This window comes from Pelobates fuscus, chromosome 6, assembly GCF_036172605.1.
Source record: "Pelobates fuscus isolate aPelFus1 chromosome 6, aPelFus1.pri, whole genome shotgun sequence".
NCBI classification, from domain to species: domain Eukaryota; kingdom Metazoa; phylum Chordata; class Amphibia; order Anura; family Pelobatidae; genus Pelobates; species Pelobates fuscus.
Window position 1 is genome coordinate 262,026,395 of NC_086322.1, and position 144,179 is coordinate 262,170,573.

General features: G+C 41.1%; 2 protein-coding genes across 3 annotated transcripts; one reads left to right on the forward strand and one right to left on the reverse strand.

Moving 5' to 3' along the window:
- Positions 1-27,410: 27,410 nt before the first annotated feature.
- Positions 27,411-69,516, reverse strand: TMEM104 (transmembrane protein 104). Its single transcript, XM_063459057.1, has 10 exons — positions 69,370-69,516; positions 43,942-44,028; positions 42,315-42,436; positions 42,107-42,188; positions 39,447-39,534; positions 37,639-37,719; positions 36,775-36,874; positions 36,525-36,627; positions 30,607-30,700; positions 27,411-29,243 (listed from the first exon to the last, which is right to left on the reverse strand). The coding sequence occupies exons 2-10, from the start codon at positions 43,984-43,986 to the stop codon at positions 28,483-28,485; spliced, it is 1,476 nt and encodes a 491-aa protein (XP_063315127.1). The 5' UTR covers positions 43,987-44,028; positions 69,370-69,516; the 3' UTR covers positions 27,411-28,482.
- Positions 69,517-69,526: 10 nt separating this feature from the next.
- On the forward strand, positions 69,527-95,376 carry NAT9 (N-acetyltransferase 9 (putative)). 2 transcript variants are annotated; one of them, XM_063459058.1, is made up of 7 exons: positions 69,527-69,602; positions 76,523-76,603; positions 81,434-81,543; positions 86,627-86,764; positions 94,698-94,757; positions 94,852-94,946; positions 95,032-95,376. In XM_063459058.1, exons 2-7 carry the CDS (start codon positions 76,527-76,529, stop codon positions 95,215-95,217), a joined length of 666 nt encoding a protein of 221 aa, XP_063315128.1. In that variant the 5' UTR covers positions 69,527-69,602; positions 76,523-76,526; the 3' UTR covers positions 95,218-95,376. The 2 variants fall into 2 exon arrangements, with proteins under 2 accessions (XP_063315128.1, XP_063315129.1); XM_063459059.1 differs by having other exon boundaries at positions 69,570-69,598.
- Positions 95,377-144,179: the final 48,803 nt, after the last annotated feature.

Here is a 144,179-nt window from a genome sequence, read left to right on the forward strand (position 1 = left end):
TGACAACCCGTCAGCATTTCCATTCTGCTTACCCGGCCGGTACTGGATATTAAAGTCAAAAGGCTGTAGCGCCAAACTCCAGCGCAGCAGCCTGGCGTTGTCTCCAGCCACCCGGTTCAGCCAGACTAACGGGTTGTGATCCGTGAGCAAGGAAAAGGGCTGTCCATATAAATAGGGTTGTAGCTTCTTTAGGGCCCACACCACAGCCAGGCATTCCTTTTCGATGGCGGCGTAGCTTACTTCTCGAGGTAACAGTTTGCGACTGATGTAAGCCACTGGATGTTCCCCGCCATCGGCCCCGACTTGACTCAGTACTGCCCCCAATCCAAACATAGAAGCGTCTGTGTGAACAAGAAAACGTTTAGTTGGATTGGGAGCTGCCAAGACAGGGGCATTTATCAGTGCATTTTTCAATTGTTGGAATGCCTGCTCACACTCCGGGGTCCAGTTTACTTGGCGGGGAAGGTTCTTACGGGTCAGGTCAGTGAGGGGTTTGGCCAGGGCGCTATAATTGGGAACAAACTTCCGGTAATACCCTGCTGTCCCTAGAAACGCTAAAACCTGGGTCTTAGTCCTAGGGGTGGGCCACTGGGCTACAGCCTCTACTTTGGCGGGTTCGGGTTTTTGTTTACCGCACCCTACTCTATGTCCCAGGTATTGTACCTCAGCCATGCCGATACTACACTTGGCCGGCTTCAAGGTCAGACCTGCTTCCCTTATCCTATCTAGTACAGCTCCGATGTGAGCTAAGTGTTCCTGCCACGTATTGCTAAAAATAGCAATATCGTCCAGGTAGGCACATGTATAGTCCTGGAATCCATCTAGGAGTCGATCCACCATCCTTTGGAAGGTGGCTGGGGCGTTTTTCATCCCAAATGGCATGACCTTAAACTGGTACAAGCCAAATGGGGTGACAAAGGCCGACTTCGGGATGGCGTCTGGGGCCAGGGGGATTTGCCAATACCCTTTACACAAGTCAATAGTGGTGAGGTATTGGCCCCTGGCCATTCTGTCCAGTAACTCGTCTATCCAGGGCATCGGATAGGCGTCAGATACAGTCTTCTCGTTCAATCTCCTATAGTCCACGCAGAAGCGGGTCGTACCGTCTCGCTTTGGTACGAGGACTACAGGAGATGCCCAAGGACTGTCTGAGGGTTCAATCACCCCCAGTTGGAGCATTTCGTCGATCTCCTTACGCATGTTTGCCCGTACCGCTTCTGGAATGCGGTATGGCGTCTGGCGCATGGGTAGTTGCCCTGGGGTCTCGACCCGGTGAGTTGCCAGAGGCGTGTATCCAGGTACATTAGAGAACGTGTCGCGTTTCTCTTCCAATAGTTGCTGTACCTCGATCCGCTCCTGTGGGCTCAGCCGATCTCCCAGCGTAACCTCCCCTAAATCTCCGGACAGCTGCCCATCCCCCAGCAAATCGGGGAGGGGTAAGCTGTCAAACTCTTCCGTGTTAGGGGCACAGATGGCGGTTACCTCCTCAGTACGCTCGTGGTAGGGCTTCAGCATGTTCACATGGAGCATGCGTCGCCCCCCAGTCCCTGTGCAGGGGCCGATAATATAGGTGGTATCGCATCTTTGCTCCACCACCTTATATGGGCCCTGCCAGGCGGCCTGTAACTTATCATGTCGGACAGGTTTTAAAATTAGTACCTTCTGCCCGACCTGAAAGCTACGGTCCCTGGCTCCCCGATCATACCATGTACGCTGGCGGGTCTGGGCCTCCTGAAGGTTTTCCCGTACCGTCTTGGTCAACGTTTCTAGGCGGTCCCGAAAGGCCAACACATATGGTAGGATGGGAGTGCCATCTGTGCTCCGGTCTCCCTCCCAATGCTCTCTAATAAGATCCAATGGGCCTCGGACCCTCCTTCCAAACAATAATTCAAACGGGGAGAACCCTGTGGATTCCTGCGGCACCTCCCGGTATGCAAATAGGAGGTGCGGCAGGAATCGTTCCCAGTCCTTGTGGGTCTCTGCGAAGGTTCGGAGCATCTGCTTCAAGGTACCATTGAATCGTTCGCAGAGCCCGTTCGTCTGGGGGTGGTAAGGGGCGCTGATAATAGGCTTAATGCCACAGATCCTCCAGAGGTGTTGGGTGAATTCTGCGGTAAACTGGGTACCCTGATCCGAGATAATCTCCCTGGGTAATCCCATCCGGGAGAATATCCGCATGAGGGCATCCGCGACCGTCTCAGCGTGGATGTTGGTCAGAGCCACTGCTTCTGGATACCTGGTGGCATAATCTACGACCGTTAAAATATACCGTTTTCCTGACGGGCTAACTTTATTGAGGGGGCCTATCAGATCCACCGCTATTCGGCTAAAAGGTTCCTCTATTATGGGTAAGGGGTGAAGTTTAGCCTTCCTGCGATCCCCCCTTTTTCCCACTCTCTGGCAGGTATCGCAAGTCGTGCAATATCTGCGTACTTCCTGGCTAATCCCTGGCCAGAAGAAACTCTGGGTTAGTCTGTACCTGGTGCGACTAACCCCTAGATGTCCGGATAGCGGAATATCATGCGCTATCCGGAGTAATTCAGCCCGGTACCGCTGTGGTACCACTAATTGTCTCCTCGCTATCGGGTCTAACCCCGTAATCTGTTTGGTTGTTTCCCTGTATAAAAGTTGTTTATCCCAGATAAACTTCTCTCCCTCCGCCCCGGGGGAACCCGTGCCAACCTTGTCCCTATACACCTGAAGCGTGGGGTCTGTTGCGACTTCAGCTACAAATTCATTAGGTGGAGCCCAGGGGACACATTCTAGAGGGGGGGTAGGGTTGCTTACCTGGACCTCCGGCAGTGTGTTGTGGTCCTGGGTGCGGGCCTGTTGTCGGGTGACTACAGGGTTGACCTCTCCTGTGGTGGGTGACTGGGGCTCAAAAGCAGAAGTGAGCCTCCCCAGATCGTTCCCCAATAAAACCTCCGCCGGTAAATGTGGCATCAACCCCACCTCCACTTCCCCTGCCCCCGCTCCCCAATGTAAATGTACCCTTGCTGTAGGTAGCCGGGACACTGCTCCCCCAGCTACCCGGACGGCAACAGTTTTGTTCAGTTTTGCCTGATCTGAAATCAGGTGGCTCTGTACCAAAGTGATGGTGGCTCCCGAATCTCGTAATCCCCGGACTGCTGTACCATTCAGATATACCGTCTGTCGATGGTGCCGTAGATTATCCACATTGGCCTGGACCGGATCTGCCTCGTGCAGTACCTCCCATTGTTCCACAGTAGTAATGGGGACTGCGGAACCATATGGGGTGGTGACTAGGTCCTGGTAGTGGTGGGCTGCGGCCGCCCTGGGTGGAGGTGGGCCTGGACGAATCCAGGTGGAACGGTCCCGTAGCTGTGGGCATTCCCTTTTATAATGTCCCCACTTCTGGCAGTGATGACAGGGGCCAGCGGTGGGTTGTCGGAACCGGGGCTGTGCAGCGGGTGGTGGAGGTGGTGGTAGCGGTCTCGGTGGAGCTGGGGTGTAGTTGTTTCCCCCGAATGTTTTAAAGGTTGCTTTTGGAGCTGCAGGTTTTTGTGACCTGCGTGCATCCAGGTAGTCATCCGCTTTCCTAGCCGCCTCGGTAAGGGAAGTAGGGTTTCTGTCCCTTACCCATTCCTGGACCTCATTGGTTACTCCCTCATAGAACTGCTCCATCAGCAACATTTGTATTACATCCTCCATAGAACGTGCCTTGCTAGCTTGCACCCACCCGAGCGCTGCCCCCTGTAATCGGCATGCCCACTCTGCGTGCGAGTCCTTCTCTGTTTTCTTTAGATCCCGGAACCTCCGCCAGTATGCCTCGGGTGTTATAGTATACCTGGCGAGTATAATTTCTTTCACTTTACTGTAATTCCTTATTTCGTCATTAGGTACAGTCCGATATGCCTCTGCTGCCCTCCCGGTTAACCTTCCGGCCAAAATAGGTACCCAGTCCTCTGCGTTAATTTTATGCAGTGCACACAGTCTTTCAAAGTCTTGCAAGAAAGCGTCTATATCTTCCTCTGCCTCCACATATGTTTTAAAAGCCTGGTATGGTATTTTAGGCTTACCTTCCTGTGGCACATTAATTGCAGAGCTTTGTTCTGGTGCCTGTGTCCTTAGGATGAATTCTTGTACCTCGGCCATTGTCCTGGTAACAATTTCTGTTGGGGGGTTTTCCCCATAAAAGGATAGCCTGAACTGAACCTGCCTCTGGAATTCCGATCCTTGTGGTGTTCCTCCCGGCTCCCTCTGTGCCGGAACTGAATCGCCCTCCATTCTGTACTCTGCCATGAGTTCTGTAACAAGTACTGCTTTCTTCTTATTGCTGGCTTGTATACCCCTTGCCTCTAGGAGGTCCTTTAGCGTGGAGCGTTTTAGCGCAGAAAAATCAATCTCCATCCGTACTCCATTTACGCTTGTTCCTCTGTGAGTTTGGATCCCAGCGCTGCCAACCAATGTAGCGGAGAGCCGATCTTGCACAGCTATTCTCCACTAGAGATTCCAGTGAGGCTCAGGAACAAGGTGATGTTAAGTCCATAGGCAAGGTTTCCAGCAGGTAAAGTAATACAGCAGTATCCCCATCGCAATCCCAATAACTGGACGACACACAGTTTCAGGAGTAGACTGACAAGCTTTATTCCACAGTTCCTTATAAAGCCCTCTCCCATGCAAGGGAGGAGGTTCTAACACTTAAGACATTATCCAATCTCTAAGTAGTAACCTCCCACAGATCTCCTCCCCTCCTCTAGCATCATAATCCCCTTATTGTGTACACAGTTTTCCCCGAGTTTTGGATGTACCCTAAATACTTGGGGTACATCCACAAATCCAACATCCCCAGATAGCTCTATTCTGGGGGACCAACATACTTAAAAATTAGCCCATTCGGATGAATGGTTCGTGAGATATGGGGTTCCAAAGATTTGACCGACCGCATGGGTAAAGTATCCGAAAACAGTTCCATGCATTTTGGCCCTGCGGTCGGTCACAAACAAGGGAATGAAAACAGGCGAATTGCCTGTGTTATAGAGCCTGGAGAGGGTTTGAATGAATTCCCTTGTTTATGGGGCTCTTTCTACCGAACGGCGGGTCATTCGGTAGTTTCCATACGAATTTCTGGAAGTATGGAGGTCTCAGCGGTGTTTGCCTAGTCAAGTGTCCGATTTTAGTTCCAGACACTCGACGGCAAAACACCGCTGTTCGGTAGTTTAAGATGGCCGCCGCCACGTGTTTGTTTCCCGAATGGCGGCCACCCAGAGGACAAAGACCACACTGCACTGATTGCCAATTACCTGTTTGCAACATTGTTGCAAACGGTAATTGGAGGCACACTCATTCCTGGGTGGTCTGGTTGTTCGGTAGTTTCATTCCCTTGTTTTATTTGAATGATTCTACCGAACAACTAGAGGAATACAATTCTTTACATACATTTAACTGTCATTATACCCGGATACCATGCTTTCTATACATGTACATACACATTAAACCAGCCATATGACCAAATACACTTATTCTCATACATGTCGTGGGACAGCCCGGTACCAATCCGCTACAAGATGGTATTAAAAAACATGGGAAGTGGGGGGCAGGGCCTGATCAGCATGGCAGACGGTCGCAACTCGCAGGAGCTCCCTAGCAAAATACTTGCTCAAGCACCGTACTGGGAATCCTGCTGCTCACAACTCGACCCACAAAGGACTTACTCGCCACAGACGACAGCTGGAGTGTCCCGGCACAGAAAACCGGGATACCGACTGCCACAAATCTTGCAGAGTGGTTGCGGCCTGGAGGGGACCACGGGCGGGAGAAGCGGCCGATCTCCCATCCCCTGAATCTCACCCCAGCAGGACCACACAGAAACCTGTTCCCCCTTCTTCTGTACCGGGGGGGACATCCCAGTCCACACTACACTGCCTACAGGCCCTGGCAAACCACACAGCGATACCGCGACATGGAACTCTACACAAAAGATGGCGGACATGCTCCCCAGCCAAAACCAAACAAAGCAAGTACTGGCGAAGCTGGCAGCAAGAGCGGCAAATCCCAAACGGGACCCTCAAGCGAAAGACCAGAGGCGTCAGCTACAAAATGGCCGCAGAGAGCAAAACGGCCCCCAACAGCGCCCAACACCCGCCACAAGCGACAACCGCCTTCCTGGGCAGGGAGTCACTAACAGACCAACTCCCCGGCAGTGACCACGCCAGCAGAGCAAACTAACCGCAAGGCGACGTAGGACCTTGACCCGACCCGGCTCTCCCTTGGTAGGGAAGAACGTGGACTATACTGGGTCCCCATTCAGCGTCGCGGAGGGGCGGCCCTTGGCACGGGCCTGGTACCAGGGAACTTGCCGCTCCTCCACTCAGCAGACAGACCTGGGGCCCCTAAGGGTTTGTCCCGCCACGCACATCCCACAGCCGACCTATACATAGACTGCATAAAGTGGCCCACTAGAGGTATCGGGTGACTCTCTACCCCTCCGAGTCTGGCGCTCCCTCACATTTACCGAACCCTCCACCACCGCCGACCACCCAGACCACTCCTACGGAGATTCCATGGACCAGCTGAACAGAGACTTAGGCTAAGACGAAAGAAGGGACACACTATGCCCCACAACTGAGTAACGGACTGTTGTTGGCCTTAGCTTGACTGTATAGCAATTATTGCAACACAGGTGATATTCAGCTAGCATAAGCTATAGGCCCCGCAACCACACATTAATTACAGCAGCCCACACAGGACGCCAGCGTCCAGGATTCATTTATACATACCTCCCTGCCCACAGACAGAATCAACACACTTACATAGCCAACAACCCACCACCCTCATCACACCTAAGGGGCTCCAACAGGTTGAGACACGCTACCTATACACAGTGGGAGTACTGACCCTTAATGCTATAACTACTGTGTGTTTCTACTGTTCAGACCTGTCGCTGGTACACAGAATACATGTCTCTCACTTACGCACACCTAAGCATAATCGAACTGCTTAATATAGCCAAGTCTAACATGTTCATGTCCAGCATGTAGGGTCATAAACAATGCTGTGAAGCGGCCTGTCTAATCCGCATTGCTGGCATTCAGCCTGTAATAATCTTTTATGCTAACCAGGATCCGGAAGTTTGGTTTCTCAGTCCAGAGATCTACTACAAAGGGCTAGCCTGTGTTTCTTGTTGTACATCTTAATTGGACATTCGGAGCGCTAACCAAAGTAACGTTAATGACCACACAAGCTTGTACCATGTAATCTACATTGACACAATCTTGCACCTGAAATGTCTAATTACTTTGTTAACTGTTATCTAATTTTATCACAAAGTATGCACAGTATATTCTCATGCCATGTTATGTCCTGCTATTGAAAGGCTTTCTGCAGCTATTGTGGCGTAGCAAGCCAGTTGTTAACCTATGCACAAACAAAAATAAAGAATACAAAAAAAAAAACATGGGAAGTGACAGTTTACCTCTAATTTTACTTTGTCCCTTCCATATAAGAAGCATGTAGTAGATCGGTGACACAACTAAACTGCAATTTGTTTTCTGCAAAGAGTTATTTTTAAATGCAATCACTAGGTCACTGTTTTCCAAAATGTTATATAGTATTAGTTAGACAAAAAAATGAAGGAATTTTAATTATTTTTTCGAAAGGTGGGTTAAAGGATAACAGAGAATTTGTTAGTAGTTTGCTACAAAGTACTTGAGCATTCTCAGTCTCTCATACTAATAGGTTTATGGACTTCCAATATAGCATCAGTGTAGACCGGAAGAACAGTGGGACTGCACCAGGAAACTCCTGACACAGTGACCACTATTTCTTATTGTTATCGATAATCACGTTTATATAGTGTCAACATATTGCGCAGTGCTTTACAATTATAGAATGGTGTTGTTGGACAACAAGTTGTTGACATATAAAATAATATTAAGAGAAACTTGAAGTGAAGAAAGCCCTGCTCGAACAAGCTTACAGAACACTGTAGTGGTTATGGTGGTTACAGAGGCTCTTTAAGGACTGCTATCACCATTAGCAAATCTTCAGCTAAAAGAAAGATGAGAAGGGTGAATAGTGAGTTCGGCGAAAGATTATAAGTCCGCAGTAAATGTTATTTATTTATTTATTTTTATAAGGTTTTATTGAGCGGTAAATCGTTACAGTAGAAAGAGAATTACAGGGTTTACCAACAATTAGATTAAGAACATTGTAAGTAATACATTGTTACATGCATGGTATCAGCTTATACGTAGCATCTCAATGTACAGCTCTGTTGCTCAAGTCACAGAGTCAACACTACTCATGGTAAATCGGTATCATAAATAATAATAAAAGGCAACTATATACAATTCAGATAAAATTAACGAAAGGTCAATCAAGCATGCATGTGTAGTATAGTGAAAGGCATAATGGTCAGACAGAGTTATCGACCCATCGTGTCAGGTTACCCAACCTCGAGGGATCCGTTCTCAACCTCAGAATTGAGGGAGACAGTTTTGCTAAAGTTACTCCGGGGGGCAGGAGGGGGGACTGCTTTCTAAATGGCACTGTTCCCCTGTCTTGGGTCTGTTCGTTTGGACAGGTGCTGAATGCACGGTGTCCAAGTAAGGACATGTTTATCATAGGAGTTATGGGCATAGGCAGTGAGTTCCTCCATTTTTCGGAGTTCCTCTTCTTTTTGAGTTCAGTCAGCGAAAGTGGGTATATTTGGGGATTTCCAATGTAAGTGGATGAGGGATTTTGCTGCAAGTAGGAGCAACTAGGAGTTTATTCAAAGAAATTTCTGTGTGCAGTAGTAGAACCTCTGCAGGGTTAGGGGTCATCTGAAAACCAGTGATCGTACAACTCAAGGGAAATACCTCAACCCAGAATTTCCGGATTCGAGGACAGAGCCACCATATATGTGTAATCATGCCCCTATCTAACCCACACCTCCAACAGCTGTCCATGAGGGCGGGGTTCCATCTGTGTAGCTTATCTGGGGTATGGTACCATCTGGTCAGGAGCTTCAGGCCGACCCCCAACAGCCTGGAGCTCGTTTCCAAAGAGTAGGTGATTTGCAATATTTTTTGCCACTGGTGTATTGTGAGGGATATATTAAGTACTTTTCCCCTCATTTTAGTATAGAAGGGGAGAGGATCATCCACCAGTGTCTGCAATGTTCTATACGACTCTGCTAAAAGTCGCCTATGACGAGGTTGTGTGAGAATGGTTTGTTCATACTCAGTCAGATTGCATGGCCGCGTGGATATATTTGGCAACAACCTTAGATAATGTAGAAGTTGATGGTGCCTGAATTAATCTACAAAAGTAGGTGTTCTCTCGCTAAGGCAATCTGTCAATGTTGGTGGGTAGTCTGTCGTGTAGATGTCTTGTAACCGTAAGTTTGGGATCTCGGGAAAACATGTGGACAGCCAAGCACCTAGGTCTTGTGCAGTAAATGTTTTATGTAAAAAGAGACATAGGTGAGGGCAAAATGTAAACATTTCATAAATCTTCTTTATTTAGTATGAGTCATATCTCATGGCTGTAACCATTTGAGCTCATTTCGTATGCTAGGGTAATACATGTGTATAGCAATAAATTATGCAAAAATACTAGTCTGTAGAGTGAGAGTCCCCTATGAATACCAATTATGATATTACTGCCTGCTGAATGGATTCAAGTTCTTGTTCTATTTAATTAGTACTTCCTATCTCTATACATATAGAGTGTCGGAAAGGAGAATTATTCACCATCTCCGTTAGAGACTATGTATATCCTGTGCACTTCATGATTAATTTATGTGTCTTATCAAGTGTTGTACATGACAGCAATGTAGCGCAGAATGTAATATCCACTCTCCGGGTCCCAAAGTCTACACTGTGAAGAGAGAGACACCTGCTGCCATTTTAATGACGTCAGCTTTGTTGCTCTGGACTGTAAATCCCACTAATCCCAGCCAACATTGGGATGGATAGATAGATAGATAGATAGATTATACATTTTAGAAATATTACAACACCATAGCTGAAAATATGTATTTCATTTAGCAGACCTCTTATTTATGTAAATGCTAAATGTTTTGGCAGATTAAAAGAAAAGCTCATTAACTTTGCTAGCAATTTTAAGTATGTAGTTAAAAGGACACTCAATTGCCCAAATACAAAAAAAATAAAAAACAAACAACCCTAAAAATCACTGTTTAGTAGATATACCCCAATGAAAACATACACACACATTTTATTAAGCCTTTACAAGCCCTCCCCTTCTAACCCCGCCCAGACTCTCTATGGCTGTCGAATCACAGAATTCCTAATGCAAGGCAGGTACTCTTGGCAATTGTTGCCTTTTAAGTTTAGCTCCACTGACAAACAAACCAGGAAGTAACATGAACTGTTGTCTGATTGTCAAGGTTAATTTATAAAAGTGTAAATTTCAATTGAAATCAGCACTTTTTGTAAAATGAAAAAAGGACACACTTCACACAAAAGCACTTCAGCAAGCTAAAGAGCATTAAGGGTCTGTAGGGTTTAACCCCTTAAGGACACACGACGTGTGTGACATGTCATGATTCCCTTTTATTCCAGAAGTTTGGTCCTTAAGGGGTTAAAGAGAGACATGTACAACTTGAGATTACATTACAGATTTTATTATTCAGATCATGGTAAATTATTAAACCCTTTTAAGTTATTGTAGCATTGGAATGGATATTGATATAGATGATTTTTTGTTGTTGTGTGGAGAGCTTTTCTTCAATGATAGGATAGGTTTGATATTATTAAAACTTATCTATCCTTCTGTGTACATCTCCTTAACCCCTTAAGGACCAAACTTCTGGAATAAAAGGGAATCATGACATGTCACACATGTCATGTGTCCTTAAGGGGTTAAGAAAGTGCGTGAGGACAGTGCAGCCAGCAACATAACAGAATGTGTCGGATGTAATAGTGTGAACGTGAGCAATGAAAAAACTCTGTACAAGCTCATTGGCAGACTGAAACCACTCTAGTCTCACGTGCGTTTAACCCTGCCAGACTGAGCTTGCTCCCCTGTGTATGCGACAAATTGATGACATTCCTCTTTATCTACATTGACTCTTTTTCTTCCAGTAAATCACAAGTGCTTAGGATGATAATGATAGTGACAACAGCACTGATGTACGCTTGGACCCATCAATTAGGAATGTCAAAAGCGGCTGGCTTTTAGGAAGAAAATCTGGTACACCTTTTCAGAGAACACACCAAACCACACAGTATTGTGCAGGAAAAATGGTGCAGGGTCTCTGGGGGCTGTGTAGCATTCTAAGTACCAAGACAGCATTGCACTACTTCTTGTGTTTTGTGAACATGGGAGTGATGGCAATTGGAGCAGGCGAGCATTTGCCCACGGGTCACTAGGATGGGAGTGTAGGCAGGGGTGTTGACGGCAACAGTCTATCCATTTGGAAACTTAAAATAACAGGAGTTTTGTCTAGTTGTCTACAGGTGTAAGAAAGCAGCCCGGAATTGCAGGGCCTTAACTATAAAAACAAAAAACAAAGTGCGCTGTGCCTTTAAGACCAATATTCAGACAAAATATTTTGATAAAGTGCAATTGAGTGCAAAATGTAATAACAAAAAAGTGACCAATATTCAGACAAGATATTTTGATCAAGTGCAACTGAGTGCAATTATTATATGGCAAAAAAGTGATCAAGTGCTGCAAATATGCAACAACACTTACAAGTAAAATAAATTAATGTTGACAAATAGTGGAAATTTTGTTTGAAATATACTTTCCCACTATGAGGAAAAAGCCTCCAAGATGGTATCAGCAATACAGTACAAATCTCAAAAAAAAGAGAAAAAGGAGACACAAACTCATAGGGCAATATGCATAAATAGTAAATGTGTAAAGAATGTAAACTGAAACACTCACAAAGGTAGAGCAGTGTAGTCTGCTCTAAACTGTAATGGCATCTCTATGCAAAGTATGCAGACTTGAGGCTGTGGTGAAGGTTGTAAACTTTATTGGTACTTTCCAGTTAAAAAAGCTGCCAGGCAAAAGTCCCCTTTTATTCTTTGTTTCCTCCTCTCTTGTTGATATGTTAGCTTCACTTTAGTCCAGCGCCGTCTATGCAGGACGCTAAGTGCCGAAAATGGCGATCAACAGTTCCGGGGGGCGGGGCTTACATCTGCAAAGCGCGATGACGTTATACGTCAAAGCGTGATAATGCGTTTCGCCGATATGCTCGGCTTCATCAGATCAGTCAACCTTAACTAGCCTGACAATTTATTGGTGTGTGTTTGGGCTGGTGGCTTGTGCTCTTAATGCTCTAAAGACCCAGAGTGGTCCACTGAAATAACTCGTGTTGTACTGTGGTATCTGAAGCTGGCCAGGCTGCCTGCCAAAATGTATGTTTATATGTATGTATGATGTTCCTTGAGGCGTTTGCCAGTGGCCATAGGGTGAAATGGGACAGTGATCATGAGACTTATAACACATATTGTCATATATAATGTCATACCTTGGAACTCCAGCTCAATAATAGACCCAGAGTGTCTCTATTAACTTCGCTCAACGTTTGAGTTTGCTGAGCCAAGACTGCACCTCTGTGAAAGTAAATAGAAGTCATAGTGGACTCACTAATTATTGATTCAGTTCGGAACTTTTAACATTAGTACCTTTATGATGTAATTTTTTTTTAAATATAATTTAAATATTTTTTCAAAGCATTAGCTTCATAATGCATTAAACACCAAAACCACTTAATCTCATTAAAGTGGTTTTGGTACATCTCCCCTGTCCTTTTTTCCTTTTGAAACAGAACTGTGACATAACTCTCTCTTCTCAGTACCTCTCATAGCATCAACCCCTCATTTGTAAGTGTCTGATTCTTGCTCCGTGGTAATGGTCAGTAATGGTGGCCCACAATACTGAAGCACCCTAATATGGCACAAACCACAACAGCAATGCACACATGTGGTTATGTGTCACCAGACAATGCAGTGCATTCCAAAGGGCCACCAACACACACATTGTATCCATTTACCTGGAACTATTTTATATTATAATTTCCCAAGTAAATGCATTTTTCCCAAAACATATGGCTTTCAGGAGCTCTGACGTGACCTGACCAGTTGTGTTTTTACTCTTTTAATTTTATTACACAATATTCACTTTGCTTAATTTTTGTTTTTTTTAAATGTTAAAAGAAGACTCTGAACAGGGATGGATGAAGAGCCTATTGGGCATAGTGCCGACAACGATTAACCACTTAGTGACCAGACAAATTTTCAATTTTCTTACCGTCAAAGACCAGGGCTGTTTTTACATTTCTGTGGTGTTTGTGTTTAGCTGTAATTTTCCCCTTACTCCTTGACTGTACCCACACATATTATATACAGTTTTTCTCGCCATTAAATGGTATTTCTAAAGATACCATTATTTTCATCATATCATATAATTTACTAAAAATAAAATATGATAAAAAAAATTTTAAAAACACACTTTTTCTAATTTTGACTCCCAAAATATGTTTATATGTTACAACCGCCAAAAAACACCCATGCTAAATAGTTTCCAAATTTTGTCCTGCGTTTAGAAATACCCAATGTTAACATGTTCTTAGTAGAGATGTCGCGAACACGAAATTTTCCGAACGCGAACTTCCGCAAATGTTCGCGAACTGGGCGAACTGCCATAGACTTCAATAGGCAGGCGAATTTTAAAACCCACAGGGACTCTTTCTGGCCACAATAGTGATGGAAAAGTTGTTTCAAGGGGACTGACACCTGGACTGTGGCATGCCGGAGGGGGATCCATGGCAAAACTCCCATGGAAAATTACATAGTTGATGCAGAGTCTGGTTTTAATCCATGAAGGGCATAAATCACCTAACATTCCTAAATTGTTTGGAATAACGTGCTTTAAAACATCAGGTATGATGTTGTATCGATCAGGTAGTGTAAGGGTTACGCCCACTTCACAGTGACAGACCAAACCCGTTTAACGCACCACAAACAACCGCAAGCAGTCCAGGAGGCTACAGGACTCACCCACCGAATAGCATTGGCAACAATACCCGGCAATCTATGGCTCCTGAATAGCATTGGCAACAATACCCGGCAATCTATAGCTCCTGAATAGCATTGGCAATAATACCCGGCAATCTATGGCTCCTGAATAGCAGTCGCAGAGATACAGCACCCACGGACTGGTGATCCTTAAGGTGCAGCTAAAGCCACTTCGTCTATAGACAGTCATAACAGTTAACCTTTCCACATCATATACATGTTGCAATACATAGTCTCTGAGAGCGGTTGATCACGATTCATACTAAGATGTCTTCCATGTTTTAGTGCAAACTAGTCTAACTACTAATATAGTTGAAACATGCTACTTTTATGCATGCCAGACAACCATGCAGGCCAGACTAACAAACATGCCAGGGCCAATCATAGTTAACCACCTCAGATAGTAACATGGCTCCCTCTATATACAGAGTGCAATGGCTCCCTCTATATACAGTGTAACATGGCTCCCCTCTATATACAGAGTAACATGGCTCCCCTCTATATACAGTGTAAACATGGCTCCTCTCTATATACAGAGTAACATGGCTCCCCTCTATATACCGTGTAAACATGGCTCCCTCTATATACAGAGTAACATGGCTCCCCTCTATATACAGAGTAACACGGCTCCCTCTATATACAGAGTAACATGGCTTCCCTCTATATACAGTGTAAACATGGCTCTTCTCTATATACAGTGTAAACATGGCTCTTCTCTATATACAGTGTAAACATGGCTCCCCTCTATATACAGAGTAACATGGCTCCCTCTATATACAGAGTAACATGGCTTCCCTCTATATACCGTGTAAACATGGCTCACCTCTATATACAGTGTAAACATGGCTCCTCTCTATATACAGAGTAACATGGCTCCCCTCTATATACAGTGTAAACATGGCTCCTCTCTATATACAGAGTAACATGGCTCCCCTCTATATACCGTGTAAACATGGCTCCCTCTATATACAGAGTAACATGGCTCCCCTCTATATACAGAGTAACATGGCTCCCTCTATATACAGAGTAACATGGCTCCCCTCTATATACAGAGTAACATGGCTCCCTCTATATATAGAGTAACATGGCTCCCTCTATATACAGAGTAACATGGCTCCCCTCTATATACAGTGTAAACATGGCTCCTCTCTATATACAGAGTAACATGGCTCCCCTCTATATACCGTGTAAACATGGCTCCCTCTATATACAGAGTAACATGGCTCCCCTCTATATACAGAGTAACATGGCTCCCTCTATATACAGAGTAACATGGCTCCCCTCTATATACAGAGTAACATGGCTCCCTCTATATATAGAGTAACATGGCTCCCTCTATATACAGAGTAACATGGCTCCCCTCTATATACAGAGTAACATGGCTCCCTCTATATACAGAGTAACATGGCTCCCCTCTATATACAGAGTAACATGGCTCCCTCTATATACAGAGTAACATGGCTCCCCTCTATATACAGTGTAACATGGCTCCCCTCTATATACTGTGTAAACATGGCTCCCTCTATATACAGAGTAACATGGCTCTCTCTCTATACAGAGTAACACGGCTCCCCTCTATATACAGTGTAACATGGCTCCCCTCTATATACAGAGTAACATGGCTCCCCTCTATATAGTGTAAACATGGCTCCTCTCTATATACAGAGTAACATGGCTCCCTCTATATACAGAGTAACATGGCTCCCTCTATATACAGAGTAACATGGCTCCCCTCTATATACAGAGTAACATGGCTCCCTCTATATACAGAGTAACATGGCTCCCCTCTATATACAGAGTAACATGGCTTCCCTCTATATACCGTGTAAACATGGCTCCCTCTATATACAGAGTAACATGGCTCCCCTCTATATACAGTGTAAACATGGCTCCTCTCTATATACAGAGTAACATGGCTTCCCTCTATATACAGAGTAACATGGCTTCCCTCTATATACAGAGTAACATGGCTCCCCTCTATATACAGTGTAACATGGCTCCCCTCTATATACCGTGTAAACATGGCTCCCTCTATATACAGAGTAACATGGCTCCCCTCTATATACAGAGTAACATGGCTCCCCTCTATATACAGTGTAAAATGGCTCCCCTCTATATACCGTGTAAACATGGCTCCCTCTATATACAGAGTAACATGGCTCCTGAGCTGCGGGTGGGGGCCCTATGAAAGAATAATGGGGGGGGGGGACCCTGCGCGGCGGGTGGGAGCCCGTATAACAATAAGGGGGGACCTACTGTCCCCCCCGGCCCCCACCCCTGAGCGGCGGGTGGGGGCCCTATAAAAGAATAAGAATAATGGGGGGGGACCAACTGTCCTCCCTCCTGGCCCCCACCCCTGCGCGGCGGGTGGGGGCCTTAAGTTACAATAAGGGGGGGGGACCTACTGTCCTCCCCCCCGGCCCAGGGAGACCTGCAGGATGCATGTTTAAGAATACACATACTCTATTTTAAACTCTCAGTTCCATCTGTCAGTCTGTCCATCGTACAAGCCCCAGAGCTCACAACCCCTCTCACTCACTAATCATACACTCTGAATCTGCTCTGTTCCGCACACTTCTCCTTCCCTTTTTATTAGCAGGCAGCCACATTCCCCTATCTGAGCTAAGCCTGATGATCTCAGACACTGAGCTAGCCCTGCTCAGTTGAAATTTGGCTTCTACACTTATACCTAGCAAACACTGACCAACAAAAATCATTTACATCTCAAGTATCCGGAGTGAATAAAATAAAGGGTCTTTATGGACTGGAACACTGACATGGCAAGCAGACCGGTACAGTCAGGGGAGAAAAAAAGTATCTAAGAAAAAAAACGTAATTGCTATTTTATAAAGATTTCAAGGGCTATTTATTCTAACAATGTGCATTAGGTCAATAGCAAGTGTACTTCCCTGCTGTAGCAAACTCCAGCCATCTGTGCGTTTGTGGTTATGACCAACTGGCATGATATGGAATGTGCTCGCGGTATGTAGCTTGGAAACAAACATTCTCAGTACAACGATTTCAGTACGTACTGTTATGCAACCGCACCTAAATATATATTACTAATATTACTGCATCAATCACAGTAAGAATTTTCTTAAAGGTAAAAATTGAAGATTATGCTAGCTTTAGTGCACTAATAATCTTAATTTTAATAATGACAGGAGGCGATTATTTTGCATATCTCTCTTTACTAACTCCATACAGCAGTAAAGAAACACATAGAAAAAATAACCAATCACAGAGCAGGATGTACACAAGGCAATGTGACTTTATCATTTCCTCTTTCAGAAAGCGACAACAAGCAGAAGTAAATATATAGCAAACAATAAAACTAATAATAACTCCAAGTTCCCATGTGCGAAGGAGCAAACTTCCAAAGAATTCTATACGAATAACGAAAAAGAGTTCAGGGTTGAGACAAATCCGAAGGATAAAATCTCCAATAGTTTCACGTGAACTGCCAATTATCTTCAAAGACGAATCATACTGAAAAGAGAATGTGTGCCAGGTTTAGACATAGTCACGAACATGTAACTCCAATTAAAGTACCACCTAACATCCCATTGGAGGATATAGTAACTATAATCTGATAACTGAGTAATTGTAATAAGAACTCTAATGAGGATTCAATATTAATGGAAGTACATTTATATTATATAAGCACTAATGTGAGAGGCAAACCTACCTTAGCACCTGATATCTGCAAAGCAAACAAATAGAAATGGTGGGCAGCGAAGCAGGGGGGGGGGGGAAATACTCGCCTCCTGTCATTATTAAAATTAAGATTATTAGTACACTAAAGCTAGCATAATCTTCAATTTTACCACATGACAGGAGGCTTCGTATTTTGCATTTTTAACGCTGAGAAAAGAGTATAGAACTAAATAAGAGTACGGTGTGCCGAGAGACCCAGTATTCGGCTTTGTGGGGAGGTCTTCCCCGTTGAGCGCCCACGTAAACACCATCTAACGGGAAATTATACAAGACCAAGTCTGACCGTTTGTCAGCAGGATGTTTAGTCCCGTAGAGTAAAAGGAGAACGACCTCCACAACTCATAAGCTGGAGAGGTATGACATTGGGTAGTTGGTATCCTAGAGGATCCTAGTCCCTTGGGCATCCTCAGGTAGTGATACGGGCTGCATTTCCGTCTCCATCCTCACATAAGGGATCAAGGTGCAGGACCAAACCAGACAGGCTGGGAATGTCCAGATGTAGGGGTAGGGTCGTCGCATCCCTGGGTTCCCAGATTCCCAAGAGGTCCCCGGCAGCCTGCAATCGTCCGCTGACCTGCCAAGAAACCCCCAAAGTGGGTCCAGGTCCCTCCTGGGATAGAAGATGTGAGTACCCTACGGCTCCGTGAGTAATTGTTTGCCATGAATGTAGCAGGAGAAGATCCTCGCCTGCTCGAGAATTACTGTAGACCTTGTAAGCATGAGAAGCATAAGTCCTCCGGGGAGGTCAGGTCGTACGGAGCGCGATCACCATAGTGCCTCGACTTATACTGTGATGGTAATATCCAAATCAGTCAGCCCCTATGAGATGTGTCTCCCCCGGGAGAAGGGTTGATCTTCTGTGAAGAAGACGGGGATCGAAGGAGCCTACATGTTGTCTGATAAACGTGAGTTGGTCCATCCCGGTGGATGTGAAACCTGACCGCCTAATCTGTGGTTACCTTCAGTAGGGTGCAGCCGATCTAGTACTTCTTTATCAATCCATGTATTGTTAAGTATAGGACCAAAAAGTCTAGGTATACAACGTACAGGGTCACGGTGGTGCCGCGGAGAGTCGTACGAATATTCCCAAGTTGTGGAATAGTCTACGAATCCTCTGAGCGAATAGTCTTCTACAAGAGGTTCCAGACGGTTCTCGGATGAACGTGGGTGTTGACGAATTTTCAGTTCCCTGGAGTGATCTGAATGAGGTTCTCCCGGAAGAGAGTGTCTCGTCTTCCCCGCCTGTATTCATTACTTCTTTCAGTAGTTTATCAGGGCCCAACAGGCTCCGAGCTACTGGATCGGGAAGGAGAGGATGTCCCCTGAAAACTGGGTAAGGTGGTCGAGCGGGAAACAAGAAGACCGTCCTGACGTGTCTTTAGGTCCTGAAGGCAAGTCGGTTGACTACGTGAGTGGTCTTCCCCAGGATTGAGTGCCTTTCACCTAGATGTGGTGAAATCCCCTGTAGATGTAGTAGGAGGTATATTGATGGTATCTGTGTGTACCGTGTTCTCTGTCCGCTTATCTGGAGCGGAGGTTGACTCTCGCTCTATATGGGTAATAGAGCTAGCGGTAGCGGATCTCGGGTCAGATGTCCCGAAGTGGTCTCCTTCCTAGGGGTTTGGGCCCTTATGAAAGCCATGGGACCCTTGCGTGTCTAATAAGTTCCCTTCTGAACTTTGTGCCTTGGGTTCCGACTATCTTGGCGCCCAGTACCGCCAACCATCCGTCAGTGCGGAGGAGTGCTGCTATGGGCATCCTATGGGAGAGGCCAACACTGGGGTTTCCTGCGAGGAGCAGAAACATTTTTTTGAGTCCATATACCCAAGTTGTATGCCCGTTCCTGGACGATGTTTGGCGGCGTCCAGCATCGCCCATGGTAAGGTCGTGAATCCTGAAAGATCTCCTCCGTCGGTCGCTATAGTCGTCTGAGCCGTTCTGACCGGCATGAAAGGGCATGGGTTTGTCTGACTGTCAGCAGATATGGACATTCTAAGCAAGAGGCTGCAAAGCCACGAGTGCATAACGTTGTCAAGTAGGTTTATCGTAGTAAGGGATACCCCTGTGTAAGGCACAAACCAGTATTCAGGCACAGGATGCAGGGCAAACAGATCAGTCTACTATGACAGTAAGCGTTTTTTAAGGAAACCCTTGCAGGTTTTTTTCCGAATCGTTGCCAAATAAAACAGACTGGGGCTCACCCAGTACATAGAGGTTGCCATAGCATTGCCTCCGCTCAGCAGCACCATGCAGCGCACGTATAGTGGGGGCTCACCCCGGGTGCACATGGTATGAACCCTTAAGTGCTGGCCATCGCCCTGATAGAGAGTGTCAGTCACCTCTTCCATTATTAAATTCACCTCAAGGGGAATATATATCGTTAAGTAGGCGGCTCGGAACTCCTGTTCAGCGGTTGTAACTGCATGCCTCCGTTTGGCATTTTAGTGCAGTGCACGCCTAGCTGGGCCCGGTGCATAGGGCGTGGGCCTTTAACTGCAGGCCGCAGAATAGGTACAGGCCATAAACCCGTACCGTATCATGATTCATTATCAATGGAGGTATTCCTTCAGCTGTAGGTAGAGGCTGTTGCCGTAAGACTTCCTTCGGTCGGATAGTGTGACTCGCCTATCGTAGGGGTCTCACCCCAAAAGCACCGGGTCTGAACCTGGAAGTGCTGGTCCCAGATCCGAAGTTCGGATTTTCAATCCTCAAGCTCGCTCTTGAGAGGGGTAGGAGTAGAAGCAGCAGTGCTGTAGGGGGCTCACCCCGGTTGCACAGGGTATGAACCCATCAGTGCTGGCCATCAGCCTGATAGAGAGTGTCCTACAGCTCTATCAATAATTAATGCACCGCCATGGGGAATATTCTGCGCTGAAGCTTGCGACTCTGTCCCCTTTTTTGCCGAATAGATTGGCTTATACCTAGTTAGAGATCACCTCAGGTGCGCGGGGTATGTACCCGTCCAGCGTGGGTCGCGGCCAAATAAAACAGACTGGATGAGAGCACATACCGTTTCATTGTGTGCAATGCACCATGCAGACCCCAGCAGGGTGTAGTAGTGTGCAATTTATTGTGTGCGATTATTGTCTCAAAGTATCAAAACAACCCCAGCAGGGTGTGTGGTATGCAGTAGTGTGCACTTATTGTGTGCAATTTATTGTCTCAAAGTAACAAAACAACCCCAGCAGGGTGTGTGATATGGGGTACCCCAGCAGGGTATCTGTTGTAGTGTAAATAATGCCAGTGGACCCCAGCAGGGTCTGTATAAATGACAGTAAGGTGTAATAACCCCGGCAGGGTATCTGTCACTTAGTGTTGTCAAATTGTCCCAGCATGGCAAACCACAATATTGGGATTTGTATAACATTAAATCTACATAATATCTATGAAATAACAGAAAAAACACAGCTGCACATAGTACAGAAGCACAGTAAGAACATACAGCAAAGTATATAAAAATAAAATACAGAAACAACCTCAAAGAGGCAATAGAGACATAAAGTAATGGAGGAGAGTAATACTCTGACCTGTCTGCTTGATGGAGCAGTAAAGAAAGGAAATGATAAGGTCACATTGCCTTGTGTACATCCTGCTCTCCTGTGATTGGTTCTTTTTTCTATGTGTTTCTTTACTGCTGTATGGAGTTAGTAAAGAGAGATATGCAAAATACGAAGCCTCCTGTCATGTGGTAAAATTGGTTTCAATACAGCAAAAACAGCAGAGGGTGCTCTGTAAGGAGAAATAAGAGTAGGAATGTTAAAATATTCACCTCTTTCTCTACCAAAATAGAATACGACATAAAATCTTTTATTTCATGTAATTCCAAAAATGTAATAAATATGATAACATTGCCCTTGTGGATTTCAATATATAGGGAAAATGCCCAGACCCCTTAGGATACGGATTAGGGAACATATTTATAATATTAATAGAAAATGTTATCAACATAGCGTATCCAAACATTTTTTAGAGGAGAAGACAGTGGACTAGATTTTTGGGGCATTGGGAATGTTTAGGTACACTGGAGAGGAGGAGATATTAATAGTCTCCCAAGTAAGTGTGAAATGAGGTGGATTTTTAACTTAGATACCTTATTGCCTAACGGTTTAAATGCTGATTTTGAGATTAGGTCCTCTATATGAAATATGTTTTCATCAATTGTTTTTTTTTTTATTAATTATGCTTCTTATTTTATTTCCAATTTAGGTTTTTTATTATTTATTCTATTATTTAGCAAAATGGAAGTTTAGTTTTAAGTATGGATTTGGGGTCTAATATATTAATTTTCTAAATCTCTCTTTCTCTTCTATCAACAATAGGAATGAATATGTTTATTTTATATAACCCATTTTATTTGGGCATTTATGTCTTTCGATGTCCGTTTTTTTTATGGTATAGACTGTTACATGAGAGACTCCTATAAAATGGCGTTAGGTCGCTGCCGTGTTAGGGTATGTGTATAATATCCACAGATCCGAGGACGGAACAATTTGGTATGAAAATTACGTCAGGGGACGCAAGGATGCCGAAAAACATAGTGCGTCCCAACGCAATCTGACAACGTCAACCAAATAACGTTAACAGTTGGACATGACGAAAGCAGAAGTTAACCTGGAAATATCATCGACAGCTGTGAAAGGACGCAAATTCAAGGGTTTAAAAGGAGGACTATGGAGGATAAAAGGAGCAACCCACTTCTGAGGACGTCACTTATCCGAAATGCGTAAAGTGGACTTATGTAGTTTATGCGAGGTCTAAATTTTATTTATATTATTTTGTCCAATAAAGTATTTTATCTTCACCTATTTTCTTGCATCCTGGATTTATACATGTGTAAGACGAAGGGACAAATAATCATCTAGACCCACTCTCTGCATCCATTGGGTCCTGCAATTTAAGTTTCTAGTCTGAGCCAGCTTTGTTAAGTGGCTCAGACTCATGTGAGTTGGACCAGCAAGCACTTATACATTTTTATATGTTTACTGTATAACGCTATGGTCTTCTCTTTTTATTGTTATTTATAGATCCCAAACAGTTGTGTGTGCTCTCATCTTTTTATTATATTGTATGACCCTTACATTAGTAGCCTAATTATATCAGGATTGAGTGCCAACACGTTGTCTCTTTACAAACGTATATAGGAGTATCTAGTCCCCGTTTGTGGGTCAATACATATAGTAGTTTTCTTATTACAGCCTGAGGTGTTAGGACTCCGTAGGCACCGAGTGTACTTGACCCACCTTATTGCCTTTTTGGACAATGACACATACTATAATTTTTGGAACTATGATCAAATTTCCAATTTCATAGAACATTTTTATTACTCATATTGCTTAGGGAATTCCCTCGACAAACTTAAAATAAAGCCAGAAATGTTTCTGCCTTAAAGCTGATAGCACAGAACTGGGCACGTAAGTGAATTCCAGTAGAAAGGATCTAGTATTTTAAAATTGTGGCTTACACTGGGTGTCTATGTAACTAGTAACCAGATGCTCAATGAGAACCTTTTTATTTATTTATTTTTCAAATACTGGGGATCTCCCAAACTAGCATATATTTTGGGAGTTCATATTTTTGTGGGGATATGCTTGTAGCACTGTGTTTTCCATGGGATTATTAAAAAAATAAAACAAACCGTCACTTGATAAATATTGAATATTTTTAACTCAGTGCCATCTTAACAGCATTATGGGCCACCGGGCAAAGCAGTGCACTGGGGCCCTGCCTACACAACAACTCACAGGAATAAAAATGTAAATTATCGATAAAATTACCGTATATACATTATTTGTGCTGAAAAACCCCAACTCGGCTTATACTCGAGTCAATTTACATTGCCATAATACAGACAGGGGGCTGTGGGGGCTGCAGAGATCTTACTTACCTCTCCTACAGCTCCTGTCAGCTCTCTCCTCCTCCGCGGCGGTCCGTTCAGCACCTTGGTCAGCTCCCAGTGTAAGTCTCGCAAGAGCAGCGGGGTCATAGTGTGGCTCTCGCGAGACTTACACTGGGAGCTGACAGAGGAGCTGACCGGAGCGGAGGAGGAGGGAGCTGCAGGAGAGGTAAGTGCTCTCTGCCAGCCCCCTTTCCCCCCACTGAACTGCCAATGCCACTGGACCACCATGGAAGGAGAGCCCCCCTCCCTGCCATGTATCAAGCAGGGAGGGGGGACGAAAAAAAAATAATAATAATAAAATAAAATAAATAAAATAATATTAATTAATAATAATAATAAACAAATAAACAAAAAAATTTAAAATAATAATGAAAAAAAAAAAATGCCCACCCCCTACCAAGGCTCTGCATCACACACTGCATCACACACACACACACACTCACACTGCATTCATACACACACTCACACTGCACTCTTACACACACACACACACTGCATTCATTATATACACACACTGTAAATAAATATTCAATTAATATAATTTTTTTAAGATCTAATTTTATTTAGAAATTTACCAGTAGCTGCTGTATTTCCCACCCTAGTCTTATACTCGAGCTTATATTCGGGTCGGCTTATATTCGAGTATATACGGTAAGCTTATATCTAATGGTACCTCCAACGAATGCAATATATACATACATACAGACTGCTGAGTACACACAGACATACCTCTAAATACACACACAAACAAACACAGAGACTGCTGAATACACACAGACTACTGAATACACACACACAGACTGGTAAATACACACAGACGGCTGAATACACAGACTGCAGTGAGGGGTGCTGTGTATATGTTTGTGTGTTGGGTGCTGTGTGTGACAGAGGCAATGTGTGTGAGTGGTGCTGTGTCTGTGTGTTTGTGAAAGAGGTGCTGTTGGTGGGTGGTGTTTGTGTGTTGCAGAGTGTGAGGGGTGCATGAAGCAAATGTTTTCTTGTTTATATTTTAATAAATATTAAATCTACATTAATAAAATCTGCATGTCTCCCCCAACTTTTTTTCTTACCTTCAGTGAAGGGGGGGGGAGGAAAGATCTCCTCCAGGTCCTTCCTCCTGCCTACTGGTCCTCCTGCAAGGGCCTTTGGGCCAGTGTGGGCGATCTGTGATATCCCGACTGGCCCAACAGCAGGGCCGGCAGGGGAGATCAAAGGATCTACCCTGTCGGCCTGGGTATGCTGGGCAGTAGGGTGATGCCCCCATGCATGTGGGGCCCCCGGGCAAGTTCCCAGCAGGCCCATGGGGAAAGACGGCCCTGTGTTAACCCTTTAAGGACACAACTTCAGAAGCTTGTCTTGCACTTAAAGGCACAAGAAATTTTGGCCGTTTGTGCTCAATCGTAATTTGCATATTTCTCGTTTATTGCACCAACACACCAACACATTATAAATACTGTTTTAAAGGGCAAAAAGGGCCTTAATTTGATGTGACCTATACATATATAATTTTCATTTATTATAAAAAAAAGAAAAAGAAAAAAAAATTAAAAAAAATTTTTTTTCAGTTTTGGCAATAACATGCACATAACTAGCTTAAGAAAAGTACTGTTACGGTTTGCTTTTACTGCAATAAAATACACATTTGTAACAGTGAGGTTTCAGGTACTGTTTTACACCTGAGACATCGCTGAATACAAATGTGTATTTTATTGCAGTAAAAGCAAACAGTATTATGACATTCACAGTTAAAATGTCATGCAGAACTAAAAAAATAACATTTCTTTATCTTTCACATTCATAGCTAAATGTTTGATGTTAAATGAAAGCCATATTTCTCCTGAATTAAATGATATATAATAAGTGTAATATGAAAGAGGTGAATTACGGTTGAACAGACATACGGTCAAATTCCAAGTTTTGTTTGCTTTTTATTTTAATCAAAATGTGTACATTTGGCTCTGTCCTTAAGGGGTTACATTTTTGTACAAACACTTTAGCAGTTTTATTTTGTAAACTTTATATATACTACTGTAATAAAAAAAAAATCACTAAATTATGCTTAGCTGTATTTCCTGAGTACAGAATGACATCGTTTGCATACCTTTGTCAGGATATTGTGAAAATACAGGATTGAAATTGTATCATCAAATTGAAGATGGGTCTTTGGTGCATTTTAGTAGCCCATATATTTCAATTACGACATATATGCAAGCTATTCGCAAAAGTGTACACCATGTGGACTCTCACATAATAGTTTACGCTTTATTAAGCTGCCATTTTCTGTAAAGTTTTGTGGAATTCTAAACCAATTCCTAAACACAAATTCAACTATGAATCTAATCATAAGAAACATAGAATGTGATGGCAGATAAGAACCGTTGGGTCCATCTAGTCTGCCCAATTTTCTAAATGCTTTAATTGGTCCCTGGTAGTTAGGATAGCCTAATGCCGACCCCACGCATGCTTAAACTGTGAGAAAGTGCTATTAGTGATCAGTAATGATGGTATAGCGTCACTGCGAGAAGGTGAGTGCTATAAGTGGTTGTGTGGATGGTATAGGCTCACTGCAAGAAGGTAAGTGCTATAAGTGATCGGTATGGATGGTATAGGGTCACTGTGAGAAGGTAACATAGAAACCTCACCCCAGTCCTTACACATACCCAAATCCTATGTCTAACCCCAATTATAACATTAATCTTAACCCAAGTAATAGTGTTAGAAGGATTCCCTATGCTGGTGTCCGCAGAGGAATTCCCTTGCCGAGTTCAGCAGAAGGATTCCCGTGCTGATTCTAATCCTAATCTGAAACAAAATCCCAGTACTAACATAACATAATCCCAATTCTAAACCTAATCTTAAACATAAATGTAATAATAAACCTAATACTTATTCTAAACCGAATCATAATTCTTCATTTTGAATCCTTAATTTAATTTTAATTCCAAAAGTTTATCCTCTGCTAATATCAGTAAAGGGATTCTAAATTAAAACAGAAAGTGATATGTTGCTCTCTTCTCATGGCTATTTTCAGTATTATAGACGCACTGGATACCGCCCTCACCAAATAATCCAGGTGCTCTGGAGCCAGGGCTGGCCAGCCTCTCTTCCAAGATTTGCAGAATAAATAACGGTTTAGGCAGCAATGTTTAGACCCTACCAGGTCTTTATCAAGCTTGCCCCAATAAAGCTGCTATTTTTGTTATTCCAGAGTGCCTGAACAGTTATTTATTCGGCTATTTTCAGTATGGCAGTCTCCTATCTCTAATACTGAAGACAGTATGCCCAATGCATTGCGATCAGTGCTGGGCAACAGAAAAAGCCCAGGACTGATCAGAATGGCATTGGGGCATGTAGGGTGTTCAGGCTCTGGAGGTCCCAAGCACCATATCTAGTAAGATAATGATTGTAGTTGAGCTTGATAAATTAAAGGGCTACAGGCAGTGCTGACTTTTAGCACTGTATGCAGCTCATCAAAAAGTCTGGGTCTACGGAAAATGGGTGCAGCTGATAAAGGCGAGCTCGAAGTATCAATGGGTATTTACATCCCCATTTAAATGCCTGTTTGCAGCACTCTCGTTTAGCTCACGCAAATAGAGCATCAGTCAGTCTGGGGCCACTAATTTTGGCCATACGTGACAAAGGGAAGCCCCAGGAATCAAAAGATTACCAGCAGGAAAACGGTCTGTTGGGAAAATACAGCATGACGGTGCCCTTGAATGAATGACAAGCATGACGGAAAATTTCAGCCATGCATCCTTATGGGGTTAAAGAAAACAGAGCATCACACAACAAAAAAAGTCAATACAAGTTATAGGTGTTTTATTCAAGGTGTAGTTTCAAGAGAAGTGACAGTTCCTCTTTAAAATAAAATATTTAGACAAAAAAAAAATGTGAAGCTCAGGATTCGTGGGGTAGAAAAATAAAATAATTTTAGCAATTTGATCCTTTTCAAAACACTTTGGTGGTTCAAACCAAATATTATGTAACAACAAGCATTGTACACAGTTTTCACTACACAAAAACATATCAGTCTAACATAGTGCATATTGTCAGAATGGTAAAAGGCAAAGTTGCCTCTTGTACAAAATTTAATCAAAGCTTGGAATAATGTAGTCATAAATCACCTCTGCTCTTGATGGGTGTTGGGAGCAGAAGAGGGTGGGGGGAATTTAATCAGGACTAGCAGCATCCGTAATCACGGTGTGCTGGATACATGCTGAGATAGGGATGGAGTATATGATTCCTATGGATGGAAAACACACAAAAAAAAAGAACCATACCAATGTCTTTTACTTTTATTCTGCTTGTTAATAATGTTAGTCTATAGCAGCAGGTCTTGTAGACCACCTCCTGGGCACAAAGAACGAGAAAGGCTTATGAACCGAAGCCAGGGCATGTGTTGGCATCCTCTTGATGAGTGCAACCGGCCACCTTGTTTCACAGAAAGAGGTATATGTGTGGTTCATTACGGAGGATGAACAAGTACTTGGACAAACCTCAGTCTTAGTTTGATATTTTTTTAAGACAGCATAAGTACAGGCAGTACCATCTTTGCAGTTTTCCCTCCATCTGATTAAAGAGCAAGGCACTGAGAGACAGGCATCACTTAAATATATATCACAGTCTGGAATTCAGAGTGAAGTTCATCATGTCAGCTGCTGTTATATTCCACTCTGAAAACACAACAGTAATTCCTACAGGGATGCAGTGTTCTGGGGAAGGGAAGGGGGTGGGTTTCGACAAAATATGAGGACCAGCCTCATAACTTGAAAAAGTGACATTGTGGCAGTGGAGGGCACGTTATTGTTCCATGGCCAGTTCTTACATCCTTCATGAGGTTCACACTTTTCGAGACAGGCTAGCTCCTGTTTACAGGTTGACATCAGTCAGAATAATATTGGCTGTGACGTAGATAAAACATGTCAGCGCCCAGAAAAGAACAAACCACACCCAGCATGATTGACGAAAGGGAGAAAGATGTTTATTGCCAAGTTCAGGTCCATAGACTAAGGCGGAATCCTTTCGGCTGCAGAATACCAGAAATGCCGGAATCACGTACTGAATGCCATTACCTGCGTATGCACCAGTGACACTAACTAGGATTTCAAGGTGGTTAGTACAAAATGCCACAATGATGGGAGGCACCAATGTTATAAGTGGAAAGACTATACGGTCAACAAGCCATGGGTAGGTTCCACCCTCACGATGGAAAAGAGTCTTCCAGTTGTTGCGTAGTGTAACGGCAATGATAGGGAAGTTGGTACTTATAGTGAATACTGGGAACAGACCAAGAAAATAGCCAATCACTGGCGGTACAAAGGGGCTACAGCTGCCGAAGTTGAGGGTGTACATATCCATTAAGGCTCCTGAACTGAAGCAGAAAATGGCCGTGAAGCATAGCAGGCTGTAGAATGAAAGAACCAAGATGTAGTCCACTAGTACAAGTCCTGTCAAATGCTTCTTTCTTGACACAGGAGTGATCAAGGAGGGCAGAGAATGTTGGCACATGAAGGAATAAACACAGACTCCAAACAGGTTACGAATCCCTGAGAACTGTGCAAGAGGTGGGTGGCCTGCCCCTTCACCTTCACCAATCCGTACCAACGCTACTACAATCATGATGATAAAAGCTGCAGTGGGGTAAAAAGGAATGGGTTAATTAGGATGACATGAAACAGAATTACAAAGCTCCCTTCCTATCTGTGGTCAAAATCTCCTATTACAAGACGTCACATGCAATGCTGACGGACAGTTGAGAGTTAAACATTTTGCATCTACGATTTATGACACTGTCGCAGAAAAGAACACAGTGGCAGTAAAACTGTGAAATCTCATTACTTGCTCCATAAATCAATACAAGGAGAAGCCCTTGACACCATCCTTCCCTATTCCCCTTGGTGTTACAAGGACAGAATCCAACTCGGCGAATGGGCAGTTCAGGTCAATATCTGCAGGGAGTAGAATTCTGTTATTAAAGTGACTTGGGAATGGTGGGGACTGGCAAACATCATCTGGTTTATGTAGCTTTCCTTTTCAATGTGCTTGACAAATGTTCAAGGCAAGCAAGCAGTCATATTTATATACACCAAGGGAAGGATTAGATTTATGCCTTTATCTACCCTCTGTGCCTCTTATCTTTGCACATGGTTATGAATTAAAAGGGGTCTAAAATGAATTTATTCTTGTTACATGCCAGTATATTTTTTTTCATGAGCATATTGTGCAGTATTAAAACGGTCAGTTGTTGTTTATTTAAAGATATAAAATCCATAGGGATATATTTTATGAAAGAATAGCCAAATAAAAATGAATTTAAACCCAATGCGAGTTGAGGACATGTCAGTTACTTGAAGGGGCAAACTAGGCAACATAACTACTACAGCTCTAAGTTACACAGTGTTAATTTGACATTATCGATATAAATGATATGATTTCACTCTAAGCAACATAACCACTATAGCAAGCTGTAGTGGCTATGTTGCTTTGACTGCCCCTTTAACAGAATTGTTACAGGTGATGATACTCACTTACCAACCGAGTTCCGTTCCTACGACTCGGTCGTAAAACGAGTTGGTTGGTGAGGATGTAGAGTCTCGAATGCCCTCGAAAGCAGGTCTATGTTCGGGGAATTTCTCCAAACAGAGAACAGCTTACTAGTGCAAGGAATCCCTCTTATCAATGTTTCGCAAAAACATAGACCAGCTCTCTAACGTGGGGTATCTTTTGAATCCCTGCGTTAAGAGTTGGTCGTAAGTCCGAGCCATCGTTACACAGGTAAATCATAAAGTGTGGGCAACCTGTATTTTATTCTGTGTGCAGTGACCACAGTTCCAGATAACAGGTCTTAGGAAAAAATCAATGTTTAATTGCAGCTTGTTAAACATATACATTTTTATATATACATTTTCCAAAAAATATGTGATAAAATAATTAATTACAGCAAAAATCAAAGCAAAAAAAAAACCTGAAACCTTTATATGACATCTCACTTACCAATCCATCTCATTAGAGAGGTCAGGATCTGGAGGTACTTTGTCTTCTGTACATTGAAAAAGGTAAAAGGACCAAGAAACACAGTGAAAACAACCTGAATAGAAAAAATAAATAAGATTGTAAGTTTCAGTTATATATTCAATAGATAATAAAACAAAGTGAAACATATATTTACATATGTACTGTCCTTTAAGGGACACTAAAGTCATCAGCACCATTACAGCTTAATGTGGTGGTTGTGGGGCATTTAGCCTGTCACTGCAGGGCCAACAGTGTAAACACTACCTTATCTGTGAAATGGCAGCTGCCTATGACCACCTCTAGAGGTTATCACTCCGACAGCACCTATAGGAACTTGGTTCGGTCCTGCAGAGATTGCATGGAGATGCCGAACGTTCCCCAAAAGGATGCTTAGACTTAATCCATGCCTGGCAATTTGCCTCCCAATGCTTCCCTGTGGGCACTTTTTTATAATCTATGAACAATGCTTAAAAATGAACCATTTTTTAATACAATATAGATGATACATTAAAAAAGTAATGCAAATAAATAAAATATAAAAAATACTTACCTTCAATGTTCTGGGAGATGCATAACCGAGACGAGCTGATTGCAGCTTTACGGTATCCCTCCCCCAGGAAGAGGCTCCATTGATTAGGAGTCTCTTCTGGTCCATGGTTTCTGATTTTATCTCATTAACACCTGTCTGGCAGATGTTTATGGGGTAAGCAGTTTATCTATCACGAACAGTTCCAAATGTCTTGTAACGGCTTTATAACCGATAGAAGCCATACTGCAGTTTCTTTCAATTGACAAACAGTCCAGTCCACAATGTTGTGAAACAGGTTGACTGCTGCCATCTGCCAAGCTGACCTTCCAGTGAGAAGGAAAAGAGAGAAGTATTTGATCCACTGCTAATTTTGAATGTTTGCCCAGTGACAAAGAAATTATCAGTCTATAATTTTAATGGTAGGTGTATTTTAACAGTGAGAGACATAATAAAAAAAAATAAAGAAAAATCCAGAAAAACACATGTCAAAAGTTATAAATTGATTTGCATGTCAATGAGTGAAATAAGTATTTGATCCCCTATCAATCAGCAAGATTTCTGGCTCTCAGGTGTCTTTTATCCAGGTAACAAGCTGAGATTAGGAACATTCTCTTAAAGGGAGTGCTCCTAATCTCAGCTAGTTACTTGTATAAAAGATACCTGTCCACAGAAGCAATCAATGTATAATGTTTTATAAAGATAATGTACTTTTATAGTACTTTATAGAAGGTAACATCAGCAAGAACTCTTCCACATATAAAGTACAGAGTGTTAAAACATGATCTGAAATAATAGGCAGGTTGTGCAATATTTACTATATAAAATATATAAAGTATATTTTGCACAACCTGCCTATTATATGAAGTATATGTCAAATATGGTACTAAAAGATGGAATGTAAGCAGGAGATGTTGTGCGTGGATTAATGTATGGCAATATTTCTTTATGTATGCAATACTTACATAAGATTTACCAACATAAGCCCACATCCAAAATGAAAATGTATTTTAAAAATGGAGTTTTAAAACTGAGCAATTTTAAACTCAACCTGGATAAATCGGAGGAGTTAAAGATCTCTGGTCTGATTGGTCTCAGGATCGGCTAAAATACATGGGGATCTGGATACCACGGGATTTACAGATGTTGATATCAATTTAACTTCCAACCACTCCTCAACTGCCTCCAGTCGGACATGAAGTCATGGCTAACACCCCACTTCTCCTGGACCGGGCGAATCAACTCCATAAAGATGAACGCCCTCCCTAGGATCCTCTACCTTTTCCAGAATATACCCTTGACTCTACCGGTCACTTTCTTCAAATCCCTAAACACAGCGGTAGTGCAATACGTCTGGAGAGGCCGGAGATCTAAACTTGGAGGGGGGTTGAGACTACCCCCATTTCAAACGTACTATAGAGCTACTCATCTGACCAGAATAGTGGAGTGGCATAAGACAGGGACCAGAAAGATCTGGTGCAGCCTCGAACGTGAGATGCCGGGGGACGAACAGCATCCGCGGTATAGCTATCCGAGGGGGAGACGAGATCCTTTATTGAACAGCCATTCATAGGTGCCACACTGACAGTATGGTATCAAATAAGGCACAAACTCTCTCTAACAACACCATGGGCCCTTATGTACCTGGTTTCGGGAAACCCAGCTTTCCCACCGGGCCTCGACAGACTAGCACTAGATTTCCTACGAGGAGGCTTGTATGTCCGACCCGTCTAACAATGGGACACTAAAACCACGCCAGAGCACCCACAGCTATGAAAACCTACAGATACCAGCGACTCTGTCACTTTACAGCCACTATAACTACCCAACTGCGGCTTGCCAGGCCTCTGACGCTGGTGGAAGATATGTGCAGCAGGACGGAACCTCTGTACTGGGATATATCTACGCTTTACCAACTGCTGAAGTCATCTGATAAGGTTCTGCCTCCTAGATTCCAATCGCTATGGGAAAAAGCACTCAACATGACATTCACAGATAAGGAGTTGGATAAGATGGCAACATTTACCTACCTCAGCTCACTCTGCGCAAACTACAAGGAAACAAACTAAGATTTTTACCCACTGGTATGATACACCACAGTAGTTCCACAAATTCTTCCTGGATGTGCCCGACATCTGCTGGAGGTGCGAGAATGGACCAGGGACTCTACTCCATATCTTGTGGGATTGCCCATATTGGAAAAAGGGTCACACAGCAATGCTGGAGGTGGCAGATGAGGGAGTCACCTGGCATCCAGCAGATGTCCTACTCAACTGCTCCATGCTCCCAGTCTCGAAGTTCAAGAGATCATTCTCGAGACACATGTTGACGACGGCACGCTCACAGATTCCCACGCTCTTGCGTCGGAAGGACCCCCAACATTCCAAGACTAACTCACGAAGGAGGAGGAAATACGCTAGATGGAGGAGGGGGTAGCAGTGGCCTGGGGTAGGCTGAACAAACATTAGGAAATCTGGAGGACGTGGATGCTGTACTTAAGCACACAAAATTAACCAGTATCATCTGGGCTACAGGAGATGGAAAACAGACTGTGTGGCCTTGAGGGGGCTGGGGGGCAGTCACACCAGGGCTGCGCACTCTTCCTTCTTCTATATTGCCTTCCTTACCTTTCTCAACAGCTTGCCCTCCATCTAACTTCTCCCCCTACTACGCTATCCAATCACATATCCTATTTTTCTATTTCATACTGCCCCTTAGTGCATGTATTACTAGCCGCAGTGCGGCACCCCAAACTCTACGTACTACCCTTCTCCTACACAGCCCCGCTACATCACAATACCACAGGTCTGCTGATGGCAGAGGGAGTTGGCTGATAAAGGGAAAACCCCCACTTGCATAGGGGCCAACTACTCAGTGGGCCAATGGCTACTATGATGTGTCACGGAAGGGCTGAGGCTGCGGAGGACTTGATGGAGATCCAAGCAGGTACCAACTTAGGGACGGCTTAACACGAGGCTTCACAGATTAGTTCTATAGAATGCACTGGAGGCATATTTGCCCTCCACTGGCCAACCACGCATAGATTCCGTGGTCCTGACATCCCCTGGCAGATGCGGATAGCTCTCCTGGGCTCCTTGTGGAGTCACTTTTTGACGCAACAAATCCTGACACACGACCAAGCTGCACACATTTCCTTCCTGCCAATCCAATTAGAAGAGGGTACCCACAATATGGTTTAGAAAATGTTGGAAATCTACTTTTTGTGATGTTAGAAAATGTATCACGGCTATCACTGTCTGAATGTTCCATATGTCTATTAACTCCTGATTGTTCTGCACAATCTCTGCTAAAAACGAGATTGTCAAAAAAAAAAAGGGAAAGAAGGGGAAGGAAAAAAAGAGAAAGGAAAAGGAGGTGACACAGAAAAAAAGGAAAGGAACTTTTCCAGCTACCAGTAAAAACCTTCTGTCCGATTTACCAAGCAAATGGTACAATGCAACCAGATGCAGACTCGGGTTCTTTAGCGAAACCCATTCGCACACTGTATGGATTGGAAAGATTGAAGTTATGTTTCTAACGATTAATGGCACTGTGCTCATTACATACTATTTTATTGGTCGACAATAGGCCAAGACATTTTCCTTGTGTTGTATGCATACCTGTAATCCTACTGTATGACCCTTATTTTCACTCTATTACTTGTAAATCCTGTGCTTTCAATAAAAACAAGATTGTAAAAAATAAATAAATAAATAAAAATGGAGCTTTAAACCAAATTTTCCAACAGACAATTGAAAAACTTTATTGGAGGGTATAACTGCTCAGTACTATTTTGTTTGTGTACCTTGCGCATCTCTTCTCTTATCAAAACAATTAAAGTGCATCTGCTGTAGATGATGTTACCATATCGCATCCCTCCTCCCCATTGTGACTTTTCAGGTGAAGGACACGGAATTAATAGATGCAGAACTCTAGTGCTGCAGTATTCTTGTGGATATTCCCCACATGATCACTGCAGTTTTTACTGAATACAGTACGTTTACATACTGCCCACCGCAGTATTGTAATGTATGCGGAAAAAACTCCATCAAGTTTAAAAGGACTCTACAGTCACCCACACCACTTAAGCTCAATGAACTGCAATGTTTTTGGAAACTGCAACGTTTAAATTGCTGGGTTAAGCCCACCTTTAGTGGCTATAAGTATGAATACAAGAGGACATTAAAAGGAAACTATAGTGCCAGGAAAACAAACTATTATGCTGGCACTCTAGTTTCCCCCTCCGTCAAGTCCCCCCCCCCCCCTCCTTCCTCCCCCCTCCCCCCATGGTGCAGAACGCATTGTCCCTCGGTGCTGGCTAAGGTCTGCCTTGACTCCTCCCCTGCAATGGCTGCGCTCGCATTAGGATTTCCCCATAGGAAACATTATTCAATGCGTTCCTATGGGGATTCTGGTGCTGCTAGAAGTCCTCATGCATGAGGATGTCCAGTGTCATTTAGGCAACCAAAAGTCGCCTCAGCACCCGGAAGTCCTTCTAGTGGCTGTCTGGTAGACAGCCACTAAAGGACGAGTTAACCATAGCAGATAGTTATTGCTGTTTATTCAAATCATTATAACGAATTCAGAAAAGAGAAGAGATATCTCAGCCCAATTCGTACTTGTGCATGCTTCATTTTCTATGACGAGACAGGGGTGATATGATAGAAACATTTAAATACATAAAGGGAATCAACACAGTAAAGGAGGAGACTATATTTAAAAAAAGAAAAACTACCACAAGAGGACATAGTCTTAAATTAGAGGGACAAAGGTTTAAAAATAATATCAGGAAGTATTACTTTACTGAGAGGGTAGTGGATGCATGGAATAGCCTTCCAGCTGAAGTGGTAGAGGTTAACACATTAACCCCGTAAGGACCAAACTTCTGGAATAAAAGGGAATCATGACATGTCACACATGTCATGTGTCCTTAAGGGGCTAAGCATGCATGGGATATGCATAACTATAAGATAAGGCCAGGGACTAATGAAAGTATTTTAAAAATTGGGCAGACTAGACGGGCCGAATGGTTCTTATCTGCCGTCACATTCTATGTTTCTATGTATAAATTGGATGAAATGTATACCATGCTGCGTGAACAGGGTATTGCGTCTCCCTTATTTACAGTTTCAAGTTCCAAAGCTGTGATGGTGCTTAGAGTGATCCTTTCCTTTATGACTCGCAACTGGCAAGTAATGCAGCTTAGAAAGTACATTGGATAACTAGCTATTCACTGTCCTTAAAAAATGTATACTAAATAGCAAGGAGAGAAAGCACAGTTAAATAAACACATAGCAAAAATGACAAAACTGCAAACTGAAATTGTAAAATGACGTGCCATCATTTAATAACTCACTGAGGTCCATCTTACCAGATAGATCCTGTAAGCATCGATCCGTCTGATACTTCCCCAGCATGGATCCGTGTCATTCCGCTCTCCCGCGTGAGTGCCACATGAACCGTTCACAGAAAAGCTGAGAAAATCAATAAAGTCACATACTGACCCTCCTTATCCAAGATTTTAAAACAGGATATTTGACAAAAGCGAGGACTGTGGAAAATATTGACCGAGGTACTACAATCTGGAACGTGGTGTTTTTCATCACACGTCCATTACTTACCACGTGACCTGCACCAAAGACAGAGGTACGGCTGTTGCGTATATAGCCAAATCGCCATAAAGATATATAATGATGCATAAATAAAATAGGTTTACCCCAACTGCAAGGAAAAGGGAAAAAATGTCAGAGTAATGAAATAATGTTCTGGATGGCAAGTCTATACAAAATACAAGTTATCCATAACAAGAAAGATGGCAACTAAGCAAATGTTTATTTTGCAGTTTAAGATAGGGAGTGAACACTCGTATGTTATACCAGTATCAGCACAAAGAAAGATCTGCAATTAAATATAAAAATTGTAATCTAAGGTCTAAGCTCCGTGGATACACTGTTGACAGTTTGTATGGACCTTGTTGTGTATAGAATGCAGAAGATACTGATCATTGCAACTCGTCCTTGTAGACGAGTTGCATTTCAGGATAAAACTTACCAGGAACGGTTAAAGGAATTTAACATGTATAGCTTGGAGGAAAGACGAGACAGGGGGGATATGATAGAAACATTTAAATACATAAAGGGAATAAACACAGTAAAGGAGGAGACTATATTTAAAAGAAGAAAAACTACCACAACAAGAGGAGGGCAAACGTTTAAACATAATATCAGGAAGTATTACTTTACCGAGAGGGTAGTGGATGCATGGAATAGCCTTCCAGCTGAAGTGGTAGAGGTTAACACAGTAAAGGAGTTTAAGCATGCGTGGGATAGGCATAAGGCAATCCTAACTATAAGATAAGGACAGGGACTAATGAAAGTATTAAAAAAAAAATTGGGCAGACTAGATGGGCCAAATGGTTTTTATCTGCCGTCACATTCTATGTTTCTATGTAGACATATTTGTGTTGGTTTCTACTTAATTCATACCTTTATTGAAGAACATAGACGCCATTTGTCCCATTTCAACTCTCTCTGCTATTTCAAATGGATCTGATAAACCCCGATGTTCTGAAATATGTCAAAACAGATCATGATAACTAAACCAATACATTTTTATAGATGTGGAGAAATGGCATCAAACATTTGCAATCCCACTCCCCAATAGTGAATAAAATAAATCATGTAAACCTACACTAATGAGTGGCCTTTTAGTGCTGACATTTGGTTCCTAAAACTTGGTATAATGTGACAGTCACAATGGTGTCACATTTTTTCGATATACCACATTGTTCATAACAACAATAGGATCTAGTTACTTAAAGGGTTACTTCCAATTACCGTAACCACGTCAGTCTTTTGAAGTGGTCATGAAGTTTGGAGTTTGCATAGATGGGGGGCATAAGGGATGTTAACATCCCCTATACCAATATGGGACTCTTATCAAGAGGTTTTTTTAAAAAAACATTTCTTTAAATGGACATTAAAGACGATAAATGTACTTGAAATGCACATTTATTTGTGGTTTTATTTTAAGCGGCCGACCCATTTATTGGGTTTGGCTGCCTGAATTTCAGCTGTCATTAAATTAATTTTATTTAATTATAGTAGACAGAAAGAGTCTATAAATGCTTTTAGCATATAGAATGAAATCGAGGCAATAGTTAGTCACTACTTTGTCTAGTCTGTTTGTTGTCTCTCGGTCTCAGCTGCGTATTGAATAAAGCAGCATGATTAAATATGACAAGGGAACAGAAGAAAGCAGCCACAACAGCCTAACATTATACCCCAAGGACAAGCAACAGTATTTAATACAACGTGGGGGAGGTTCCTAGAGCAGGGATAGGCAACCTTCAGCACTCCAGATGTTGTGGACTACAATCCCCATAATGCTCTTACATCCATAATGCTGGCAAAGCATCATGGGAGGTGTAGTCCAAAACATCTGGAGTACCGAAGGTTGCCTAGGCCTGTCCTAGAGTAATGGTGGCTTGTCCTACTTGCGGTGGGTGTGTCTGGGCTATCCACAGAAGTACAAAAAAAAAAGGTATTCTTTTATTTATCTTTAGAGAAAGTTTTGTTAATTAACACTTTTTTTTAAAATTTGTTTTTTAATAAATACGTGGAATGCTCTCCCCAAAGAGGGTATCATCAGATATATATATTTCGTGTGTTTTTTTTGTTTTTGTTTTTTTAAATAAAAGAATATTTAATTATTATAGTTCTAGTATATTTAATTATTCTAGGTTTAGTATATTTAATTATTGTAGGTCTAGTATATTTAATTATTCTAGGTCTAGTATATTTAATTATTCTAGGTCTAGTATATTTAATTATTCTAGGTCTAGTATATTTTTTAATCCAAGGAGAAATCTGAATGCTAATATTACACACTTTTTTCCAATTACCGAAAATAAACAGCTCTATTGTATTATACAGTTTTACAGGGGTGTAAGATCCAAAAATAGGCAAAAAGTCAGTAAAAATATACATCATGATTTTGCAGTGGAAGGGATCTATTGTGATTTCGCTACAGTATTTGATATGGTTCCTATGTCAGTTAAAAGCAATTGGATTGGAATTTTTATTTATATTTTGGATTGCACATTGGCTTAAAGATAAAGTGCAGTAGTTGCTAATGGGAATTTTTCAAGATGGGCACAGGGTAGTATTAAGTAGATTTACTTTCTCTCTTTTGTAACAAACTGGCCAACAGCATGAAAAAATGTGTTTGAAAGTTGAACTCAACTGATGTCTGTCTATTTTCAACCTACATTACCATGTAACGATATACTCACGGACAGAAAGAATGGGTTGAATCTCTGATCGGTCGTACCCAGATGAAGTCGGAGCATCATTATCTGACCCGTCTGAAAGGTCAGCATCCTGTGAAAGTGGATAAAGGAAGGGACACAGAAGAGAAGATAAAATAGCATGTCCACATATATTTGGAACAGACTATTCATATAGGCTGAGAGTCTTCTGGTGTACAGGAGGTTTAAACTTTCGTTAACCACCATGAATTTGATCTATTACTTTCCAGCTCCAAGCAATACGTTCTATATACCTCCACCCACCCTACCGTGTCACTGTCCACCGTGTGATTGAAACTTTTAACAAGTTCTTTAAAAGTTTAACCCCTTAACGCCGTTACGACGTGCTATGCCGTCACGGATTAAGTGGGCTTTAAAGCCGTTGTGACGGCATAGCACGCCGTAACGGCTGGAGCGCCCGGTATACTCACCTTCCCGGCGCTCCGTTTCAGGAGGACTGTCTCACAGCCCAGGCAGCCCTCCCACGGCAAATCAGGCCCCCAGGGGCCATGTGATCGCTCTCAAAGAGCGATCACATGGCCCCCTATAGCTGGCTGTGGATCTGCCAGCAGGGGGACTGTCTAAAATATTAGACAGTCCCCCTGCTGGTAGGAGGTGTAAAAAAAAAATATTAGACAGGTTATAAAATAAATTAAATGCATTTTTATATATATAATATATGTATATATATTATATATATAATATATATGTATATTATATATATTTAACGTCATACAAAGTGTATTTTAATACTAATATAAGTATATATATATTAGTATTAAAATACACTTAGAATGACGTTACATATATATAATATACATATATTATATATATAATAGATATATACACATATATTATATATATATATATAAATACGTATAATTACAATAATAAATAAATAAAATAATACAATTAATAAATAAAATATTGAAACAAAATTTTATATAAATTATATATACATATGTAATTTCATTCTAACTGTATTTTGTTATTAATATATATATATATATATAGGTAACAAAATACACTTAGAATGACATTCTATATATATCTATCTATATATAAAATGCAAATAACCGCAAATATATATATATAGATAAATACATATAATTACATAAAAGATTACATTAGTATACATGTAGAATTTAAATACATATAAATGCATATATATTAAAATTCTACGTGTATATTTAAGTAATATTTTAACATAATTAGGTGATTTGATTAATTAAAATTTGATTGACATACCTGACAACATAGGGAGAAAGTGCTGAGAATTTAATTCGCATGCACTATATTTGACCCTGTAACTCTCCAAGACAACATAAAACCTGTACATGGGGGTTACTGTTTTACTCGGGAGACTTCGCTGAACTCAAATATTAGTGTTTCAAATTGGTAAATTGTATTACAACGATTATATTTTAAGTAAAAGTGACATTTTTTGCATTTTTTACAAACGAACGGCACTTTTATGGACTATATTATTGTTGTAATATGTTTTACTGTTATAAAACACTAATATTTGTGTTTAGTGAAGTCTCCCGAGAATAACAGTACCCCCCATGTACAGATTTCATGGTGTTTTGGAAAGTTAGAGAGTCACATATAAGGCTTGCATTTCATTTTTTTGACATTGAAATTTGCCAGATTGGTTATGTTGCCTTTGAGAGCGTATGGTAGCCCAGGAATGAGAATTACCCCCATGATGGCATACCATTTGCAAAAGTAGACAACCCAATGTATTGCAAGTGGGGTATGTCCAGTCTTTCTTAGTAGCCACTTAGTCACAAACACTGGCCAAATATTCGTTTTTTGCTTTTTTAACACAAAAACAAATATGAACGCTAACTTTGGCCAGTGTTTGTGACTAAGTGGCTACTAAAAAAGACTAAACATACCCCACTTTCAATACCTTTGGTTGTCTACTTTTTCAAATGGTATGCCATTATGGGGATAATTCTCATTGCTGGGCTACCACACCGTCTCAAAGGTAACATTACCAATCTGGCAAATTTCTATTTGAAAACGGAACGTTCTATATTTGACCCTGTAACTTTCCAAAACACCATAAAACCTGTTAATGGGGGGTACTGTTGTACTCGTGAGACATCGCTGATTACAAATATGTGCATTTTTGTGCAGTAAAACCTAACAGTGTTATGACATTCACAGCTAAAATGTAAGACGGAAATACAAATTTAAAAAAAAATCTTATTTTCTCACATTTTTTAAAAATTTTTATTCATAATGAATTATGTTCCATATATGAATAGTTAATGATAAATTAAAGCCCTGTTTCTCCTGAACAAAATGATATATAATAAGTGTGGGTGCATATAATATGAAATAGGGGAACTACGGGTGAACAGACATATAGCGCAAATTCCAGTTTTTGTTTACGTTTTGTTTTGATCAGAACGTGCACTATTGACTCCGTCCTGAAGGGGTTAATAACTATTATGTTTATACATATTTGCATTTACTTATGCAAAACCTTTGGGGCTCTCTCTGTGTAGAGAACGCTTTTAGCCATTTATTTTAGTCAATTTTGGGGGTACAGTTGTCTATAGGCTTTGCCAGGATCAGTGGATGAACCTTGATTTATAGGGGATCCATATATTAGTCATTTAAACAGAACTTACCTCCTCTTTTTCACGTTTCTTCCAGCGTAGCTGAGCATTGGCTGCGGCCATTGCTTCCACTACAAATGTTGTTGTTACATAACTAGAAAAAAGCCAAGCCAGAAAGAATATCAAATAAAAAGAAACCAAATGAAACCAACATGGAAATACATGCAAAATTAATGTATGTGCATAATGATCTTAAATGACAAAAATCTTGCTCGCTCACCTCATAAACGCCAAAAATATGAGGAGAATAAGACTAATTAACCATCCGGCTTGTGCAAAGGCCTTGGGCATAGTGAGGGCACCTGTGCCAACTATCAGATTGAACATATACACAAGACCAACCTGCATGGGGAACAGACAGAAAAAAACAATTATGAACACAATCTGCAATCAGAATGCACACGTGTTGCATAGCTCAGCTCTGGTGTTCCGTGTCTCCCCACATTATGTTTAGCCACAAGTGGTCACAAGACACGAGATCTTCGTTTCAACACTTCCTGCTCGCAATGCTGCTTCAGCAAACATAAAAATCTGAGTCAGGTAAAATGTTATTGTGTCGTCGGGAACTTACTTCTGTGTAGACCAGCTAGGCTATTCTTAAGCACAGAGAGCTGAAGTGGCACTTACATTGAATCTATTATGATACAAGATCATGAATTTGCATAATTTATAATGCTGGGATCTTTGCAAATTATTCAAAGGTCCCAGACAGTGACAGAGCCGCTGGGGGTCAGGTAGCCATGGGGTGTACATTTTGGAAGCTGCCATCCTCTTCTGTCTGCTCCTCTTCGACGGTTAGTGCTTCAGCTTCCAGCAGCCAACGTCAGCAATGTACTCTCACATATGTTCAAAAGTATAGCATTGAGGTGTATGTAAGATCCCGTGAGATTTTCTCAAGTTTTGTCAAGTATGAAAATACGGAGACAAAGCAGTCCCTACTTTGCCTCAGTAATATCTTGACTGGGTTGGAATTTCAGTGAAATTACGACATAGTCAATGTGAGTATATGAGTTTGATCTCATTGTTATGAAATACTCATTTTTGATAAGGGGATGAGCCGCTTTAAGATAATTGGGGCTGGCTCTTCCACTGACTGTACAGTAGAAAACTGTATAGCAGATCTGACCTCAATTTTAATGTATCATGAAAACTAAGAATGAAGCAGTTTGCAATGCGTAAGGTACTAGAAACAACAGTATTCATTCTTTTATCGTCCGTGTTCTTTTTAGAATGAAATAATATCAGTCTCATGAAGGCTGTAGCTGTATGAGTAAAAGTTATAAAGGAGCACGCACAGTCTCCGAGCATGGTACATTACACATAAGACTCAAATAACCTGTTTGGAAACATAGGCGAGTTGGCGAATCGTTCCCAGTTCAGCTATTTTGGCCCTAATGAAGAAACATTAGGTAGGTATAGGTCTTCCAAAAAAACAGAATCCAAGATCAGACAAACACATTCACTTATATCAAGACTGATTGGCATGTCACATCAATGCATATTTAATGATAAAAAGGATATTTTAGTCTGCCTTAACTATAAGACTATATTTGACATATGCTCATTAAGATCAGTGATACACACATGGAATGAGATATAGGCTTAATTATGGTATTTAAGAAGAACAGAATACATTATTAGGAAGCTATGCATGATAAATGATGTTAATTACACAATACATTCTGCGAAACAACATCACATCAGATGATTAATTAGCAGCAGCAGGTTCTATGGCAGGAATGAAATTGGATTAGTGTAAATGAAATAGTGATCACAGTCCTCACAAAAATATGTAGATATACCAGTCTAACAATTTCAGGCAGGTAAAGAATATTTGTACTACTTACAAATGGAGAATATTGCTCTCCTGCTTCTGTAATGTCCCCAGCCATGGTTCAGGGGAGGCAAGGTGTTAAGGAGTAAAATAGTTGACCCTGAAAAAGAATTAGAAACAGCTTTTTAAATATAGTAGGAGTCGGAGAGGTATGGAACAAGTGAACATCTACTACGGGAAGTTTAGCCTGGTGTATCACACATGCTTGCAATAAGGCAGCATTTACTATACTTACTGTAGGGAGTTCTCATAAAATCAATCCCCATTTTTGGCATCTGAAGCAACATGGCAATGGTCATACATTTAATGTACAGATATTTTCCTTTGTGGAATGTAGTAGATGAAAGAAATCTGCATGTAATAGTAAATGCTATACACATATTTGGACAGAGAAGTTAGACCTTCACGCTATGACTTGTCAAGTTGCGGATATGGGCTTCAGAATCCAATGCATTTTGTCATTCAAAAGTAGTTTGACAAAAAAAAAATACAATAGTGCTTGGATTGTCCGTTTAATGCATGTTTTAATGTTGTAGAATTATGTGGTTTACACAAAACATCTAATATTCAGACCTCCTAGAAGTGAAGTTTCCAAGACGGACTCAGTGGACGACATGGGAGAAAGGCTGCAAGTCTTTTCTTACCAGATATCTCCCATTTTTCTTAATTAAAGTAATACGCTAAGCACCTAACCAACGCTAAATGAATTCGTTTCTGTGTATAGATCAAGCCCCAGGCAGTTTTATTGCTCAAATATCTGCCATTTACGAATTAAATCACTTTTGTTTCTGTTTATGCAGCCATATCCACACTTCCCATGGCAGTGACTCACTCATGAAAAATTGTTTAGTTTTCAATAAGATGTGACAGCATAGTGTGTTTACTTTTAAAGTTTTTATTTCTGGTTCTGTTAATTGAACTTTAAACACACAGGAGGCTACTGCAGGCTTTTAATGGAGCAGGGGACACAAAATTCTAAATTACATAGACTGTGCAATAAAGGAAGTTTAAACATTAGATCTTGCTTTACAGGAAATGTGTAAGGAGGCTGTGTAGGTCACATAAAGGGGAGGGGCTGAACAAAAAGCAGAGAATTGAGCAGTTAGACTGCAGGGGCATGATCTATACATCAAAACTGCTTCATTAAACTAAATGTGTGTTGGTGCTTATGGTGTCCCTTTAACTTGTTTCTTTCTGGTGATACTGTCTCTCAGCATGCGAGTCAGATTTCCCAGTAACCTGACTAATGAAAAAGGCAAATCTAAAATTAATACACTCTTCAAATCCTTCTAGTATGTCCTGGCATTGGCTTTGAAAGATTATTACAATTAAAAATGATAATAAATAATGATTTTTTTTTTGTACTATTTTGACTAAACCTTCAATAGATTAGATTTGCACACAATCCATACATTTGTCTAAATAAACAGAATGCATTTTTTTTTTTTGCATACCACCAACAATTTACACAGTAGCACAGTTACTTGATATGCTTACATGGTTCAATGCTTAAATGTGATATGCCTTAAATCAAGGGCCTGCCTGCAATCTTATAGTAGGAAACACATCATAAGGCAGAGAGCTTGCATTGTGAATCAATTTCATTTGGTAGCTATTTATATATTTCATAGTTTACTTCTTGGAAATCACATTGTATGAAAATTGTGCCTGCATTCTGAAATAGTGGATACTTAATTTGATCTTGTTGATTGTATTTAGAAAATATTGCATATACTTTTGTAATGTTTGGAAACTACAGTCAGTATACTCTATAGGCAGGAGAACCACTAGGTTCTGGGCTATACAGACTGTCTCTGCAGCCTCAGCAGTGTAAATTGCCATTTCTGAGAAAAGGCCGTGTTTACACTGCTGCTTAAAGGGACACTATAGTCACCAGAACAACTACAGCTTATTGAATTTATCCTGGTGAGTAGAATCATTACCTTCAGGCTTTTTGCTTTAAACACTGTCTTTTCAGAGAAAACACAGTGTTTACATTACAGCCTAGTGATAACTTCACTGGCCACTCCTTAGATGGCTGTTAGAAATCCTTCCTGTGTCATGGCTGCCTAAAATGCATCCAAACATTCAGTGTACCACCCTCTGCATACAGACACTGAACTTTCCTCATAGAGATTAATTGAATCAACGAACAAGATGCTCATTGGCCAGGGCTCTGCCCCTCATCTGCCTCTTTGTCAGTCTCAGCCAATCCTATGGGGAAGCATTGTGATTGGATCAGGCTACCACTTCTGATTATGTCAGCAGGCAGGTCAAAGGAAACAGTGACAAAGCCATCAGCTCCAGATTTGAATACAGGTAAGATTTTACTAGATTTAGGGAGGCATGGGGAGGGACCAGGGTGGCTAGATGGTGGTTTTAAGCCTATAGGGTCAGGAATACATGTTTGTGTTTCCGACCCTATAGTGCTCCTTTAAAGCCACCTTCAGTGTCTGTCACTCCGACAGCAACGAGAGGGGGGCTTCCTGGGTCCGGTCTTGCAAAGGCTGGAGAACCAAGTCTCTACTTTTATTAATGCTTCAAAGAAAAGTAGATCAGGAATAAAGAAAAGAAGAACAGATTCTGAGAGAGGAAGATAAGAGTATACAATAGGAGAAAGGTAAGTTTGGCATGACACTGCCACTTTAAGTTCTTTGGGGCTTATAATCAAGATAGGTAGGCTAACACTACAGCGTTTGGAAAACATGTTTGTCTTCAAAACGCGGTAGCATTCCTTTGAATAGCTTATAAGCCTGCAGACTAGACCGAAATGGCTGACACAAATGTTAACATGTTAATGCACCCTGTAATGAGAGACAATATCTACCATACCCGCTTACTGCCAAGTATTTTTATTTTTTAAAAAAATATATTTATCTAATATAATAAAAATGAAATAAAACATGGGTCTGCAAACAGACAAGGTCACACAGAACAGATATGGTAAGGAACAGTGCAAAATCCCCAAAAAGATGCCTTTAAATTCAGGGCCAATGTGGCCCCTAATTATTAATAAACAGACAAAAAACAAACACACCAGAATTCCAATATTTTGTGTGGAATTCAAATTGTATAATTACTAGGGCTTGAAATTTAAAGTCCTATACTACCGGTCAGGTCTTAAAAGTTACTTGCCACTGTAAGCCATAGCATGCTCACCTGGGATGAATTTCTATTCGTAGGGCTAAGTTTGCACTCGCCAATGGCGTTGTGTACAACAGACTAAAGAGAGGAAAGACTGGGATTGTTATGATCTGAACGGAGACATAAGAGCACAAAAGGTGCCTTGAAGAAAATGGAGTACAGAAAATTAATGCAAAAAAGATATACTGAGGGAAAAATTATAGTGGCATCCCTTAATACCAAGTTCTGACAGTGTCTGTTGCTTTAAAGGGTATTCCAGGAAATCGAAAGGGTGAAGTGACAAAAGGGGTTATTTGACAATTTTCTAAATTAATTGTTACATAAAACAACAAGTGATATATATCTGCAGAGAAAAATGATAGAAATTCGCTCCGGTAATAGGCTACATTTTTATTAAAAAAAAATATAAAAAAACATACCAAAAGGAATCTACACTTTAGAGACAGATTGCTATACAGTGTAAACCAACTCGAAGAATCGATTTCCTGTTGTCTGTTGCAGGACTAAATGAAATATGTATAACAAATGCTAAAAGATGATTTATAGGCACTGTGCAATTAGGTATTTATCCAGTCCATTCATCACATAATCATGTCTTTGCAACACTCGGTAAGTATGCTGCCCACTGCTAGATTACGATGATGCTTTAACGTCTGAACCAAAATAGACCCCAGCTACAACATATCTCAGTGCTAACAATTCAAAGGACATACATAAGGTCAATCAGTGCATAGAATATGGTAAAAGAACATTAAGATCTATGCCAGGGGTTCTCAACCTTGTCCTCAAGGACCCCCTACCAGTCCAGGGTTTAGGGATTACCTGGGTGTGTCTAAGGTGTTTAGAAAAAGAAAAAAAAAACACCTTAGAGTCTAAGGTGTTTTTTTCCACCTTTTTCTAAACACCTTAGACACACCCAGGTAATACCCAAATCCTGGACTGGTAGGGGGTCCTGAGGACTGGGTTGATAACCCCTGAATTCTATACTATATAATCAATCATGATACTGCATAACCTTCTTAAAATAGTACTGAAAGAAACAACCTTTACACTGCCTTCTTCCTGATGAACTTACCATCCCTTCCTCCCGCTGCCAGTGCAAGGTAGCTACCGTTCGGCTAGTTTCGGCTGTAAATATACATACCTTACAGTTGTTCCTCTCTCCCTCCCACCCAGGGGCTAAAAGTAAGTAGTATGTCCCATTATCTTTTTATTTAAAACAAACTATTTTTTTTTACCAGTGCAAACAATAGCCTTGATAAGGTTATTGAACGGACTATCTAACATAAACAGTGGTTGCATTAAGATGTTTAGTTTGCATAGGAGGAATAACACCACAGCTGAATAGCAAATCGATTTCATGTTAGAAGGTTAGGCCTTTCTAAACTACACAAGGCAAAGAACACTCGATCTGTGTTCCCAATGAATTCTAATCTACTAAACAGATATAGGGGATTGCAAATACATGTGTATGCTTTTGCGTTTGTTTGTTTGTATTTTTCAAATCATGCCTAATATTTTGTCATCCACTTTTTAATGTTACGTTTCTTATTACTGGAAGCTCAACGAAGCTTATAAAAACAATTTGCTGTGTTTAAATGTATCATTACCTATTGTAAAAAAACAATAAAAAAAAAATTAATTGTTTTTTTATAAATATTTACATTTTTGTAATTTATAATCTAGTCATACAGCACCAAGCTATTCTGCAGCGTGGAACACAATGAGTGGCAAAGAGTAGAAAACACATTTTAATAAAAAAAAATAAAAAAAATAAAAAATGTTTAATGGACTTGGTTTTGAAAGCCCTGTTTGCAAGCTTATAATATTTTAAAAAATTAATTAATTAATTAAAAAAAAAAAAAGTCAGGCGGAACGTAAAAAAATAGGTGTGAAGGATTGCAGACGTAATAAGGGGATATTTAGGGCCCAAACCTAGTAGAAAATATATTAGTTTGCTATTTGCGCTATTTTTCCCTTTGTCGTATCCTGATCAAAGACAAATCTCCTTATAGAACATATGCAACAAACCATTTTTGGCCAAGACAATAGAATAGTAAAACAACCAAAATATCTTATTTTACGGATGTAAAAGAATTAAGCCCTATTGGCGTTAGTATCGTAAAATATATATATATATATCAAATTTATCAGTTGCAAACGCTCTTTGATATGCTAGTTTCATTAAATATCTGCACTGTTACTTCGATTTCTTATTGCTATATATATATCACTTGGAAATTATCACTCCGAGATACAGAGGGAAGGAATATTTTTGTGCCATCTGGTCTGACTGGACCGATCCAAATATCTGTTACAGGTTACTATCTAACTTCTTGGCAAGGTGGGATAATTGCAGTGGAAATTATACATGGTTTTCTATGTAGATCATTTGCTTTAACTATCCCATCGATCTCTTTATGTATGGTGCAACAAATGTAATCTTCATAATACTAAACATTGAAACTGGAGTTTTACTACGTCTTCTAAATGCCAAGCTCTTCCAGGATTGAGGGGTAATAATATAATACTACTCTAGAGAACTCTTGCTAAAAGTCAAATAAAATACCTAAAAGTGGGAATATGTCCACAAGACATTAATATAACAATCTTAGATACTGGTATGAACTCTATAAAATGTTATTGTGGTACTCCTGCATTGTAACCATTACTGCACAGTGGAATTATTATGTTACTTATATTGCACCTATCAAAAAACATAAAAAAAAAAAAAAATTATATGTTGGCCAAATGCATAATGGTAAACATGCATTATAAGTATCCAAATGAAAAATGTCCCTTAAAGGGACACTATAGTCAGCAAAACAACTTTAGCTTAATGAAGCAGTTTTGGTGTGTAGATAGTGATGTCCCAAACGGTTCACCGGCGAATAGTTCCTGGTGAACATAGCTTGTTCGCGTTCGCCACGGATGGCGAACATATGCGATGTTCGGTCCGCCCCCTATTCGTCATCATTGAGTAAACTTTGTTCTGTACCTCACAGTCAGCAGACACATTCCAGCCAATCAGCAGCAGACCCTCCCTCCCAGGCCCTACCACCTCCTAGACAGCATACAATTTAGATTAATTCTGAAGCTGCATTCTTTTTTTTTTATTATTTTTTTTTTTGTGTGTGTTTGTGTTTATTATACATTATCCTCCATAACCAGTAACATGTGTTTATTATACATTATCCCTCCCATAGCCAGTAACCTGTGTTTATTATACATTATCCTCCCATAGCCAGTAACCTGGGCTTATTATACATTATCCTCCCCATAGCCAGTAACCTGGGCTTATTATACATTATCCCCCCCATAGCCAGTAACATGTGTTTATTATACATTATCACTCCCATAGCCAGTAACCTGGGCTTATTATACATTATCCCTCCCATAGCCAGTAACCTGGGCTTATTATACATTATCCCTCCCATAGCCAGTAACCTGTGTTTATTATACATTATCCCTCCCATAGCCAGTAACCTGGGCTTATTATACATTATCCCCCATAGCCAGTAACATGTGTTTATTATACATTATCCCCCCAATAGCCAGTAACCTGTGTTTATTATACATTATCCCCCCATAGCCAGTAACCTGTGTTTATTATACATTATCCTCCCCATAGCCAGTAACCTGGGCTTATTACACATTATCCCCCCATAGCCAGTAACATGTGTTTATTATACATTATCCCTCCCATAGCCAGTAACATGTGTTTATTATACATTATCCCTCCCATAGCCAGTAACCTGGGCTTGTTATACATTATCTCCCCCATAGCCAGTAACCTGTGTTTATTATACATTATCCCCCCATAGCCAGTAACCTGTGTTTATTATACATTATTCCCCACCACAGCCAGTAACCTGTGTTTATTATACATTACCCCCCCCCCATAGCCAGTAACCTGTGTTTATTATACATTATCCCCCATAGCCAGTAACCTGTGTTTATTATACATTATTCCCCCCACAGCCAGTAACCTGTGTTTATTATACATTATCCTCCCATAGCCAGTAACCTGTGTTTATTATACATTATCCCCCCCATAGCCAGTAACCTGTGTTTATTATACATTATCCCCCATAGTCATTTATCGTTGGACCTAGGCAGCATGATGTCTTAGGCCGGCCCAGAGAGTGAGTGAGTGAGTGAATAATATAATATATATGTTCAGAAACATATTAGTAATATATGTAAATCGGGTTCATGCAAAGAGGGTGAAAAGGTATTAAAGAAAAACACACTTATTGCATCAAATTTACAAAGCCAAACTTTTAAAAGCTTTCCTCATTTCTTTCTCGGGGTGAGGAATATAATCGGTTGTAGACTGAGGATTTCCATCTGCCCAGTCTTTTAAAGGAACACTATAGTCACCTAAATTACTTTAGCTAAATAAAGCAGTTTTAGTGTATAGATTATTCCCCTTGCAATTTCACTGCTCAATTCACTGTCATTTAGGAGTTAAATCACTTTGTTTCTGTTTATGCAGCCCTAGCCACACCTCCACTGGCTATGATTGACAGAGCCTGCATGAAAAACAAAACTGGTTCCACTTTCAAACAGATGTAATTTACCTTAAATAATTGTATCTCAATCTTTAAATTGAACTTTAATCACACACAGGAGTCTCTTGCAGGGTCTAGCAAGCTATTAACATAGCAGGGGATAACAACATCTTAATTAAACAGAACTTGCAATGAAGAAAGCCTAAATAGGGCTCTCTTTACAGGAAGTGTTTATGGAAGGCTGTGCAAGTCACATGCAGGAAGGTGTGACTAGGGTTCATAAACAAAGGGATTTAACTCCTAAATGGCAGAGGATTGAGCAGTGAGACTGCAGGGGCATGTTCCATACACCAAAACTGCTTCATTAACCCCTTCAGGACGGAGTCAATAGTACACGTTCTGATCAAAACAAAACGTAAACAAAAACTGGAATTTGCGCTATATGTCTGTTCACCCGTAGTTCCCCTCTTTCATATTAAATGCACCCACACTTATTATATATCATTTTGTTCAGGAGAAACAGGGCTTTCATTCCATATAAAATATTTGTATTTGAAACTATTTATTATGAATAAAATAAAAAAAAACTGTGAGAAATTTTAAATTTTTTTTTTAATTTGTAGTTCCGCCTCACATTTTAGCTGTAAATGTCATAATACTGTTAGGTTTTACGGCAACAAAATGCACATATTTGTAATCAGCGATGTCTCACGAGTACAACAGTACCCCCCATTAACAGGTTTTATGGTGTTTTGGAAAGTTACAGGGTCAAATATAGAACGTTCCATTTTCAAATTGAAATTTGCCAGATTAGTAATGTTACCTTTGAGACGGTGTGGTAGCCCAGGAATGAGAATTACCCCCATAATGGCATACCATTTGAAAAAGTAGACAACCCAAGGTATTGAACGTGGGGTATGTTTAGTTTTTTTTAGTAGCCACTTAGTCACAAACACTGGCCAAAGTTAGCGTTCATATTTGTTTTTGTGTGAAAAAAGCAAAAAACTAATATTTGGCCAGTGTTTGTGACTAAGTGGCTACTAAAAATGACTGGACATACCCCATTTGCAATACCTTGGGTTGTCTACTTTTGCAAATGGTATGCCATCATGGGGGTAATTCTTATTCCTGGGCTACCATACGGTCTCAAAGGCAACATAACTAATCTGGCAAATTTCAATGTCAAAAAAATGAAATGCAAGCCTTATATGTGACTCTCTAACTTTCCAAAACACCATAAAACCTGTACATGTGGGGTACTGTTATTCTCGGGAGATTTCACTAAACACAAATATTAGTGTTTTAAAACAGTAAAACATATTACAACAATAATATAGTCCATAAAAGTGCCGTTTGTTTGTAAAAAATGCAAAAAACATAACTTTTACTTAAAATATCATCGTTGTAATACAATTTACCAGTTTTAAACACTAATATTTGAGTTCAGCGAAGTCTCCCGAGTAAAACAGTACCCCCTATGTACAGGTTTTATGGTGTCTTGGAGAGTTACAGGGTCTAATATAGTGCTTGCGAATTAAATTCTCTGCACTTTCTCCCTGTGTTGTCAGGCATGTCAATCAAATTTTAATTAATCAAATGACATAATTATGTTAAAAAATTACTTAAATATACACATAGAATTTTAATATATATGCATTTATAGGTATATAAATTCTACGTGTATACTAATGTAATCTTTTATGTAATTATATGTATTTATCTCTATATATATATTTGCGGTTATTTGTATTTTATATATAGATAGATATATATAGAATGTCATTCTAAGTGTATTCTGTTTCCAATATATATATATTAATAACAAAATACAGTTAGAATGAAATTACATATGAATATATAATTTATTTTATATTTTGTTTCAATATTTTATTTATTTATTTAATTATTTTATTTATTTATTATTGTAATTATGCGTATATATATATAATATATATATGTAGATCTATTATATATATATAATATATATACATATTATATATATATGTAACGTCATTCTAAGTGTATTTTAATATTAATATATATACTAATATTAATATTAAAATACATTACGTATGACGTTACATATATATAATATGTATATATATTATATATATAATATATATACATATTATATATATATAAAAAGGCATTTAATTTATTTTATAACATTTTAATATTTTTTTTTTTACACTACCTACCAGCAGGGGGACTGTCTAATATTTTACACAGTCCCCCTGCTGGCAGATCCATAGCCAGCTATAGGGGGCCATGTGATCGCTCTTTGAGAGCGATCACATGGCCCCCGGGGGCCTCATTTGCCGGAGGGGGGCTGCCTGGGCTCTCAGACAGCCCCCCAGAAGAGGATCGCGGCGGAGGTGAGTACACCTCTGCTCCTGGGGCTGCAAGCCGTTACGGCGTTCTATGCCGCCGCAACGGCTTTAAAGCCCTTTAAAGCCGCGACGGCATAGAACGCCGTAACGGCGTTAAGGGGTTAAGCTAAAGTTGTGTCCCTTTAATAATATGCACTGGAGTGTCAGTGTTGAAGGAGACCGAAGCTGCCCCTATTCTAAATGAAAGACCCGAGACATGGATACAACCCAATCTTAGGAGTAGTGTTCTGATGTAGAAGATGAATTTAGCCGTAGTCAGAGGGATTCAGTGAGAGTAGTGGTGAAATGTGTGTGGCATGACTTAGTGTGGGTAAGTAAGAGTCAAGTATTTTAACTGGGCACTAGTTCTAGGTGGGATAAAGTGTATAGCGGATGGATGAGTAGTTTGGTTCGTTTTAGAGGTTTGTAGAGAAAGTATATAGTGATCATGATTTTTAGCGATATCCAATATTTTTAAGGTGGTCTCAAACAAACATAAAATGCTATATAAAATTTGTGGGAATATCGAATAGTCGTGTACAGTAAATCAGAGAGGGCTCAGAATATCAAACCATCGATCGGTAACCTGGATGAACCTGGATGAAGTAGGGGGTCTATCTGTTTTATTAAATACGCGGTAATATGCTTTTAATGGGATAGGACATTAGGAAAGGTGTGTGATTGGGATAAGTGGTTGTGGCTGTATTTACCTTATCCTGGGACCGACGATCCCCACGACGGATGACTATGGAGGAGACAGCGCCCCGACCTAGCAACAAGGGAAATCGTTGCTGGAAACAGGTGAGTAAATAAATATATATTTTTTAACCCTTTATATGCATGGTGGGGACCACGAGGGCACAATAGTGTTAGGAGTAAGAAAGCATAACTTTCAGCATTCAAAGTGGCCAAAGAAAGACAGATTTGTGTTGTGAGACGGCTGGGGAAGTGGTTAGGACAAGGCTTTACAGAGGATATTAGGCCAGTCACCTAACCTCTTGTCATAAAGGGGCTAAGCGTAAGTTGCTGTACAGCTAGAATACTCTCACCAATTGTTCTTAAGCTCCTACAAATTAGAAACAGAAAAAGGATAAGTATGAGGTATGGGAAAGAAAACCGTTAAAAAGTAGATTATGCAAAGGGATGTGGGAACAAAACAGTAACTCTTCATTCAAGAGTATAAGCCGGTGTGGAATCTTTTTTTAAAGGGTTATTCCAAGCACCACAACCACTTCAGTGATTTGAAGTAGTCATGGTGCCTGGAGTCTGTATGTGCTGTGTTTCGATTTGAAATGCTGCACATATGGAGATTAATCCTTCTGCTGGCGAAGGTGCAATTCTGTGCAAAATTCACATCGGACGCCAGCATGCACAGCAGACAGCCAATTCCCAAACGTCTGTCCCCTCTGTACTGCCCCAATCCTCCGTCAGTCAATCCTCCCTCCCCACCCCCCATGAGGGGAATGATGTCAGCCAAGAAGTATCCGGCTGAAGGGGAGAACTTGGCCTCAGTGATGGAAACCAGGTATGTTTAAAGGACCACTATAGGCACCCAGACCACTTCAGCTTAATTAAGTGGTCTGGGTGCCTGGTCCATCTAGGGTTAACCCTGCAGCTGTAAACATAGCAGTTTCAGAGAAACTGCTATGTTTACATATGGGTTAATCCAGCCTCTAGTGGCTGTCTCATTGACAGCCGCTAGAGGCGCTTCCGCTCTTCTCACAGTGATTTTCACAGTGAGAAGACGCCAACGTCAATAGGAAAGAATTGAGAAATGCTTTCCTATGGACTGACTGAATACGCGCGCGGCTCTTGCCGCGCATGCGCATTTGGGGATGACGTCGGAAGAGGGAGGAGAGTCCCCAGTCAAGTGTATTAATAAATACTTACAGAATTAAACTGTTAACCAAATGCCCAAATTAAAGTTATGGAGACAACAATTGTAGAAGAAAAATTAAATAAAAACAAGACAAAAAACAAACCAGTGATTTATATGCCAGTACTATTATAAACCTGTTTATTAAAGGTTTTCCTCAGGTATAGTCAGCTAAATACTAACAAATTATTTTATTTACTTTCACAATAGCCCGTTCTATTTTAAATATACTTTTGTCCACATCATTGGAGGAATCCGGACAATTAAAATTTTTCTGCTTTTCCACACATAATAGCCTACTGGTAAACGCTGCAGATATTGTAACAGCTATAGATACTTGTTTGGTTATGATTTTCCTATAACAACATAAATCATATGCTGACTTACTGATTACTGCAAAGAAGACAAGAAAAAAAATGCAATCATAGTGTGCATAGTAGAAGTGGGGGAAGATTTTTTTTTATAATTTAAAAATATGAAGAATGATTTTTACCTACAAACAGCAGCATTGTACAATAAATCTCTTTCCTATTCGCAACATACAATGATTTCTACCTCCATAGATCTCACACACAGCTTCACTTCATTACCTTGGACTGAAATGAGAATATAGAAGGCAAAGGAAAAAAATAAAAAAACTAGTATTTCCTTGAAATAATATTTAAAGATTGCTTTATATTAACGACTTGTGCACCAGTCCGCTTCATGCAAGTGATAACATAGCTTGAGAGGGCGTTAATTTGAAAGATGACAATAATCACGAAAGAGAGTTTACTACAAGGCAATCATTAAGGGGGGGGGGGGGAGTCTATATATTTTTATTAGATCACATATTAACAGACAACATCTATTTAAAATGCTGAAGGGTCATTCTAAGCACCATCATAACATTGCATTATCACAAATTTGATCATGTACCCTGCAGTTACTCCCTTAAAACTGAAAGGCTTTGTAAAACTTGCTGCATGTCTAAGCCTGCCTCTTATACTGTCAATCAGGAAGTCCATAATAATAAAACCCTGCTTGCCTACATCAGTTTTGTCCAAGATGTGAATGCAACGTCTACAGGCCGTACATACAGACTGGCCTAAAGTTTGACTAGGTCAGAATGCACATACATAGATTAAAGGATCACTATAGTGTCAGGAAAACAAATCGGTTTTCCTGACACTATAGTACCCTGAGGGTGCCCCCACCCTCAGGGTCCACCTCCCGTGGCGGTGAAGGTGTTAAAACCCCTTCAGTTACTCACCTTATTCCACCGCCGGGCTCCCTTACCTCTCCTCCCCCGCCGACGTAAGCTCCCCCGTCTGACATCAGCGGAGCAGAATGCGCATGCACAGCAGTGCCGCGCGCGCATTCGAAGTGTCCATAGGAAAGCATTTTTTAATGCTTTCCTATAGACGCTCTGCGTGATGGAGGCATTAAATGCCTCCAGAGTCGCAGATGCGCCTCAAGTGGCTGTCCGGAAGACAGCCACTAGAGGCTGGCTTAACCCCAAATGTAAACATAACAGTTTCTCTGATAGTGCTTTGTTTACAGCAGGCAGGGTTAACCCTAGAGGGACCTGGCACCCAGACCACTTCATTGAGCTGAAGTGGTCTGGGTGACTATAGTGTCCCTTTAAACTTCGGGATAAGCCAATAGCAGTTGTGGTATGCAGTTAGTCCAATTAAACAATGATTCAACTGGGAAATGTTATTCATGAATAATATATACCGTATATACTCGAGTATAAGCCGAGTTTTTCAGCACATTTTTTGTGCTGAAAAACCCCAACTCGGCTTATACTCGAGTCATAGTCTGTATTATGGCAATTTACATTGCCATAATACAGACTGGGGGGAGAGGGGTGCTGGCAGAGCTGTACTTACCTTTCCTGCAGCTCCTGTCAGCTCTCTCCTCCTCCGCGCCGTCCGTTCAGCACCTCGGTCAGCTCCCAGTGTAAGTCTCGCGAGAGCCGCGGCTCTCGCGAGACTTACACTGGGAGCTGACAGAGGGAGCTGCACAGACCGCGCGGAGGAGGAGAGAGCTGACAGGAGCTGCAGGAAAGGTAAGTACAGCTCTGCCAGCACCCCTTTCCCCCCCACTGAATTGCCAATGACACTGGACCACCAGGGAAGGAGCCCCCCTCCCTGCTATGTATCAAGCAGGGAGGGGGGACGAAAAAAAATATATAATTTAAAAAAAAATTAATAATTAAATAATAAATAATAATTAAAAAAAATAATAATATATAAAAAAATAATAATAATTAATAATATATTAAATGCCCACCCCCACCAACACATACACAAACACACACTGCATCACACACACTCACACTTCATTTATATACACACACTGCACTCACACACACTGCACTCATACACACACTGCATTCACACACACTGCACTCACACACACTGCACTCACACACACTGCACTCATACACACTGCACTCACACACACTGCATTCATACACACACTGCACTCACACACACTCACACTTCATTCATATACACACACTGCACTCACACACACTGCACTCACACACACTGCACTCACACACACTGCACTCACACACACTGCACTCACACACACACTGCACTCACACACACTGCACTCACACACACACTGCACTCACACACACACTGCACTCACACACACACTGCACTCATACACACTGCACTCATACACACTGCACTCATTATATACACACACTGGAAATAAATATTCAATTAATATATACGCACACACACTGCACTCATACACACACACTGCACTCGCACTGCACTCATACACGCACTGCACTCATACACGCGCTGCACTCATACGCACACACTGCATTCATTATATACACACACTGTAAATAAATATTCAATTAATATAATTTTTTTTAGGATCTAATTTTATTTAGAAATTTACCAGTAGCTGCTGCATTTCCCACCCTAGTCTTATACTCGAGTCAATAAGTTTTCCCAGTTTTTTGGGGTAAAATTAGGGGCCTCGGCTTATATTCGGGTCGGCTTATACTCGAGTATATACGGTAATATATGAATTGATAAATATCTTCATTATTTTTTATTCATATTTTAAAATTTACGTTTTGCCTACTTTCAATGTATTATCAACATGATCAACGAGCTCCTCATCCATAGCCGACAAAAACGTGAATTTCGCAAAATATAACAAACAAAAATCAATCCCACAGACCCATCAGAACCATGGGACGAAAGGCGAAGAAGCAGAGCCTAAACTGGGAACCTTTTCCGCCAGGCACAAGACGCACGAGGGGCTAAAATGGCCGCTGACATGGCGGGGTACTCAGAATCCTCGGACGAACTGAGCCTAGATGAGTACACCAGCGGCATGTTTGCCCCACTGGCCAACCACCCGCACCCACAAAGCAACCTGAATTGATCACAACAGCCACGCTGAAAACAATGCTGGGTGACTTACAGCGGGTGATCCAGGCGGATGTTGCACAGCTCCGGGCGGAGGTGACAGGCCTGATCAGGCGCATGGGAGCCATAGAGGCCCACACAGACAAGCAGGCCCAAGAAATTGCGGACCTGCGTAAAGAGCTACAAACGCTCAAAAAGCACCAAGAAACAACGGACCACCGATTTGCAGCCCTTGAGGATCAAAGACGCCGCAATAACCTCAAGATCCGAGGTGTCCCAGACGAAGTCTTGCCAGAAGAACTCCCACACCTGGTGAGGAGGCTTGCGGGAACACTACTGAAGCCGCCACAAGCGAAAGCCCTGAGCTTTGAAGCGATATTTAGAATCCCCAAACCAAGGACGGCCCCAGCCACGGCCTCCAAGGACCTGGTGGTGAGATTCCGATCTGGAGCAAACAAAGCGGCTATGCTTAAAGCCCTACAGGGGAAGACCCCGCTCAATTTCGAAAACGCCAATCTTACCTTCTTTTCAGACTTGTCTGGCGATACCATGCAGTGGCGCAGATCCCTTCAACCAGTCATGACACTCCTGAGACAAAATAATATCACCTACAGATGGCGCACGCCAAGGGCTCTAAAGGTCCTAAAGAACAATCTGATCCACACAGTCCAAGACCTACCGGAGGCTAAACGGCTGCTGCACACACTTGGCCTGCCAGAAAACTCCCTTACGCCAACAGGCCCAGCGGAAGCCAGAAGCGGGAAGCACAACTGGGACCCCTCAAGGATCAAGCCATTCGTCCCACTGGCGGGGCAGCCAGGCAACCCTGCAGAGAGGAAAGGGGCACCACGCGGCACTTTACCGCCCTAAGTGGCGAAGAGACAGCGACCCGAGGCCGCTCCTACCTATCATCATACTTTTGTTATCTTCATACCCAGTTCTCTTTGTTTTCTTTCCATGAACTTTTATTCTGTACCTGATGGCATCACACTGCTGGCCGTTTGAGAGACCATGCAAAACCAGGACTTTCGCCTTTTCAGCGAGAGGAACTCAAGAGGGACTTCACAGAGCCATACGATAGAGCCCTATGCAGCCCCAGGGCACTCAACCGTACTGAGACAGCCGCCACCCCGCACCCAGAGACTCTTGGTCCTCCATGCAGGCCAGCCCGTAAGGACCCCTGAGAGGGACCAATGTCTATAATCGTTTTTCGTTTATAATAGCGTTAAGGCCACAAAATGATCTTAGTACTGTAAATGCGAATTTACTTAGAATGTCTTTTTTTTATTTTTTTTATTTACTATGGAGCCTTTCCATATGATTTACACACGGGACGCATTCTCACACTCACCCATCCATATACTTATGGCAAGACTAAATTGATATTTAACCCTGCCCTGACAGTACAACGGCCTAGCCGAACATAGGTCATCTCGTAAGGGGTCGTCACACGAGTCACTCAAACATTAAATGCAAGCTGACCACGACAACATGGTTGCCATTAACACTGCACCACACATACAGCAGCGTAAGACACACTAACGCAACAGCTGACACGCACTCCTATTCTGACAACAGCAGCATTTAGCCATCTCTGTTCTCTGAAAAAAATACAGACGTACATGCTTTTAAGCCGCAGTCTAGCCTCTGTTATTCATGGAACACGCCACTGGGACGTATATTCTTTACCTATATGAATCAGCACAACAAAATCGATGTTACGTTACAGCTCAAACCATGCTCTTTGTTTCTTAGAATTTTCTCTTGAGTTTTTTATTTTTATTATTGCCATAATATCTAAGACCTGATTGCCTCACCATGACGTAACCTTGTCTAGCGTTCACTCTAAGGCACAAACTATGCGCTCCCACGTAACTTCAGCCAAAACGAAAAGCTAACGTAGTCCCTCCCCATTACAGTGTGCGAATATCCTACAGCATAATCACGCTACTATAGCACTATCTCTCATGACACAAATCTGATAAAACACCACTATTCAATGTATACACCTATTATTATTATTAATATTTTGTTCAACTTGTTGATGACACGATGTTAAGTAAGCTCATAACAAAAAATATGTGCATGTTCCTTACATACCACGTATCTGTTTTTTATTTGAAATTTGCACTTGTGAGAGCTGATGTGGCTGTACAAGCAATGTTGTAAACCTTTATGCACACCAAAAATAAAGAATGTAAAAAAAAAAAAAAACTCGTTCATAGGAGTCGAGGAGTGCACCAAATGAATTCTCTCTTAGTTGCTGGACATGTGTATCCAGTAGGTATATCACACTGTTTCTCCATTAAGATGGTCTCGTTGGCATCCTGCGTAGTAGAGTGTAGGATATCGTCGGGCTGCGCGCTCGGGACGAACTGCCCTGAGGGGCCATTGAAGGGACAGTTCGTCCCTTACAGCAGTGATTTTTATTTTTTTCTCAGACTAATTGCTTATGGTTTTTCTTTTTAATTTAATGCAAATTGCTTTGCATCTGGTGATTCAGATGAATGACCACATGCCCAGTGCAAGATAAATTTCATAACCGTAAAACAGTTTTATTTATTATTATAAGAAGGGGAGAGTAGACAATGTTCTGTAACGGAATAATTGTTTGAGTTGTTCTCTTGCATGCTGTTAATGTTACCATGGCATCAGTGGCGGAACTACCTCACCAGGGCCCATAGAATTAGGGCATACCACCGATGCCAAAATAGTTTTCAGGGGCCCGGTCAGGTGCCGCAGTCCTTTAAAAGCCTGACTGGGCACCTGAGATGTCGGCAGCATCGCAGGAAGTGACAGCCTATCACTTCCTCCCAGAGAACACTGAGCTCTGTGCAAGAGAGAGGCACAGAGAAGAAGGCTCAGACTTGGAGATCATCTGACTCGACCCCAGGGAACTGGTATAATGGTCATAACAGGTTTGTATTTTTACAGGTCATTTTACCTGTAAGGTGTGCAGGATACAGAAAGCTCACATGATCCCGAGTACAGAGAGAAGGCAGGGGATCAATGCTCCCACAATTCCTCCTGCTGTGTGTACCATATATACTAGCAGTACAATAACAGTTATTGCCTTACTGCCACATGTAAACTCACTGGAATATTTCTCCAATTATTTATTTTAACTTACATTATACACACCACATACAGCCAGCACACACTACGCAGAAATCACATACAACCACACTACGCACAAATCACATACATTCAGCACACACCAACAACACATAGACAGCTAACACACATCACACATATAGTTGCAATCAAAAGAACAACCCCCATTGAAAATCAGGATTATTGTCAATATTTACAGACTTTCAGCTGTTTGCAATGAACAAGTCAACACAATGAATGCTTTAAGTGTTTTCTCCAAATTCAACTGAAAATGCAACTTATAATGACTTCTCCATTTTTAAAATTATTCAACAGCATAGAATCCATCACAACAGCACAAATATGCAAAGCAGGTGTTGTCTCTGTGGCGGATCTGGTATCATTCCCTGAGGTTGTCCGAACCTATATTTTAGTTCTGCCGAACAGACCTGTACCCCCTTTTCTGGAACCGAACAGAACTTGTGTGGTCCCCCTCTTTATTGACTTAGAACACCGACCACCCCTAGCTGTTAACCGCAATTAAAGGATTAACTTAAGTGCTTTCCCTGGGTGGCTGCCGCCGTGTATCCCGAACACAGGCAGCAGTACTTGGTCGTCGAGTGTGTGGAACTCATTTCAGCTACACATTCTCGCGAACCCCAGTTAATGTGGTACTGCTGCCTGTATACCTTCCCGACCAACTAGACGAACCACGTTCGGGAGATAGGTAGCGAATGCTCCCCCCAGTCAGTAGATCCTAAGAGCCAGGGCGAGGGTTCAGCGGTGTTCGTACAGGAACTTCTCCCGAATAGAGATTCCATTCCACTGAACCAATCTGAGCAATTTTTCGAATATGTTGCGCGCTCAGACACATTCGGGGATATAAGAATTGTGGGGATCCTGTAATGTTTTATTACGTTTTTCTTGGTGTTTTGTAATATTTTCTGTATTCCCTGTAACGGAGAGTAAATTGAGTTATCATAATTCCTAGCTCAATTATCTCTCAGACCCAGAGACCCTGTAAACTTGCTGTAGAGACCCCATACTATGGGGCTGTGCATAAAATTCAATGTGTGGGCTAATAAAAATCTGTGTACACACAAAGGTATTTGGTATGAAACACACAGAGAAAACAATAACTATCCCTTACTGAGATAGTGAGTGATATACTAAAGTGCCTGAATAAAAGCAGCTCAACACAAAAAGTGGAATACCTTAATCCACAATAAAGTGCAAAATACAAGAAAAAGAAAGGTATAAACAATATACCAGCGAGTGGAGCGCTATAATGAATATAGATATAAATAATAAGGGGGTATACTCACCCCTCCAACATAGTGATACAATGTGTCCAAATGTACATACAAAGTAAAACAACAAAAAAAGAGAATATAGTGCAGATGGTTTACAAAAATAAAAAATGAATAATAGTAGCAATTGGTTGAAACCACTCACGTGGACACATTGTATCACTATGTTGGAGGGATGAGTATACCCCCTCATTATTTATATCTATATTCATTACAGCGCTCCACTCGCTGGTATATTGTTTATACCTTTCTTTTTCTTGTAATAAAAATCTGTGTTGTCCAGTTACTGGGGGAATGGACTATAACCACTGAACAGCGTTTCTTTTCAGCTCCAGAGCATATCTTGTAACTTGGGATTGCAGCTCCGCTACAGTCTCAAGCACACCTGATGCAACCAATCAAGGGATTTGTTAGTTACACCAGGTGTGTTTGAACTTAAACACTTGATATACATGAACCGGCATGGGGTTTGCTGAGTGTCAAGTTTGACTGCATGTAAATAAATATTATACTGTCCATATTGCCCTAAATTGCTGCAATGCATGCACATACATAGACATGTACATATGCCCCCACACTGACCACCACAACCATCCTCCAGATGTGTGCCCGAGGGTTAACACAGATACACGATTTATATCACATATATTATATATATATATATATATATATATATATATATATATATATATATATATATATATATATATATATATATATACTGGGCTGGAAAATGTACTCGCCCAAAAAATAACGAATATCACATTGACATAAGTATTGAAAACCTTAACTCAGTACTCAGTTGAAGCATCTTTGGAAACTATTAAAGCCTCAACTCTTTTTAGGCATGCTGCAACAAGCTTTGCACACCCGGATCTGGGTACTTTTTCTGCCATTCATCTCTGCAGATCCTCGCAAGTTGGGCGTCGGAATGAATGAGGACCATCAGTGGAAGACATTTTTTAGGTGTCTCCAGAGATTCTCGATTGAGTTCACGTCCAGGATGTTAATCAGCCACTAAAGGTCATTCACAGAGTTGTCCTTAGGCCACTTTTGTATTGTCTGCCTGTGTTCTTAGAGTCACTGTCCTGTTGGAAGGTGAACCTTTGGCCCAATCTAAATCCTGATCACTCTGAACCAGGTTTTCATTAAAGTGGCACTGAATTCACAAAGACCCCTGACAGTGACATTGCCTGACAGTGACATTGGGGGGGGGGGGAGGGGGGGAGCAAATAAGATGAGTTTTACTTCCCAGAACCTGTCCATTGCAGGTGTCACCAGCTTTCTCAGACTGCTCCTTTTCGTGCCAGGAGCCAACGTCACTGCTGTACTCTCGCGCATGCACAACAGTACAGCAGACAGCTGTGGGGGCTGACACTTGACTCTGCCCTCAGTCTAAGAATGTCAGGCAGAGAAGAAATACATAGACAAATTAGTACTCTGTCTCTTGACTGGGTTGGAATTTCTGTGATATTCCAATACAGTCATAATGAGTATTTCATAAAGATTCTATCTTTATGAAATACCAATTTTTCGGTGGGAGGGGGAGGTGACAGTGCCACTTTAAGGATATGTCTGTGAGATAGTCATATGAGACAGCATACTAAAGGGTTAAGTGTTACACAATAAGTCCATCAACACCCTCTTTACGTCATGAAGCTGTGAAAGACAGATAATAAACTAGTCAATAAAATTGTTTAGCTTTATACAACTCATTGGAATACATTGAATTAATTGAATTAAATGTCCTGAAATAAACCCTGACTTTTTGCTTAACAAACAAAACTCTTTAATTGCACCAGAACTTTGTGCATTCAATTACTTCTCCAGCTAGCTGTTTAAACAGATTGCTGCAAGCTGTTACACTCTCCAGATGTAGGTGGTCGGCAAATCAAGGTATCAGGTGTCACCAAGGTGACCCTAATATGGTGTGTTCAAATTTCCTTCAACCTTGACAAATCTACCAGCATTACCATTCTACACCATTGGGATGGTATTGTGCAGATGATGAGCAGTGCCGCCTCGTTTCCTCCAGACATGACATTTAGTACTGTGGACAAACATTTCAGTCTTTAGACATCAGACCAGAAAATCTGGTTTCTCAAAGTATGAGAGTTTTAGGTGCTTTTTTGCAAATTCCAAGCAGGCTTCCATGTGTCGTGCAGGGAGTAGAGGCTTCCATCTGGTTTCTCCCATCTCCACAGCACACTTATCACGTTCTTAGTCTCCTCTATTACCAAGGCCCTTCTTCCTGACTGCTCAGTTTGGCAGGGCGACTAGCTCTAAGAAGAGTCCTGATTATTCCAAAAATGTTTGTAGCCTTCCTCAGGTCTGTGACCAAACACAATTCTGTCTCTGAGCGCTACAGGTAATTGCCTTGACCTCATGGCTTGGATTTTGCTCTGACACGCATTTACAGCTATGAGAATGCATGTAGACAGGTGCATAACCTTTCCAAATTAAGTCCAGTCAATTGAAATTGTCACAGGTGGACTCCAAAGTGTACAAACATCTCAAAGATGGGATGCATGTAAGATAAAGTTTCATAACGAAGGGTCTAAATACTTCTGTCATGATATTTTGTATTATTTTTTAGAAGTTTGCAACGTTTTCAAAAATCTGTTTTTGCTTTGTGATTATGGGTTATCGAGTGCAGATTTATGCAGGGGGAAAAACTAGTTAAACAATTGTAGCATAATAAAGTGAAAATAATGAAGGGGTCTGATTACTTTCTGAACACACACACATCCAGCCAAATATATATTCCAAATAGAGAGCACTCTGCAGTCTTTTTAGTGACTCTTACAAGACTCTTTGTTTGTATTACTGTGTTTGCTTAATAAAGCAACAGTAGGATTCATTAAAAAATACTTCAGAGTGCTCTCTATTTGTAATATCTATATTATATAATAAACAAAGAGCCACTTTAATATCTCAAATAACAACATACAATATTGGTGTGCATATTCCCTCCATGGCTATACCTTGTTTTTGTACATCAAACTTCGGATCAAAAAAGAAGAAATTTTTAGAACACCAATACTAGCTCATTTCAGAATCCATCAAATCTTCTAACTCACGCATTTAAAAATAAGAGGTTTCAATTCCCTATATTTGTGCTGGTGGTTATTTTATCTTACTAAAAAAAATGTCACTAGTGCTTTTGAAGTGACTTCACTATTTTGAAGTTATTTCTACAATCGCAAAAGCCTATGAATTTATTCCACTGGGAGAGGGAGGAGGAATGCAGATTGGTGTGTGCTGGGATCTTTATTCATTTACAACTTTGTCAGTAAACAATTGCCATAAGTTGCAGCAATTAAAGGGACAATATAGGCACCCAGACCACTTCAGCTCATTGAAGTGGTCTGGGCACAGTGTTCCAGGTCCTTTAACCCTTTTTAATAAATTGCAATATTTACCTTTGAGGGTTAACCAGACAGTCACTAAAGGGACTTCCGGGTCAGGCAACACTGGCCAACTCATGCATGCGCATTAGGTCATCCCCGCCAGATGATGTTGGGGGTGGGAGGATGGGGAATGAGAGAGGGGGCGCTATAGGGAGCTATAGTGCCAGGAAAACAACTTTGTTTTCCTGGCACTATAGTTTCCCTTTAACAAGGGCTGGTGGCTGGTAGCTTGTAGCAGCTACAAATTACCACCAGATTTACCACTTTTTGGCAAAAATATTATAGCCAATCACTAGTCCACTACAAATATCATCAACTCAAAAATGAGTGGCTGGAGGGTACAGTACATGAACACCGGCTGGTAATACTTACAGGGTTATTCAAAGTGTATTTCAAAGTTCACGTGAAAGTAGCTGAACTGGAAGCATTGCCGACTTGGAGAAATGTTTCCAGATTGGCTGTTTTGGCCTTAAATTGGCACTTCACCCACCTGACAAATTAGTATTTTATGAAGATAGAATCTCCTTTTGACGGTGTTGGAATTTCCCTGAAAATACAATCCAGTCAAGAGATATGCAGAGACAAAGTATGGACTATATATTACTTTGGACTATATTCCCTCTGTCTGACTTTCATAGACTCTGCGCAGAGCTACAGTGTAAATCCCGACAGCTGTCACCAGTGATGGCTACTGGCTACTGGGAACTGGCTCTGTCTATCGCAGGATCCTCCAGAGACCTCAATGCTCATGCATACACGAGAGTACAGCAGTGATGTCGACTCCTGGCGCAGAGCAGATGGAGGAAGATATCAGCACCCACGAGTTCAGGCAAGTAAATCTCACCTTTACCTTTCCCCTCCCCCCCCCCCCCCCTCCCGGCGACCAGACCCCCAGCAGCAATGTCACCGTTGGGGTTTCTTTGCAAACTAAGCAAAGTCCAAAGACTGTGACAGTGCCGCTTTAAATTTGAAATTCACTTTGAATGGTCTTTCAATTTCCAACAATTATCATTTAATTGTGACAAGTCTGGTACAAGACATTTTGTTTTAATAGGATGTATAAAGTGTAAGTGTTTTTGGTGGCCATGAAATTTCTGAATACATATCTGTACTGGGATTGCTAAACTGACCTGTGACAAAATGTTGGGAACACTAAGCAGCACCTCTCCCTCTATACTACACATTGAGAATGAGTAAACTGACAGCACAGAATCTGCAAACATATGGCCATGCAATCACTGGAACATGGCTCTCACAGAATATGTGCGCTCAATCTTAGATCGACTCTACAAAAGTATCCAAAAAGAGTGCAAATACGGTCATTCATCCCCCCCCCAAACCCCCAAAAAACCAACAACAACTGATGGGCCGGATATCTTTTATATGTTAAACTTGTGTTGGAATTCCACATGTTGTGGGTTTTTTGTGGCACACTCATCTCTCAGACAAAACCAAGTGCACTCTGTCAATGGAGAAACATGTCTGGCACATTCTGACTTTTGTGAACAATTTTCAGTGACTTTGTTGTCATGTCATTCATCATACAAGGCTTACTAAAATGAGTTGTTATGCATTCTTTCTAATATATGTTTTCAGTAGAGAGAGAGATTGAGATAGTTTCATTTTTCATTTTCTTCTGATATATATTTATGTAAAAGTAATGCACCCATTGTACAGAGCTATGGAATCTGATGGTGCTATATAAATAATAAAATAATTATAAAATAATAATGTATTTTTTTTTTTTAAATCATGCTTCAGCAAACACGAGGTCAATTACACTAAAATATGCATAGATTTATTATAACCAGAGATTAATTAACTACCTATAAACATTTCCTAATTTTACATGTCTTTAAGTCACCACAAAAACTGAGAATATTTCAGCAGGTAAGTTTTGAAAAGGTAAAGAATAAATCAACGTCCAAATGCACCCAGTAAGCGATTTCTACATGGCTTACTTTATTTCTTAGTACTATTATTTACATTTATAAAAGGTGCCATCATATTCCGCAGCACTGGACAATACCTGATATCAGGATACCATAAAACAGCGAACAAATAGACACACTGATACAAATGTACTAAGGACCCTGTTCAAGCTAACCTGCAATCAATTGTTCTGTTCAATGTAATTTGCCAATTATAAACAGTTTTCTACATTCACAGATGGGGTGTAAAGCACTGGGGAGTATGCTGGAGCTGTATACATGATGATAATGAAAACAGTAAACACAGAAGAAGAATAGTTAAAATAAACATAGAGACAGAGCAGATGGCCCAATAAACCATGGGTGAACACACTGGTGTGACATGTAGTAAGCTGTAGCTTTTCATACCTGACTCCCTGGTACCCCCTCGTTGCCCTGGTAACCACAGCACCCAGGTCTTCCGAGAGCTCTATATGTTTAAATGAAACGTTGCTGTAATGAGATCATGTGATGGTGTGACCAATCCATAGCTCGGATACAGGACACAGTGTGACAAGATGTTTCCGGATTCGTATACAGAGCAATGGGGTAGGGGGAAGTAACAGGAAGTGCTAGGGTTATTTGGCTGATGGCGGAAGTAGGTAGGAGTTTAAACAGCATTGGTGCAAGACATTTTGTGCTTTTGTCATCATTTCAGCTGAGAGTGGGTTCCGTGTTCTGATAGAGAATGCTGAGCTTTGCATTGCAACTGCCTTGTGTATACATTGTATCTGGCGTTCAAAAGGGATTCCATCAGAGTGCTGCTGTGTGTGGTTCTAGCGATGGCTGGCCTGTGATTTATGGCAACTGTTAGTGATGGAAACTTGAGGGGTTATAGTAAGATTTGTCAAATTAATGTACATGTATGTGTTTTGCTTGCTGGCGCATAGGACGTGAAATTGCTGACTTGCAGTCATACATTTTTTTGCGGGGAGGAACCCAATTCATTATTCAAGGGAGAAAACTGAAAGAAACGACCGTGATTAGTTCATTGAAGAGGCATACTGAACACCATAACTACTACAGCATGCTATGGTTATGGTGCAAGAGTCCCCTGTGCAGTCTTAGTAATAAAGGAATATAAAAAAAAAAGAAGCTTTTTAGAAAATGTATTACAATTACCTGTGTCCAACACTTCGCTCTGCAACCCTATCTCAGAAATCACTTTTTTTTACATTGTCTAAGAAAGGGTTACTGCAAACACCATGACCACTTCAAGTGGAAGTGGAAAAGCATTGGATTGGTTGAGATCATCAAGATTAATGATCTCCGCCATGGAGGCGGGTCCAGTTGCGGCATGGGAGAAAAGGTAATATCACCTTTTTACTGAGATTGGGGGGCGGACACCAAAACAACCACTTTAGAACTAGGAATACATGTTTACATACAAAGTCAAGCCATGGTGCTGATCCCGGTCTACAGCCAGTCCCTGATGCCGAGGAGGGAGAACTTGGTCGGAGGGAAAGAAACACAATTTTTTGTTTAGTTAAAAATGTTTTGTTTGTTTTTCATCACTATCCCTTCAGCTCCTTATCTACCCCACTAGAGGTCCTCACCCCCCTAGTTAAGCTCCTAGACCCCCCCACTTCAGTCTCTTACACCTCCACACTACTGATCCTAACCCCTCACTACTGCCTCTATCCCTTATCCCCACTTTAGCTTCTAACTGCCACTACAACTCCTATGTCCCACTTAGCTTCTAACCCTCTACTACAGCCCCTGTCCCCCTTTACAGCCCGTAACAACCACTTCAGCCCCTATACCTGACTGCAGCTTCTAACCCATCACTACTGCCCCTTAACCCACAATAGACAATAGCTTTCCTCTACTGCCCCCATCCTTTGCTACTGTCCCAACCTCCTCACTACTGCCCCTATTTACTTGCCACCTGTTTATGGCCAATCCAGGTTTACAAAACCATAATAAAAAAAATTCCTGTTGTAGACAGACCTAACTGAAATGAAGAGGTAGCCCATCAAAACCACCCTTCTTTTTGAAAGGATTAATAAGAGGTATAGATATGAACAACTTTTCAGTTTCCTCCATTTAAACAGCAATGCCTAGTGCCCCCGTATAAATGACCCCTTGCTACACACAGCATATGGTCCCTGATCAAAATAGACCTGTCCATGCTGTCCAAAATGCCTGATGAATGTACGGTGCCAGTGTCCTGCAAAATAAGTGATGCACAAATAGGAAAATCAAAGTGCATTGTTGAGTGTAGCAAACATATAGTGGGGAGTAGATTTGGCTGATCAGTGCATTTGACCATATCTGGGTCACTGCAAGATTAAAACCTGTTACAAAAAAGTTACCAAATACCTATAAAACAAATCAGGCATAGGGAAGCCTTACTCTCTCCTGGAATGCTCATTAAAGGTGTTTGCAGATGTTATGTTTATCCAACATTTGAATCAGAAGATATCCAGGGACTTTGTGGCAGAAACTTTCCTTGTCGAAATCTCCCCAGCCTGCAATAAGTCATAATGAGTTGGGACAGATCCTACATACCATTGCATTTCATGCTTATGTCTACCTGGCCTGTTTGTTTCTGATTATTTCAAAGTGTACTATACATAGTTAAACAATTCAGTCAACGGATGTGACGTGATTTACTGGTTAATGGTTATTCTGGATTCCTGACCTCAGCTGTCCTGATTGCTCACTGTGTCAGCTGTCTGTGCAGACTTATCGGCTGCCTATATCAACTACTCTGATTTCTGGATCCCCTGTCCTTGGTTTGTAGCTGTTTACATTAAGCCCAGAGACTCTAAGGTCATTATAAAGTGGTAACACCAAACAACTCAAACCCCCTCTCCCCCCATTTGAAATATGCTGGGAATCGGATGAATACTTTGGAAAATGGTATGCCATCAGGGGAATAACTTTCCAAGGTCTCAAAGATGACAAAGGCCCAGAAACGGTTGTGAGACATTGCGAAGTAAAAAATATTGTGGCTTTATAAAAAATTACATGTATCAGAATTATGAAATTTCCTGTAAAAATTGAATTAGAGAGAGAGTGTGTGTGTATATATATATCTATATAACAGAAAAGGGCTACATAAATAGAAACAAAGTTATTTAACTCGTAAATGACAGAGAATTAAACAGTGATACTGCCGCATGATATAGACACTGTTTCACTGTGGGGGAAAGGTTTCATTATAATCCTACAATGCTGCCCAACTTTCTCAGATCCAGCAATGGCATGCACCACCTGAACGCAAACACTTGGTGAACCTGGATCACTCCACATTTTAGGGGACTACCCATATACATCTATACATGTGGGTCCCACAGATTCACACACCTCTTCCCCCGATCACATTGCTATTGCTAATTTTACTCAATTTATGGAACTAACTCAAATAAAATATTTCAGCTTCCCTCTCACACTGATACTGAGGAACAAAATGTTGTACATTATAAGGACAGGGAAATTACCAGGCTGACGCACTTCTACCACCAATCTCAAATCATAGAGTATACAGACTATCCTAACGATGCAGATCTCACCATGTCAGATTTATTTTGCTTCATACAATTTCAAGACATAGCTGCATCTCCAATAGTTAAACAGGTAGGCATGGCCTATCCTACACCCTTTGAAAGACACTCTCTTGGCACCGTTGTAGAAGGGGAAAACTTCCACCCTATATATCATGCTAGCAACGCACCCCACACAAATTATACTGCCATAGATAATAGCGTGGGAATTAGACATATGCCTCCCTGAAGAATCGAGCGATAGGTCTAAAATCTGGGAGTATATCGGGTAGACAAGGACAGCAGAGATCAGAGAAAAGAACTAAGGAAAATAAATGTGAAAAAGGCTAGCAAGTTAGTGGGAGAAGATTTGGAAGAATCTGGACCTCCTCCCCCAGACACAGAGAGAGGAGAACAGCCAAACGTATTGGCCAATTGCAGACAGTGGGCAGCGCTAAAATCCCTGGATGGGATAAACAATCATAACGTAACACTAAATAGCTCCCTCCTCCCCCCACGGTCCCGGTGTTTTCCAGCCAGGACTAGACGTACACTTGCCTTCACCAACCCTGCCGATTGGTCCACACACACTATCCAACCCACCTAAGGTGCCCCAATTGACATTTGATTCAACAGCCAAATAAACCCGTTACCCTCCCCCAAATCACTCCCCCATCCACGTGGTCCCATGGTCCCAATTCAATCCTCCCGCATTGGGTATGTAAAGCAACTTCCCACTGTTAGTGAAGTGTGACCTGTACGGGATCAATGACCCAACTCCCACCATCCTATTGCCCCTTATTTAAGATTTTTTACTTTTTGAAATAAACATAAGTCCTGTCAGTTTAATAGACCACATCTCACGGCAGGCTTAGAAACTTACACTAGGCATAGTCAAGGAGGGACTATCCCTGGAGGGGTGTCCAGTGCCATGTGTAAGAAGATGAGAGGCAGGTGTATAACCCTTAATCTTATTACTACCTCAATGCTACTGCCTTCCTGTAACCTGCTAAGCTGGGATCTGACTGCTGGGCTTGGCCAAAGTCTTTGGGAGTGCCCCAAAAGGTTAGGGCATACTACGGGGATTTCGGTTCTTACCTGTGGTTCCTCGGAGTGTGTCTGTCCAGCTCGGCGGGCTTGCACCCTGGTAGTCACGGGGCAGGTTCCAGCGGGATCTGAGGTAATCAGCTGTGAAGTTAGGCACCCCAAATTGTTTCCCAACAGTACTTCCGCAGGTAGGCCGGACATAATGTCTACTTACATCTGGTTGGCTCCGGTGCCCCAATTTAACTGCACTCGAGCTGTGGGTAGCTTGCGGATGGCGCCTCCTGCCACTCTTACTGCAACAGTCCTGTTGGTGCGCGCCTTTGCAGATACGGTGTGAGGCTGCACCAGAGTAAGGGTGGCCCCAGAGTCTCGTAGTGCCTCAGCCTCCTTTCCATCTACTGTGACCCATTGTCTGTGGTGCACCCGGTTGTCCCCCTCGGCTTGGGCTAGGTTCACCTCATGTAGTATGGCCCATTGCTCAGAATCAGGGCTGTGGTCTTCAAGCGGCTCATGTTGATAGTGATGAGCGGCTGCCCTAGGTGGTGGTGGTGATGGCTGCTCCCAATTGCCTCTGCTCCGCTGAGGGCAATGTATTTTGTAGTGCCCTGGCTGATTGCACTGGTGACATACCAATGGTGGTCTCCGGTTAAAGTTAGGCTGTGTCGTGGGTGGTACAGCGTTCGGTCTGGGGTTGGTCACAGGACCTGGCGTTGGAGCGCTGGACCTTACCAGAGGACGGTTTCCACTAGCCTCTCCTTTTCTTCCATCGTGATGCTCGTCTGCCAGCTTGGCCGCTTCCTCGACTGTGGCCGGCTTCCTGTCTCTGACCCAGTCCCTGCTGTCTGCAGGTGTGTGGTCAAAAACTTGTTCTAGCAAGAGGAGTTGCAGCACCTCCTCTAGCGTCGTGGCCTGGCAGCCTTGTATCCAATTTTGGGCTGGCCGATACATCCTAAAGGCCCATTCGGTGTAGGAGTCTCAGCCCCCTTTCCGTGATGCCTGAAACTTTTTCCTGTAAGTCTCTGGGGTCACGGCATACCTGGCTAGCAGAATGTCCTTTACCCTGGCGTAGTCGTGTATGGCTGTATCAGGAACTGCTCGGTACGCCTCTGCTGCTCGGCCCGTAGTGCTGCTTAAAATCGCGGACCATTGCTCTGATTCCAGACCCTCCAAAGCGCATTGACGCTCAAAATCTTGTAGGTATGCGTCAATTTCCATTTCTCCATCCGAAAAACTTTTAAAAGCAGCATAGTTGACCTTTCTCCACTGCCCTCCATTTATAGATCCAGTTAAGGAAGCGGTGTCTCCTTGGTTTAAGCTTGCCTGTTGTGCTCTGCGTTCTGCGCTCACCTGTGCCAGGACTTGCATCACCATCTCCGGTGTGGGATTTGGCCCATATAGGTTTAGCCTCCACATCACCTTCTGTTGAAACTCTGCTTCCTCCCGGCTGACATTCGCCACGCTGCTGGTTTGGTCGCGCTCCATTAGTTCTGCTATGAGGGTAGCTTTCTTTTTGTTGCTTGCCACCTGACCTCGGGCTTCCAGCAGATACTGTCCTTTTTAGACTCTCGTACTGCTGGGCCATTCACCAGTTGTCTTTATGCGTCCCATTCAATCCCGTCGCTTGCCACCAGTTGTTATGACCTGCAGTGGTTATGGTACTGCGGTCTTCTATTCCTTTCCCAATAGCTGAGCATAAGTGAGGAATAGTGTAGATGAATGCAGCTTCCAAGATGATTCTCCCCAGCAAATAGAATATTCCCCAAACATGAGCCTAGACTTCATGAAGGGTGTAACAGGAATGAAGTTTATTGATAACACACTGGCTTTTATGAGAAATCCTCCTGCAAGAGCACCTCCCACAGTAAACAAAGACAATAACCAATCAACATACAGATTTACAGTAACCCCCGCCCTCTCTCTGCCTGGGAGATATTGAGATAAGTTAAGGAATAAACCAATTATCTCCAGGCAGAGGGCACACAATTTCCCCAAAAGTTGGAACACCCCTTTCCACACAAGGTATCCCCTGATAGCCCCGATCTGGGGGACCAACATATCCAAATTTCACCCAGATCAGTTCAGGGGTTCTTAAAAAGCTTGGAAGTCACAAGTTACCGACCACACACGATGCTCCTGCCCAAAACAGTTCCACAAATTCAGCATGTGCGGTCGGTCAATTCAGAAAAAGGCAAAAAACGAATAAAAGTCCCGAATGGATCCTCCTGGCTCATAGGAGCTATTGCTCCCCTTATCCGTATGAACAAAACTACTGAATGGCGCTTTCCTGGCTGTTTGGCAACTAAAGGAAGCAGGCGTTCGGTAGTTTCAGTGGTGGTTCGTGAGGTTGAGTGTCCGATTTTAGTTCCAGACACTCGACGACCAAGTCCCGCTGCCTCCTTTCGTGCAAACAAGATGGCCGCTGTTTTCTGTTCCACGTGGCATTCGGCTATACAAACAGCGGCCGCCCAGAGAGCGCTTAATAGACGGTTCTTTTGAAGTCCAGGAGGGCGGTCGGTGTTCGGTAGTTTTAAATTACCGAACCTATAGATTTAACATGCATAAAATACTGTAGAAAAAGCCCGAACATAGGATAAAATACCGAACAAAGTCTATTTTCTTCACAATATGTATTTCCAGGCTCCAAATAGTGTTACTTAAACGCATCCAAGTAAAAACAACCAGGAACAGAATCAAACCAGGAGGTATATGATCCACAGAAAAATGTATTATAAATGCATACCCCACTATATAAAATAGCAGATAAAAGCATAAATCAAAAAAGTCTCCCAAATAGTTTCAAGGGTAGCAAAAACTGTGAAAAGTTATACAACAAAATACAAGTGTCCAATGTCAGTGTTGAAGCATGGGCAATGTTACTGAAAAACTAGGCTTTTATTCATATACTGGGTACAGTATATGCATATAATACAATACAATGTATTAAAGTCCTACATGGCTTGATGCTTTCTGATTTACCTTTATTACAGAATCATGCGAATAAATGAAGACACAGTGCTGAGAGGCCAGCGAGTGCTGCTGGTGCCTTATGAACCTCATCATGTGCCCAGGTATTTTTGAAACTCAAATAAGAAATGTAATTACACAACATTATAATTGATCAGTTGCAGCATGAAGATTGTTAAAGGAATACTTCCAACACCATATCCACTGCAACATGTTGTAGTGGTTATGGTGCCAGTAGTGCCCTGGTGCTTCCCATTGTAATTGGTCAAACTATTTTACCTGTTTTACCAAACTGCATTACCTGGGGTCTGCAATGTGCTGTTCTCCACCTCCACTAGGTCCAAGAGCTGGTATCTGTAGTGCAGTAATCTGATCATTCCTCACCAATGAGTAAAACCCTGCACTGTCGTTCTAAAATGTTTTGACTACTTAAATTGAGAAGTGCCAGGGCACTCCTGACACTATCATCACCAGAGCACACTATAGTGGTTATGGTGCCTGAAGTGTTCCTTTAAATCCAGGCAGGAGTCTATAAGCAGCGGCCGTTGAGCCTTTGTAACACATTTTTCCCATTTGGCTAACAAATAACAAGATCCCCAGGAATCTTTAGTACATATATTTCTTATTTTTTATTATTCTAGTAACATATTAGATAAGGCCAATCATATCCTAATCATAATACATTATACAAAAAAAAATATTTCAAATGAAAAGAAAAATGTTCAGTGAAACGCCCATCTTTTGTGAAATTATTAACCTCCTGAGATTGTAGAGAGTTACTTTTGAAGTTTACAGTACTGCAGAGTCTACAGTAATAACCATCAGATAGCCAATAGCACAGTAAATCAACAAAGTGGACCTGGCTCACTGGCTGTGTTATGTTATATGTACGTAATGTGCATCTATAAACGAAAGTCAACATGTTTTCATTTCATGGAATGCACCCTGTGTGTATTATCTTTTTATTATTATTTTTTTATAGATAAATTTTTATTGGTTTTCAAAATATAAATACATACATTATTCATTATCATATATTATATCAAGGTTACATATACAATGTACACTTACATATATGGACATACAGTGTGAAGATAACTACATGACTTGAATTACCTAAATGCAGTGTGGGAGGGCAGGGCCATATGAAGGAAAGGAGAATAGTATATACTTAACTCAGGTCATCTCAGGGGCTCAACTTCCCTTTATAACGTCGCTCCTGAGATCTTTAACCAGTTGTCCCAAATACAGTAGTTCTCTCGATTAATACAAAAATTAGAGGCAATTTCTATTTCCATTTTACATTGGAATTTGACACGCTCTTTAATTTGTTGCCACGATTCAAGTTTAGAAGTTTTCCAGTTTATGGCAATAGAGTTTTTAAAGGCCATTAAAATATGGATCAAAAACCATCTTTTGCTTTTCGGTAGCGATGGTAAATTAAGATGTAATATTACCATCTCTTCCGTGGGCACCTGGTTCAATCCTAGGAATTTATTGATATATTTGAAAGGTGTTTCCCACCCAGATTTAAGTAGAGGACATTCCCACCATATATGTAGCTCATCGGCTATGTCAGCGCTGCATCTCCTGCAGAAATAACTATCCTAGGGGTACATCTTCTTTAATTTTTAAGGTGCTAAATGCCACCTTTTTAGGATCTTGTAATGGGTTTCCATTATATTAAGGCAATGGATTGATGAGTATACTGTTTGTAATGCAGCATACCACTCTGGCATATCAATTTCTTTTTTTGAGATCTCTAGTCCACCTATCTTTTGCCTTGGGGATTACCTTTAATAGCTTGTATTATAACTATACATTTCAAAAGTAATTTTGTATCCTTTATTAAATTCAATAATATTGTTTAATTTGTCCACTATTTCATTAAATTTTTTTCTATATAATGAGGTCTTTAAATAACTTTTAATTCTAATATAATTAAATATCTCCTGCTGTGGAATATTATTCAATTTCTGAAAATTTTCAAAGGTTTTTAAGCTTGATTTGATTCCAGAGCGTGGAGATTTTGGTGATCCCCTGTTGGACCCATAGTGACAAATCCAAATTTTCGAACATATTCATCAAGTGTGTAAGCGGAAGAGCGGGCAAGATTTTATTATCTAGACTTACATCTCTTTTAAGTCGATTCCAAAAGTTAAAGAAATTTTGCAATATTATATTTTCTACCTCGTTCGGGCAATTTTTCTTCAAACATTTAACTGGCCAAAGATAATTTATCAAGTTGAAAAGGGATTTAATACTATCTGCCTCCATCTCATACCATCCTTGGGATTTGTAGTTGTCAAGGTTCATAAGTACTATATGCATTAAGGAGGCGGCTCTATAGTATAGATCAATTTATGCAAAGCCAATCCTTCCCTGTTTCTTATTAAGGTGTAGTAAATTAGCATTTTTCCTAAGTCTTTTATTTAGCCAGATATATTTTGAGAAGGCTGTGTGTACCATCTTTAGCCAAGGTGTGGGCACTTTTAGGGGAACCATTCTGAAAAGATATATAAATTTAGGCACCACCAGGAGATCTCCATATTCTTCCATACTTTTAAAAGGTGGTTAGTTTCTCTTAGCAGAGATAAAAAATGTACTTGCATTAGTTCATTAGGGGTTGCTATTATGTTGATACCTAAATATTTTTACATAGTTACATAGTTACATAGCTGAAAAGAGACTTGCGCCCATCAAGTTCAGCCTTCCTAATTATATTTTTTCTTCACCAATTTGAAGTAAAAATTACTATCAAGATATTTTATTTCTTGTTTGTCCATATAAAATGGCATAGCTGTTGTTTTCTCTACATTTAATTTATAGTTTGACAAAAGACTGTAGTTCTGTATTACTGTCATGACATTATTAACTGAAGAAGACGGGTTGGCCATCAAAAGGAGTGTGTCATCTGCATGTTGGCATATTTTAATTTCTGTTTCTTTTAACTTAAAGCCCTATATATTTTGATTTGTCCTTATATCCATTGCCAAAGGTTCTGTGGCAATTACATAAAGCAGCGGAGAAAGAGGGCATCCCTGACGGGTTCCATTGGTTATTTCAAACCAGTCTGAGAGAAGAATACATCGCTGAAATAGCTGATAGAATTTCCCCCGAAAATCCGAAAGCCTTTAGTGTGTATCTAATAAAGTTCCAATTGACCCTATCAAAGGCTTTTTCTCCATCTAAAGCCAAACCTAGAAAAGGAATTTTAAACGTGTGAATTCTTTGATATATACGGTATTTAAATTTTTCTAATATGATTGATAGAAGATCTGACAGGGATAAATATTACTATTTGGTCAGGAGTAATACGTTTTGTGATAACTTTTTTAATTCTACTAGCTAATATAGTTGCATATATTTTGTAATCAATATTGAGTAATGCTATTGCACAATAATTTACTAATTGCGTTGAGGTTTTATCTTGTTTAGGGACCGGAAACAAATTTGCCTTCAGCATTTCTTTTGGCATAGATCCTTTCATCATTAAAAAAGTTATACATTTTCGCTAATTGATCTTTATATAATCTATAAAATAAGTCGATATATCCATCAGGTCCGGGAGCTTTATTTCTTTAAGATTATTAATAATAGCACTTACTTCTTCTGATGTTATAGGTTCATTAAGTTGTGTTAAAGGGACACTATAGTCACCAGAACAACTACAGCTTATTGTATTTGTTCTGGTGAGTAGAATCATTCCCTTCAGGATTTTTGCTGTAAACACTGTCTTTTAAAAGAAAATGCAGTGTTTACATTACAGCCTAGTGATAACTTCACTGGCCACTCCTCAGATGTATGTTAGAGATTCTTTCTGCGTCTTGGCTGCGTAAATAGCATCCGAACATTCAGTGTCTCCACCCTCACATGCAGACACTGAACTTTCCTCATAGAGATTTATTGATTCAATTCATCTCTATGAGGAGATGCTGATTGGCCAGGGCTGTGTTTGAATTGTGCTGGCTCTGCCCCTCATCTGCCTCTTTGTCAGTTCAGCCAATCCTATGGGGAAGCATTGTGATTGGATCAGGCTACCACTTCTGCTGATGTCAGCAGGCAGTGGGCAGGTCTAAAGGAAACAGGCACAAAGCCAGCAGCTCCAGACTTGAATACAAGTACGATTTACTATATTTAGGGAGGCTTGAGGGGACCAGGGTGGCTAGATGGTGGTTTTAACCCTATAGGGTCGGGAACACATGTTTGTGTTCCTGACCCTATAGTGCTCCTTTAATTGTTGTTGATTTAAAGAGGGAAACAATTTATTTTGAAAATAGGCTTCCAGTTGAATGTGAGAGGTATGATCTGCTGAGCCGATTTCTTTTGGTGCTAGAAGAATCTGTTGTCCTATAATTATTTTATTTATATAATTTTCTGCGCGTCTAGCTTTAATTTTGTTGGTTAGTAGTTTATCTGCCTTATTGCCTCTATAGTAAAAATTCGATTTTAGAATGTCTACATTTTTATTGGCTCTAGTTATTAATTGTTTGTTAATTTTAGATTCAACTTCTGTTATTTTATCTGTAATCTCTTTTTGAAGGTGTAGATTTATTTTCATTCCTATATTGAGCTAATTTAACATATAGTTGTGAGAGGCTCCTGTGTGTATTATCTGTGCAGCTTTCTCTACACTCTGTCTCTCCAGAGTTTGCTGAACTACAACTACAACTCCTATGATTCTCTGGCTATCTATTTCATTCAAGGAATCATGGGAGTTGTAGTTCAGCAACATCTGGAGGGCCAGAGTTTTTAGACCACGCATTAAAGGATTAAAGTTCTGTCTTCCGTTGATAGCTTGTTAAGTCTAGGAAGATACCAAAAATCTAATAACTTCCTTTAACATTTTAAGCTACCGTATGCAGGTTTTGTCAGGAGAGGAAACGTTCTGTTTTTTTTTTTTTGTTTTGTTTTTTAACATGTTCTATCTGTAGATACCATGAATGGATGAAATCAGAGGAACTGCAGAAATTGACGGCCTCGGAGCCTCTCACTATAGAGCAAGAATATAACATGCAGCGTAGCTGGAGAGAGGATTCAGACAGTGAGTAAAATATCTTCTGTACCTCTTTTTTTTTTCTCATATGTTTCTCTTTTTTTTCAGCTTCATTTCATTTTTTTTTTTAAATCAAATTTGATTGAATTTTCAAGGATCACAAAGGAGGAAGCAGATATGGGCATTGATCCATTTCTTTATAAATACGTCACTGAGCTCTTTTTTTTTTACTTATGACTGGCCGTGCTCTACGGTTTGCAAAGGTTTCTTGATACTTTTCTCTGACACTTGCTGCTATGAGTATTACAACTCAGGAATTCTAGACCTACGTTATTTTCCTGTTTTTAGTCATGCTTGCATGTGCACAGGTGCGTGTAGAAAGGGAGTTAGGGCAGCATCTGTAGGCACTACCCTTGGAGTTGCCGAAACATAGGTCTGCTCCCATGTTGCATTGCCGGCTTTTAAAGGAAACATTAAACAGCACAACTACTATATGTAGTGGTTTCAGTGCATCAGTACAGTTTCTTTACTCTGACAATGTAAAAACACACCTCTAGTGATTATCAAACTAACAGCCACTAGAGGCACCTTGCCCTTAAGAACTTTTTGTAATTGTTATGCACAGCATGATGATGCCAAAGTGTAAGGCCCACAGAACTACATTTCCCTCACACATAGGGAAAGGGACACCCAATAGGCATCTCTGATCATGGGTCTGGTCAAAGCACCGCAACCCTTCCTTAGAGCAGCCAGGCCCCTGTCAGATCGGCAGTGCTGGGAGGAATTGAGTTCAGGTCAAAGAGCCTAGACCAGTTTCCTATAAGCCGAAACTAGCAACCAGATCTGGGGGCTAAAGGGGGCTAAAATTTTAAATTATGACTTGTTGGAATGTCTGTGTCAGAATGTGTGTGTATATTTTTGTGTGCATGTGCATCTGTAAGAATGTTTGTGTGTATCTGTGTCAGAATGTGTGTGTGTGTATATTTTGTGTGCATGTGCATCTGTCAGAATGTGTATGTATCTGTGTTAGAATGTGTGTTATTGCATATGTGTATCTGTGTCAGAATGTGCGTGTGTATATTTGTGTATCTGTATCAGAATGTGTGTCAATGTGAATCTGTGTAAGAAGGTGTGTGACAGTGTATCTATGTGTTTCAGTTTGTATGTGTATCTGTATCAGTATGTGTTTGTGCGTCAGTGTATGCAGGGACGTTTTAGCCGCGAGGCAAACAAGGCATTTGCCTTGGGCGGCATTTTCCAGGGGGCGGCAAAAAAAGCGCCCCCAAATGCCCAGGGCAAATGCCTTGTTAGCCTTGCAGCTAACTGACACGCTGGGCTGGCGGGCGGCACTGGCGGGCGGCTGGCGAGGGACCACTTCCTCTGAGCTGTCTGCTCAGCTCCCTCGCGCACCGCAGAGTGAGGCTGGGAGCCGGAATATGACGTCATATTCCGGCTCCCAGCCTCACTCTGCGGCGCTCGAGGGAGCTGAGCAGACAGCTCAGAGGAAGTGCTCCCTTGCCAGCCGCCCGCCCACCCAGCAACCAGCCCAGCAGCCCAAACGGCAGCCCCACTAGACCCCAGGGAGAAAGAGAACCCCCCCCCCCAGCATTCCCAAAGGTAAGGAGGCTGGGGGGGGTAAATAAAAAAATAAAAAAGTGTTAATGTGAGTGTATATGTCTGTCTGTTAGTGAGTTTGAGTGTGTCTGTTAGTGAGTGTGAGTGTGTCTGTTAGTGAGTGTGAGTGTGTCTGTTAGTGTGTGTGTGTGTCAGTCTGTTAGTGTGTCTGTGTGTGTATGTCTGTTAGTGTGTGTGTGTCCGTCTGTTAGTGTGTGTGTGTCCGTCTGTTAGTGTGTGTCCCCGTGTCCGTCTGTTAGTGTGTGTATGTCTGTTAGTGAGTGTGAGTGTGTCTGTTAGTGTGTGTGTGTGAGTGTGTCTGTTAGTGTGTGTGTGTGTGTGTGTCTGTCTGTTAGTGAGTGTGAGTGTGTCTGTGTGTATGTCTGTCTGTTAGTGAGTGTGTCAGTCTGTTAGTGTATGAGTGTCTGTTAGTGTGTGTGTGTCTGTTAGTGTGTGAGTTTCTGTTAGTGAGTGTGTGTGTTTCTGTCAGTGAATGTGTGTGTGTATTTAGAAGGCGGGGCGGTGGGAAGGGTTGGGCGGGGAGGGAGGGGGGCGCCTGAGTTTTGCCCTGCCTAGGGCAGCACAAAACCAGGATACACCACTGAGTGTATGTGTACATAAATCCCAGCATTCAAACCCCCAACATTTTTCTGAGATACAGCCTTTTAGTCAAATGCCTAAACTAGTTACAAACAAATCACTGCGTTCAAACATCAATACTACACACAAATTCTCTAGATTCATGGAAAAAAAATTCTGGATAAAGTGAATACCCATGTTATGATCTTGAGCAGGTCAGGTAAGAGACTTTGGCCAGAGTTAATATTTGAGGCTTTATTGGGGAGTTCGGACATAATAGAAAACAACAGAATATCTTAAAAATGAAAAAATAGGAAGAAGAAAAATAGGAGAAACAAAGGTTTAGGCAATATGCCCTATATAAATTATAAACCGGATGTAGAAAGAGAATAAGAGAACCTATAGATAAAAGTATAATTTAAATATAGAGGGTTAAGTATAAAAGAATAGAACGGAAGATTTCAGGGAAATAGGAAAAGCAGAACTTAGTGAATCAGGCTGTTTATGGGAGCACTGATAATAACGGAAAATAACACCTTGTAATAGGAGTTAGCAGCAGTGTCCAGATAGGTGTTATGCAGGTTGGTGTAAATCGGGATTGCAGGATAGTAGCGTAGATTAGGCTAGTTTGGAGCAGGTTGGTATAAAGCTGGTTGACAGGAAAAAGCAGGATAAAAGCGTAGATTAGGCTAGTTTGGAGCAAGTTGGTATAAAGCTGGTTAACAGGATAAAGCAGGATAGAAGTGTAGGTTAGGCTGGTTTGGAGCAGGTTGGTATAAAGCTGGTTAGCAGGATAAAGCAGGATAGAAGTGTAGGTTAGGCTGGTTTGGAGCAGGTTGGTATAAAGCTGGTTAGCAGGATAAAGCAGGATAGAAGTGTAGGTTAGGCTGGTTTGGAGCAGGTTGGTATAAAGCTGGTTAGCAGGATAAAGCAGGATAGAAGTGTAGGTTAGGCTGGTTTGGAGCAGGTTGGTATAAAGCTGGTTAGCAGGATAAAGCAGGATAGAAGTGTAGGTTAGGCTGGTTTGGAGCAGGTTGGTATAAAGCTGGTTAGCAGGATAAAGCAGGATAGAAGTGTAGGTTAGGCTGGTTTGGAGCAGGTTGGTATAAAGCTGGTTAGCAGGATAAAGCAGGATAGAAGTGTAGGTTAGGCTGGTTTGGAGCAAGTTGGTATAAAGCTGGTTAGCAGGATAAAGCAGGATAGAAGTGTAGGTTAGGCTGGTTTGGAGCAAGTTGGTATAAAGCTGGTTAGCAGGATAAAGCAGGATAGAAGTGTAGGTTAGGCTGGTTTGGAGCAGGTTGGTATAAAGCTGGTTAGCAGGATAAAGCAGGATAGAAGTGTAGGTTAGGCTGGTTTGGAGCAGGTTGGTATAAAGCTGGTTAGCAGGATAAAGCAGGATAGAAGTGTAGGTTAGGCTGGTTTGGAGCAGGTTGGTATAAAGCTGGTTAGCAGGATAAAGCAGGATAGAAGTGTAGGTTAGGCTGGTTTGGAGCAGGTTGGTATAAAGCTGGTTAGCAGGATAAAGCAGGATAGAAGTGTAGGTTAGGCTGGTTTGGAGCAGGTTGGTATAAAGCTGGTTAGCAGGATAAAGCAGGATAGAAGTGTAGGTTAGGCTGGTTTGGAGCAGGTTGGTATAAAGCTGGTTAGCAGGATAAAGCAGGATAGAAGTGTAGGTTAGGCTGGTTTGGAGCAGGTTGGTATAAAGCTGGTTAGCAGGATAAAGCAGGATAGAAGTGTAGGTTAGGCTGGTTTGGAGCAGGTTGGTATAAAGCTGGTTAACAGGATAAAGCAGGATAGAAGTGTAGGTTAGGCTGGTTTGGAGCAGGTTGGTATAAAGCTGGTTAGCAGGATAAAGCAGGATAGAAGTGTAGGTTAGGCTGGTTTGGAGCAAGTTGGTATAAAGCTGGTTAGCAGGATAAAGCAGGATAGAAGTGTAGGTTAGGCTGGTTTGGAGCAGGTTGGTATAAAGCTGGTTAACAGGATAAAGCAGGATAGAAGTGTAGGTTAGGCTGGTTTGGAGCAGGTTGGTATAAAGCTGGTTAGCAGGATAAAGCAGGATAGAAGTGTAGGTTAGGCTGGTTTGGAGCAGGTTGGTATAAAGCTGGTTAGCAGGATAAAGCAGGATAGAAGTGTAGGTTAGGCTGGTTTGGAGCAGGTTGGTATAAAGCTGGTTAGCAGGATAAAGCAGGATAGAAGTGTAGGTTAGGCTGGTTTGGAGCAGGTTGGTATAAAGCTGGTTGGCAGGATAAAGCAGGATAGAAGTGTAGGTTAGGCTGGTTTGGAGCAGGTTGGTATAAAGCTGGTTGGCAGAATAGAGGCGTAGGTTCTTAGGTAGGATTACAGGAGCCAGGAACAGAAGTCTTACAGGATAAGCCTCAACTTCATTGTAAAGGCAATGTGGTGAGTTGGGTGTAGCATTCTTCTTAATAAGTCCAGGCAGGTGAGGATGATGAAGGTAAGACATAATCTGTGCAGGAACTTGGTTTTTAAGAAACAGAATAAACTAAACAAACTTAGTTGTCAGGATAGGTCAGAGAGGAAGGTAGCACTCCTATGAGTTAGTGACAGGGTCTTTCTCCCTGGACCCAGCAATAATGGACAAATAAAAAATGAAGATACTTTAAAAAAAAAAAAAAGTAATGTTTGATTATTTTGGGACTATTGTCGTTTCTCGCTTTTTACTGTGAAGTGATCAGTGATTCACAAAGTTCCGTCTCATTAAGTGCTTGCAGTTTAGCTGTGTTCTTATTGCCATGGGTACAGAAGAATATTCATTCATTTTGCTGTCTCCTGCTGATGTGCTGGCAGTTTGAGAAACTGCTTTTTAGCTAACGCCACTGGCTAGCATTATATCGGACAATACTTACAACAAAAATAGTAGCTGTGCTCGTAACCTCCATGTTTATTTTTACCACCTATTTGTGCATCTTCTTTGCAGAATGTACCTTCATTATATTGGATGCCCTAAAGTGGGAACAGGGTTGCCCTGAGGAGCAATGCATGGTGGGAGATGTTAATCTGTTTCTCACCGAATCTGAAAATCCAGGATTAGCAGAAATCGAAATTATGATAGCAGGTATTTGTGCCATATTTTTCTTTCCTCCTTTATATTCCCTTCGTTATTATTCTTTTAGCATACCCACATATTTGTTCATGGTTTCTTCCCCAAACCTACTATCAAACCCCACACCTAACCTTATTGACCACCAGGGCCGGCCTTAGGCCTTTAGGCGCCCTGTGCGAAACATCTTTTCAGCGCCCCCCTCTCTCTGTCATCCATGTATAGTGTGTGTATAGAAGGTTAGTGATTGTATAGAGGATTTATTAAATTAATAATGATTTAAAAATAAATATCAATTACACACACATACACACAAAGAGTTACAGGCAGACAGTCACACACACAGAGTTACAGGCAGAGAATTACAAACACACAGGTACCGATGGAAAGTCACGTACATACAGCCACACATACAGTATCACACACACACCGTTACATGCAGACAGCCACACACACACACACAGGCAGAATGCCACACACATGCACACAGGCAGCCAGCCCCACACACACAGGCAGACAGCCACACACACCCACTTAGGCAGACAGCAAAACTCACACACACACACACACATAGGCAGACAAACACAGACACAGCCACACACACACAGGCAGACAGACGCACATAGGCACACAGCCACACACACAGGCAGACAGTCACAAACACACACACACACGCACAGGGGCAGACAGTCACACACACAGGCAGACAGTCACTCACACACAGGCAGACAGTCACACACACACACACACACACAGACAGTCACACACACACAGGCAGACAGTCACACACACACACACAGGCAGATAGTCACACACACACAGGCAGACAGTCACACACACACACACACACACAGGCAGTCACACACAGGCAGATAGTCACACACACAGGCAGACAGTCACACACACACACACAGGCAGTCACACACAGGCAGATAGTCACACACACACACACACAGGCAGACAGTCACACACAGAGGCAGACAGTCACACATAGTTACCTCTGTTCATTATGGAGGTGGAGGTAGTGCAGCTCCGGATACTGGTTGTTGGGGAAGCAGGGACTCCTTCCTGCTTCCCATGCAGCAATTACCCAGCACTTCTTGCCCCACCCCTGCCGCACACTAAGCCCCGCCCCGCCGCAATGTTTTGTTGTTTTTTTTTTTTATCCTGGGTGGAGACTAATGAAATCCGCCACCCGGGTAGCTGGCAATGTGTGAGCTGTGTCGGCCGCAGGGTGCCCCCTGCTCCATGGCGCCCTGTGCGGCCGCACAGCTCGCACAGCCCTAAGGCCGGCCCTGTTGACCACCACATCTCCCACACATCTACTTCATACTCTCATATTACAGTGTTCGTGTCCATTTCATCCCCATTTCTGTGTCTTTAATGTCTGTTGACTATGGTGAATTAAGTCGAATTTGGAAAACAACAGATGATTGTAATCTCTTACTTTTATGTTTGGCCCACTACATCCTATACCTGAAGGTAGGGTATTTCATTCCCGCTCCATTTATGGTCTATTTCCATGCGAAATGCGTGTCAGGGCTCGGTAGTTTTAGAGTTGAGAAGAGTAGATTTTATTAAGATAGAGAAGTGGGTTTTGTTACCTTTTCCTCGATCTGTAGTCCTTTTCTTCAACAGTGTAACATATTCCTCCTCACCTTGCCGTATTTGCGCTCAGCGGACGTGCGTCTGCATAACTGACTCCTGCAACATGTTGATGGATCCACATGCTGTGGATCCACGCTAAAATTATAGCCCCACGTCCACGACGACGTCACGTGAGAGACGTGCGCGCATGTGCTGGGGTCAAAGGCCAATCAAAATATGTAAGGGCTTATTTAAACGCAATTTTACTTTTTTTTGCCCTGTCGTGGTTTCCCTTGGCTGTCCGAGAGTGTGTTCCTGAGCGTTTATTTCTGGTTATTGACTTTGGCTTTGTTTGACTTCCCTGTATTCTGGTATCCCTGACTTTTGGCATTCCCTTATCGTTGCATCCCATTCTGTGTCCCTGATCTCGGTAAGTATCATGAATATACTTAGGAACGCTAAGTCCGGCCAATCTAAGGCCCGGTCAGATGCTACCTTTTAGTCCTAGGTGTGATACAATTCTACGTGCTGGATCAATCAGTAATCCTGACAAATAGCCCTTAGTGATTGCTTCTAGTCTCGTTTCTTTTTTTTTTTTCTTTTTCTTTTTTTATATTCTTTATTTTATTGTTCATGTGTTTACAAATAGGTTCAATGACGCCACAACAGCGTAAACTTTGACATTGCAATATGAACAGTGGCATGGAAGACGGTTACCATTTTTGTATTATGAAAAAGTTTTAAACAATTAAACATATTACAGGTTAGGTCTGAGCGATATGCAATTAGGTTCGTTGGACATATTTAGCATCCTGTGTTTGAACTCAAGACATTTTCTTAGCATTTTACATTTGGACCGTTGTATATATTTAAACATAGTGCGTGTAATCTCGGTTAAACCCGTTGCTTTTGTTAAGTGGGGCTTCCGCCCTGTTTGGGGCAGCGCAGGGTGTGCAGTGAGCAAAACTTTATAGGAAACATACATGTAAACATATATACAGGCCCTGCCATGGAGCACAAGTGTAGATAAGACGGACATTGAAACAAGAGAAATTAAGATAAAAATAAATTAATGCAGAGTGCCGCCAGGCAATACAATGGTGCCCGTTATAGCGTTAGATAGTGGGTCGGCACTATTGAGGAGTATGCATGGGTGTCTGGCAGATAACCTGTGACATTTATTAGGTGGGTAGCATACAGGTGAGGTTAGTTACTCTTGAGTGGCTATGGTGGAGAGGGGTGATTGTTCCCCGTTGTGTGTGATGTGGTTAGTGGTGAGTTGACCCTCGCTGCTTGCAGTGTATGCCCTGTACGTGTACGGGGATGTGTGTGGCTATGTGTTGTCCAGCAGCCTTGGTGTATCACCTATTGTGTGAGTGCCTCCACAGTGGAGGTGCAAAGAAATACCGTTACCAGAACATATTTACAACCATTCAGGCAATGTTAAGAGTGGGTGGTTTGGCCCTGCCGGCCCATTAGGGGCCCTCAGGTGTGGGCCGTTTTCTGTGCATCTTGGGTGAACCCTCTTGGGACAAATGTCTTGGATGTGGCAGGGTTCCACTCGTGGGGCTTAGAGGTTTTGCGGGGTTGCGGTATAGAGTCTTGTAGAAGGCCCAAGATTGTTAGGTGCATTCTTGCCTAAGCAAAAAGAAGAAAATGTACTAGTAATCCAGAGAGGAGAAAGAGAAATGCCAGCAAGAATGTCTCATTCTCAGCTCCCTAACTGGAGCTTGTACAATATTGGCAACCCACAAGCATATGTAAATAATCAATAATAAAATATAACTTTTAAAAAAAACTAAAAAATCTGAAAATATATAAATAAATATGAAAGAAAAATGAATTAAGGTTGTAATCAACGACCTATCTAATTGATATCAAAAGGCTAAATAGCCCTAGTCTAATAGCAACATGAGTGGGTATGGTGGAGGAGTGAAATTAAAATAAATAAATAATAATATAAAAAATCTTACATAAAGTGGTATCTATAATCCCATAACGAAAATCCTCAAAAAAACAAATCTTTAAACCACCCCGGAGGTAGAGAAATGAAAAAAAACCCTCACTGTTGCAAAAAAGTCCCAGCAGCTGAAGGACCTCAACGGCTATCTATTGAAGCTCGTAAGAAGAAACTAGGTTGGTACTAAGCTTGGAGAGAAAGGTCAGTATGATCCGCTATCTAAACTCCAAGTGCTCTTTCTTGCTAAATGAAACTCCTAATTGCTGAGCGTCCCAGCGGCTAGAATATCAAGCGGCTACAAGCTAAAACTCGTAAGTGTAAGCTAAGCTAGAAATTAATATAAATGAGACCTTAAGGGACCAGACAACAGGAAGGAAAACCTCTACCCTGTCACCGTCTCTTAGGTGAAAAATGGTCACCTAGACTGGGTAAAGAGGGGGTAACCCTCGGGTACTCTATGGGTTAACTCCACAATGCTCTCAGTCCTCCTGATCGCCGAATAAGCCACGCAACGGAGCATTTAGACACGCCCCGTTTGCGTCATTAGCGGATGATCGGTGATTGGTGGACTTACCGATGCCGGTAAAATAAGCAGGGTATATAACAGACGGCCGGGCAGGCTGCACTAGCGTGGAACACGCTGAAACGCGCGTCGGGTTTTAGCCATCACCTTACTCACGATTTGAGCACCTTGCACGGATGATCTTACACTAATTTAACCTTTTGGACCCTCTCTATTTCTTAGGAGCATAGGGTTTAGCACAGAGAGTGATCGGTTGCTGGGAGTTTGCAAGTGGGGGGAGAGGTTTATATCTTATGGTTGTTTTATATATACCTATCAGCCTATACAATTACCTCTCTCCTTTATTTCTCCCCTTCTCTCTTACTGCCTTTTATATACCCTAAGCCTAAGCACCAGTTAGTTAATCTCCTTTCTGGTTTAGAAAGGTAGCATTTTCTCTAGTAGGCTATTATTTTAGCCACTGCCTATTTTGTGCTTGGTCTCTCCACTGTTTCTCTAGCTTTGAGCTAAGATTAGAACACCCTCGAAGGTGTTTTCTTAGGAGCATAGGGTTTAGCACAGAGAGTGATCGGTTACTGGGAGTTGGCAAGTGGGGGGAGAGGCATATATGTCTCATGGTTGTTTTGTATACGTTACCTATTTGCCTTTATAATTACCTCTCTCCTTTATTTCTCCCCTCCTCTCTCACTGCTTTAATATACCCTTAGCCCAAGCACCAGTTAATATATCTCCTTTCTTGTTTTGAAAGGGAGCATTTTTCTTTAGTAGGCTACTATTCTAGCCACTTTTTGTATTGTGCTTGGTCTCTCCACTGTTCTCTCTGGCTCTCACTATTGAGATTCGTTACCATTAGTTTTTACTTTTTAGTTTTTGTGTGTTTTTTCTATTATAGATAGAGTCTGGATTAATATACCCTTGTGGGTGTTTTCCAGGAGTAACCCCAGCATCATTTAGTATTTTCCCTTCTGGTTAGAAGGAATATATATACATAGTATATAGTATTTCCTATTTCTGATGGTGGGCAATTCTCTATTTATTTAGATTTGTATTTTATGTATACATTTTACTATATTTCTCAATAAAGTTATTTATTATTTTCCTTATAAACATTTACGGAATTGGACTGGGTACTCTTCCTTATGGTTGTCCCTTAGTTAGACAACCTAAGGATGTTTCTTCTTTAATTTTGTAAGCTAGAAATTAAACTGGAGAGATACAATCAGAGAACATCCTGTCGGTCCCTTGTCTTAAATTCCATTTCTAGCTAAAGAATAATCGTCCCGACGCGCGTTTCGCCGAAACTCGGCTCGTCCAGGGGAACCGGGTCAAAGAAAGTTAGTAGTTTAAATATCCCACCCTCTGTTTCGATTGATTGGTATTTTCATCAACCGTTACAGGTCCTGCAGGTCTGCTATTAGATATGTGGTTTCTCCGTGAAGCACCTTAGTTTGTGGGGTGGGCACCATTGGTACCTGATACTATGTGCGCGGAGTAAGGAGGTGAAGGGCCGAAGTGTTGCGTGCCAGGCCATTGTTCCTCTGGATAAGTCCGCATAAAATGAGAGGGACATGTCCTCGAAGGCGTACGGTGCGTTACCTCTGATGGCGGTCATGATTGCCTCCTTGTCCTGTCGCTTTTGGAATTTTACTATTAGGTCTCTGGGTGCTGCTTTTGGGGCCGTCGTTGGTTTAGGTATTCTAAATACGCCATCCAGGCTCACTCGCTTGGCCTGCTTCGGAGGGAGTATTTTGCTTACGAGGCACCTTATGATTTGAGGCGGTTCAGTGTCCGGGGCCGACTCTGCTATGTCTCTGATCTTAATATTTTGGGCGCGGCGTGAGTCTTCCATTGCCGCCACTTTTTGTTCCACCATCAGGTGCTGTTGATGCAGTGAATTTATCTCCTTCTGAAGCTCGGTCATTTGCCGTGTGTGGTTGCGGGAGTCTTGCTCTACAGTTCCAATGCGGTCTGTCAGGCCCTTAATGTCTTTTCTCATATCTGCCACATCGGCCTGGATGTTCTGGCTGAGTTCTGCTAGCAGCTCCCGCATTTCGGCCTTCGTGTTCTTTTTTTTTTTTATTTTTTTTTATTTTGCGTAATGCATCCCTCTCATATCTTATCTATTATCAGTGATTTAATTGTGCTACCCAGACCTTTTGTCCTTTTTTTTGCCCGCCTTCCCTGTTGTAAATATGGTAATTCATTAATTCCGGTATTTAACATTTTATAGTATTTTAGGATATTTGTATAACTGCCAAATTAATAAAGATAATAAATTACTTGGTCATGATTTTCCAAACTGATCAGTTGGTTATATCCAGCTCATTACTATTTTAATATTCCTCTATACTTTGTAACCTTGGCGGTTTCCTAGACCATTTTCCAAGGCATCTGGGCATTTGTAGAAATTCAAAACAGTTATTGCACTGTTGCAGTTCATTGTATCTGCTGTCAGTTAATAACCAGCATTTTACTGTACAACTAATCCATTCTCAGGGATATTATTTCAATTCAGGAGAAACTTAGGATAGCATTTTCCTTGTAGACCCTAGTTAATTAAAACATTTTATAAAGGCACACTGAGAATAAAAGCGATTTATTAATTGTTGACAACTTTTGTATGATTTGAGATTTTAATTGTGATTTAAATAAAAGTTAAATAGAATTTGGTGATACCTACACTTATTTGGTTTATTTGGGAGATTAGCCTTGTATATAATATATAAACATTTAAATGTAAATCTACTGGAGTTATATAAAAATAAAAAATAACTACACTTTTGAATTTTTTTAATGAAATGTAAACTATAAAATCCAAGCAACATTATGGAAATTAGTGATGCGATAATTAGAAATATATTTTTCAGTTCAAGTGGGGTAAAATTAGAACACGTATGCAATGGAACATTGAACGTTCCCTATAGAGATGCATTGATTCATTTTGCTGCGCATGCACTAGAGCCTCCCAATTCTTTCCTGTGGGAAAGATTGGATTGGCTAAGATCATCAAGATTGATGATCTCAGCCATGGAGGCAGAGCCAGCCACAGCGAGAGCAGTGCAGCAATGGAGAAAATTTAAGTAAAATACCTTTTAACTCCTTAAATAGGTAGTCCAGTACTATTAAGTACGGAATACATGTTTGTGTTGCTAACACTGTTGTGTTCCTTTAATAATAGTGGCAGTGTATAAACCAGGTGCAGTAATCCGTCAAAATCTTAAAAGGACACTATAGTCACCTGAACAACTTTAGCTTAATGAAGCAGTTTTGGTGTATAGAACATGCCCCTGCAGCCTCACTGCTCAATCCTCTGCCATTTAGGAGTTAAATCCCTTTGTTTATGAACCTTAGTCACACCTCCCTGCATGTGACTTGCACAGCCTTCCATAAACACTTCCTGTAAAGAGAGCCCTATTTAGGCTTTATTTATTGCAAGTTCTGTTTAATTAAGGTTTTCTTAACCCCTGCTATGTTAATAGCTTGCTAGACCCTGCAAGAGCCTCATGTATGTGATTAAAGTTCAATTTAGAGATTGAGATACAATTATTTAAGGTAAATTACATCTGTTTGAAAGTGAAACCAGTTTTTTTTCATGCAGGCTCTGTCAATCATAGCCAGGGGAGGTGTGGCTAGGGCTGCATAAACAGAAACTAAGTGATTTAACTCCTAAATGACAGTGAAATTGCAGGGGAATGATCTATACACTAAAACTGCTTTATTTAGCTAAAGTAATTTAGGTGACTATAGTGTTCTTTTAATACTGCTTTTTTGGCATTATTTATAAATTTTTTACAAATATTTTGTAGTGTTTCATATTATCAAATGTATCTGCATATTGTAGAATAACAAGTCTATAATCTAACCATTTACATTTATAGAGCCTGTATTTCGTGGCAGAGGACTTGGTGAAGAATCTGTTTGCCTAATGTTATTTTATGGTGAGTTGAATTCTGAATTCTTGGAATGAATTCTGAAGTATTTGCCATGTAAGGGACCTACATTTAATGTAACCTCTATCTCTCTCTTGTGAAGGTTTTACAGCACTGGGAATCTCCACGTTTGAAGCCAAAATTGGACTAGAGAATGTCACAAGTATTCGGTTGTTCCACAAACTGCATTTCCAAGATGTAGGTGAATCTATATCGCCATACCTACATGTCTAATGTCTAACGTAAGCATCAGTCAGTGTGATATTTTTTTTTCTGTACGTAGGTTTCTCTGAGCCAAGTATTCCAAGAGATGACACTAAGGTGGGAAGTGACAGAACCAGAAAGACAGTGGTTGGTTACCTCAAGTCCTGTGACGATGACAACTTACAAAGAAATCCAAAGAAACGTTACTAATTCAAAACTTGGTCAATCAAGAAGCGACGTCTCTTCAGATGTCAAATCTGTATAGCAGTTACCATTACCACATGGAGTAAGAACATTAGTGGGAATGGAGATGCAATAGACGGGAGCTGCTGATCTCTTAAATCATAGGAGGAGCATAAATATGCCCCATATTGGAGGAATATCTGCTACAGTATTTTTAATTAAAAGTATAATTAGTGATGCATTTTTTTTTTATAGTAATCTAGTTTGGGGAAAAAATACTTATATTCATCGTTTTCAACTTTTCGCATATTTCTGTTCCTGCTGGTCCAAAAATTAAAAAAAAATTAAAAAAAACAATATATAACACATTTTATAATTGTGCCACAAAAAGAGTGACCAGGATCTTGTGTCTGCAAGTTGTTCCCACACATTAATTATATCCTTAATTATAAAAAATTAGACCATTTAAAAAAAAATCTCTGTAGAAATTGATAAAACAATCTATTTAGGAAGAGAAGTCCATATTTTGATTGTTCTTACTGTAGCTAACCCTTTATTTAGGTATATAAAGGTAAACCCCATGAATGTTTAGCAGAAGTTGAAGAGAAGTCTCTTTCTCTTTTCAGAAAGGAAGCAATCTGATGAACCTGTGTTTGTTGAAGGGTCCAGATTCTGTTCAGATGGGAAGTACTATACAGGTTATGGTATACAGGCTATATGGTATCCAAATCGAGGATATTCAGTAGAACATAAATTGCCTGGTCATTTGTCAGCACAGAGAGCAGAACTAGAAGCATTAAAAACAGTACTAACACTTGAGGAAAAAGAGGGGCGTACCCTAGTGATATATAGTGACAGTTCATATGTGGTCAGATCACTAACAGAACATTTAGCTATATGGAAAAGAAGAGGTTTCGTAGATGCCTCAAATAAAGTGTTAGCACACAAAGAGACACTAGAGACCATATTTGAAATTGTGTCTCAAGAGCCATGTTTACATGCTATAGTTAAAGTTCCTGCCCACCAAAAAGGTAAAGATGTACTTAGTAAATTTGCAAAAAGAGCAGCTTTAACTGGTGAAAATGCATTGCAGACAGAGCCTATGTCAGTAGCAGTGGCTAGAAAGACTAACACACAGCCTCCATCTTTTGCAGTAGAACAGGCAAAGGATTCTTCCCTTGCGGCTTCTCGGGTTGATCCAAAACCTCCATTTGTTGATGAGAACGGGGTTTGTGTCATGACCAAAACGGAGAACTGTGTCCGGTCCTGCCAGAACATCTAAAAGTGTTATTGACACAATATAATCATGAAAGTTTAGGTCATATTGGACAGCAGAAACTGTTAGAGGTACTCCGAGATATATTTTATTGGGATAACATGGAAAACACTGTACGACAGGTAGTACAATCATGTTTGATATGTGCACTAATAATTCCCAGACTTAAAGGACAAAAAACACCTATACAACATATAGCACCTGCAAACGGTCGATGGTCTACTTTACAAAATAATATCATTGGGCCACCCAATAAATAAGAAGAATTTACATACATATATATGAATAAGTATCAAGCAGAATAATTAATATAAAATAACCTTTTTCTACAAATCTCCAGTCTGGTGGTTTGTGTACATTCCTGTTAATGAACAGTCTATCAAAGAGCTACTTCCCCCGTATACATGGGTTAAATTAAGATGAATAGTAGTTGATGACTTTTGCATTCTATGAATGGAATAAAATCATCGTTGATAAGATCCTTTCCAGTCCACTTAGTCAATTTAGATAAGGTACATGACTCATTTGCTTAGGTATATTTTTTTAGGAAGAAGGCAAGTGTTTGAGTCCTACCGAATTCTAACTTTATCATTTCTGTTTTCTGCCAGATTAATGATCCGACGAAAAGTAGCAGGAGCTTAATTTGTTAATCAAACGCTAATGTGTTGAAAATATCCACAAATCTTACAATAACATGGTTAATTAAACATAAAGAAACATTTATGTGCGCTTTAAGATGTGAATTGATTTTTAATGCAGAAATATTGGGTGCCTAATATCCTCCCAACGCTTTCCTATGGGAAAGCATTGGATTGGCTGAGATCATCAAGCCGATTCGACATACACTCCAAATATTATGTAAAAGTGTAAATATTATTCCGATCCCAAAAATATAAATTATAAGGCAAAGCAAATTAATGATATGGTAGAAAGAATCGATACCGAAAATGCCTATTTATAAAGATGCAGACCTTTATCAGTTTCAATAAATCAAATATATTCCATATAAAGTTACAGTATTGGTCAGTTGGGGAAGCAGCATAAAGCCCCCGTGTTTCTGCTTGAAAACCTTTTTTAAAGGGTCATGTAACCTTCTTGTCCCTATGATGTTGATGCATCCCTGTGCCCTCTATTTGAGCTGGCATTGCAATGAAGCGTACGTCAGAAAAGAATGTCCAGACTGGCCTTATTTTCTCCAGTGGGGCGGTATATGGCGACAGTTTTGCTCTTACTTACCCCAGTGAACGCTGTCGGTGTTAACTGCTCAGCAGAAGTGGAATGGACTTGTGAGGTCAGGCTGAAATGAAGATGGTGTAGGTTTTCTCCCTAATATCACAAGTTGAAGGAACTTCTCAATGAAGTGGTCTGAGTGTAATGTTCCTGTCTCCTTAACACTTGAAATGTAAAACTTTGCCATTTTTGAGAAACTGCAATGTTTACATTGCAGGGTTACGTCCATCTCTAAGTGGATATCAGTATGAAAGTCACTAGAGGCGCTTCCTTTGCACGCGGATTAGGTTCCCAATGCACCTCTATCAGGAGCATTGGATTGGACGTTGGCAGAGGAGGCTGTGCCTCCGTCACTGAAAGCTGAGAGGTAAGCAGCGTTGAGGGGGCCCTGGTGTCTCAAAAAGGAATTGAATTGCACTGAGTGTGGGGGGGATCTGAAAAAGAGTATGGGTTTGTATTCCTAACGCCATAGTGTTTTTTAGTGTAAACCTGGAGACCTAAGGAGGGACCAGCATCTCTGTTTAGCCAGTATTTAGATCTGTTTCATTATGTCTTGATTTATCTACACAACTTGTGTCTCCCTAATACAAAATGGTAACTGAGATATAAAGTCTTTGCTTCATGTTCCTGAAGGTCAAGAGTCACCTGGTGTTGCTCTTGAAAGTCAAATGATAGTGGTTTATCTTGTTAAACCAAACAAAGCAAATTAACATGTGTGCCCCCAATTAAGAAGTCGGACGTCAAACCATTAGGATTTCTGGCACCTTAACTGCTACATTGCTCTGTCATGCCTCCCAACCTTCCTGATTTCAGCAGGACAGTCCTGCTTTTCAGGTCCTGTTCCGCCGCCCTGACTTTGTTCCCACTTTTGAGGACACCAGGGAACTGCCTCCAAAAGGTGTAGCACAAAAGCATCATTAGACACGCTCACAGTGCACACAGAGCTTGTCCTGCCCTCAGTGAGATGGTCTGCTTGATTGACAGGAAGCATGGCATGCATTCAAGCCAAGCTGACCTGCCACTAATTTGGGTCCACCCCGTTCAGCAGAGCCAGTGACACGATCCTCCTTTACCTCGTGACATTCCACCTATCTGTATGCCAGTGTTGGGAGATTTGCACTGTAGTGGTTATGGTGCTTGGAGAGTTCCTTTAAGGTCACTTTTAGCATGAGTGTATTTCTGTATTCATGAACACTGAATTTACCTTGGATATATTGAGAGCTGGCTTTCTTTGCATACATCAGTGAATACGTGCTAAATAACCAAACTGAAAGATAATTTGTATACTGCATAATGATTTCACACACTACTGGTTCAGGACATACTTTGCTAAATTTATAGACCTATTGTAAATTGCAGTAGGTTCCTAGTCATATCCATAATTATAGTGCATTCAATTATATTTACATGGATTGATTGATTTATTAAGCCATTCGTATGGATACCGTGATACTGACTTTTGTTATTCATGTTGTCACTTGCAAGGTATCTTTGTTTAACCCCTTAAGGACACATGACGTGTGTGACACGTCATGATTCCCTTTTATTCCAGAAGTTTGGTCCTTAAGGGGTTAAAGAACCACAATACTGCCAGGAAAACAAATTCGTTTTCCTGGCACTATAGTGCCCTGAGGGTGCCCCCACCCCCAGGGTCCAACTCCCGTGGCGCTGAAGGGGGAGGAAGGGGTTAATCCCTTACCTTTTTACCAGTGCCGGGCTCCCTCTGCGCTGGGGACTCTCCTCCCTCTTCTGACGTCCCTGGCTGAATGCGCATGCGCGGCAAGAGCTGCGTGCGCATTCAGCCAGTCCATAGAAAAGCATTCTCAATGCTTTCCTATGGACGCTGGCGTCTTCTCACTGTGAAAATCACAGTGAGAAGCGCCTCTAGCGACTGTCAATGAGACAGCCACTAGAGGCCTGGGTGCCTATAGAGGTCCTTTAAATGAAAAATGTCTGGGTGCCTATAGAGGTCCTTTAAATGAAAAATGTCAAGCCTTCCCTGATGGTCCTTCCCAATGCATTGCCATTTAAGTGATCTTTAAAAGGAAACATTCACTGTACCAAATGCCATCAGCCAAGATCTTCAACTCCGGCTTCCTGTCAAACACATTCCACATAAGCAACGGCACACGCCAAGGATGCCCGTTGTCCCCGCTACTTTTCATCTTATGTCTAGAACCACTTATACAACGCATCAAACATGACCCCCTGATAACAGGCTTAGACACTCCAGCAGGGACCCAAAAACTAGCCTTATTCGCAGATGACGTGTTAGTATACGTTTCCGAACCAGAACGATCCATCCCAAATTTAATGACTCTTCTCCAAGAGTATGGAAGAGTTTCATACTATAGGAATAACCTCAAAAAGACACAAGCCCTGCCCATAAACCTCTCCCAGCGCACCGTGCAGTCCCTCATGGACTCACATCGATTTGACTGGAGGAAGGTATCCATAAAACACTTGGGTATTAATCTGACCAAATCAGCCCAACATCTTCCTAAAGAGAATCACACCAAGGTGGCCCATAAACTGCAATCGCTACTAGATGGCTGGCAAGATCTGGAAATCTCATGGTTGGGTAGGGTGAACACCATCAAAATGATGGCACTGCCACATATCCTATATCTATTCCGCACTATTCCCATACCACTTAATGACAAACTACTACACAAATTCCAAAGTATCTTCAATGCCTACATTTGGAAAAAAAAGCCACCGAGACTAGCTAGGCGCCTAACCTGGCTTTCCCCGAATAAAGGGGGGCTGGGCATCCCCAACATCAGGATGTACTATAGAGCCGCAATCCTGGCACAAGGCCTGGAAATACTCACACGCCAACACACTCCCATTTGGGCTTCCCTAGAAAACGCCTGCATTAAGCCACTCACCGTGCAAGCCGCACTGCGGGCAGGTGTACTCGGGAAGACGCCCGCGAACAACCCCTTACAGAGCACAAACCATCTACTAAAAAGCTGGAAGAAATGGGCAGGCACAATCACAGGTGCGACTAATCTCCTATACTTCGCACCTATACAAACAATCTCAGACTTAGCTGAAAATATCACTATGACAACATGGACTACGAGTGGCATACACTCGATAGCCCAACTGTACACAGAAGCAGGCCTAAAACCGTTTCCAGTGCTCCAACTGGAGTTCAACCTTCCCCCCAGGGACATTTTCAAATACATCAGGATAAAACACATCTTACAAAATTTAAACGCACATTACTGTGAGGAAACACAACTAACACACTTCGGCCGACACTGCATAAAACGACCCACGCAATCAAAATCATTATCCATGTGCTATACAGCTCTCAACGATAGAGATCCGCTCCATAAGCACACCTATATGCGCTTGTGGGAACGCGAGCTCGAAGTAAACATCCCGATGCCACTATGGCTACAAGCCATTCAGACAACTAGAAAAACGTTTAACAGCCTAGCGCACTGGGAGGCTTACTGTAAAATACTTATGAGGTGGTATATGGTACCAGTCAGGCTGGCTCTCATGTATAAGTCCACACCACCTAACTGCTGGAGATGTGATGCCCCCAGGGGAGATATGTTACACATTTTTTGGACATGCCCTGCAGTGACCGACTTTTGGAAACAAATAGGGAAAGCCATCAAACTGATTACACCTCGCAAACTCCCATTCACACCAGAATGCTTCCTCCTCCACCTGTCTCCAGAATTGTTAACTGACAAAACTAAACATGTCCTCCTGCATATTTTAACCGCAGCAAAAACCAGCATAGCATGTCACTGGAAGAAAAGAAGCGCCCCAACACCGCTAGAGGTATGGGGTAGACTAGACAATATCGCTATGTACGAACGCATGGCATACAAACTGCAGGGTCGTGTCGAATCCTACTCCACACACTGGGAAAATTGGCACACGGCACGCAAGGAAATATTGAAATAGTGAAAACTCACACCACTAACATTTAACACACTTCATGACTTCAAAGCCAACGCCCCACCGGCTAGCACCTGGGAATTTACGAATTTACGCATTTAAGGTATACCGCATAGCTCAGACAAGTACCACAAATTGTACACTGCATGGAACTAGTACAAGACTCTCGTACCGTAATGTATAAACACTGGTTACTAAGTTACCCCCCTGTTTACTTTCTCTAACACCATTTCCCCTCCTACACCCCACCCTATGAATATGCATATAATCTGGCGAACACACACAGTCCACAAGGCGGACATTAGTCAGCACTCTATGCAATAATAGGCACATACATTACAGAAGGAAAACAACTTGGAGAATGGTACTTAATAGACGATGTGTAATATGTATGCATTCTGTATGTATTTTGCATGTACCACCTGAATGAATCAACACCTGTCGTCTCCTTTGTTTAACTCAGATCAATGTCTAATATGTACTGTGCAATGAGATAATACGATCTTGCATATTCATGTCCCCCTCCCCTTTCTTCATTCTGTACCCCTATACATCTGAATGCAACAAAATTTCAATAAAAACGAAACATTGAAAAAAAAAAAAAAAGGAAACATTCACTTACCCAAACAAAGATATCTCTTGTTTGCCCAGCAAAGCATTAACACGGTCATAAAAACAGTAATCTTCGCCAGCCAAAGCAGAGTGAGACACTAAAATGGCATCTATAAGGATATAACAAGAAAGGTCACTACCAAAAATGACCTAACAAACAATACGAAAACAGATAAATTGACGGGGCTATGTGAAATATATGAAAAAAATTTTTTGCAAACAAGGTTTGATTTTTTTTTAGACCAAGAATTGTCTGAAATTCAAGGTGAATTTCAAAATATGGGCCAAAATAGCTGAACTTGACTTGGAGAATTTTTCAAATTCAGCTAATTTATTATTTTAGCAAACAAAGTAAATTAAGGAACAAACAAAGTATACTAGATGAGAGAATGGAGAAAAACCTTTAAATTGACATATGTAAACATATTCTCTAGTACCCAAATGTTTTATCATCCAGCAGCCCCAGACTTTCTCATTAGATAAAACACAACAAAACCAAAAAAAAAAAATAATAATTCATGGCTTTTATATATACCCCCAATCATATTCTATTTTTCATATAGGCCTTCCAAGGATCCCAGACTTTTAAGAAGGTAGAAGAAGAATGTCTAACTCTCTATGTTAAATCATCCATAATAACGTTTTCCTCAATTTTTAAAAAGACATCTCTCAACGAGGGTGGGTCTACTTTTAACCAACCAGCAGCAATTCATCTACGTGTTACCAGTGTAATGAGGTATAATAGTTTCTGAGAGTTTCTAGGTAAACCTACTATGGACTTAGAGAGTAAGAAGATCCAGTGAGATAGATCGATCAGTTTGTGTAGAATTATCAACATCAGTTTTATTTCTTTCCAAAAAGACACTCACACCACATATGAAAATATGACCCTCTCTGTCTACACCCCTGCCAGCAGAGATCCGTTGGGTTCCTACCAATTTAATGCAGGAAAACAGGAGTGACAACAGGAGTGAATTTTGAACATCTGTTCTTGAGAGAACACACATATAGATATTTTAGATGCTGTTTCACAGATATCTGTCCACTCTTCAGAATCAAGAGACTTCCCCAAATCTGCTTCCCACTGCGATATGTAATTTAATGGGCCCCATATTGTAGGTTCCTCACATAGATGGTTGTATAGATCAGAGATAAGACCTCTCTTTGTGATATCTCTTTTACATAGCTTTTCAAAAACGGTAAAAGGAGACTGAACTGCCGCCCTGACTAGTGGAATAGGCAAAATCTCTAATCTGAAGATATTGAAAAATCTCCCGGCTTCAGATCTAGTTGAAAGCTCAAATTATTAAAATAAATCACCTCTCCTCCTGACTAAAAGTCGTAATATCTCTGGATCCATACCTGTTCTAACTTTTTAAAATGATGCTGTACCAAGCCCAGGCTAAATTGCCTGTTCAGAAGGACTGGGGTCATATGGGAAGGATGGTTAGTCAAACCATACTTCAGCTAAAGTTTATCCCAAATACATATATAGAGAGTTTAAGATTGCTTGGTGTCTGAGGTTTTTTTGTTTGTTTTTTTACAGTTTGGCATGGTATGGACCATTTATACAGTTTCAGTACTATTAGTTCTATTGGTATCTTTTTTTTGTTGTTGGTACTATTATGGCAACTAAGATTGTCTCCTTAAATGTAAAAGGCCTTAATTCACCCTGGAAAAGAAAATTGATGTTTAGAGACTTGAGAAGGTTGCAATCTGATATTGCCTTTTTGCAAGAAACACATTTAAACATAACTCATGTGCTTTCTCTTACGGCTAAAATGTATGATAGAGCTTACAGTTCAAATGCTCTTCGTAAGCATAATGGAGTGTCAATTTTGATTCATAAACGCTGCCAGTTTAAAGTTTCAAACCCATTACAGGATAGAGGACGTTTTATATTGGTATCTGGTATGCTAGGGCCCAGTAAACTTCATCTACTTAATATATATGCTCCGAATGTCGCAGATGCAAGTTTTTGGGACAAGATTGGACAGGTTATTGAGCCTATGCAGTCAGACCTGATAGGCGGTGACTGTAATGCTGTCTCATGCCCGGCAGTGGATAGGAGTTCTAGGCCTGGAGAAGTTTGGTCTCAGGGACGGGGGAATCAGGATAGATTGTTTTTTCAGTTTATTATGGCTTACAAGCTAATTGACGTATGGAGGGCTCACCACCCTGATGTACCTGATTTTACTTTTTTCTCATCTCCACATGGTACATGTTTCAGAATAGATACGTTTTTTTCTAATCCGGAATTAGTTTCCTATCTCTACAATTCACAAATTAACAATATTACCTGGTCAGATCATGCAGATATTGCTGTTTTTATAAAAGGTTTATCTCCTAAATCTATATACTCTTGGAGTCTCAATTCCTCTCTTTTGGGGGATCTTTCCCTTTGAAGAAATCTTGAAGGCCCTTTCAAATTATTTTATAGAAAATAACACACCTGAAATCAGCAGAACTACATTATGTGTGGCCCATAAAACTGCAATTAGAGGAAAATTGATTTCATATAGGAAAAAGAAAAAAAATCTAAAGCTTTGATTAAACTCCAGAAAACTATACGCAAGCTGGAATTTAAGCATAACAGCCCTCTTGGAAGAAACACTTTCGGACCTTAGATCTAACCGATTAAAAATTAAAACACTTCTACTAGATGATGCAGCGTGGCAGATGAAATCAACACGAAGGTACTTCTATGAGAGAGCAAACAGGATCGACGCTCCCTTGGGCAAATTCTTAAGGCTGCGTTTGCATTCTAAACCGATAACAACTATTAGAGTTGCTTCCAGAACTTAGGTTTGGGCCGCTGATGAGATTTATAAAGCATTTCGGGATTATTTTTCTACACTATACAACCAATTCTCGGATTGGAATGGAGAGAGCCCAGAGTGGGGTTTGCAGTTGAAAGAGTTTTTGGTTTCATTGAACCTACTCTCTATTCCCATAGATATATCTTAGACACTCTAGAGACAAGGATCTCTATGGAAGAGATAAAGTCTGCTATTTTGTCCATTAAGGGGGTAAAGCACCTGTTCCGGATGGATTTAGCGGCAGCTATTACAAGATTTTTTAGCAAATTCTTCTGCCATCTATGCAGGAGGTTTTGGATGAAATACGCCGGACTAGAATTCTCCAGCAGATTTGACAATGACTAAAATCGTTCTTCTCCCGAAAAAAGGATAAAGATCCAGTTGGGAATTACAGACCCATCCCTTTATTAAATGAGGACACAAAAATATTGCCAAAGGCTTTGGCCGCGCGTCTGTCTCGGCTTTCTCCCCATTCTGAACCTGGAAGGCACATATATGAGAACACTCGCAGATTGTGGACCTTGCATGGTTTATGGAGTCAGAGAAATTGCCTTTGATGCTCTTGTCACTGGATGCAGAGAAGGCATTTGATAGGGCTGCCTGACCATACCTATTTTACTTGTTACAGTCCTGGGGTTTTCCAGATTCTATTATTGCTATTATCCACGCTTTATATTCTAATCCTCAGGCTTTAATACAACTTCCTGGTTCAGATGGGATCCCCTTCGGGATATTCAATGGCATGCGCCAAGGCTGCCCCCTTTCTCTGATCCCGTTTGCTCTTATATTGGAGCCGCTTCTAATGTGTGTCAGGGAAAGTGGTGCTATCCAGGGGGTCCTGATTGGACAGGAGAACTATAAGGTCGCAGCTTAGCTTACGCCGATGATATACTGATTTCAGTAGTGAATCCTTCTCAAACTATCCCTTTGCTCGATTTGATAGAACAATTTGGGATGATTTCAGATTACAGAGTAAACTATTCTAAATCCAGTGTGGTGCCCTTTCACATCTTGACGCAAGAGCTGTATAGTTTACAACTACATTTTGGCTTGCCCTCTGTTAGCTCTCTATGCTATGTTGGTATTAAGATGATTTGCTTCCACAATACGTTATATTCGGATAACTATTAACTTATTAACCTTAATAAGAAATCTGAAAAATGACTTAGATAATTGGCAAGACAAGCCAATTTCATGGACTGGCAGATTTCACTATATTAAAATGAATATCTTACCTAGACTGCTATTCTATTTCAACTCTGCCTCTTTGGGTCAGCAAGGGAGAACTCGATGGAATCCAGAAAGCCATAGATATATTTATTTGGCAGAACAAGCGTAGAAGAGTGGCCAGAAATGTCCTGTATAGACCCAGAGATAAAGGGGGACTAGTTCTCCTTAATTTACTTATTTATTACTATGCTGCACAATTGTCACAAATATTCTGTTGGCACTCACCTCCTGAGGGAACATCGTTAGGTAGATATGGGGACCGATTTGATGACTCCAGATTCACCTGCACTCTATATGTGTCTTAATAAGTTTTCGAGGCCGGTCTTATACACATCTTGTCCAGCAAGCTTAAGTTCTCTAAGATTTTAAATAACTTTGAATTCCCAGAAATTCTCACTTCAGTAAATAACCCTTTTTAAGATTTCTCTTGTTTCAAAATATAGAAAATTACAGAAAAAAGTCTCTTAACTTTTTTCATAGGATGCTTTCTTTTCTTTCAAATTTATATTAGCAATTTTGGAAATTACTTCACAGTCCAGAGCTTAAAACAACGATTGACCGGCGCGAAGATGGAGATACCCAGGTGCAGGATGAAATTGTGTTGATTCATTCATTTAATTTTACTTTTCCCACCTTATAAATACATATTTGTCAAATGCAGAGGATACAAAAGCATAATTTTAAAAAGCCTTCTTAGAGACAGTTCCTGTTTGTCAGGGTTTAGTATGCAGAGCCCAGAATGCGGTAATAGAGGAAAAATCAAAGCGAGGTACCTATAAGGATGAGTCAGAGACGAGGTCAGGATAGCAAAGGGTCAGGTCAGACAGCACAGGCCAAAGGTCAAATCCCAGGTAGACAATGTGTAAAGAACAGAGCCAACTGGATACAACTTATCACCCGGGAGCACAGTAAAAATGGTTAGTGAGAGTTCCAGGCTGCTGCGGCTAAGTGACAGTCACTGAAATAACTGTTTTTGGCGTGGAGAAGGGGGCACCCCTTGCCTCTTAGTTAGCGGTGGGTGCCTCTCTCTCCTCTATTTCCCCTCCAAAAAGCACTCTTGCAGCTGTTTTATTCACAGAGTAAGACCAGCCGTTAGTTTCACCGGGCAGCAGCTAAAGACCAGGCAGACTTAGAGTTCCATGAAATTAGCACCTGGTTCTGCTGAGCGTTTTGCGGCTGCCTTAACCTCCTGGAACAGTTTTATAGGTCATTCTTAACCCCTTAAGGACACATGACATGTGTAACATGTCATGATTCCCTTTTATTCCAGAAGTTTGGTCCTTAAGGGGTTAAAGTGCTTGTTGTAGAGTGTGTAAATGGGAGTCCTGCACCGTTAATCTGCACCGGTGCAGGCCACACTAAGCATTTCTTTTTAGCAAAGGCCTGACAGGTCAACCAGGTAACTCGGTTACTCGGACACTTACCTGTGGGCTTCCCTAATCCGAGGCTGGCTGCTGTCAGGTTGGCAATGAAATTTTCACAAACAAATACGTAGAGGTGTCTTTATTTTCAATGTTACATGGGAGGGTGCTAGTAATATATAGATCTGATGCTGTAAATTTGCAGGGAACAGAGGTTGCCAATTGTTCTGTTGCAGTTAGCACTGTATTTTTATGGTAGTCTCTGACATTATATATCAACTCTAACTACTACTGATTATACAAAAGATTTGAGATTCTGCAGTGTGTGTCTGGTATGTATCCATTACAGTTTGTGCGTGTATCTGTATTAGTGTGTGTGTCAAAAAGTGCAACCCTACGTCACACGCTTTGCTGTATTTAATTATATATATTATGCAATAGCATGCATATAAAATGAACATGTATATGAATATATTTTTTTAATATATGGTTAATAAACTGAAAAGTCACATAAATACATAACAAATATGTAACAGCTAAAAACACCAAAAATAAGAAAAAGCCCTTTTTCTTAATTTTGATTTCAGTTGCTTAGATAAGACCCTAATTTGTTAAGCATAATTATGGCAATCTCATATAATGGTACCAAATTAGGAAGCAGTCTACTAAACAGCTGAAAGAAAAACATTTAGAAAATGCCCTTTTTCTCAAGTTTGCTGTTTCAGTTGTTTAGTTGATCAGTCCCTAATTTGGTACGATTAATTATGCCAATCACAGGTAAGGATACCAAATTAGGGAGCTATCATTATGAAAACAAATGGATCAGAAATCATTTGCTTCAATTCATTCCAAACGTGTTAATTTTTTGTTCATTTCATTTAATAATGTATGTAAAATTCAGGAGCTTCTTATTTGCCGAATTCGTCCGAACTCGAATTTATGAAACAAATTGCACATGGCTAAAAACTATAGGTGATGTGTTTTACCAAGGGTCCTTGTCATTTGTCCAACACCTTTATCAGAAGAAAAATGTCTCAAGGTGGGATCGAAGCAATTTTCTGAGGAAGTGTGGACTATTGTGCTTCTTTTATAATTTAGTTCTAACATACAGTGCCAACTATGTTAAAATTATGGAGAAGTTCTGCAGAAGATACTCTACCCTTGGCACATAGTACCAATGAGATTAGCACAAACAAAACCCAATGTTTAGCCTCCATGAATGGAGAAATCGTGGAGGAGTTGGATATCATATATGGTGAGATTACCCTAGATTACGTGGCATGTGTGATGCATGATTTCTGCTGTTGGCGTAGGCCTGTGTAATGTGGAAAAAAGTAATTTGGAGAACATAAAATTCTTTATTTGGAGAAAAAGACAAGAAAACAAAACCGGTTTCAACATGCAGAATAGAATTCTAGCAGAAATGATGGAATTTCTCCTATAAGGCCTGAAGTCCAAATTGGCATAAATTAATTAGTGATGATGTATACATTTTATTGACCTGCATCAATACCTTTTTTTTTTTTTAATAGGAAATTTCTCAATGACTGTATGATTTACTATGATATATGTTTTGTTTCATTTTACAGATGTAATAGTGCCACCTGGTGGAAATGCTAGTTATTGCTTATTTCCAAATTCAAGGATTTACCACTTAGTGACAAAATCTCAGTTTGCTTGTACTTAAAGGACAACTGTCACCTCAAAACAACTTGGAAGGAAATAGATTTTGTAAATGCAGCATATGTAAGATAAAAAAACAAACAAAAAAAAAACAGTCTCTATAGTCTTTCCTGCTTCTGTGCATGGAGTGAAACATGGAACACAATAGAGACTGTCAGTTTTCAAACACTGTTCTTTGCAAAGAAAAACAAAACAAGGAGAAATACTTCTTGCTCCGGGAAGGGAGGGTCGATCCCTGAAGACATGAAATGGAAGAAAATAAATATCCAGGCACACATGACCTTTCTTCTAAAAGGCAAATGGGTGACCGATAGTGCCAGGAATACAGAAAAGTTGCACCAATTAAATGACAAAGACTGTATAAATATAAAGAAAAATCAATAACATTACAAATATTTACATGCATCCTTTTTAGAAAACCTTAACACATCAGTCAAATACTAGTATCACGAACGCACTTGGCTCTTCGTATCTTTCAATCTGTGATGTAACTAAAAGCACTTCAAATTAGTTTTTTTTTTTCTTATTGATCAAACAATATCGATGAAATCATGGTGTAGGCCCAGTTTAAAAAAATATATATGTTTTCTGACGTTGGCTGAAATAAAAATGGTTTGCGAACTACACAACAATAACTAAAGTCAGACAGCATTATTGATCAGTTTCCAACGCTGGATTTTAATGTAGGCATGAGTCATTCGGAGGTACTTAGAGCAAACAAAATATTATTCTTTGTCAGCTGCAGTGTACTTCATTTTATTAAAAAAGATTGCTATTATATTCAGCCAAATAGGCAGTTGATAAACCCTCACAAGTTTCTAATTTCACTACTGTATTTATTAGATCTTCTGTAGTTGAAGAGAATAGTTGGATATTACTCAACCACAATACTATCATGCAAGCAATTTTGGACCTATAGGTGGACCTGGCTGTTTTATCCATTACTGACAGTAAACTGGCTACAAATACCAAATATACTGTCCTTTTTTATGTGTTGGTTTAGAGCAGGGGTAGTCAACCTTTTAATACCTACTGCCCACTTTTGTATCTTTATTGATGGTAATATGTTCTTACCGCCCACCAGTGCCACAGTAACTAATTTTATAGCGCCATTTTTTTCTTCTTTTTTTTAACCCCTTAAAGACCTTGAACATATCAGGTACGTCTGACTAATGGTACATGGTGGGTACATGGTGGGTACTGTTTTACTCGGTAGACTTCGCTGAACACAAATATTAGTTTGGCCACGCTACAGGGGAGGTGAGGTTAGGAGGAGAACTGGGGGAGGGGGGTAAGAAGAACTGGGGGGGGGTAAGAAGAACTGGGGGAGGGAAGGGGGTATAAGAAGAATGAGGGGAGGGGGGTAAGAAGAACTGGGGGAGAGGAGGGGGGTAAGAAGAAGAGGGAAGGTGGAGGGTAAGAAGAAAACAAGGGGGGGAGTAAGAAGTAGACAAGTGGAGGGGGAGTAAGAAGAGGGGTGGGGGGAGTAAGAAGAAGAGGGGTGTGGGGGGTAAGAAGAAGAGGGGTGGGGGGAGTAAGAAGAAGAGGGGAGGGGGGAGTAAGAAGAAAGGAGGGAAGTAAGAAGAAAGGGGGGAGTAAGAAGAAGATGGGAGGGGGAAGTAAGAAGAAGAGGGGAGGGGGAGTAAGAAGAAAGAGGGGAGGGGAGTAAGAAGAAGAGGGGAGGGGGGAAGTAAGAAGAACACAGGGAGGGGGTGAGGAGAGGGGAGTGAGAAGAACACAGGGAGGGGGGAGTGAGAAGAACACAGGGAGAGGGGGGTGAGGAGAAGGGGAGGTGAGGAGAACACGGGGGGAGGTGAGAAGACACAGGGGGGAGGTGAGAAGAACACAGGAGATGGGGTGAAGAGAACACAGGGAGGGTGGGTGGGTGTGGGATGAGACCCCTAAGGGAGGGTGGGGGGAGAGGAGAGACCACTAAGGGGCAGGGGAGAGCTCTAAGGGACAGAAGGGAGAGCTCTTTCACACTGCGCACACACACACACAATGCATCCCTATACATACACAGAAACACACAATGCATCCCTTACACACACATGCAAACACACACACACACTGCTTCTCTTACATACACACAGAAACACAATGCATTTCTTACACACACTCAATGCACACACTTACAGACACACACCTTGCATCCCTTATGCATACAAACACAGATTCACACAATGGATCCCTTACACACAACCAGAAACACACAATACATCCCTTATACACAAACACACACTGCTTCCACTACACACAAACACACTGCATCACCTACACAAACTGGTATGCCTATACACTACATTCCATAAGCACACACATTAGATCCTCTACAATAACACATAACACATCCCCTACACACTACACTCCCTGTGAGTGAATTTAATGGGTGGAACATATAGGTGGACTTATGGGTGGGCCTTATGGGCATACTCACCGTCACCGCCCTGGGGCCCAGACCTTGAGCTGTGTAAGGGGCCTCAAAAAATGGAGCTGCTTCCTGTTCTCCCAGAACATTGGATTCTGTGACCGCAGTTACAAACAGCCTCCAGAGATCCGGTTCTACACCAGACCAGTGGAGCCAAACTGCAGCCAGTGCCCATCACCATCTTCATCTAGTTGTAAGTAGGCAATCTAGTATATTATTAGTGACACTAATCTCTAATTAACCTCACATTAAAGGGACACTATAGTCCCCAGAACCACTGCAGCTTAATGAAGTGGTTCCGGGGTCTATAGCCGGTCCCTGCAGGCTTAGTTAGTTAGTTCATATGGCAGATCTTATGGATGGGGTATTGCGATGACACTGGGGGGGGGGGGGGACGGCAAATTTTTATTTTGCCTAGGACGGCAAAAATCCTTGCACCGGCACTGGTCCCGAATATAACAGCACCCCCCATGTAAAGGTTTATAGTGTTTTTCAAAGTTACAGGATCAACTATAAGGCCATTTTTTTCACATAGATATTAGCCAGATTGGTTATGTTGCCTTTGTGAGCGTGTGGTAGCCCAGGAATGAGAATTACCCCCATGATGGCATACCATTTGCAAAAGAAGACAACCCAAGGAAGGTATTGCAAATGGGGTATGTTCAGTCTTTTTTAGTAGCCACTTAGTCACAAACACTGGAAATAGCAAATTTGTTCTTATAGCTCTATAACTTTCCAAAAAAATCTAAAAACATGTTAACATTAGGTATTTCTAAACTCAGGACAAAATGTAGAAACTATTTAGCACGGGTTGTAGATGCGTAACAGATTTTGGGGATCAAAGTTAGAAAAAGTGTGTTTTTTTAAAAAAATTTCATCATATTTTACAATTTCTTTTATAGTAAATTATATGATATGACGGAAAATTTCAGGTTTTTTTTATGTACTTAATTGTATCTATTTTTTTATTTTTTTATTTTCTATTCTAGTTTTTTCTTTGTGTGTCTGTGAGGTGCTGTGTGGGTGTGTGGTTGCCTGTGAGTGTGAATGAAAGGTGCTGTCTGTGTGTGTGTGTGAGAGGTGCAGTGTGTGTGTGTGAGGGGTGCAATGTCTGTGTGAAAGGTGTAGTGTCTGTGTGAAGGGTGCAGTGTGTGGGTGAGAGGTGCAGTGTGTGTGAGAGGTGTAGTGTGTGAGGGGGCAGTGTGTGTGGAGGGGGCAGTGTGTTTGAAGGGTGCAGTGTGTGTGTGTGAGAGGTGCAGTGTGTGTGTGTGAAGGGTGAAGTGTGTGAAGGGCGCTGTGTGTGTGAGGAGTGTAGTGTGTGAAGAGTGCATAGGGTCTATGCTGTGTCTTTATTGGGTGAGATGTGAAAATCTTAATGTCTCACACAGATACATACACACTGGCACATAGTGGCACACAGATACACAAACCTTAACACACAGATACACACACCTTGACACAGTGTCTATCTGTGTGTGTGTGTGTGTGTGTGTGTGTATGTATCTGTGTGTCAAGGTGTGTGTATCTGTTTGTTAAAGTGTGTGTATCTGTGTTTGTATGTGCCAGTGTGTGTATCTGTGTGTCACTGTGTATAAATCTGACACACAAATACACGCACTAGCACATAGTGGCACACAGATACACACACCTTCACACACAGATACACACACCTTGACAGACAGTGTGTATCTGTGTGTCTGTGTGTCAAAGTGTGTGTATCTGTGTTTGTATGTGCTTGTGTGTGTCAAGGTGTGTGTATCTGTGTTTGTATGTGCCAGTGTGTGCATCTGTGTGTCAATGTGTATTTGATTGTGTGTGTGTGTATCTGACACACAGATACAAACACACTGGCACATAGTGGCACACAAATACACACACCAACGCACAGATACACACACCTTGACACACAGATACACACACCTTGACACAAAGCGTGTATCTGTGTGTGTATATGTATCTGTGTGTCAAGGTGTGTGTATCTATGCGTCACAGTCTGTGTATTTGTGTTTGTATGTGCCAGTGTGTGTAAAGTTGTGTGTATCTGTGTTTGTATGTGCAAGTGTGTATATGTGTGTGTGTGTGTGTATCCGACACACAGATACACAAACACTGGCACACAGTGGCACAGAAATACACATACTGACAGATACACTCACCTTGACAAACAGATACACACACACTGGCACATACACACACACACTGGCACATACACACACTGACAGATACACTGGCACATACAGACACTGACACACATATATACACACACAGTGACACAAACACCCACCTTGACACACAGAAACACAAACTGGCACATACACACACAGATTTACACACATTGGGAGATACACACACTAACACAGGTACACACACACACACACATATGTTTAAATTTGTTGTTCACTTACATTTTTTCCGCAGGAGGATCTTCAGTCCTGCTGGCTGAGGTCAGCAGCTGCTCCCTCCCCGCTGCTCCCTCTCCCTCCAGCCAGCGCGCTCTGTCTGGGAGGAAGTGCTGTCACTTCCTCCCAGCATCCAATACTATAGGGGTCCAATCGCGATTTTAAATGACCGCGGCACCTGACCGGACCCCTGTTTAGCGATACCCATCAGGTTGCCCTAAATGCTTGGGCCACTCAACGAGCAAATCCCCGTGGAACCCCAATTTTGTTCTCGCGGAACACTAATTGGGAAACGCTGGTTTAAAATATAGTTAAAAAACTGTCCAAGCACCAAAACCACTACATAATACTGTAGTGGTTATGTTGCCAGGAGCTGCAAGGAGCCCCGCCCCATTGTACATAGTCAAACATGCTTTAGTTGTTTAAAGTGTTCCTTTAATTGAACTTTTATTCTACAGCATTCCAGCATCAATATCATCTGGCAATATCGATTTAGCAACCGTATGCCAACCCCTACTTGTCTATCTCTCTTTCTTTTTAAATATTAATTTAAATAGTTATTCTTCCTCAATATATCTAGTATATAGTAATTACACAAATTGCTGTTCATTCCTCATAATTATGTCAAGTTTAACTCTTTCATTGTGGTATGCGAACCAATATGACCCCTAGATCCAAAACTAGGATCATGTGAAACTTACGCCACCTGCTCGTCAAGACCAACTGTATGCAAAATAATATTTCTTAAAATACCTGTTTGTAAGAGTTTAGCACTTCATGCAAATACATTCCATATCTAGGCTACACACAGAACATCTAGTATAGCAAACAAACTACCAATAGACAGATAAATATGACAAAGTACAGAGACATTAAAAGAATCCAGTATTTGGGATATTGTCACCATAAGAGATAAAATAATATAAAACACAATATTATTGGTAATATCCACCCTTAGAACGACAAGCACAAAAAAGTCTATACTGGTTGCACAATATAGCCGTACTAAACAGCCATTTTGCTAGGGGGGCTTTGGGGATGATTATATAATATTTTATTATGTATTATTTAATTAATTAATGGAGAGGCAGCAGTATACGAGTGTTTTTTGTATTTTTGAAATCAGGTGATTCTCAAAGAAGCCGTCCAATATTAAAATTAATACATAAAGAAATACAAGTATAGAGAGATCCTCCAGATTACTAAAGGGTAAGAGGATGACCCTTCCCCTAGGACAGTTTAAGAGGGGGTTCGGGCAGATGGGTTGCACTTTTATCCTGCTCAATTGGAACACTCTAAGTTTAAAAATAAATATATAGAGTATACAGAATATTTTATGTTGGAGTGTTTCTTAAAGAACCACTCTGGGCACCAAAACCACTTTGATGCAGTGGTAACGGTCCCTAGAGTCCATCGCCATCTTCTTACTTTTAAGTATTAAACTGTGTCAAATGGTTTAACATTAAAGTCCCCAGGTGCCAATCCATTGTCCTCGTCTTTGCATGTTTGTATTTGTGGAAAGATTTGCTGGAGCAGCAGTAGTAGGGTGAGAGCCCCAACTGATGTTTTCGGCCTATAACTGGACAGCCATATTGAGTAATACTGTTATATTGAGTAATACTGGAGCAAATGATTCCACGTTTACAAGTAGGCATAGACGAGAAAAAAAGACCATCACCATTTGAAATTGGTTTAACATTTGAAAGGCACTAGTGGACTTTGGGCACCAGGACTAGAAGATCTATTGCCACCTTTGAGACTGTGCCATACCGTTTGGTATTTTTTATTCTTTTAAGTTTTAATGTGGACTCTTTTTATATCTTGTGGGTTTTTTATTGCTCCTATTGGTTTTATTTTTCTTATTATTATATACTATTGTGTTTGGAGTATTTTTCTTGGCGCTACCTGTATATTGTTGTTTGACATATACAGACATACTGACACAAACACACAGACACATACACTGATAGACATACTGGCACACACACAGGCACATACACTGACACATACACACACACAGACAAACTGACACACACAGACAGATATACTGACACAGACAGACATACTGACACACTTACAGATACACACACAGACAGATATACTGACACACACAGACATACTGACACACACAGACATACTGACACAAACACAGACAGATATACTGACACACACACAGACAGACATACTGAAATGTAAATTTTCAAGCCCACCCTCCAGTTTCCTACCTTTTGCTGGAGGGTGGCTTCCCTGGGGTCCAGTGTAGTGCGTGAGGCTGATGGGAGTGATGACCCTCCATCCTCATTGCAGCTTCGTCCTCCCTCCCTTGCGACTCCTCCTGCCAGCTTCCGTGCAGCTCCTCTCTTTATGGGAGGAAGTGACTCGCGGCTGTCACTTCCTCCCAGCGTTATAGCAAGGGAACCGGTCGCGGTGTTAAAGAGCGATAGTGCTTGACCGGTTCCGTGCTGATACAAGCCCACCAGGTGGCCCTAAGTGCATTGGCCACCCGGTGGGACTCAGATGACGGGAAAAAAAAGAAATTGATGAGGTCAGCGGGGCCCACGGGGCAGCTGCCTTGGGCCCCCCTATTTGTGGGTCAAGGGTATGACTAATATCACCACATATGACAGTGATATCCCTCTGCACAGCTACCAGCCTTGTAAAAACCTTGTGCAAAAGATTGCGCTGTTGAGATCTGAGAGAGCACACACCTAGGGTACATACTATCACACGGTTGTTTGAGGTAATGGGAGAGCCAAAAAACACCGCCATTTGGGTGGGAAAGAAAGGACAACTAATGGGGAAAACTAAAAGCAAAGTTATAAAAAATATAACCAAAGTATATACATGGTGGACCAGATTTTGGGTTTAGTACACAATTTTAGTGACTAAAAAGTATATCAAACAGTGACATATTAAAATGTAAGCTGCTTCTGCAATCCATGAGAACTACTAACATTTTTGTGACTAAAACGATGTGTATAGCGTGAGTGTTCTATTTTTACCATAAGTGAATTATGGTATAAACGATTTTACACTATTATATACTATTTATATTTTAAATATGTATAAACAGAAAAATAGCTACAGATGTGTAAAATAAATGTTTTTGTATCATAGAAGTGGCACTATAAACAATGCACTTTATTAGTATATAAGCAATAAACAATAATTGTTTATTTTCGAAGATTCGTTCACAATTTGAGTACATTGTGGGGCATGGTATTAAAAGGTGTGTAAAACGAGGGCCTGGGCTGGCTTAAAAACATGAACTGTAATTGTACACAGTACAGGTATCTACTAAATTGCTCTGGCTATCTAGCCTATAACATTGTCAAAAATAAGTGACATCTAACTTGTAAGTGTGGCAAAAAAAAACAGTAAAACAGTATAGTTATACACTTAAACATAACAACAGAATGTGCTAAACACAAATATGTCACAGTCTAAAAGTGGTGTATACTTGCTAAATATATGATTGTTGAGCAGGTGTTTCAGAATTTTTGTTTGGATCATCCTGCGGAATTCGGCAAGTCCCGTTGTTTTAGTAAAAATAGACCATCTTCCAGGGACAAAATAGTGGATGTCGTTTAATTCTCTGTGATCCATAAGCTCATCAGTAAGGAATATGGTGTAAATTGAGGGTTTTTTTGCATAATTTGCTGGTAGGATTCCTTTGCTTCAGGCTCGCTGCTGACAAGTCTGAAAAAATGTGTAGCCCAGCATTTCCACCCTGCAGGTGTTTCACCATTCAGCTTTGTCCCAGGATTAATTTCTTTATGTGGAAATAGTGGGCCTTCAGGAGAACATCCATGGGTATAGTATTGGGGCAAATGTTTAGGCTTTGGTACCCTGTGTTGCCTGTCCAGAAGGAGCATGTCGGTCAGGACATCAAGAGCCACATGTTTTAACCCCTTAAGGACACATGACATGTGTGACATGTCATGATTCCCTTTTATTCCGGAAGTTTGGTCCTTAAGGGTTTAAAAAGAAATGAGGATGCTGCATCTAGAGCTATCCTCAAGATCCATAATTTTTTGCTCTTCCACTACCTCCTCCAATTTGGCCTCCATGTGGCTGGTGCGGGAGCCTATTTCCTGCAGTTCTTATTTCAGGTCTTCAACACTACTATGCCACGTTGCAATCAATTTTTGCTTTAGCACATACAAAGACTCTTGTAAAACAGATTTGGTAAGGGGTTCCACGTCTGCGGGAACTTCCGAGTGCAGATTCGGACTGCTGTCATCCAATCCGCCGGCGCCATCTTGCATCTCCGGCCTCAAGTTCTGCATCACCACCAAGTGTTTTTGGCTGAAAAAAATTCAGCTTCTTAGTTTTGTCCTGCTGTCTCATTTACTGTGAGACATGGTGTGATGGGTGCCTGATAGCTGTGATCTAGACAAGAAACGGAGTGTTGTACACCGGTATATAATTTCACTGGAGCTCCATGGTAGAGGGTCACTAACCTCCAAAATGCGTCCAAAAGTGAAGAACCACAGGATGCACAACATAGGGTGAATAATCAGAAAGGTTTATTGTGGAATCAAGGACAAAATCGAGATACGTTTCTGCCATGAGGCCTTAAGCATGTATTAAAAAAAGAGATACAATGTTTCACGGCAGACACGTGGTATTTCTGTTTTGTCTTTGATTCCACAGTAAACCTATCTCATTATTCCCCCTCCGCTTTGCAGCCTGTGGCTCTTCACTTTTTGGTAGCTGTGGTCTGTCACTTTATATAAAATATTGCAGAGCTCTAACTCATGCGGCCATCTTCCTCCACTTCCGGCCACACTCCCTCAATGGATGCATTTTAACATAATTAGCATGTTTTATGTTGTTTTCCCTTGTAACATGGTGCCCAAATCCCAAATGCTGAATTTTTTCTTGAATCTTTCTGTATTTTGTCACTTACAGGAAAAAAAACTACATCTTGCTTCCAGTTATGGCTACTAGCCCCCTTATGATAATAATAATAATAATAATAATAATAATAATAAGCCATTCTCTAGGCACAAAGCTGTGTTCACATGTGGAGGTTTATAAATACATTTTCCATTACTATATTATTTTAATCTTCTCACAATGTTTTCTTACCTATTGTTCTTCCTCTTTACCAATATCTTCCTTAAATTCACTGCCTCTCTGCTTCCACACATAGCCCACATTAAATCCATATCTCAACATCTTGTATTTCAACATCAATCACCTCCAAACATAAACTGATTCATTTTTCGGCTGCAGTCCAGTGCAAATATGCAGTCGTGCTCCAAAATGTTTCACGCCCGTCAGATCTCAATCTGCCTTATTCTTATGGAAACTGCTGGGGTTTCTCCCTTGACCCAGCCTTTTTATTTCAATCAACTCTCAGCCTCCCATAGGCTGAGAGTTGAACTCTTTATACAAACAGTTTTCACTATTCACTTTAACACTATTTTAATTCCTTCCAGTGCAAATGTATAGTCGTGCTCCAACAGCCTCACAACAATAACTAAAACCTATTACCGCACTCTTTTTATATGCAATACTTCTGTCCAATTCTTTTGCAAACGAATGTATTTCCTAATTTACTCGTATGCAAGTATTTCCCCTAATAATATCAAATGATTTAATCAGTGCTTATATTAATGTCGGTCTTGGGGATTTGCTGTATTACTTAACTTAATGCTACTAACTTTATTCATCTTAATAGATGAACATTTTAATTGCTTCAGCAGGTACTAAGATGCTACTACAGGAACACTAACCATAAACGTACCTAAAAAAACAAAAAACAGTCAAATGCTTTAACTTCAGTAAATCTCTGCTCAGGTCTTAAAATAGTTTTTGCTCCTTTGCAGTATTACAGAGTGAACCTATACTATTGCACATTAAACGGATCCCACCCATAAGGACAGTACAGAACCAAATGCTGACAAGTTTTCTCTGTTTGGGGTTATGTACAGATGATAAAATTGCAACCCAAATAGTGCAGACACAAAATGAAGCTAATGCTATCAACATCTCTAAAACAGTACATTTGTAAAGGGGGGCTGGGGTTTTGTACAGCGGGGCTGAGGGTTTAGTAGAGGGGGTGCTGGGGTTTAGTAGAAATTGGATGTGTGGGCAGCAGATTGTAAATGTGCCGGGGGGGAGGAGGGTTATCAGTCACCACCACCACTTTCAAGCCCAACAGCCAAATAAGGTTGCATGATCCAGGCTCTATAGCAGGGGTAGGCAACCTACGGCACTAGTGCCATGCACGGCACTCGAGGTGTCTTTCCACGGCACTCAAGGCTGCTAGAGCCAAACAGGGTCTGGCCTATCAGGAGTCTCAGTGAAACTTCAGATATCTGCTAATACAAAGAGGTAGTGAAGGACAATCCTCAATTTATGCATTGCAGCACTTAGAGGAAGTGATCACAGATCACTTCCTCCCAGCACTTGTGAATGGGAATCCACACTGTAGTAGAGCAGCCCACAGCTGATGTTGCAGCTCCTGTCCTTGACCTGTACCTGCCCAAGCTGGTCCCCAGTGGAACCCAGGGAAGCCACCCACACTGCTAGATATACACAGACCTGCAGAATAAGCCTCCCCTCATACAAATAATATGAACAAACGCACCACCACTAACAATTACATACATGCACACAATCCCACCTGCAGCCTCTCACATGCAAAACCCTAAACAGCCCCCATACACTACCTAACACACAATGTGACATATCCACCCACACACAATTCCACAAGCAGCCCTCATACACAACCCACATTCATATGTATCATACACGATACCATAAACTACTAATGAACATATACAATATAATAGCTCATATACGCACAAATACAACGATACAAAGCAATTACAGTATATATAACACAAGCAGAATACGGCAGCACACACACCTCAATTTAAAAAAATTGGATCGGCAGGGCCCCAAACAAAATGGACATTACTCCCCCCCCCCCTCCCTCTTTATGTTCTTCTCACCTCCCCTTCCCTGTAACGTGGCCAAGCTCAAGGTGCACTTCCTGTCAGTCCGGCCGGGAACAGGAAACTGAATCACCTGTACCACGTGGTACCCGGCCAGACTGACAGGAGGAAGAGGAGCTCGACCACTCTACAGGGAAGGGGAGGTGACGAGAGAGGCAGTGCTGCAGCTGCCTGAGGCTCTCCATAGAGCGCTCAGGCGGCTGCAGCCTTATAGGAAGCGCCGGCCCTGCTTGGGGGGCCAGGCCAGCTCGTGGCCCCAAGCAATTGCTTGGTTAGCTTGCCTGGTAGCGACGGCCTGAGGATCGGCATGCTACGGGACATCACAATCCTATATCGGCACAGTGCTGCTAAAAGGTTGCCTACCCCTGCTCTATAGACTCCATTAGAGTCTTTAATAAAGATTGAAATGGACTAATACATAAATATGCTTTAATTATTAAATAATATGTATATATATGTTGGGGGTCAGCAGTCATGATACAACAATGTTGTTTTATGAAAATTTAAGGGGTTTTTGTGCGGCCCTTGTTTATTTGGCCCATGTTAGCCTTTGAGTTTGACATGCTTGAGCCAAAGTGTATTTTTATTTTTATTTTTTAATTCTTTATTTTTAATGTGCACAAACTAACACAATTGTTTGCGCTGCCACGACAGCTAGTGCAAGAACAGTAGAGTTTAACGGAAGGAAACAAGCATTGCATTAGTATCAGCACATATTTTTGAATTTATATAAAACAAAATAAAAGTCTGATACGCTCAAACTCGGTAACTGGCTAGGTAGGGTTAAATCCAAGCATTTGTCGGTAAGGTATGCAATCTGGCTGTTAACTGCAATGTAATCTCCTATGTCTGTGGCATTCGGTCTGTGTGTGGAATTGTGCAGCAGGTTGGAACGTTAAGTTTAAGATCTTACCGTTGTGTGTCGGGTAGACTTGACGAGAGGCTATGCACCTACTGACTGCATGTGGATGTAAAGTCACAGGCTGAGCTAAGGCTTGGCTATTGCATATGAGCTGTAACGTTAATTCAAGGGGCAAACAGTTATTAAATCTAGTCATGTCCTTGGACAGTACAGTACCGTCTTGTATTGCTTTTTAAACATTGATATCAGTAAACAGTTAAACACGGCTAACCAGGTCCTGTAAGGGCAGGGTTAAGAAGCTGGCGTAAAGCACCCTGAAGGAGTCCTTAACCGGGGTTTAGGTGGTGGCCGCTTTGTAATTATCTTCGTGGGTTCTCCGCGGCACAAATGTGGCCGAGCCCGCTGGGTCCCAAGTGTGCGTCGTGGCCGCTGTTCCCATACCTCCGGTGGTGAGAGTGTCCCTTGGGAGGCCCAGGGTCTCTAGAATAGCTGGCGCTCCGTCGAGGTCCCGGATCGTGTATGTATTGACCCCCTTTAGGACTGTTAGAGCATGGGGTCCTTCCATCGGTACTGGATGTTTCTTGCTCTGAGCAATGAGGTGTAGTGTCCTGCGCCACCTCAGGGTGCTCTCCGATAGGTCAGCAAAGAAAGTAAGGCTCAAGTTCTCAAAGTTATAGGGGGTTTTCCCCCTGAGTGCTCCTAAAACTGCTGCCTTGTCCACAATTAAGTCCCACGGGGCTGTAGAGGGTGCCTTCGGGGGTCTTGGGATACAGAACATTTCTTCAATGGTCACTGTCTTGGCCAGTTTTGGGGTGAGTATCTCTGTTAACAGCCATCTCACGCAGTGCGGTATTTCCACGTCTGGGACCGATTCAGCTAGGCCCCTGATTTTGAGATTCTTGCTGCGCCTGTTATCTTCCATTGTAGCAAGCCTCTGTTCCGTGGCTGCGTGTTATATGGGCCTTTGTGTCGTGGGAGTCTTTTTCTAGGTTTCCCATCCGGCCGTTCAGGCCCTGCAGGTCTTTGCGGAAAGCAGCCATATCCCCCTGGAGGTCCCGCCTTAGGCCTAGCAGTTCTTGCATGTCTGCCTTAGTCACCAGTGTGGAGTCCGGTTGGGTGGTCGCTGGTGCCGGTCTCGGGTTTGGCTCCCGCTGGGAGGGCATGTGGAAGTCTTCAGGCTCCATGACCTGATCATCCGAGAAGTCGGAGCTCTGTCCCAGGTAAGCGGCCATCTTGGGTATAGAGGCGCCATGTGCCTGTCTCCATAAGTCCCAGATGCTGGCACCCGGCTTTGGCTTGTCCGGTTTTTGTTTTTTAATCTTTCGACCCATGTTAGCCTGGGTTGGCTGGGGGTCCGTTGTCACCCTGTTTTTGGGTTTATAATAGCAGTTTTCGGAGTGTTTGTCACAGAGCGCGAGTTGCATGCGACTGTTCAGTTTTCGGAGTGTTTGTCATGGAGCACAGGTTGCATGTGACCGTTCAGTTCAACAGCTTGGCTCCGCCCGAGCTAAAGTGTATTTAAATATTCTGTTGTGAGAGCATTCTGACTATAAATAATTCAAAATGAATATGAAAAAAAACACAATACAAAAATCAGTGGGCTTGACACAATATGGCCATCTGGTGGAACTGAATCTCCATAATTTAAAACTGAATTTTTTGTGTGTGCTGTTCTTTAATCTGTATTATGTATGTATACATTTTGGTCTCTATGGCAGAACCAGTCTGAAAAATGTATGTTCCAGCTGCCCTGTGCCCTTAATTCCCTTTTTTTCTTTATTATGTATGGCAAACTGTTTCTGTAGAGCTGCCTGCTGGAGTCGTAGCTGATGCAGTTCTTCCCTCATTTCCTTTGGTGTGCCAATAATTTGGTCCCCTGATGCTGTGAGCCCATGACTTTCATCTAAAATAAGTTAATGCACGTGGTTTTCTTCTGGGGCATCAGGCTCAGCTGCCCCAATGCAAAGTAAATGAGTGATGTCAGAAATTACGTAGTTCTCTGAGCAGATGGAAACTTTCTTGTTTCTTTTTATTCTCTCTTCTATTGCCTTAAGTCTGTCAGGGTAAATTATTCAAGAAACCAATAATCAGAATACGTGAAATGAGAAATTGAGATCAATAGAGTGGTCATGCTTGATGTATAAGGGGGGAAAAAAGCAAAAGAATGATCAAAATACAAACTAAATTCAAGGAAACCAGAAATGACAGAAAGGACAAGGAAACCAGAGTGACAGTCATGCGCATGTGCATCACTCAGCACAACCAATAAAAGTCATCAACATCGCATTACAAAGTCAGATGCGGAGGGAGCAGTAGCACCTGGATTGCTGCCTATAAAATTAATTAAATGTAATGATTTTTTTTAAATGACGCATATATGTTTTTGTTTGTTTTTTATTTTAAAAAATAACATTTCTAAACTATTTTTATAAAATGTTGCTCTATGTGCTTTGTATGAATCTGAAGGTACAGTACGTTGACCAACAACTGGTCAGAAAACAGCGGAATCTGACCCAACATGGCTGCTCAGCAAGATAAAATTTGATGAAATTAATCATGTGTAAAAAATCACTAACAGGGTTATTTGCTAATCACCAGATTCTCATTTTAGTCTGAATGATACTGAAATTCCATATTTCACACCCCTAGTCTCCCGAAGAACTACATGTCAAAACTTTGACTTTAATCTCGAAAAAATCCACCTATTGTGACATTATATCTCTCTCTTCGGAACTTGTCATAGCATCATCCTCTCACTCTTAACTTTTCCTACAATTTTCTATAACATTTGTCCACAGTGTCTTTTTATGACTTACACAGCTGCCCAGCTATGTGCCAACATGTCATCTGATGACTTGGTATAGATGCCATTGTTCCATAGTAGTAAATAGTTATATAGCAATATGGATTGTTATGATGTTCACTTACACAGTTTTTATAACAGAAGGCATCAGCGATGTTTATGGTAATACCTAAAATGAGGGATGTTGATTGTGTTTTTCACTCAGAGAAGAATTTTGAGTTTGATTTATGTCCAACGATATTCATCAATGCACTAAACTCTGCTGTGTACAGGTTTGTTGTAGTTTTGCTCAAAGTTAGAGCATAACAATTTTAACTTTAGAACTTTGGAATGTTGCCTGACAGCTTGTCACATATCTTTTTTTATTTTGGGAAAAAAAAATTTTTTAGTTTAATAATCCCCATGAGGACAAATTTCTCGCATTAACTATGGTTGTTATTCTGAACATGACTAGGTTGATGCATGAGATCTTAGCAGCCTATCCAATTAACTTAGCAAAGTATCAACATATATTTATAAAAAAAAATTAAATGAACTGAGAAAAACGTAAAAAGATGCGAGCAAGTCTTGACACTTCTCAAGCTGCTATTTTATCAATAATCTATGCTACCCTGAAAAACATTTCCACTACTAGGAAGTGTGTATAAATGTAAGATAGGGTGTGGGGCGAGATTTGAGCGGGCACTTGCACCAACCATCTCCAGTCAGGGAACCCCATGCACCGAAAGTCCTGAGAATATCTTGCACATCCATCCCTACCTTCTCCTGTCCCTCACTCTCTATCTCCTCATATAGTGCTACCTGCAAAATGCTGGAGGAAGTCTTGCACCTTATCAGACTTTCTGCATTATAAATGTGTCCTGCAATCATACAGCGCAGCCCTCACCCTTGCTAAAAAAGTCTTACTTTTCATCTCTCATTAGTTCATGGTCCTGCAATCCCAGGCATCTCTTTAATACCTTTAACGTGTTCATTGCCCAATACGTCCATAAGTAGTCACTATTCAATAATGCTGGAATCAGTCTTTTTCTGCTTTGCATAACTGGATTGTTCTATTTATGACGATTTTTCTTGACAGAAAAGCTCCCTAAGGTTGGTGAACAATAATATTTAAGCTTCTGGGAGTTGTCCAATGGGATATGATAGCACATTCTCCTCTGTCGCCTGCCATTGATAGCACCCGTCTCAAAGTTGTGAATAGGTTGTCCCTAGTCTTGTTCTGTGTCAAGGGACTGACCATCTCCAATCTCGACAAGTTGTCCTCCAAAGGAGGATAATCTGCTGTGGCTACTTTCACTGGTTGTGCTTTCGCCTGCTACTTCATGTCAATCAAACTATATGTATACAGGTGGTAAAGAAAATAATTAACACACAATATCTCTCCTGCCTGCAGAATTAACAATATGCAAATCTACCAATATGCAAATTAACAAACATTGCTACCAACAGAGGGCACTCTACAGGCTCCATAGCTAAATCCACCCACTTGAGCGCAGGCATCAGCAGAACAGCAGAGCACACAAAACAATTAACAATACACAAATACATATACACACCCTGCACCTATAATGGGCTCAGATTGACATAGGAGTAGTCCAGGGTCCTACATAAAGTATTCATCTGAAACTCCTGGTGATAGTGACTACCGTCACACATCTAAAATACCTTTGTGTAAGTAGAGGGTCTTATCGTGCAATTCGTAGGTTCCAAGATGCATTTGATGTCAGGGTATCAAACCGGCTGTTATGTAATCCCAATAATATTCACCATTTTATTTGTCATTAATCTTGAGATTTCTGCTTATCAATCTTAAAATTGTATGATTAATGACACTAAAAAATGTTTAACCCACTTTTAAGTTGACAACCATTGCTATATTTACTACCAACTGCTGTCAGATTGTGTGTTAAAAACACATGTGTAATGCCCCCCGCAGTTCATAAACAATTATCAAAACAACCATGGGATTGTGACAGAGGATTAAAATTTTTTTTTTTTACTATCCCACCATCTATATAAATTGTCCAATTTGATGCATCCAGTTTATAGTTGTCCAATGAACGGTTTCTCCCACTGAATTTTAATACACATCCTTCTCTGGCAGCGTTGTGGTTTTGCCATATAATTTAAAATTTTCAAAATATAACAACGTACACTTTATGGGAAAAACAAACTTATAAAAAAGGTACAGAAGACAAAAAAAGAAAAAAGAGTAAACCACAAATTCTCATTCCACAACAACATAGGTGTATTTATTTTGGGACTATGCCCATTGTACAGTGCTACGGGATTTGCTGACACTATATAAATAATAAAATAATAATAAAAATTATGGGAACCTAGGTGGACTCCCGTGTTCTGATCAAGTAGCTCCTAAAATCAACTGCTTGCAGCACAGCTTATTGAAAGATTTTATATCAAGTTAATTCTTACACAACAAACAAATGTCCGTGTATTATACTGAACATTTACGTTACAATAAAATATTTTTACCTTTAACATGTTGTGCAACTAAAGTGGTAAAAATCTCAATAAAATTGCACGATGTAACAGTACTAAATATGGAGGCTTGCTAGCAAATCAGTCGCAGGTAACTTATTTTTGTTTTATCAATCTATTTTCTTGTGTGTCAATCATGAAAGTGAAGTGTCATGAATTCAAAGTAAACTTCAAATGTTGAAAAGCCAAGCTGGAAAAAATATTCACTAAATTCTGATTTGTAGCAAAATGAAGTTTAAAATGTAGATGAATATAACTGATTCAGAACAATTTTCCTATTCAACTATATTCACAACTTGGCTATTTTAACTTAAATCTTGCTATTTCAACTTACTGCAAACGGACGTTTACAAAATACGCCCCACAGTAGTTCCATAGGTGTTCACTTCACCTGTCAGTGGTTTTAATGTTGTGGCTGATCAGTGTACTGCGTAATCACCTCCTTTCACACCCACCACTTGCAAATGTGCCCATGGGAACATGAAAACAGAAAGCATTCCTGGTTTGTGCCAGCCGCTGCCCAGATACCCGGTTCTGCAAAAAAACATCAATAGCCTGGATACCAGGCAAACAGTAGAGATTCTGCCAAAATTATACTGAAAGGAGTCCGTGGGTGTATGTGTATGAATAGATTTATATTGTAGACAAAGGGAGGATTGCATGTGCGGGAGAAAAGGTGGAGTAAATAGCTATGCAAAACTTAGTCTTTAACCCCTCAAGGACCAAACTTCTGGAATAAAAGGGAATCATGACATGTCACACATGTCATGTGTCCTTAAGGGGTTAAAGAGTTACCAAGTTTATATCTTGCAAAGTTGTTATTGACGCGGTTCATAGGTTAATTCAGCTTTTCTTCTTCCTGGAACTAATTACAGACTATAAAATAAATCCGTGTGGAGATTAATTTTTTTTTAGATGTGCACGCAACTGTTGACAGAGTAGTTTGTGTTTATTTATGTGGAAAGATTTTGAAATATTGCCATATTTTATACTGCAAACACTTTTTTAACCTATACCTCCCCAATGTCCCAATTTTGAGCCGCAGTTCCTCTGTCCCCGTTTTCTATACTAATGTCCCTCTTTTCTAGGAGTTCCGTATTGCTGGTGTGTTTGAGTGTATAACAGAGCTCCACAGCTATAAACTCACAGTAATAGGGCTTTAAACATACAGTAAATCTGTTTAGAAATTAGTCTGTTTAAATAAGATTCATTGTTCTTGTTCTATATTACATTTTAGTTTCATACATTGTTATTAGTAAGTCACCAATAAAACTTCTCAGAACAGCCCCGCCCCTGGCCACATTTCCATTTACAACATTAAAGGGACACTATAGTCACCTGAACAACTTTAGCTTAATGAAGCACTTTTGGTATATAGAACATGCCCCTGCAGCCTCACTGCTCCATCCTCTGCCATTTAGGAGTTAAATCCCTTTGTTTATTAACCCTAGTCACACCTCCCTGCATGTGACTTGCACAGCCTTCCATAAACACTTCCTGTAAAGAGAGCCCTATTAGGCTTTCTTTACTGCAAGTTCTGTTTAATTAAGATTTTCATTATCCCCTGCTATGTTAATAGCTTGCTAGACCCTGCAAGAGCCTCCTGTATGTGATTAAAGTAAAATTTAGAGATTGAGATACAATTATTTAAGGTAAATTACATCTGTTTGAAAGTGAAACCAGCTTTTTTTTCATGCAGGCTCTGTCAATCATAGCCAGGGGAGGTGTGGCTAGGGCTGCATAAACATTATTAACTCTTAAATGACAGTGAATTGAGCAGTGAAATTGCAGGGGAATGATCTATACACTAAAACTGCTTTATTTAGCTAAAGTAATTTAGGTGACTATAGTGTTCCTTTAACGCAAGTGGTGCAGAAAAAGTTAAAAACCCCTTCTGTTACTTTCCTGATTCCAGCACCGATGTCCCACGGCGCTGGTTCAGGCTCCACCTTCGCTCCAACATCAGCCGGCAGGGAAGAACTAACGCACATGCACGCTGATGGCCGAGCTCACATTAGGACTTCCCCGATAGAAAAGCATTATACAACATGGTTGACGCTGGATGTCCTCATGCAGAGGGCAGAAGTCCCATTAGTAACTGTCTGGTAGATAGCCACTAGAGGGGAGTTAACCCTCAAAGGTAATTATTGCTGTTTATTAAAAACTGCAATACTTAGCTTTGCAGGGCTAAGGGACCTGGAAGCCCACTTTAATTAGCATAAGTGGTCTGGACGCCTATAGTGTCCCTTTAGAATTTCGGGAGGTATGCTTTAACCCCTTCATGATCATGGCTATTTTGTTCCTTAAAAGAACAACCATATATTCTCAACACTATAATACTGAAATACATATTTTGGTGAATGGCCCCCCTGTCTATGGAGTTTAAAGGTGTTAAACTTACCTTTTCTCCACCGCCACGCCTGTCTCGCTATGGCTGGCCTCGCCTCCATGGCTGAGATTATCAATCCTATAACAATGCAATCATTTGCACATATATATTTTACAAGGATATAGAGATATCAGTGAATAAATATTCAACATTGGCGAACCATGACTTGTGCACAGGGAAGAGACATGCTGACGAATGGGTGTTAAGGACAATTTGAGACTACAAAGCTGGCTTTGTTGCAGTCCTTAGCATGACAGCAGTATAATAAAGGACCACTCCAAGCACCAAGAGTGTAAATCCCAGTGTAACTGATAACATTTTTGTTTTAAAAGAATTGGACAACCTTGGTGCCAATGCTATTCTTTTTCTTCGGGGGAAGCTGGATGTCTCTATTCTGTTAATATGGCTAATACGGGACCTTTCCAACTGTCTGAGAGCACTCTCTGCCGATTAGCATGATCTTACATGACCCTGCTCAGTTCAGAATAGATGACCAGTTTCTCCTGCAGGAGACTCATGGAAGCAAGTGAGTTGTCAAACCGTTTTAAAATGGGTCATTTAACCCCTTAAGGACACATGACATGTCTGACATGTCATGATTCCCTTTTATTCCAGAAGTTTGGTCCTTAAGGGGTTAAAGGACCACTAATGGCACGCAGATCACTCCCTCTCAATGTAGTGGAAACAGTGCAATGGCCCTGTAGTTTTAACCTTGCAATGTAAAACATTGCAGTTTTGTAGAAATTGGCTTGTTTCCACTGCAGCACTCTGGAAGACAGTCACTAGAGTTGTTTCTGTAGAAATAATGGAGTTAAACTCGATTATAAGTCAAATGACTCTCCTAGAAAGTATTTCATTAATGCTCTACGGAGTTTTGCTGTAGATGCGCACTTACCTCCCAAAATGTCCCTATGGAGAAACATCGAATTGGCTGAAATCATCAATCTTGATGACCTCAGCCAAGGAGGCAGAGCAGAAGGATGGAAATTGGCGCAGTGAGGGCTGAAATGTAAGAAAAATTGGGTGAGGGTGGGCTAAATTAGCATATCAAGACTATAGCGTTAAGAATACAAGTTTGTTTCCCATATGCTATAGTGTTCCTTTAAGAATAAGCACCACCATGTTGGAATTTGGACATATGAGGTAGGTTAGCAGACTCATATCCTGCAGTCCATAATTGCATACACAGTGCTTGCATTTGATTAATGTATTGGCATTCATATTATGACAACTTTCTCTGAAGTTGAAACCAGAGAGAAGGGCCGCAGTGAGTCTCTCTCTTTATTGCTCATACATAGCTTATAATCTGTGAAATCATTCTATTTTTCATTGTCCTCAACCTATGCTTCTGAACTTTGAGGGTTAACCTGATTATCACCAGCCCAGTAGATGTCACTGTACATGCAATACAGGACATGGATATAAGGAAGTAATGTAAAATTGTTAAATTGACAAAACTGTTAAAACTAACAAGCTAACAATGCAAGGACAGATAAACAACAACAAACAATGAAATATGGAAGTGTTTTTTTAAAGAAACACAGCAAGTATCCAAATCACTGTAATGAAATGGCTATGTTTACATTAGGGGTTAATCCAGCCTCTAGTGGCTGTCTTCCGGACAGTCACTAGAGGGGCATTGGCGAAGCTGGGTGCGAATTTCGCATCCATCTCGCAGAGCTTGCATAGGAAAGCATTGACGTCAGTGGAGCATGCGCATTTTGCTCCACTGACGTCCGACGGGGGAGCTGATGTCGGAAGGGGAGAAGAGGTCACCAGCGCCGATGGAGCCCGGCACTGGATTAAGGTAAGTAGCTGAAGGGGTTTTAACCGCACTCACTCCCAACGGCCACAGGTGCTCTGGAAAAGGACCAGCATTCCCAATACGACAATAAGAAAGATTCACAGGCACTCGAAATGTGAAAGCCGCAGTCGAAACAATAAATCAATAAATCTGCCTGTGGCTTTCACATTTGGAGTGCCTGTGAATCTTTTTTATAATTTGGCTTGGGGGCCTATTCTTCACTTGTCTCAACATGAAAGCATTTTCTATAGCACTGCGTAAAGCTGTGATAATACAGACAATAATTTAACAAGGAAGTTGCCTGAGCCCTGGTTAACACAGTGGGAGTTATGTATACGAAGTGTTGAGCCACTATAAGTATGCATCATAATTTTCAATCCATGCCACTTTCAGAATGTTTCAAACCCTTTCCATACCTTTACGCTCTGTTATGATTTTTTCCCCTAGCATGCTCACATTGAAAATTTACTTTTACCTGCCTCAGAAAAAGCTTGCACAAAGATAGAGGTAAAATTACAACAGAATAAAATGACGCCTTCTTTTATTTATATGTATTTGATCTAAAAAACATTATAATAAATGATTGAAAGAAAAAATATATGAAAACGGAGCAGTAAGAAAAATGTTGCATAACACAGAAAAAATAAATAAAAATAAAAAGGAGCCGAAGTAAAAAGGGGAAAAATAAACGTTTTATACATAGCCCCCACATGTCCAATTATGCTACTCACTGTGGATCCACTGAAATGCCATGAGGACGCAGGTCTTGATCCTGACCCAGGATCAGCTACCTTACGCTCACTATATCTTACTGAAGTCATCTGGGTGCAGTGCCCCTGTCCCCTTAACTCCGCAATGGAAAATATTGCAGTTTCAGAGAACCTGCAATGTTTATTTTGCAGAGTTAAGACAACCTCCGTATTTTCCAGACAGCCACTAGAGACGCTTTCTGGATTCTCACAGAGTTTAACTCTGTGATACTACATTGGATGTCTTCATGCTTTGCATAAGGATGTCCAGCGTCTTCAATATCCCCATAGGAGAGCATTGATTCAATGCTTTACTATGGGCAGGGCCAGATTAACATAGGGGGTGATGGAGCTGCAGCTGCACGCCTATGGAATAGGTCCAATGATTTAAAAAAAACAAACTCTTCACATGCTTTTGGTTAAGTATGGAAATTTAAGAGGATGTAGGGGAACAAAACTTGTGTGGGCTGACTGACAATGAAATTAGTTAAGGTAAAGCTGACTTTGCACACTATGCAAAATCTCTTGCTGACTTTGTTCTCTCTAACACTGTGGCATGTTCCCTTTCTTCTACACTCACTACATACACATTTTCTCTGATCCAGACTATATAACAGGAGCATGATTTACAGCCATCCTGACCATCTAATTCTTTGTGCAGACTCTCCCATTTTTGGGGCATGTTGGTCCTTTTGGGCACTTCTGGTTACGTGATCCACATCAGTGGCCCACCCTTTTACCCCGCCCACTGAAATCCTCCTTCACCAGACTTGCTGTTAGGGTGTATGGATCAGTGGCGGATTCAGAACTGAATCTCGGGAGGGGCACTTGGAGATTATTATTGGGACAATCCAGGCACAATAACCACTACAGCTCTCTGTGGTGGTTATGGTATCAGGAACGCTGTGGCTCCCTACTTGAGTAAGTAGTCAAACCGTTTAAGACCAGTTTGAAAACTTACCTGGGTTCTGCCAGCATAAGGGTTGTAGTGGAGGATAGGTCCTGTAGTGTGTGTGTAAGGGGTGCAGTGTGTGTGTGAGGGGTGAAGTGTGTGAGGAGTGTAGTGTCTGTTTGTGGGGTGCAGCGTCTGTGTGTTGGGTGCAGTATCTGTGTGTTGGGTGCAGTGTCTGAGTGAGGGGTGCAGTGTGTGTGAAGGGGGCAGTGTGTGTGAGGGGGGCAGTGACTGAAGGGGGTGTAGTGTCTCTGTGTGGGGGGTGAAGTGTTTGTGTGAGGGGTGAATTGTGTGTGAGGGTCCAGTGGGTGTGTGTATGGGGGGCTAGTGTATTGGGGAGGCGGTGCAGTGTGTGTGTGTGGGGGCGGCAGTATATGTGTGTGTGTGGGCAGTATATGTGTGTGTGGGGTGCAGTGTGTGTGGGGGGCAGTATATCTGTGTGAGGGGTGCAGTGTGTGTGAGTGGTGCAGTTTGTGGGGACAGTGTATGAGGAGGTATGTATGTGTGTGTGTGTATGGGGCAGTGTGTGTGTGTGTGGAGGGGGGAGGTGCAGTGTGTGTTAGGGGGCAGTGCGTGTGTATGTGTAGGGATTTATTAAGTGTGTGGGTAGCCGAAAGCAAATATGTGTTTTTTTATTTATTTATTTAAATCATATGCTTTATGTCCCCCCTCCCTTCTTACCTTTGCTCAGGGAGGGGGGACATTTCTCAATCCCTGGTGGTCTGGTGGAGGAGCCCTGAGGGTCCCAGTGGTGAGCGAACTCTAGCCTGCAAATCCTGTAGCTAGAGTTCACTTTCGTAAGATCTGGAGCGTTGCCTTCGGTAACTACGGCAATGCTCTGTACTCGCGAGAGGAGGACCCAGAGGAGCTGCTGGCTGAGCTACCGGGTCCTCTCTCCCTCCCTTTTTCTGCTGCCCAGCAAGGTGCATGTGGACTGGTGAGGGAGATCTCTGCCCATCCCCTGGATCCGCCACTGGATGGATTTACTTAAAAGATGAAAGCGAGAGATTAGCATAGGGAATGTGTTTTCTGCTAGCTATATCCTGTACGTTTCCCTCCAGCACCACCTCCATCAGATACATGACGATTGGGAGGTATGATTGTTTTAGTGTTTTATGTCGATAAGATTCTGTAATTAGGCCCATCATAATTGTTAGCACCTGGCTCAGTGGACTCTTAATCCAGCCCTTCCTATGAGGAAAGTGTAATGTGTGCGAGGCACCTGCCACGCATGTTTATTAGGTCCTCAGAGGGAGGAGAGGGGGGGTCTTTGTGATAGGGCTGATTGCCAGTCACCATGGCTGGGCTCGCTTTGTGGGCAAACCATGCACAGAGTGCTACCGAAAAGCTCTGCATGGTTCAAGTGCCCAACACTAACGACAGACTCATATTGCGCTTGCTGGAAACATCTCCATGGTGGCCCAAGATGCAGAATAGAACATCTGGACAGCAGACTGGAGCCTGAAATCAAGGCGGTAACACCGGATCCGGAACGTTTGGAATATACCCAGAGGCATGCACAGGGGATGTTCCCAGGCACACGCTAATGCAGCTGGAGTGCCGTTTTTTGCACAAGCCGGCAGAGCCATCAGCCCTGCCATAAGGTGCATTGGGCAAATACCGAGTGGGCAGATGGACTTTATGTGGGTGTAGTTTACTACCGTGACCTCAGTCCAGCAATGCTCGCTTTTACCTTCCTTAGTTGCAGGGGAACATAGCCTCATATATGCTCCCTCTAGTGTTTTTAATACTAGTGTGGTGGAATTTTAGTGAATGTAAATTTAGTAGGCCGAGATTTCCACGTGGCATATGTGTATGTTGTGTCAGTTAGTTAGCTACACGTAGCTAGGATACTGTCATCAATGTACTGAGCATGTGCAGGAATGCAGGAACTGAAATTGCACTTATTTCTCCTTTGTCTTGGATGAGCCATGTGGTCTGACCGGATGTACAAGTCTATACTCTGCTCATTGATTGGTTAAAGGTATATGTGGGCATAGCTATTAATGGGAGGAGTTATAGTATTATATAAGGAATGTACACCATGTATTGGTCTCTCAGATCTGTTTGGAACGATAGTTCATCTGAGGCCCGATCGGTATGTTACTAAAGACTTCTTACTTCCTGAAGACCTGCATCCATCTCTCTGTGTTTGGCTTCTGTTAGTTTACTCGGTAACATAATTGGTGCATTGGCCGGGAACTTCTCATCGCATGGAAGCTGGCGCAGAGATTTGAGACGGTAAAACTTTTTACCAGCGTTCTCCACGGCAGCACCCCTGGACTTCTGCGTGGGCATCCCTTTATCTCGGCGCCACTGGGCTGCTTCGCCCAGGAGATCATCGGCCTTTACGTAATAAGTACCAGGGTGCCCCGTCGATGAATGTGAGCTCAGGGCCAGGAACTAACAGGTAAGACTGATACCGTTAGAGCGGTAGACCCACAAGGGGTTTTATATTTGGAACCGGTTATTGGAATTGGCCCCTTCCCTCTGGAAGGAAGAACGCTTATTGGCTCTGTAGTCAGCCCGTCTAATATAGGTGGTATTGGGTCAGACAGAAACTTGGTGTACATACTTCATGTCGGACACTGGTGTCCTGTCTAGACTAGCATGCTAGGTGTAAATTTTGGTTGCTAACTCTGGGAGACTGGCGAGACTAGCGGATATTGGTGTATATTCCGGTATGAAGAAATAAAAATATAGAGTCACAGCGTGTTACCCAAATAGATACCAAAACACTCAAAACACCCGTGTGGTAACCTCTCTATCCACACAAAAATCACAAAATAATATACATACAATGGGTGGAATAGTTCGGTTCAGGGTAAAAGACGATGGTATGGAAACAAATGGAATAACTGTGGAGATAAAAATAGTGTACAAGCACCTAGTGCAATATCATACAGTACAAGTAAAAACAGCGTAAACTGAGTTCTTTAGTACTCACAAGGAGGGAGCCAATTGGAAATGGCTCAATCCAGATGCCTGTGGGATAGTTAGAAGGGATCCCACTCCCTTCCAAAGTGCAAATAGTGCTTCACCGGTTTCAAGGAGAAATGTCCACACCAACAAAATGTTAGGGACTAAATCCTTTTAATGAAGATGAATAAAATGCAGGTAATAATGTATAATACAAACAAAAAAGCAAACTCAATAAAATCCACTAAGATTGTGGTAAAATATAAAAGTCCTCTGTGGGGGTAAAAAAAACTTGCAAAACGCGTTTCGCCCAAGTCCTGGGCTTCCTCAGTTGCTGATGGTGTCCTGTTTGGAGGTGTCCTTATGTATCTGCTCGGGGAGATGCTTACTTCCGTGTTCGCGCGCTTTCCCCGTTTCCGGTCGCGCGTCTATGACGTGTTTCCGGTCCGCGATCTGTAAACTGGATCGTTGTTGGAACGCATATGCGTTCCACATATTTAACAAACTTTATTGTTCTCGTTTTTCAGTCCGTGAACGGTGGGAATATCAAATAAAATGTTCGTTTTAAATGAAGTGCATAGAGAAGTAAAAATAGGTTAATCAAACGGATACATATATTTATAAATAGAACATATAAATGAACAGAAATGCAAAGTCTTATAGAAACCCTTAAAGATAAAGGAAAGTATATTCCTAAGTGTGTCTATTATTAATTATCTTATCTTAACAGTAGTTCAGATCTTCTTTGTGAAAATATTAATAATTAATAAAAACTTTCTGGGAGATGAAATCGAGAAGAGAAGGAAGGGCAATTCCTAAAAGGGGAATCTAAAACGTATTACAGAAAAAGAGAGTAAAAATATTGAGCCATGTGGATCATATAACACTAGATCATAAAATTCAACATATCAGACATATATACATAAAATTAGACTTTCAGAGAGATACAACTCTGGTATAGTCTCTTGGGGTCCCAATCGTGCTATATAAAAATTAAGAATAAAAATACCATATTAATATGCTAAAATGTGGTATACTACAAGATGTTATAAAAAATGACATATTTCGAAATCTGCATTAAGACCATTAGGTATGAGAGTATTAAAGTTAAAAATAAATCTCATTTCTTCTTTCCCCAGCTTATTAATATAATTGCCTCCCCTCCAATCCTTTTGAACTAATTTTATTGCGCAAAAAAATAGGCCTGTGGGGTCTTGGCTATGTTGACTTTTAAAATGCTGGGAGACAGAGTGCGTTTCAAGGCCTCTTTTAATATTTCGGACATGTTCCGCAATCCTCACGTTTAAAGGTCGTATTGTTCTTCCTATATATAAGAGATTGCAGGGGCATTTCAGGATATAGATGATTCCTTTAGAGTGGCATGTAAGGTGATCTTTGATTTTGTATGGTCGTCCTATCATTCCCCCTAAATCTGTAAGGTGCCTTTTTTTATTTTTTGTGACTCTACATGGTAAGCACTCTCCACAGCCATAAAAGCCTATCAAATTATCCATAAAGTGCTTGGGTTTTGTAGTCTCTAGATTACTTCTGACTAACATATTTTTAAGGTTACTTGTGCCTCTGTAGATCATTCTTGGTTTAGGAGGTAGAATATTTTTAAGTATGGGGTCGTCCCTTAAAATGTGCCAATGCTTATTAATGGCTCTTTTTATCTTTCTCGTATTGCCATTATATTTACTAATAAAAGGGACTTCGTTGGAATTATACGACATGTTTTTAGATTTATATTTTAAGAGCTGGCTTCTATCTAGAAGTCTAATTTCTTCCATGTCTTTCTCCAGGTCTTTTTCGTCGTATCCTTTCTCTATGAACTGTTTTTTTATGTGTTCAGCCTGTTTGGTGTATTCTGTTTCTTCTTTACAATTCCTCCTAATCCTTTTGAACTGTCCCTTGGGGGCATTGGTTAGCCACGGAGTGTGGTGGCAACTGGTTCGACTGATGTAACTGTTGGAATCCACAGGTTTAAAATAGTTTCTAGTAAAAATACTTGATCCTTTTATATAGATGTTCAGGTCCAAAAAATTGATGCTAGTACTACTCACATTACTGGATAATTTTATGCCCCAATCGTTATTGTTAAGAAACTCCAGAAATCGTGTCAGTTCGCAACTACTGCCAGCCCAGATAAAAAATACATCTGGAAATAGGAATTACCGTATTGAAAATATAGATATGTGTTTTATAGGAGGAAAAGATAGTACTCTAACACAAGACTATAACAGTGTAGACAAAAGTAAATATAATTTAGAAAAGACACTAATCAAGGAAATGAAAACAAAATGGGAGATAGCAACATTAAACAAATATGTTAATGAAAGGATCACTCCAAGAGGCCTTAGATTCACAAAGGAACCAACCTCAGATAGAGATGATCCACATTTCATGACAGGTTGGAATCAAATGCTGGACGGTTTCTCCTTTAGCCTTATGGGCTACATTGTAGCCAGAAGGGAAGAAAGCCTTCCCAAACTTAATGATGATATCATTAAGTGGAAAGAGAACCTTATTGAGAACACTAGCCCTGAGATTTTTAACGATATAGTCAAAGACATCAGAACAAAAGTAGATAAAATTGAAAATACGGTCATAGAGACCAAAAAAAGAAAATACCTCAGAGATGTAAATGACTATAAAACAGGAAATGTGAGGAAACCAAATAAAAATGGAAAAACAAGAGAAGGAAGTCCCTATAGAAATAGGAACGATAGAATGAGATATAATTCGGGGTATGAGAAACATATACCCAAATATAATAAGAGAATGGGAGACTATAGAGAGAGATCCCCACCAAAATATAAGAGAATGGGAGACCATAGAGAGAGATCCCCATCAAAATACAAGAACACCCGGTGGGAACCCAACACACAAGGGCCACGCCGCAATACGTATCGAGAACCTAATACCCCAGGGCTAAGAAAGCATATGCCCTATGAGGATGGAAAAAGCTATAGCTCAGTGGTCAGAAATGGAATACCAAGGAAACCCACCGGAAATGGAGAAAAAGTTACGGAGAACAGGAGGAGTAGGGATGGAGATAGAATTACGGAGAACAGGAGGAGTAGGGATTTAGAAACTGCACCTACCATCAAGCAGCATGCGCAACCAAGGCAAGACTTAGCCTTAACAGAGACAGCATCCTCCTCCTCCTCGTTTTTTCGGAAGGACCCAATCAACAACAGGTTACAGTGGTCCCAGAAGACTCTCCCCCAAGAGTCTCCCGGAAAAAGGCAAAGAACCTCAGAAGAAGAAGAAGAAGAACAGGAATACAATTACAGGGAAAAGAGAAACAGAAAACGGATGTAAAGGGTATTTTTAATTTAACACAGAAAGATTTCACAGCTGAACAGGAGCAAATCTTGAGAAAGGGTCTTAAGTTTGCACCGACATCAGATTTTAATTCATTTGATTTTTTTATTGATCTTAATCATTTTATTAGGAAATTGTCTTTAAAAAAATTCTTTTATAACCAAAAAGATGGGCCGATTACTGTACAAGATGATACCTTCATGCACTCTGATCTCAAAAATAAGTCTACCTTTTTTCCGAGACATATGATCTCTGATCAGATGAAGGCCTTTGAGATCATGGTCATGAAGGAAGCTAACAAAATTAAGAAAACCACTATTTATCAGCAAAATCTATCACGTAAAGAACAAAAAACGATAAAAGAGATGGGAAAAAACAAGGAGATTGTTATAAAACCGGCTGACAAGGGGGGAGGAATCGTCGTCTTTAACAAAGACCAGTATATAAAAGAAGCGAACAAAATCCTTTTGGATCCCCTGACGTATCAACAGTTACCATCAAACCCAACGGGAGAGATACAAAAAAAGTTTGAAGAATATATACTTAAAGGAAAAGAATTAGGAATCATTAATGAGAAAGAAGCCGATTTTTTATCCATTAATTATCCTAAAGTACCGGTGTTCTATCACCTACCTAAGGTACATAAAGATCAACACAACCCACCAGGTAGGCCGATAATATCAGGCATAGATTCTGTATCCACAAGAATATCAGAATACATTGATATTATGTTACAACCTTTAGTGGTCAAAACCCCACATTACCTTAAAGATACCATCCACATGCTCCAAACATTAGAACAGACCGAGTGGCAAGAAGGGAACTTCCTGGTAACATGTGATGTTAGCTCGTTGTACAGTATAATCCCCCACAAAAAAGGACTGGAAGCAGCGAAGCACTTTTTAGAAAATTCATCTTTTAAGAAAGAACAAATAGAGTTCATTTTAGAAGGAATTTTACTTATTTTAACTAATAACTTTTTTTGGTTTCAGGATTGCTTTTACCTACAAGTGTGTGGTACGGCGATGGGCACCAAGTTCGCCCCCAGTTATGCTAATCTGTTCATGGCATACTGGGAAGAATCCTTCATCTCTAGTGGCCATGACTGGAGGGCGAGCTTGGTGTCCTACCGCAGGTACATAGACGACATATTTTTTATCTGGGCTGGCAGTAGTTGCGAACTGACACGATTTCTGGAGTTTCTTAACAATAACGATTGGGGCATAAAATTATCCAGTAATGTGAGTAGTACTAGCATCAATTTTTTGGACCTGAACATCTATATAAAAGGATCAAGTATTTTTACTAGAAACTATTTTAAACCTGTGGATTCCAACAGTTACATCAGTCGAACCAGTTGCCACCACACTCCGTGGCTAACCAATGCCCCCAAGGGACAGTTCAAAAGGATTAGGAGGAATTGTAAAGAAGAAACAGAATACACCAAACAGGCTGAACACATAAAAAAACAGTTCATAGAGAAAGGATACGACGAAAAAGACCTGGAGAAAGACATGGAAGAAATTAGACTTCTAGATAGAAGCCAGCTCTTAAAATCTAAATCTAAAAACATGTCGTATAATTCCAACGAAGTCCCTTTTATTAGTAAATATAATGGCAATACGAGAAAGATAAAAAGAGCCATTAATAAGCATTGGCACATTTTAAGGGACGACCCCATACTTAAAAATATTCTACCTCCTAAACCAAGAATGATCTACAGAGGCACAAGTAACCTTAAAAATATGTTAGTCAGAAGTAATCTAGAGACTACAAAACCCAAGCACTTTATGGATAATTTGATAGGCTTTTATGGCTGTGGAGAGTGCTTACCATGTAGAGTCACAAAAAATAAAAAAAGGCACCTTACAGATTTAGGGGGAATGATAGGACGACCATACAAAATCAAAGATCACCTTACATGCCACTCTAAAGGAATCATCTATATCCTGAAATGCCCCTGCAATCTCTTATATATAGGAAGAACAATACGACCTTTAAACGTGAGGATTGCGGAACATGTCCGAAATATTAAAAGAGGCCTTGAAACGCACTCTGTCTCCCAGCATTTTAAAAGTCAACATAGCCAAGACCCCACAGGCCTATTTTTTTGCGCAATAAAATTAGTTCAAAAGGATTGGAGGGGAGGCAATTATATTAATAAGCTGGGGAAAGAAGAAATGAGATTTATTTTTAACTTTAATACTCTCATACCTAATGGTCTTAATGCAGATTTCGAAATATGTCATTTTTTATAACATCTTGTAGTATACCACATTTTAGCATATTAATATGGTATTTTTATTCTTAATTTTTATATAGCACGATTGGGACCCCAAGAGACTATACCAGAGTTGTATCTCTCTGAAAGTCTAATTTTATGTATATATGTCTGATATGTTGAATTTTATGATCTAGTGTTATATGATCCACATGGCTCAATATTTTTACTCTCTTTTTCTGTAATACGTTTTAGATTCCCCTTTTAGGAATTGCCCTTCCTTCTCTTCTCGATTTCATCTCCCAGAAAGTTTTTATTAATTGTTAATATTTTCACAAAGAAGATCTGAACTACTGTTAAGATAAGATAATTAATAATAGACACACTTAGGAATATACTTTCCTTTATCTTTAAGGGTTTCTATAAGACTTTGCATTTCTGTTCATTTATATGTTCTATTTATAAATATATGTATCCGTTTGATTAACCTATTTTTACTTCTCTATGCACTTCATTTAAAACGAACATTTTATTTGATATTCCCACCGTTCACGGACTGAAAAACGAGAACAATAAAGTTTGTTAAATATGTGGAACGCATATGCGTTCCAACAACGATCCAGTTTACAGATCGCGGACCGGAAACACGTCATAGACGCGCGACCGGAAACGGGGAAAGCGCGCGAACACGGAAGTAAGCATCTCCCCGAGCAGATACATAAGGACACCTCCAAACAGGACACCATCAGCAACTGAGGAAGCCCAGGACTTGGGCGAAACGCGTTTTGCAAGTTTTTTTTACCCCCACAGAGGACTTTTATATTTTACCACAATCTTAGTGGATTTTATTGAGTTTGCTTTTTTGTTTGTATTATACATTATTACCTGCATTTTATTCATCTTCATTAAAAGGATTTAGTCCCTAACATTTTGTTGGTGTGGACATTTCTCCTTGAAACCGGTGAAGCACTATTTGCACTTTGGAAGGGAGTGGGATCCCTTCTAACTATCCCACAGGCATCTGGATTGAGCCATTTCCAATTGGCTCCCTCCTTGTGAGTACTAAAGAACTCAGTTTACGCTGTTTTTACTTGTACTGTATGATATTGCACTAGGTGCTTGTACACTATTTTTATCTCCACAGTTATTCCATTTGTTTCCATACCATCGTCTTTTACCCTGAACCGAACTATTCCACCCATTGTATGTATATTAATTGGTGTATATTCCGTCCGCTTGTTCTCACCCTATCTTGACTAAGTGTGCTTGCTTGTAAATCCAGCCACTAGATTATTGATAGAGTAGATAGACTAAATCGGTATTGGTGTAAATTCCGCCCACTAGTTTGCTATGTGTCTGGGCAGCGAAAAACTAACCGATTTCTGGTGTAAATTGATCGATAGATTTCGAGGTGCTGGCCAGTTAGAGTAGTTGGGATTATTGTAAATGTTGTTAAATATACTGTTGTTGGTGAATTGGTTAAATTGTATGTCCTGCTAGAAAGCTAGAGCTCTGCCGTCTAGTGGGAGTGTAAATTGTGTGTATAATTGTAAAATAGCGCACGGTACCATAACCACTGACATGTACTATAACCACTGACATTGTGTAAAAATTACTAACAACTGTTGTCTTATGTTATATGTATAATACCATAACTGTTACTAACTGATCTGTGACTTTAAAACTGTATTATAACCATTTACTAACTGTACCATAACCACTGTCTGTAAAGATGAGATTACTAGGATGTGATATAGTAGGTTAGTTAAAAGTTGACTTATAGTATGGATAATTGTAGAGTTTGATTTATAGTTATAGAGGTAAGTATCTAGTGTTTGGTAAATCTTTGTGAGTGAGACGCCGTGATATCACTGTATGTACAAGAATTCTCTGCGTGTTATCGTGTGTATGTTTGGCTTAGCAACTGTGCCACGTGGTGCCGTTGCCAGGGAAACGAGTGTGACTGTTGGAAGTGTGTTTGGAGTATTGTGTTTCTTGGTATTAGACGCTCCGTTGCCAGTATGGGTGCGTCTGACTCAAAGATTGTTGATCCCTTGTCATGTATGTTGAAGAACTTTACAAAGGGATATAAAGCTTGTGATTTTGGGGTAAAATTGTCCCCAAAACGTTTGACTACATTATGTAGTAGAGAGTGGCCTATTTTGGTGACCGCATGGCCACCACGTGGTAGCCTCGATCTAATTTTGGTACAACGTGTGCACGCGGCTGTATCTAGTAGGCCTGAATTTTATGATCAGTTTCCGTATATTGATTGTTGGAAACAGATTGTAGAAGAATTGCCTAAATGGATTAAGGTATGCCACGAGGAGCAATGTCGCCTCATGGTGGCCAGGACTCACCTCCCCATCAGGGCCACAACCCCGATCATTTTAGACTCTCCCTCTGAAACTGAACTTCCCTCCCCACCCCCTTACACTTCCTCTAAGGTTAGAGGTGGTGCTACTGGTGTTGCCACTCCCCCTTTCCCATTGTCCCTGCCCACTCATGCATCCAGTTCAGAGCCCAGCCCACTGGCTCTGAGTCCTCCCCTTCCGGTACCGATCTCCACTAGTTCCATATATC

Excerpts from the sequence above, each read along its gene's own strand:
- TMEM104 (XM_063459057.1), bottom strand. The coding sequence starts at position 43,986 with ATGGCTGGGGACATTACAGAAGCAGGAGAGCAATATTCTCCATTT. Across the intron at positions 36,875-37,638 it reads GTCTATGTTCTTCAATAAAG|TTGGGGTAAACCTATTTTAT; the intron begins GTATGAATTAAG and ends TTTTCCTTGCAG. Across the intron at positions 29,244-30,606 it reads CTCTCTAATGAGATGGATTG|CTTTTATCATCATGATTGTA; the intron begins GTAAGTGAGATG and ends ACCCCACTGCAG.
- NAT9 (XM_063459058.1), top strand. The coding sequence starts at position 76,527 with ATGCGAATAAATGAAGACACAGTGCTGAGAGGCCAGCGAGTGCTGCTG. Across the intron at positions 94,758-94,851 it reads TTGCCTAATGTTATTTTATG|GTTTTACAGCACTGGGAATC; the intron begins GTGAGTTGAATT and ends TCTCTTGTGAAG. Across the intron at positions 94,947-95,031 it reads ACAAACTGCATTTCCAAGAT|GTTTCTCTGAGCCAAGTATT; the intron begins GTAGGTGAATCT and ends TTCTGTACGTAG.